Source organism: Callospermophilus lateralis, unplaced genomic scaffold, assembly GCF_048772815.1.
Source record: "Callospermophilus lateralis isolate mCalLat2 unplaced genomic scaffold, mCalLat2.hap1 Scaffold_196, whole genome shotgun sequence".
Classification (NCBI taxonomy): Eukaryota; Metazoa; Chordata; class Mammalia; order Rodentia; family Sciuridae; genus Callospermophilus; species Callospermophilus lateralis.
In genome coordinates, this window is record NW_027512968.1 from 341274 (window position 1) to 485452 (window position 144179).

Below are 144179 nucleotides of genomic sequence, written 5' to 3' on the forward strand. Positions count from 1 at the left end.
TCCTGAATTCTGCTATAAGTCTAATCAAAACCAGCCAGAAATAATATGCCACAGCCTGAATGTTTTGTTGTGTTAAAATGTCTGCAATTATATCAACCCAACATTCTTAAATTTTACCTTCTACAAAGACTTAGGGCAAGTTTACAATGCAGCTAGTTTGCTTTGCTTTTTTTTCTTTTTAATCAAAGTGTAACAAGGATTGCATTTAGGCTATTTTCCAAAAGAATCCCCTTTTCTATTCAAGACCTCATCAGCATGGTTTTTATTGTTCACACTCTATCAGCATTCTGCCTCCAGATTTTTATGTATAGTTATAATAATGGTCTCACTCATTCCTCAGAACCAAGTTTCAGTATTTGCTTTTCATTACTGTCGGGATTTTTAGCCCCGTCTCCTCCTGACCAGCGGGAGAAGTGGGAAAAGCAAGGCCCAACCAAGATGAGCCAAGAAAGGTAAAGGTAGACTGGCAGCCCAACCCAGCCCTCCCTCCCCAGAGGACAATCAGACGTGCCAGGGAGAACAGTCAAAGCAGGATCTCCTTTAATAAGGAAGTACACACGGCTTATATACTGAACAGGAGCCAATCAGAATAAAGGTCAGAGGGGTGAAGCAAGTTCACGTGTACACCCACCCCATAGTCTGTAAGGGAAGGCATGAGCTGTCCCTGAGGGTGGAAGAGTCCTGGACCTATCCTGGAGGTGGTCTGCCTCCTCCGTCACCGCCCACAGCACCGCCTCCTGGCTGATCACCAGGAGCCATCCCAGCCACATGTATGGCCCCAAGACCAGGAAGCAGGAAGCCATGCCCTACAATTACCATGACAAATACCTGAGGCAGGCTAACTTTTTTTTTATTAGTTGTTCAAAACATTACAAAGCTCTTGACATATCATATTTCTTACATTTGATTCAAACGGATTATGAACTCCCATTTTTACCCCATATACATATTGCAGATTCACATCGGTTACACATCCACTTTTTTACATACTGCCATACTAGTGTCTGTTGTATTCTGCTGCCTTTCCTATCTTCTACTATCCCCCCTCCGCTCCCCTTTCCTCCACTCCCATCTTCTCTCTCTAACCCATCTACTGTAATTCATTTCTCTCTCTTGCTTTTTTCCCCTTTCCCCTCACTTCCTCTTATATGTAATTTTTGTATAACAATGAGGGTCTCCTTCCCTTACCATGCAATTTCCCTTCTCTCTCTCTTCCCCTCCCCGTCCCTGTTTAATGGTGATCTTCTTCTCATGCTTTTCCTCCCTATTCTGACACAGGCTAACTTTTAAATGAAGAAATTTATTAATTCACAGTTTTGGATGTTGAATGTCTCAATGGCATGGAACTAAAGATTAGCTACTTGACCAGAAGGTGGGGAAGGAAAAGAGAGTCCAGAAAAGAAAAGGAGGGGCAGAAGAGAAAGATGACGGACAGAAGATGGACATGAATGACAGGGAAAAGAGATCTGCAGCTATCTTTAAGTAGCCTCCCAGATGGAAATTCCCCACAGCCTGCTCCTGTACACTTGTGTTTAAACTTTAGAATTATTTCAGACACATTTACAGATGATCTCTCTTCTCCTCACTTTTACTGATTCTAATACTCCTCCAGTCACATTTACATACTTTATTTCCTTATTGAAAGTTTTTTTTTCTTTAAAAGGAAAAAGTCTAAACATTTAATGCAATTTTCAGAACTCATTCAACTCTGTTGCATTGTGTAAATGAATATTTGATAAAAATCTCTTATCAGAAAGCAGCAGGCTTCTCCAAATAAAAACAGTGAAGACAACACTATGTTCTTTGCAAGGCTCAGCTAGAGCAGCTGGAGCACACCTTCCTGCCTGAACATGTTCCAGGTAGCCTGCTTCTCTTCCTCTAGGTTCACTGTGGATCCTTCAATGTCACTCATTCCCTCTGAAGTCTAGACTGACAAGCCCTTGCAGAGAAGGAAAGAATGGTAGAGCACTTGTGCGAGACCAAGTCCCCAGGATAGGGTGACTAACACTTCTCTGTCTTCTGCACAATAATCGTTGCCTTTTCTCAAGGCAGTGGTGCTGCTCTGCCATTTCTTGTTAATTACATTTCTCAACTATTCTGAGAGCATAACAGAACTTTGACAGACCCAGATAAATCTTGACATTGATTATAACTTGTATGCTTGGGACTTTCTTTTATAAGTCTCTCCAAAAGTCAAATGCTAATCTTTCCAGCTAACTTGCTTTATGTTACATTGTTACCAATCAATCACACTTGTAATTGACTTTCGCTTTTATAACCATTCTAACACTCCTATAACTCTAAGGATGATCTAGCCCACTTTTTTTCCTAGCTTCTTCATGGGATACCATATAACTCAGAAAAACTATCAGTCATAATTTTAAGAGTCTTACAGCAAAATCTTTCTAATCTGAAACATTGAAAATAAACCCAGTGGATAAAACTTTGAGTTATAATAAGCATTTAACACCTTTTTAATGCATGTAGTATCTATTAAAGCCATTTAAAAATATCTTATGTTTTCAATGAGTGTATACATATGCAAAAACTAACACAGATTCTTTAATACATCAACACCTCTCTCTCAAAACACTGCCCTATAAAACTAGTATTAATCAAAAAAATGTTTTGAAGACCATTTGAAGACTGAACAGTTCTATGCATTATTCTTGTTAAACTCAAAAACTCATTTTATAGTAATTGCTACTTTTATCATTTGTAAAATCTTAATATTTTTCCAGTGATCTTTTATAAGAAAGGTAAGCAAATCATTTTCACATTATTTTAAACAAATCTAGTATCTAATTATAACAAAGGATTTGTATTATTGAATGCCTGCAAAACCTCATTCTTTTGGTAGAACAGATGTTTAACACAAAACCTTAAGAAATTTTTTTTGTACCATAACTATTGGTGAGTAGTAAATCTGTGGGGATGCTGAGTCCAAATAAGTTAATGGAAGGAAAGGCAATCATCTCAATTTTAATTTCCCAACAAAAAGTCAATGACATCTCTTTGGGAAAAAAAGTTACCTGTAGATTTTCTTTCATAAATCTACACAGTAAATGTATATATAAAAACTGGTACTGTATAAATTCCTGAATCACCTTAGTGTTTCACAGTTCATATTCAACTTATGTATACCCTTACTCATACCTATATATAATCATGAACTCCTATACCAGAACAGTAGGAATTCTAGGCTTCATAAAACAAGGAAATAAGATCAACTACAGTCATCTCTGGTTTCCATGTAATTGTTTTCAGGAACCCTTGCATATACTGAAATTCACAAATGCTCCAGTACATTATAGAAAATTACATAGAATTTGCATACAACCTATGAACATCCTCTCACATACTTCAATTTAGCTGTACAATACTTACAATACCCCTACAATTCAAATACTATGTAAATAGTTATACTGTAACATTTAGAGAATAATGAGAAGACAAAAATCTGAATAGGTTCAGTATAGATACAATTTTTTGCCAACATTTTACCCATAGTGGCCCTTGAAAGTCTCCTAAAGGTTCATGTGTTAAATTATCGGTCTCCAGGATAAAGCTATTGAGAGGTAGCAGCACTTTTAAGAAGTGGGATCTAATGGAATGCCTTTAGGTCATTGGAAGAATGCCCTTTAAGGGGATTGTCAGACACTTGGCCCCTTCCTTTGCTTCCTGGCTGAGGTAAGTAGTTTTGCTCTCTCTTGTACTCCTGCTATGATGTATGGCCTTATCATAGTCCTCAAACCACCAGGACAATGGATCATGAACTGAAACTTCCAAAATTGTGAATCAGAATGAACCTTTTCTCTTTGTGTTATCATTACAGTGATGGAACGCTGACTGACAGTTTATTAAATCTACAGATATAGAACCCATGGATACAGATCTACCTCAAAATTCTTCTATGGGTATAGACATGCTTTAGCTTGGCAACCATGGCAGGTTCAAATTTCAGAGGCTTGAAGAATTATTCCCTCTGCTTTTGCCAAAATTGACTTGAAGGAAATGTGAATGAAGAGTTTAAGGATAGTAGATGGGATAAGAAAGTAAATGGAAAGTAGAATTGCTAAATGGAAATATTTGCACCACTTTCTACAGAAAAAAAAGGTCTTGGTAACTAATATAAATTGTTGCCTGCTAATCTGTAGCCCTTAGATTTGTAAGATTTTTCTTAATTGTCCTGAGGTGGATTAGATAGTACTCCTGGGTACATTCAGTAGAAACACAGGTCTAAAAAATACTTCATAACTTCTCAAGATACTCCAAGCCACAATTAGATACTTCAGGTAATGGATTTTTATTATTAATATTTTAAGGATTGTAATTATTTTCCATTTGTTTATTTTATATTTCAATGTTCTTTCCAGTGCATAGTCAGAAACATATACCTTTCCTGCTACTGCTGAATTATTTTATCATTTTGTGTTTAAGCTGGAACAGACATATTTGATTATTAGTTCCAAGGACAGTTAATGGTTATAGCATTTTAATCTTTCTGCCTTACTTGATTCTACCTGATTTGATAAAAACTAATAAAGACTTAAATAAAAATTCCCTTCTTTAAAATAGTGTGATAACTAGTTTTTCACTAATTTGAATGCAATCTAAATAATTAATTACTAAGTGAATGACATATACTTGAGTTCCTATGTATCAAGCACTCTCCTGACTATTGTAAATAAAATCAGAAAATGAAGACAAAATTCACCAACAATCACTAAAATAATTAAATTAACAAATGTAAAAAGTGTTTAAATAAAAGTAGTAAAATTTAAAAGCAATTAAGCATGGCAATCTTTAACCCTAATTGTTACAGCTCTGCTTGCTGGGAGTGGAGGTATTTATTAGTGAATGATGGAACTGATCTCAGAGTGCAGAATTTATAGTAGTAATTGGAAAAAGATAATCAAAGCAGACATGTTTATTTCCTAAAGGCTGAGTACATCCTAAAATCTCTGAGGCTGGCTAGAGCAATAGAAAGTATTTTCAGGCTGAAGTTATAAAATTTTCATGAAATTAATAGGACAGAAGAGTGGAAATGTAATTGAAATATGTAAAGAATGAATGTAACAAAAGTACAAATGTAGAAACTAAGTTCTTTGTAAAAGTGCCAAATTAAGAAACTAGCTCATCTTGAATGAATTGGTGTCATAGTCAATTTTAGCTGCCATAACAAAACACTAGGTTAGCGTATAAACAACAGAAATTTATTTATCCCATATAATGAGGAAGAGAAGTTAGAGATCAAGTTGCTGGTAGAATTTTTGTGTGGTACAAATCTGCTTGCTCATAGGTAGCTGTTTTCTCATAGTAATCTCACAATGGAGAAGGAATGAGGAATCTCTCTCCTGTCTCTATTTATAGGACCTCATTCATGAAGTTTCTTCTCCCATGACCTAATCACCTCAAAAGGACATGCCTATTAATATCATCAAATTTGGGCTTATGATTACCACATATGAGTTCAGAAGGAACATTAACAAGTCCATCACAACTGGATTGGACATGGAGATAGATAAGTGTACAAAGTAAGGAGGCTATGCATGAAAAAGGAGGAATAGAATATCTGTGGAAATAAATCTTCAGATATCCTTAACAAGAAGTTTATAGAAAGTGAAATTATTTTATATTACTATATATTATATACTTTGCATACAGCCTTGTGCACTCAGGATAGGAGACTGTCCCTGAGAATCCTAAATATTCACAATCCTCATGAAAGTTCTTCAGACTCAGGGAAAACATGTCTTCCTATCTCCTGCTCTATGTTCTCAAAACAAAAATGACTGCTCTCAAATTTCATGAATTATTGTAGGGTGGGCTATTTCAGGATACCAGGAGGACTTAAGCAAGAGACTGTTGAGGGAAAAGGAACGAAAATACTTAATTCAGATTGCATGAATCTTCTTCTTATATAATATGTTTTATTTCTTGCTTGTGCTAAGAATCATTTTCTTGTTTCTTTTTCTGTTCTAATATGTAGTTCTATGGATACTTATGAATTGGCATGGCATTTGAAGTATTGTTTGTTGTATTTAGCATATAGTCTACTCTCCTGAAAATGTCAGATTCTTATATTTGTATGAACATTGATTTAGACATAACAAGAGTCTTGGCACCATTCTTATCATTGACAATTAGGTAGACATTGAAATCTATAATACCATCTGTGTTTAATGTTTAGAAGAGTGTCTTTTACCTTTATATTTAATACAGGTTTACAAACTCAAAGATTATTCATAATGAATTTTTATTTTAATGTTTTCTTCAGAATTGTGCATCTGTGATACCTCATAAGTTTATGCACAATAATAATACTTAGCATTTATATGAAGCTTTTCATCTTCAAAATACATTATACACATTAGGAAATTCATCATCTCGGCACCCTTATAAGGAAGGTAAATATTGTTATCTCCATTTCACAGATAGGGAAACTGAAAAAGACAAGTCATCCACAGGCATAATTAAAGGGGAATTCAGCTTTGTGTGTGTGGTAGGGTCATAAAACATTTATATCCTATTTTAAAATTAATAAAACTTAGAAAGCATAAAGCTATTATCTTGAAAATGTCATATATCTAAATTGCTATGCTAGCCTGAAAGCACAAATATATTCTCCAAATATGGTGAGAAGTTTTAAAAATAAATTTAAAATAATTTTTTATATCCCATCTCAATTTTCTCATTGTTCTAAACCAGTTCTAATGTAAAAAGATTACTCACTATATTTAATAGTAAGAGGCTTGACTTATGTCTTGTTTGTTGAATTTCTCTACCAAATTGTTAAACATTTCTTCTTGACAGGTTTTGTTGAGAAACCAAGGATGTTTTTACATTTTAGGAGGCTGCTTACTGAGAGTTCTCTACATTTAAATCATTTATTTGAATAATGGCAACATTCAATGCACTGTACAACTATTTATCTATTCTGTTGAGGTCTTAATATTACTTAAAGCATGTAAACACAGCTGTTTCATGTTTGCTTATCAAAATATGTTGCTCATGTTTTCAGTGATGCTTCATCCATTGTTTGACATCGGCATATGAATTTACCTAAGATGCCATGACTTTATCAAAATGGCTGTTTTCATCATTGTGGCTTTGGAGTGCAAATTAACATTAAATTACAAAAGAAGGTCATTGCTTTCTCAGGAGCTGACTTCAATACAGAGATTATTGTGAACACATTATCAGAGAATTCTCTCTGTTGTAGGGAATAATACCAGAAATGAGTGAAGGAAACAGTTTGGCGCATAGGGAGAAGCTGAGATGTAATTAAGAAGCAATAGAGACAGATGAATATTTGAAGCTCAGATGTCCATTTAGAGTTGTTCCAAACTGAGGCAAGGGAATCGGGCTATACCTCAAAACCAAGCAGTCATAGGATGCTAGGAAATCTTGGGGGCAGTGACATAAGCAAAAGCATAAGCAGATCTCTTAATTCAGAAAGAAATTTCCAAAGAAGGAATGAACACTGAGTCACCAGCAGACAAAGCTTCTGATCCTGAAGGGGAATCTAGGTAACATGTGACAGCAATCATTATAATAAAGCAATGGATATGAAGGCAAGAAGCAATCTGATCCAACTCTCTAGCTTAGGTCTAAGCCTTGACTCCAGTAGGATTCTCATCACATCTTCAGCCACTGAAATCCTGAAAATTAGCTTATAGAACAAGCACTCCTGAAGTGAAGATGAACCGTGAAACAAACATGTAGGATGGGCATTCAGGAGATATACAATACAGCAAGGAACATTCTTTAAAGCAAAATCATGTATTAATCCCTCCCCTGAGCTCACTAAAAAGAGATAGTCAATGTGCTGGCCAAAGAAACTAGGATCAAGACCAAAAGGCTTAAGCCAGAGCAAGTTGGCCACAAAAGGTGACCTTGAGAAAATATTACCAGAAATGTAAAGCTGATCCAAATAAAAGGACTGTTAAGTTTGGATCTAAAATGTTCCTCAAAGGCTTATGTGTTAAAGGTTTGGACCCTGACTGATGGTGCTGTTGGGAAGTGGTGAACCTTTAAGAGGAAGTAGGTTATTGAGGGTGTGCCCTTGAAGAGGATATTGGGACCCCCATCCCTTCCCCTCACTTTCTCGCTTTGCTTTCTAGCCACTACAAGGTGAGCAGCTTTGTTCTCATGTGCTCCTTGTCATGACTTTCTGCTTTGCCACAGGCCCAACATTATGGGACCAAGTGACCCTGGATTGAAACCCATGAAATCTTGATCCAAAATGAATCTTTCCTCTTTTTAAGTTGTTTATATCAAGTATTTTATCACACCCATGAAAGCTGACTAACTCAAGAACTAACTCAAGAATCTACAAAATCGTTGTGAACTCTATTTTAACCTAGCCTTCTCAAACACAGTGTTTCAAGTTATGCTATGGAGATAGAGTAGAAAGTTAGGGGAAATATTTAGGGAAAAGTATTTCTATGTCTTAAAATAGGCCTTTACTCGCTGAGTGTTCCTCAAACTTTATGTTTCACCCAACAAATGCATGACATTAAGGACATAAAGAAAGGCAAGTTCAAATATATTGATTAAAAAGTCATACAGAAGCAGATGTGAAATTAAGATTAAGAGTCATCCTGCTCCTACTATGGGACATATTTTTTTTCCACTGGAAAATCTATGGATGGAATCTAGATAATAAGGTAAAATAAGGTTCCTTAATTTCCTAAAGGAAGCACAACATTTACATCTCATTTTAAAGCCATTTCTAGCAGAATATTGACCATAAGGTTACCAGAAAGATTTCTGCATTTGATTCTTTTAAAAAATGTGAGACCCTTTAAATCACTTTGGTAGCATGTATGATCTGAGGTTTAGTACAAAGAAAGCAATTGCTCAAAGTCTCTAGCTGAAGGATCTGTTACTAGGGATGTGCAAATGATATTTGGTGGCTTAAAGAGGTTATTTCATTGAACCTATTACAGGCTTTTACAGGGCTCAGAAGTAGGAAAGTAGTTTAATGATCAGCTCCCATTAAATTGATACCTGTTTTATTCAGCACGTATGAACTTGAGCTTCACAATGCCTCTTTGTAAGTAGAAGCTTAAAATGCCATCTGTAACATGAAATATAAGGTATGTGGGTGTTACAAAAGCATTCTGTCTCTGTGATGAGTTAGCTCTGGAGAGAGTTCACTACTTGCAGAATGTTTTATCTGTGAGTCAGAGTTCCTCATAAGGGCAATTTCAGAGTGACCCTCATTACACAGGGGCTGCGAAGTGAATGTGTGCTCTTTGTTGAGACTAGTGGACCAATGCCATTGTGGTCAAAGTTTCTAGCAGAATTTGCCAGTGCAGCAATAAATAAAAGGTATCAATTTGATTGTACTATAGTTTATTCTTATTTGCTGGTATGAAAAGTTTAATTGATAAGTAAATAATGGCCATGTCTGCCTGATCATTTGAGAAAAAGAATTTGGAGAATGAGATTAAAGTTGCTGCTCTGCATGTTCTGCCATTTAAGTCAAGAGTTATTATGAGACCAGAGATAATACCAGTGTTAACAGAAGTCAGGATAGGTCCCATTTCCCTAGTGTTGAAGACTGAACACCTAAGAAATGCAGAGGAAAGAGCAAAAAGTTTTATTTAAGGGATAGAACAGACAGAAGAGACTAGTTAAACCGTTGACTAGTTAAACCATTGTTATGTTTGGAAGGAATCCAAAGAGAAGGGGATCCAAAGATGGTGCCCAAGGGAGTGGGGGTGTTTTCCCACTTTCATAGATTTCAGATTTCCTTTCTTCTCATACCCCCTCCTTCCCACTTGGCCAAAAGGTGGGAAAGTTGCCCTCTAAGGATGCTTCTTCCTATTTTTCATTATCTGCCCAGAAAGGCAGGAAGGGAACTACCCAAGAGATATTCATTAACTACTCCTTGCTGGGAGGAACAATTCCATGCAGGCAGGTAACCTTGGTAATGTGGCCAAGGAGAGGAAGTGTCCTGGAGACATTAGCATTTTATTTTCTTTGAATCAGTCCCCATCTTCCTGACTCAGTCATTTATTATCTACACTGACTGTTCATCTCAGTTGTACACAATTATTTAAATCATTGATGCTTAATTCTTCAACTATAAAATGAGAAAAAATCATGTAGTCTTTGAGGTCCCTGTCACCATCTTGATTCTGATATATTACTTGTCTTTATTTCAAGAAGCAGAAAAATTGTGAAGATACTATTTTGAGAAAAAGGTTGTTTTTGTGGGCCATGATACACAACAAAAATATCTATGACATTTATTCTACTGGGAACTCTTGAGTTGTCCAGAGAGTCTGAGATTTAAAGTGAAGTGTAGTTAAGGTTTTATATTTAAGAAAAAAAATGCCACACAAATAATTTGGCATACTACAACGTCATTACTTCCAGTGTGCATTTTGAGGTTTACAGTACTTCTTAGTTGTGTGACAATGAAAACTGTAACTGTATTTTGGAAAATCACTGAGAACTCTCTAAATAAGCACTCAAGTTTTATTTTAGAACATAACAACTGTTTAACTAGTCAAGCATTTGGGCTGTTTTGATTTCAAAGACAAAACTGAATTCATGCTGGCTTAAACATGAAGAATCTTTGTTTGCATGACTAAAGAGCTCAATGGTTGCATCCATTTCAACCTGATTTGAGGTTAATTAAGGGGTTCAGATGGTGTCATCATGACCCTCCTTATCCTTTTTTAGCCTCTCTTCTTCATGGGACTTACCAGCAAGATGAGTATTACTCCAGGTTTCTAACAGTGAGAAAGGTAAACTATTTGTCCTCCAACACTTCCAACAAAAACCTCATTTCATCTTATTTCTTTTGACCCCATCACTTACCTATTTCTATGCTCATGGGTGTGGCTAAAGAATGGGATACTCAGATAGTCAGACATGAGTCCCAAGGAACAAATGTGGAGTCTGACTTTGAGCAATGCACAAATTATTCCCCAGAGAATTTTAAACCAACATTGAATAATTCAATAAAAAATATAATAAAACATTTTCATGAATAAATTGCAACTTATATTTTTATACTTTAAGTGAATACATAAAAGTGTAACAATGATGGACTTGCTTGGAGGAGGATATCGTTCCCTTGAAAATCAATAATATTTTAAAATCTTTAACAAGACAAATGCTACTAATAAGTACTATTAACCAAAGATGATTTAAAATATTGTAAAACTCCCAAATAAACACGATTGGGAGCAGTACTAAGTTGTCATAATAAGGTCAGGAAAAAGATGATTCTGTAGAGAGAAATCAGAGTACTTCTAGCAGAAGGTGGGACTGGATTATGGGCTGCAAAATAATATACACCTACCCAATCATGAACTTATAATATCATTAAACTGTCACCTTTTCACTGGTTTCTTTCAAGTGCAGAATTATTTTCTTTCTTCCTCTTACAAACCTAATAAAGTAGGAAAATTGGCTGCCAAATAATATGTTCTAACCTTCATTGACATCACAATAGGGTAATTGACTGATGTCAGTGGGATGAATTAACACAATGGATTTTAGTACTAAGCAATTTTAAGTAAAAAATTATGTGAAGTTCAAACTGATAAAAATTGAGCTTTATGAATAAAGTAGGAGTAAGTGGGGATCCTCTTTCCCAGTTTCCTTCTGCAAATATCCTGTAATATACCCTAGGGTTTACCACCTCAGGGTTCCACACAGCAGCACAGTAAGAGTGAAGCTGATGTTTCCCACTCTAGGTGCTGTTCTTCCTCCTCTGCAAGGACCAGAGAAGACTTGGCAACAAAAGTATGTGCTAAATCTGAAAGAAAATAGGGATGACAATAATTTTGAAGGCCCCTCCCCCTTAATCACAAAGAACTTTCTGGAACTTGGTTTGTGCTTTATAGATTTATTTAGCTGGGAGTTAGGCTGTTGGCTTATTCTTTAAGTATCAGAAGCCAACTCTATCTATAGATAGCTGTTGATTTTTTGTTGTTATTGTCGTTCTGAGCACAGGAGTAATGACGTCAAGATATGACAGTATAGAAACTAGAACTTGTTATACTATATGTATAATACATATTATATCCCTGAACAGCCCTGTTTTTGTCCACTGTTGCCTCCAGGTTTCCTTAGTGATTTTTTCTTAAAATAGCGTTTGAGTCATGCAGTTCTTTTAGCTGTTATGCAGAAGCTTAACCCATGGGGTGATAAGGTATGCAGGAGAGAAAAGTAATGTGATTTGTTCTGACTTTTTAAGTGAGCTCATGCCTCTGGGCTATGACAACCCCATGTGTTTATCAGACCATTTTCCCCCTCTTAGATGAGATAGCAAAGCTGGAGGGAGCAAGAGTCAGGTATTTCCCTTTTCCCAGGTCAATACTGTTCTGGTAAAATCTATGTATGCTAGCCTCTGATAAACTAATTTCCCTTGAGCACTGGCCACTGTTCAGGAGGACACAGATCTTTGGACATATTTCAGAATGGTTACTTTCCCTTCTCCTTACTAGGAATTTTTCACCAAACTTCACTATGACAACCTGGTAGGGGTTTTTGAAGGTAAAATAAAATAAAATTTTACTTAAACAAAATTGCTAAGTGCTAAAATCCATTGTTTTAATTCATACCATTGACATTAGTCAACCACCCTATTGTGATAGCAGTGCAGGTTAGAACATATTATTTGGCAGCCAATTTTGCTGCTTCATTAGGTTTGTAAGAGCAGGAGAGAAAATAATCCTACACTTGAAACCAGCAAAAAAAAAACAAACAGATTTTATACACACACACATATGCATACATCCATACACACACTCTAAATAGCAAAATACACCATATACTAAATAGTGAAAAACAAAATATTCCAATTAGAAGATATGGAGTCTGATTTTACATTTTATATATGATCAAACATATTAATAGCAAGAAAATTCAATTTTAAATTGTGAAAAGAACATGAAAACCTGAATAGACAACTCAATAGCAAAAAGGAAAAAAATTTTTGGTCAAGGACCTAAAACTGGATTCACAGAGTCCATAACTGTTAAGTGTTTCTATAATGAATATCCAGAAATTTGTCAACTACAGTTTAAGTATTCTTATGAATTTAGGCCCTAAGACAGATTTTATATCCTGGACTTCTGTTTCCTTTGAGTTAAACTTGTTAGTATCTTACTCTCTCCCCAGCTTTTGGCAATAGCAGTTTCCCCAAAAGCTCACATGTGGGACAATCAGGAAGATTCAGAGGAGAAATTATTGAGTTGTAAGAGTCTTGACCCAATCAGTGATTTAATCCCCTAATAGAGATTAACTGAGCAGTAATTGAAAGTGGTGGGTGTGGCTGAAGCAGGTGGGAATTGGGGCATGCCTTGGGGTATAAATTTTGTATCTCCAGAGTGGAGACTTTCCCTGTATTTCCTAAACACCATATGAGCTGCTTGCCTCTGCCAAACTCTTCTAACATGATGTTCGATCTCACCTGTAGCCCATAGGAAGTCAGCTGTCTATGGTCTAAGACCTTTGAAATCATGAGCTCTCAAATAAACTTTTCCCCTTTGAAATTATTCCGGTCAGATCTTTTAGTCGCAGCAGCAAAAAAGCCAACTGTGATAAATAGATTGAGTTGTTGATTTTTGTTGTTGTTGTTGTCATTCTGAACACAAGAGTAATGATGTCCATACATGACAGTGTAGAAACTGGAACTTTTTATACTTTGTGTATAATAGATATTATATATTATATACATAGTGTGTGTGTGTGTGTGTGTGTATATATATATATATATATATAAAATAACATCAGATTGAAAATACTCTCTCAATCTAATTTTTCTAAATATGTTTTATGTTGCCAATTATATTTACAATATATGTTAATATTTACATAATACCCCCTTATATAGATAAAGCATAATTGGGTTAGTCAATAACTAATGTTAGAGTCTTAGTCAGTTGCCTAGATTTTTTAAATGTAGTAATTATACCTAAAATCTTCTCTCAACAAAATTTTAAGTTCATTGTATGTTTTTATTGCCTATAAGCACAATGTTGTATACAGCAGATGTCTAGAAATTATTCATCTTGCAAAACTGAAACTTTATCCTCATTGAACAGCAACTTCCATTTGCCCACCACCCTTGACAACCATTATTCCACTCTCTCTCTCTATGCAATTTGACTATTCAAGATACTTCCTATAAGGGGAATCATATAGTATTTGTCATTCTATGACTTGTTTATTATACTTAGCATAACGGCCTTCAGATTTGTCCATACTGTTAATGAGAGGATTTCATTTTTTAGGACTGAAAATATTTCATTATATATATATATATATATATATATATATATATATATATATATATATATATATATATATATATATATATCACATTTTAATCTATTCACTTGTTAAGGTACATTTCAATTGTTTCCAAATCTTCACTTTTATGGTTAATACTGAGATGAACATGGAAGTGCAGACTTCTTCAAGATTTTGATTTTGATTCCTTTGGCTATGTATCCAGCAGTGGAATTGCTGAATCATTTTGTAGTTCTGACTTATTATTATTATAGTATTATTTTTATTATTAGTAGTAGTAGTTGTGTGAGCATATGTATGCAGGTTCATTTCTTAGCTCTCTGTTCTATTCCACTGATTTTTGCATTCATTTTTTATACATGCATTATGTAGTGTTCTATGATATAACTTTGCAATGTATTTTGAAATCAGTAGGAATCAAGCTTTAGACATTTTCTTTCTCCAAATTGTTTTTGCTATTCAATAACTTTCATAGTTCTTATGAGTTTTGTGATTAATTCTCAATTTCTGTATAATGTGCCATTGAATTTTCATAAATTTTTCTCTTTATTGAATTTCTAGACCACTTTGGGTAGTCCATCACTTCCAATTCCATAAATGCAAGCTACCCATTTTTGGCCCTCATATAAACCTGAAAGTGGAAGAAGCTTAATTTGAATCCCTGTGCACATCTATGATGATTTCCTTGAATTTTACAGCATTGAAAAGAAAAACCATCTTTCATATGGTAAATATTGACTGGCAAAATGGAGAGAGGAGATGGTCTCCCACATTCCCTCTGTGGTATTGTCCATCTCTTTCTAACTTTCCTTTGGTTGATTCTGTTATCCTTACCCTCACTTTAACGTGTGCCCAGTGCCCTTTGGTTTCCCTAGCCTTTACATAGGTCTCAGAGAACTGTCTGTTCAATGAGTCCTGTGTGGGGTGAGGATCTCTGGCAATAATGTAAAGGATGTTTTCCCTCCCTGCTCTCCCTTCCTTCTCCTCCACCTCATTCTCAGTAACAGAAGAAATGTGTCCAAGATGCATCTTGCAGGGAACATCCTGCAGAAGATTCACAGGCCCAAAGCTCACAAAAACACAAAATCACAAAATCAGAGGTCTGGGTGGAGGAAGAAAGCTGGCATTGTTTTTTTTTTCACAGCTCAGTATGTGATGTTTATGGAATAAAACACTTGGACTTTCATCTTCTGACAAATATTAAGGATAAGCTAAGCTATAGACAACTTAAAAAAACAGAGAAGTACCACAAAAATACTATTTGGAAATTAACTTCTTTTTTTTATCTTTTCATATGCATGATTTATTTAAGTGTGCTTAATTTTTATTTCTTTAAATATTAAATAATCATTTAAATAACCAAAGCTGAAGGTCACAATCATGTTTAATTAAATATAGGGTAGTGAAAATATAGCACAGACTCTACACACAGGGAAAGTAGTTGAGGTTTTGCTATGGAACAAAAATATAAAATATTTAACATGTATAATTAAATATATAAAAATAGCAAAGATACCCTTAGAGTTAAGATAAAAAAATGATCCTGAATACTTTAAAACATTATATATTGATCAGTCTGGTTATAAATAACCATAATTTCACTGCATTATAAAAAATGTAATAATTTTAAATTAGAACAAAAAGAAAAACCTGTGAAACACTGAATAAATGCACAAGAGTGAGTTACAGGTGGCCTTTGGGAAGAAAAGGGTCCTTTGCAGGCATTGTTAGAATATGAGTTTGGAAAACCTAGAGGTTTATGTGAAAAGATACAATTAAGGGTTTCCCTTTTATTTTTCTACATGAAACTAAAGCCTTTCTAGAACCAAGCAGGCAGATTACTGAAAACTTAGAGCTTAACTGTGTGGGAGAATGTACCTTTTCTTTGCTCATCAGCATATATTTTGCTTTAGAGTACCAGAGTTTGGAAAGTGAATTGAGAAAGCGCCCCTTCTCCTTCCTGTAGGACACATTTTGTTCTCATAAACATGAAGGGGATGTCATGCACAGAGATCCACTTTTAAAAGTCAACATTACTCTGGATATAATTTTTACATTTTATTTTAGAACACTTTAACATTAAAATTTTGACTGGCTTACATTGTTTATTTTATTATTGAATCATTTTAATTTGTTACTTTCCAATGCCTAGGTTTTTAAACAGAATCATTTTTTATAACCACTAGTCACTGGTTCCAAACCTCACCCTGGAAATGTTCAACACCCGCTCTACCTGTGTGTAGTTCTACTTGAAGAGGTTCAACAGAGACACGCACCTAATTACAGAGACTAATTACAAATAATATATAAAATCTAAAGTTTTTATATATTATTTGTAATTTTCACAACTATCTTGGGCAGAACATTTTATCATCCTTCTAACGTTGCAGGCTTAATAAAGCTAAAAGTTTTAGTTGAATAAGTAAATGCTACAGGATCTGTAACCCTCAGCAATGTTCAAATTCTTGCTTCAAAAGAAAAATGCTATCCCAATACATCAAATGTTTCTAAATGTCACAACACAAGTTCTTCAGAGCTTATGTAATATGGTGTTCTGTTCCACTTCCCTTCACAAATGTATGGGATTCAACACTGCTTGTCTAAGGTTCAGAAGTATTTGACTTTCATTTTGCCCTACAGCAGAAAGTAGTTCCCCTTACAGTTCTCACGCCTTCTTGTCCTATCCTGTATACTTGTGTATTGACTTTGTCTCCTGGTCTCTGTCCAGGATTTGAGACGACTCCTTACCTTTTTTAGAATGCTATTTTACTTTTCATGGATAATGATAACAAGTAGCACTTCTGAAGTATTTATTACAGATTAGTGCTGTTTTAAGTGCAGTGCATATGCTAATGCAATAAGTTTCACAATAACTCTAAGGAGAATAATGAATAGCCCTATTTTATGAGATGAGGAAGCTGCAGAGATAGAAGTGTCACACACATGTCCAATGTCAGTCAATAATGGAAGAAGCAGGATTCAGAGTCAATCACATTAATTTCAGAATTCCCATTCTTAGCCCAACACCCTATAATTCTGCATATCTACCTCACCATTTTTTTCCCTTAAGACATTGTTTCTCTTCTACCTTCAATGTTTCTTTCACATTATCTTATGGGGTCATATGTCCTATCTTCTTCCTTGTTGAAGAAAGCTGGTGACATTAACCAGATTGAAATATCTCATCATCTTTAGCAGAATTTGTCATTTTTAAGAATGAGGATAAAGTTGTGATTACAAGAACATGGGCATATACTTCATTGTTTAAATTTTTTATTTTGATTGATACTTGATAATTGTACATATTTATGGGACAGGATGTCCTTTTTCAATTCATTTATTCATTGTATAATGATCAAATTAAGGTAATTAGCATATGCATCACCTTAATCATATATCATTTCTTTGCAGTGAGAACACTCAAAATCCTATCTTCTAGCTGTTTTGAAATATAATAATGCATGATTGTCAACTATGCTCACCCTACTGTGCAAACAGAACCAGAACTTATTCTTCCTATCTAACTGCGACATTGCACTTATTGCCCATTCTCTCCCCACCCACATGTTCCCTACTGCCCCAGCCTCCAGTGTCCATTATCCTTCTCTCAACATCTGTGAGATTGTGAATATGAAGGTCTGGGTGAGCAGAGTCTTAATAATGGTTAAATGGTGCAACCTAGTCTCCTTATTCCTGAACTTATGATCATTCCCATTGTAGAACTCCCAAGGTGAGAAGTGCTTGTGTTTGTGCCAATTCAACTATTTACTTTTTTCAAGCTTATTTGTAGATGTGTATGATTAATTACTATACATTCCCCCTAAAATTCTGCAAAGGTTAGATTCCTCAGTATATTAACATGTGCACACAAGTACTTGTGCATTGAAATTGGAGGCTTAACAATTACAACTATTGGGAAAATTAACACAATGGTTTTGTTTTCTTTTTTTAAAAAAAAATATTTTATTTCTTAGTTTTTGGCAGACACAACATCTTTGTTTGTATGTGGTGCTGAGGATCCAACCCGGGCAGCACGCATGCCAGACGGGCGCGCTACCACTTGAGCCACATCCCCAGCCCCTTGTTTTCTAATTGTTGCTTGCAATCATATTCTATTCAACACTTCTTTTAATATTTTGAACATATTCTATATTTCTAATAATTTTCAGTTATAAAAAGTCATGTCTGTTCAAGTCTAGATGAAAATACCCATTTCATATATGACTTGAACATCTTGAGTCTGTGAGGGTATGGAGTGGAGAAAAGACATGGTCCATTCTTTTTCTTCCCTCTTACATGCCAGCATCTTACTGGACACTCTGCCTCCTGTGTAGCCCTTATAACTGCTGCCTTCCTTTCCTCTCCCATGTTGGAACTTGAGAGGAGAAACATGGAGACTTGAGAGCACCTGACAGTAGGGGCAGTGTTCTCTGGATATTCTTCGCTTGGTCTGATTCTCTCTGTTGCTGCTGCTGCTGCTGTGCTTTTGCATAGATTTTATGTGTGGCTCAGCTTTATCCTTGCATTTTTTTTGTCATTAAGGACCCCCTCAGAAAAGGCAGTGTGGTATTCTTTTAACTCTATATAAACAATCTTCCCACTTTCATCTTGCTTGGCCTCTTGGAAAACCTTATGCAAAGTTAAAAAAACCTTTACTTATTTACTGTGAATATGAATATTTGATATTGGGTTTTCACATAACAGAACAAATCTATACTTTACTTGAAACTGTACTGTGTTTTGCCGTTAAATTCAATTTTGTTAATTCTTTGAGCTATAAAAGCTCTTTGTATTCAATGATGTTAAACATAGCAGTAAATCTGTTACTATTTTGAAGGAAACCGTGTTTCATTTATTCTTGCTACAAATCTCTCCATTCTAGCATATGCAATGGAATGTACTCAATAGTTTATGCTGCACTGGTATTGTCTGACTAAAGTTGAGATCTTATTATTTACAGAGCTGTATTTAATTAACCTTTCATTCAAGGGTAAAAGAAATAAGATATAAAGATGATCTACCTGCAAATACATGGTAACACTATTGCATATGGATAAACATGCTTGAATAAGTATATAGAAAGTCACTAAAATACCTTCTGTATCAAGAAAAGATTCATGAGCTTGCCTTTTAAGGACAATTCTGCTTTCCTAACTTACTGTGGAAAGGGAGAACATGATCCATAATTCTTTCCTGATGTTTTTCCAAATGTCTGGAGTTTACTGATGGCAGTTGGAAGCCTGCCCAGTATAGAAAACATACACTATGTTTTATGTATTTTCTAGACTTGGTTTGAAATCAGTTAGCATTTAAAAGAGGTTTCCTTGGTTATGCATTCCTTTTTATCAATTCCCAGGTCTTTGACTTCCCAGATGTTTTGTTGTAGTGTCTACTTTAGAGAACACTATACTATTTATGATATTTTCATCTAACCTTCTGAGCTCCTTGCTTCATCAAATATATCCTGCCCTAGGTGTGACCTTGAAGTATAACTGTCTTGTTCAATCAATAAGGTTTTGATGACTTACTGTGTAGTCATTTCTGTGCCAAGCACTGTCAGAGGATCCAAAGAATAGCAAGAAAAGCATTCACAGAGGTTTTCATTTATTTTAGGTAGATAAAATGAGAACTTATGAGCAAATTAGAAAGCCATTAAAAATTGAGCTACGAGAATAAAAAGGCAGTAGAATGAGACTGGGGAATTAAAAAAAAAGAGCATTAGTGTATTTGGTCTCCTTTGAGAAAATTCACAGTGGAGGCTAAGATGTAAACTGGAACCTGAAATAATGAATAGAATTTGGTGAGCGGGAAAAAAACAGGAGCATTTCAGAGAGGAAGGCCAGTATGGAAAGAAGTTTAGCACTGGAAACAATCATTGAATTTGGGGGGTGCCTGATGTGAGCATGGAAATAAGTGTAGATGACAGGGAGAGTACCCTTTATCCTGTAAGGTTTATGCAGTAGGCAGTGGCATATGGATTTGGTACAAGAATGACATGATAAAGAACTATGGGAAAAGTGTTGCTTGATGTGCAGTCTGTAGACTCCCTGTCTTTGAATTTGTGTTGCTCTCCTTAGAGCAACATATTTCTGTCACTGCCACTACAAAAAGCATACAGAACAGCTACAGCAATCAAAATTCTCCCTAGTGCTACCCTTTTATGCTCTCACCCTCTTGTCATTTCTGTATGTCAAAATTTATATAACTATATGTGAAAAACTCAGTTTGACTACATATTAATTTATAACACACAGAAAATAAACACAAGATCACCCTTACATACAAAAACAAATACCAAATTTCTGGGCACTATATTCAGTGTACTAAAATTGGTACCTATAGCATTGAGCCCAAACATCTACATTTCTTAAAAACAATTTTCTTTCTTTCTTTTTTTTTTTTGTCAGTATCCTCAGTCCTTTTTACTATTTACTTGGAGACAGGGTCTTGCTACATTGCTGAGGCTGGACTTGAACTTGTGATCTTCCTGCCTCAGTCTCCTAAGCCTCTGGGATTACAGTTGTGGACTACTGTGCCCAGCTTAAAAACAACTGTTACAGTGATAGAGGTAGATTTAATTCTTAAACACTTTCTACATATCCTTCTCTGCCCCTTATAGTATAATTATATCACAATATTCAATTATGAGTCTCTTTCTTTCTTTCTTTGGCTTTCCTTTGTTTTGGTCAATTCTTCAACTTCACACAGCAGTCTTATTTTACTATTTTTTTTCTGCATCATCAATAAATGGTAATTTTTGACTGCACATTTCTGTGATGAGAAAATTGTTCTCTCATGCCTTCTTCCAGCACTGTCTAACCCATTCTCCCTTAAAAGCTGAATGTACTTTCACATTGCCAATGTTGAAGACATGTATATTTCTTTCCCCAATGATACTTAATTTGTATATAATTTAATTCTAAAAGTTAAAAATTAACCAACCACATTTTTGTCACCATGTGTAATTACTGTTTATTGGGGAAGCAGAGAGGTTGCCAGAATGGCATATCCCTGGGAACTACTGTGGAGAACATTTCTTATATTTTTACCTATTTTTGTCATTCTCACATTTCACAAAACCTTTTGGGGCTTTAAAGTGTGTCATATATTCATCCTGGAGATGAAATTTAAGGGTAAACAAAAGATAGTTTCTACCTTAATGATGCTTACATTTTGAAAAGGATATCAAAAGTACACAAAAATCAAATGGATATAGATTTTTAATGACAGGTAATGAAAAAAAATGTAATGAAACAGATTGTTGTATGGAGACTGGAGAGGATGCTATTCTAGCATGGATGATCAGGGAAGGGTCCAGAAGAGGAGACTCTTACATAGGGTCCTGAAGGAAGTGAGGATTAACCATGTATGTATCTGAACGTACTTGCCATACTTAATGACTCCTGAAGAGGACATTGGGTTTGGAAGAAAGTTAAAGAGAGAAATTTGAACAAATTTGCACTTGTGTCAGCAAGTAACCAGACCATTTAAGGATCTGGGAGCTAAGAAATGGGTTTTTGCTCCCTGTTTGACGTGAAGCCCTGTATTTTTAGACAACAAGTACCACATTCAGTTTTACATATTAAAAACAAAGCTCTGGATGCCATATTTAAAACAGATGGTAGGGATTTGAAGCAGGGATAATTTAGGAAGCCTCTGTTCAGGCATGAGATGTTGATGGCTTGTAGGCAGTGGAGCAATGGAGATGGTAAAACATGGTTGAATTTGGAATCTAATTATCTCTTATTTCCTGAGTGCCTGTCTTTTGGGAGTCTCCTCCAGGTAAGTCTGGCTTGTAGTTCTATTGCTCTGCCAGCCTATAGCTAAGCTGTCATCCAGGGTTGGCACTATTATCTGGATTTTCTGTTTCCTTGTTTACTGATCTGTTTTCCTGAACTTTCTAAGAAAATGTACATGGGCAATGTTGCCTGAATTCTTATCATTCTGAGGTTTATTGTGTTACCACATATATTTGACATTTTGATCTTGGTCAGAATTCAAGAATTAAACTAGTTTAGTCAAGCATGGTGGTGCATACTTATAATCCCAGCTACTCAAGAGACTAATGCAGGATGATTGCAAGTTCAAGGCTAACTTCAGCAAGTCAAAATATAATGAAATAAAAAGGATTGGGGAATGTAGCTCAGTGTCAGAGCACTGCTCGATTCAACCCCCAGTACTAGGGAAATAAAAAGAAGGAGAATTAAACTAATTTTCCTCAGAATTTTCAGCATATTTATTGATCATCTTTCAATATTTGGCACTGCTTATTGTAATAGTTTATTTTATATTACAAAAATAAAATAGAGGTGTAACCCTCATAAAAAAATTATTTTTTTTCTGGTTCTGGAGGTTCAAGGTCATAATGATGGCATCAGCTTGTCTTTGGTGAGGACTGCATGATGGATGGCATCACAGTGATGGAGACTTGTCTAAGAGGGAGGATCACATAACAAGGCAGAAATCAAAGAGTGATCAGGGGCCAGGCTCAGGGTTTTATCACAACTCATTTCTAGTGATAACTAACTCTGGGGTCCCATGAGAACGACTTACTTCTTTAAGGCTAAAGGACATGCTCCTGTTGATTTGCTGCTAGATTTTACCTCTTTTTGTTTTCTTTTTCTTTTTTTAATTAGTTACACATGACAGTACAATGATCTTGGCAAATCATCCATTTGAATCAAATGGGGTATAATTTCTCATTTTTCTGAGTGTAAAATTCTACTTTCTCAATACCAGCACACTAAGGATCACACTTCCAATATATGCACCCTTGGGGGATAAATCACATCCAAACCATAACACTTATGCTAGACAAACTTGCTTTCTATGCCTTCTACAGGTCATTTATTCTCTAAGATGGTTAACATTTCATAATGATATATCTGATAATAGACTTTGTTCATCCATTGGGCTGGGCTGGGCAATATAATGACTGTATTCTTATTCAACTCTGGAAATTTATTTTATATTATTCTTTTGGTAATTTCTGTTTCATATGATCTATATCTGCCATTTTGAAACTCCATGTTGTTTAATATGGGAACTTTTTTTGATCCTCTTACACTTAACTTTTCCTCCTTTTTGATCACTGTTTCATGCTTGCAAATGATAGGTTGCAGTTTTCTTTGCTTTATTTCCTCAATCAGCATATCATAAATTTTGTATTAGTTTTCTCTTGCTTCTGTAATAAATTACTCTGAACATAGTAGCATAAACAACACAAATGTATTGCCTTATAGGTATGGAGGTCAGAAGTACAACGCAGATCTCACCAGATTCAAATCAGACAGATATATACTGCGCTTTATTCCTTTCTGAAGTTTCTAGGTGAAAATAAGTTTCCTAACCACAAGAAACCTTTTCTTAGACTTCTTGTATTTGGGGCTCATGTAGTCCCCTTTCTACTTCTTGAAAGCCAACAATGTTGCATCTGTCCTTCTGTCTGCCCAAAGCCAGGAATGTTTCTCAGATTTATAGGGTTTACATGATTAGATTGTGCATATTTGAATAATCCCAGATACCCTCTCCATCTCAGTATCTGTAACCTTAAACACACCTATAAAGTTATGTTTTGCCATGTAAGGTGATTTAACTATATGTTTTATGAATTGAGGTGTGGACATCATTATAGGTTATTATTTAGCTATCAAAATAGACTTCTACTGGGAGTTTATTGAAATATCTGCATCTGTTGATTTCCCCTCCCATTCTCTTGATGATTATTGACATGTAGGCCATTCTATGTTATTTTATAATCATCTTTCTGTCATTACAAGTGGAAGAGAAAGTAAAAGGATGAATGTACTTGGTATTCTGATTTAGAAGACTTTATCTAGGAGTTTGTTTCTCTTGAAATCCACTGTCATTTAAATAAGTTCTTGAGTAGATAAATGATACAATGACTTATTTTTGTTTCTAAAAATTACTAAATTTTTACTAAAAATTTACTAAATTTTACTAAATTTTATTTAGTACTAAATTTTACTAAAAATTATTTAGTACTTGCTTTTTCTTTTTTTATGTTCTCTGAATTTAAACAGGAATTTCTTTATTAAGCTTCTTAACTAATCTTTGTTAAGACTGAATCTTATTATTGTTTTCCTTTAAATATTGGGCATTTTAGAGTATTCTGTATATGTTCAAATGCTGACACACTTTTTAGTGTATTTCTATGTGTTTTTACTTGAATGTGTTTATATATTACCAAATGTCCAAGTGGTATCAATTATTTTGTTAGAGATAACAAAAATTCAAAATAACTTGAATTTAGTAGGATTAATCACAAAATTTTTACTTTAAATTTACAGTTTAACCATTTTAAATGTTAAAAAGTTCTTATTGCATTTTAAATTTCTTGTTAAACATAATACACTTCCTCTAGTTTACTAAAACTTTGAAATACTCTGTTATTTTTATGAGAAACTATAATTTTCCAAGTAGTATTCTATAGAACACTGGATTATTTTGTGATATTAGTAGCTCTTAGCAAAAAGTGCACTCTGTAGGCAAATGACTTGGGAAAATTATGCATTCTACTACACTTCTCTCCTGATTACCTAAAAGCACATTAAGAGAAATTATCCAGCAAAAGAAAACACACATTTTTAAACCTTTGGTCAGTCCCAGCTATTCTAAATATATTCAATCATGAAACATTTTTGTTTTAATTTGAGGATCTTCCCTTAACAATTCCCATGAAGTTATATCCCAGAAACCATTTGAAAATGCTGCCGTAGTCTATGCATCTAATTGTTTTGTTCTAAATATTTTCACTTTACCATGTGTAAAGGCAATTCAAAGAGTATTATTGAAACTGGATTCTCCACTTCTGCTGGTAAGTGGAGTCTGCATAAACTGTAGGCTTCTTAGCCCGAAAAGCCTGGTTTAGTGTTAGCAGCTAATCAAGGCAGGGAATGCCTGCCAACTTCAGCTCTGAGGGTGGCAGCTAGTAAAGCTAGAGTCTTCTCCACTACTAAGGAGTGTGCAGACCACAGCAGACCCCACCAGTTCAATGCCAAGTTCTTTCTGGGTTCTTGTTGTAAATCTGAAGAATGTAGATCCCAGACAGAAGACAAGACTGAAGAAGTAGGATTTATTCAAGTGTGATGAGTAGGAACAGAACTCAGGGCAAGAGGGGACCCAATAGCAGGTTGCAAAGTGCATATGCTAGTCTAGGGGTTTATGTAGCACTTGGGTCAGTGCTATTGGTCCAAATTTATGCTAATCGGGTTTTGGAAAAGTACCAATGCTATTGATTAGCCCTGAAATCTTCATTTGGGTCTGTTCCCACTTCTTTTTTCTTGATATTCATCATCCAGGGCCACCAGGGTGACAGGTGGGCATGCCCTGGCTTCCTGCACTTCAGGAGCCTGATGGCATGGTGGGCTCTGTGCAGCCAGGACCTGCGCTTGCCACCTGGGCTCCAATCACTTGTCCTGCCATTCTACCCCTGGTTCTCATCAGGGATTAGTGGGCTGGCTATGTGGCTCAGCAGCCAGGGAGCCATGTCATCATAATTTAGAGTGCTTTAGAATACATGCTCAGAGGCATGTGATCAGGCCCTCTTCAGTCCTCTCCCTGCTTCTTTTGCCCATGTACACTATTGGATGCAACAGTTTACAGACTTGTGCATTTGGGAGCTTGCTCAGCATGAATGTTCACAAGTTTATCAGGATTATTCTTTGACAACAGCACATTTTTCCTGTTTTGATATTTTCTTCTATGAATGTTGATTTCACAATAAGGTAGAGGAAGTGAAGAAGTCAGAATGTGGTAGGGCACAAGGTTCTTCCTTCAGTTCAACTCATGTCTGTAGACCACAGCTCATTTAGCTTGTGATGGTAGCAGCCATCTTCTTTCCCAGGTGACCTTGGAAAAGCATCAGAATCTATTTATTGGGTATTCATTTGCACTTCTTCTTGTTTCAGAAAATGCTTCAGGAGAGTTTAAAATGTATAAATTACAACAAGATATTAAATTAAATATTATGTTGGACTACATATTTATCACTATTAGGCCACAAGTTTAGTGCTTTATTTTCTAGAAACCTCATGCAGAAAAGAAGTCCTTGTTAGCTAAAAGAGTCACAATATCACTGGATAAAAATAAATTTGTTGCTTGCGAGAATTATGATTATTCTTTATACTAGAATACAGCAGAATTTTATCCTAGGAGCTTTGTAAAGAGAGCAATCTGAGATTTAGTCCGCAATATTCTCTCAATAAATTTTGTAGAGATCCTTTTAATGACCCTATTAATAAAAGTTGATGTTATCACACCTAAACATAAATTAATAATAAAGATTTGGGGGATTGTCTGGGCATGGTTTTAATTTAATACTAATTAGGTGTCCAGCTCCTGGTTGACCTTGAAGAGAATTGGAGTCCGAGTAATCAAACCATTGCCCTGAAAGTAGCAGTCGCCGACAGATCTTTGAGAAGGTGATAATTATTCTCTAGAGGGAGCATCTATTAAAGAATGCATCTGAATGGTTTCTCTTCAGAGCTCACACTAGTATTTTTTTGCACAGATCTGCACCCCTGAGAATGGAACGAAAGGACGCTGCTCACTGTGCCATGGACTGCAAGATTGCTCCTCAGTTTGGATCTTACTATATTTAGCAAATCTCAGTTCCCAAAGCCCAGAATTGATTTTTTCCAGATATATCTTTAAGATGTTCATAGTTTTAGCCCCCAAGGTTTGGTTCTGTTTACTTCTCATAGATGGAATATTGTCATACATTAGGAACTTGCACATAAAGAAATTGAAATTCTGAATGGGTGAGCACATTGATCTAGTTCATTGAACTTGCAAGTGGCAGAGCCAGGACTTGAACCCATGTCTACTTAACTTCACATTTCATGATCTTAACTACCACTGTGCTGAAAGAGTTCCTGCTGGGCTTGAACTACATGCTCTCCTTCACAAAGAAAGACAGGGAAAGTACACTTCAGGCAGAAAGAGCCATAGCAACTTCACAGCCAATAATTCTGAAAATTCAGATACTTTAACTCTTCTCTGATGCTCCAGGGTCCCAAATCTTATTTCTGCTGTCATGCAAGCTGAACTTTCTCAATGCCAGCCTTTGTTTCATGCTTCAAGGACAGCATGTCTGATGTACCTTTTGAATTTCAGGGACACTAGCTTTCAGAGGAGGCCTACATCCTTTCATTTATTTCATGTGCTCTCAGGTGGTATTTGAGTTGACAGCCAGGTCCTCAGTCTTCTTCTCAAGGGATTACAGCTGTTGAACTGCTTTCATCTTTCTTTGTCCGTGTTTTGTGTGTGTGTGTGTGTGTGTGTGTGTGTGTGTGTGTGAGAGAGAGAGAGAGAGAGAGAGAGAGAGAGAGAGAGAAAGGATCAAGAAGGCTGTGTATCCTTCTCTCTCCCCAGTCATTACCTGGCATTCTCGGTGCAATGTTAGTTGTAAAATCATCCCCCTTATTCAGTTCTGGAGGCTTACTACTCTGCAGATTATTCGTTAGGGTTTTGACCCTGGATTTTCATTAGTCAAGATGGGGAGAATTATAGGAGGGACAAAGGGTTCGACGGAATGTTCTGAATTGTAATGATCACATCCCAACTCGGTATGTCAAGGTAGGCCTGCTTACCTTGCACACATTTCTTTGGTGTGCTTCTTTTCATGTTCTTTTTGATGTCAAGCCCTCCTGCAAAGCATCTTTAGCAAACACTATTTGAGTACTAGATGTACGGTGTTCTATTAATGTGAGGGTTTTTATCAAAAAACCTTTATTTTTTAACTCTAAGAAGGCTGACAACCTCACCACCCTCTTTTTTCCTGTTTCCTGTATGATTTCCTCTGGCATTCATGTTAATAGGATGCCTCATTTGTCAATGAGGATGATCTATTCCTTTTTTCCTGAGCAATATGGCTTAAAAAATATGTTCTCTTCTGACAGGCATAAGACTGACATTAGCCAGAAAGAGAAAGTCTAATTTTAAAGTCTAATTTTCTGATTCATTGAATACAATAGACATAGAGTGGAGTCCAAATTCACAATGCTATAAGATTTTGAGAAATATAAAAAAGAGATTGTTAGTATTCTTTGTATCTAAATATGATGGCCTTGGGATAGTAAAAGAGTAAAAGATATGTTAGGACAAACTGCTAAATTCATAAAACCTTATGAGGTGTGAGTTAAATATTAGATTCTGTTTTGCAAATTTAATCTTTTTTGGCTACAATTAGAACTCACAAAGAGAATGACAAATTACGTGTAATAGAGGGTGGTTTTTTTAACATTTTTATTAAATGCTCCAGAATATTTTATCTTATTTGATCTAGCAATTTTGCACATCCCCACTTTAGGAGATTTGACCTATAAGAATAATCAGAAAGGAATCAAAATAGTAATCTTCAGATGTGTTAAAAACCATATTATAATAATATAAATATAAGGTTGGTCAAATTAAATAAAATATTAAATTGGAAATGAAAATATGGTATATTAGTCACATATAGATAACATTATGATAATTAGGTCTTATAGATATCATATCTGTATTTATATTCTGAATCTGAGTCATGGTCTGCTCTCCAAAAGCTCTGCTTGTTGTAATATAAAAACACTTCAGGACAATCCTGATATGTTGAGACAATAAGACTGTCTTGCTTCTTTGACAAGAAAACTACTAAACTTTGTTATTTCTGAGAATCATGTCCATGCATTACATACTTTAGTTAGAAATCTTTACCTGGATATTAAATGAAATAAGGCAATTATTCCACATGTTAAAATAATAGTGTAAATTGACTTGTTTTTTATGGGAAAATCACACATATATTGAACTTTTAAGAACTATACTCTTTATAAATTGTTTTTCTAAAATAAGAAAAAAACAATATCAAATATATTTTTCTACTGAAAAAAACAGAGGAATCTAAGGAAAATATTTTTAGTAATTTTAATTGGTTTTTCTGTGCTGCCTGCAAGGTAACGAGTGATAATTTTTTACTGAAGTAGAAGCTGCATTTTCCACACTGCCACTCACACTGTTGATTAAAAACAGAGTGACCATCACTGATGTCTATATCTCCAAGACATTTGTTATGATTTTCACTTTCAATGGACAGGTAATTTTAAATTGGTTAAAATATTGGACACATACTATTTAAGCAATGTAATACTTGCATAAAAAAGAAACAGCACTTTATATTGATGATGACTTCTGATTATAGGTTCAAGTGAAATGATCAAAAGACTTCCCAGCAAAACAACTAGTAGTATGTCCCTAAAGAATAAAAACACACTCAATTAAAAAATGAGCTTCTAATTAAATATTGCAGAAATTATAGCCTACAGAAATATCTAAGTTTGAATGCACTTTATATCCCACGTAATTTAATATACCCTGTAAGCAATATAGGAAGTTTTCAAGGCTCATGTCTGGCATCAAATTCACCTGGATTTGAGTACTAGCTCCTTAAACTCTAGATGATTTTGAGTGACATAAATACTCAAGCTACAATTTTCTAATCTAAAATATTCATATAATAAGGCAATTTACTTCAAACAGAGATTCTTAGGAATAAATTAAATAATTCATATAAAGAGTACAGCAAAGTTCCCAGGAAAGCTAACAGTGGCACATATTGGATTTATGTTGTTAAAAGTTACGATATTAGAAGGACAAAAAGACAAAATTTAGGAACATATATAGGCATTCAAATTCTAACCTACATTTAAAATATTCCTTGTCCTAGACAAATCATCAATTTGTCTTTGCTAGAGGTATTTTTTTTCTGCAGATTTTAAAATGCTTAGCTTTTGTTATATGCAAAATAAAATTTTTTGTACCAAGTTGTAAAGTAGAGAAGCAATACATTCACTTCACAAAACTTTCAAATATTTTCCATAAAATTAATTAAAAAAAATAATAGTTCTTGGGCTGGGGATGTGGCTCAAGCGGTAATATGCTTGCCTGGCTTGCGCGGGGCGCTGGGTATGGTCCTCAGCACCACATAAAAATAAAATAAAGATGTGTCCACCGAAAACTAAAAAATAAACATTAAAAAATTCTCTCTCTCTCTCTCTCTCTCTCTCTCTCTCTCTCTCTCTCTTTCTCTCTCTCTCTTTCTCAAAAAAGGTCTCAGAGAGATTTACATCTATTATCAATGTCTAATTTCAGAACATTTTTCTGATCCTCAATAGAAACATCATATCCATTATAAGTCATTACCAATATCTACATTGGTAATGACTTATAATGGATAAGTACTTTCCTTTATTGTTGAATAATATCCCATTTATTTCTGTACCATATTTATTTGTCCATTTGTTAACTAACCATGTGTTTCCATTGTGGCAATTTCACACACCTACACTCCTGTAATGTAAATACCACAGTAATAAGAATCAGTATTACTACAGTGAATCAGGGAAGATATGTGTCTTTGAGGAACACAAAGTCCTAGGTGTTGTAGAAAGAGTAGAAGAGCAGAATATGAGAAGGACAAACCATTTCAAGAAGAGCTCCTTCTATCATTCAACATAAATATTTCCTCTTCCTTTTAATCTACAAGAAGTTTAATTGGAAATATCTCCCTTCAGACTACAGTGGAAATAAGGGACATGCATTTTAATATTCACATCATATTAAGTAAATCATCCTCATCTGCCTCAATAGCATCAGTATTGCCACTTTGCAGTTTGACAAAGACTAGTCACAAAAACCAAATAATGTGAAAGAAGTGCATTTCATAATATATACTAAAAACACCAAAACAAAGATGTTTGGGGATATCAATCTCAATTCCATAATATTTTATATATAGCCTCTCTATATTATAAGAAATAGAAAAAATATCATTCTTACAAATTAAAAATTCCTCTGTTCTTGTATGTATAATGTGCAAAAGACTCTGCATATTAAGCTTGATCTTATTCACTAGAAGAATTAAAAATGAGACCTTTATGTGAAAGATCAATACCTGCCCTGGATTTCCAAATGAAATTTTTACTATTACAATCAGAAATTAATTAATTAATTCTTACACAATAGATTAACCATAATCTATTAATTTATCAGAATTAAATGCATCCTTTTGAGTTAGAATGAGCTTGTGGAGTTTCATTAGGAAGTTGAATTGATTGAATCCATTTTCTCTAATATTTCTATATCAAAATCTTGCTGAAAATAGCTATTCCAAGTTGATGCTAGAGATTGAAGTATATTAAAATATTAGATGCCAGAAAACAGAAAAAAATATATCATCAGCTCTGTAGTACATATTTTTCCCCATATATATCAATGCATTAATTTAATTTTAAAGTTCTCTATAGTAGAATGTTACATGCTATATTTCATTCTACTTAAAATATAGATTAATATTACAAAGGATGAAGAGTTTTCCTCATCTAGTCCATTATTCTGTTCTTAATTACCAAAAAAACGAATTTGTTTTATAATTAATTCTTAAAAGTATATTGATACTGAAGCTGATCACCATAAGTGTTCAAGTATATGAGTTATAAAATGAAGAAAACTTCTGGAAACAGAAGTCTGAAACATGTCAAAGGACTTTAATTCTTCAGAATGCTGACAGATTATCTTTGGTTTCCTCTTCCAGCTTGGTGGCTCCATGAATTCTTATGTGTAACTGCATCATCCCAACTTCTATTTCCCTCTTTTCATGTCCCTTTCCTCTGAATGTTTCTTGTCTGCCTCTTTGATAGCCACATGTTTCATTGGAATTTTCGACTGTTGGATAATGAGAACAATTTTATTTTTAGATTTTTTTTCACTTCTCTTTAGTTACACATGACAGCATAATCCAATTTAATATAATTATACAAGCATGTAATATATCTGTTCTAATTAGGATCCCATACTTGTGGATGTACAAAGTTGGTGGGATTCACTGTGGAGTATTCATATATGTACATAGGAAAGTTATGTCAGATTCATGCCACTGTGTTTCCTTTTCCGATCCCCGCTACCTTAGCTTCATCCCCCTTTTTCTAATTTACTGAACTTCTATTCTCCCCCAATCCCATTGTGGATTAACTTCCACATATCAGTGAAAACATTTATTCTTTGGTTTGTGGGGACTGGCTTGTTTCACTTAGCATGATAGTCTCCAGATCCATCCATTTACTGTCAAATGCCATAAAGACATTCTTAATGGCTGAGCAATATTCTATGGTGTATATGTACCATATTTTCTTATCCATTCATCTCTTGAAGGGTGCCTAGGCTGACTTCATAGCTCAGCTATTATGAATTGTGTTTCTGTAACAGTGATGTGGCAGTGACACTCTATAGATTCTTAAATTAATTACACCTAAAAAGATATATTTTACTTTATGAATTGATATTCCATTCCAGGATAAAGTTATTAGTACGTATATTTTGGGGGGCCTACCATTTATCATACTATTATCACTAGGTTAAATTCCAAGACCAATATTTGTTTTGCCTATTTTATTGTTGAATCTGCATGCAATGTTTGATTCTTTCATTGCATAACACTTTCCAAGGTGGCCTGGTAAAGTCTAGAAAAAAGTTGTTTCTTATGATCTTGCAGAGACAGCTCTATAAATTTAATCAAAATATATTCAATTAGAAGAATATCATTCATTCTGAACAATCATGCATCACTTATTGATGGAGTTAGGTCTGAGAATTATATCTCTAAGTGAGTTAACCATTGTGTGAACATCATAAAGTGCATTTACATGAAATAGAATGGCTATGAAGTCACTAGATTATAGCATATTTAGAACTCCAATTTGACATTACTACAACCATCTTCATCATAATTGCCATTTTACCTACCTGATGAGTCTATAATATATCTCAAATAATACAATAGAAACAAATTTGCTAAGATAATGAGCCAAAAGTGCTATGGCATCCTCTGAAACCACACTATTTCTTAAATCATGTTGAATATTTTAACTTTTAAGAAAGGCCATGTATACTATGGTTATCTGTAGTCAACCTTCATTCAGCTTATCTTATAAACTTCTTCCTCCTGCCATGGGGTTCAGGTATCCTCCTGTCTTTCTGCTTTACAACATATCTTTCAATCTGTAAGCCTCCAGTAAATTGTACTTTATGCAATCCTGGCTCCGACAGCCAAATGTCATAGTATCTTCTGCCTTTGGTGGCTGGAACTTATACATAGGAATGAGCATCTTTCAAAACAGTACTAATAGATACTGTACCATAGGTGATTCATCATTGACCAAAGCATCCTTGCATGTCACATAATAGTATACCATATGTATTATAAAACATATAATAACTCTGTATTTTGAAACATAAATTAATAACCATTTTAATCTCCTAATTAAAATGAGAAAAAAGTTACATTTTATTTAAAAAACCACCAACAACTAAAGCCAACAAAATAATATTATTAATTTTTTGGTAGAGAAACTGGCACTTTTATTGGTGCGTCATAATTACATGTAATCTTTTCCTCAAAGCCTTTACTATTACATTTTGTCCTTGAAGAATTCACTTTTATCTATAATTCATGATAGATTATTTTGTAGAACAAGAACCTCAGGTGTGCATATGCATGAATCCATGAGAATAATTGTGATTATAACCATGTTTTTAACCTTCATGATAGTGAGTTATATTTAATTATGCACATAAGAGGTTCTAAAGGATTCAGGAATATTCAGCCAACAAGAGACTAATATTCACCTTTCAGGAGTATATGGTAACAATTTAAAATAGGAAAACACAAAGTTTAAGGTTTTGATTGAAGTTTTATCCTGAAAAATAAAACTGACTATAAAAGTAATTTCACCTTACATTTTAAAAATCGGTAACATACTTTATATACAGAGTTATGAAAAATTGTGCTGTGACTGGATAATTATGATTGTAATGCATTCCACTATTATCATGTATGTAAGCAATTAAAAAATAATTAAAAAAATAATTACACATAATAGTGGGATTCATTATGCTGTATTTGCACGTGCACATAACATTAAATTATGATTTGTGGAACATAATTCTAGGTATGAATATAAAATATAACATTTTAAATCATTGCATTATATTAACAATAGAACCTGACGCATAGATTTTTTCTATCTAACAAAAAGCTGTGCTCACTCATTCATAATAAAGACACATGTTTCAAATGGTGCTGACAAGTTGCATACTTTTTCTCCTTGTATTACTCACATAGTATCACTGTGCAGTTAGTTCTAAGCCATAGAACACAAGGTACATTAATGAGCATTGCTGTTAGAAGAAAGATTTTTTGAATCAGTATTCCTTCTCTACATATTCTATCTGGTTCAATCAGAGGGTTATTAAAGGAAACTAGGTCTTGACAAACCCACAGCAAGCAACCTGCATTCCAAAAGCTTAATGTGACCTGAATGTGCTTGCCTGAGTACAGAGGCCTTGAAATGCTTTGTCCATAAGCAAGACATGTTCTGTTTTTCAAATTCTGAATTAAGAATCATGCATTATATTAAGTAAAACAATATATAAAATTTACTTACTATGAAATTGTGATGTATTTATAGACTATCTTATGTAACCCTTATAGACAAATATACAGTCTGAGAATTTTTGGACTTTGGAAAATTGTATATGCTCTATCATAAATAGCATTTGCAGGAAATCTGTGGAAGTAAACACAAATTAATAATGCAGTTTTTTTCTAGTAAAATATGTGAAATAAATGTTATATTTAAAAAATATATATATATATCAAATTATCCCACAGAATGTTTTGCCTTCAAACTGATATAGATGTTGCACTTTGTGACTACAGATCAGGGATTTTTGATATTAATTTCAATATTTAAATGAGTGGTTGTATTAGTACAATCATTATTTTTAAACTTAAAAATAATAACCTTCATCATTATGTTAAAGAAGACTGGTAATGTTGATGTTCATCATTATGTTAAAGAAGACTGGTAATGTTAAAGGGTAAATTTATACAATGCATATACAGTAGTTAAATGTCAAGAGTTATAAAAACCTAAACCTTCAAAATGAAAAAAAAAATCTCTAGATATAAGATTTGTAAGAGTTAAAACATGCTAATAACTTGTTAGAAGTCAACTGGGAATCATTTTATCAAGCACAACTATGTAAAGTTTATTTGCTTATAATAAAACAATGCTTTTCATTTTTTGCAATTATGTCTGGAATTTTAATGGGTGTAAAAATCCATGTATTGACTTTTACATATTTCTGTCACCACCATTATTTTTAATCACATTATATTATGGATTCTACAATATATGGTAAAAGGTCCAGAGCCTGAAAAATAGCAATTGATTTCCACTTAATTGGAATTTGAGTGTGATAGAAAACAGTAAAATTATTCTTGAAAGGTAAAGTTTTAAATATTTTCCTAATGGAGATATCAAGCTAAGTATTTGGCCTTGTGTCACAAGTTTAAGAACACTCATGATCATAAAATACCAATTTCTTATGTTATTAAATATAATGTTAAAAGATTGTTACAGTATAAAAATATATACTTCTAAAAATAATAGACAATTGATAGAAGTAGTATGAAAAACTTCTCTTAACTTCCTATAGTTAAAATATTGAGCTTTGAAAAAATGGTAAGTAAAGATCTACTGGATGTAAAGAAAAAAGATATTCATACACTTAATCCTCAATTTATTCTCTGAAATGCTACAAGAAAGTGTTAGCTTTAAGCAACTATCAGCAGTTTCATATTGAAAACTATGAAATAGATAATAATTTATTCTGTTATGCATTAGCATGGATATAATATATCATGGGACAGAAATAAGACAAGCACTATTTTATGGTTAATATAAGAAAATATTTTAGAAATTAGCATTGTCAATATTTGCCCTAGGGCTTCAATGGTTTTTCATAAAGAATAATTTAAATTAATAGCTAAGACATGCAGTTATATTTAGGGTATACTAAGTTAATTACTTGTTCTTAAGCTTCTAAATTTAAATTTAATAAAATTTTCATTTGTATCAGAACTAATATTTAGCATTAACAATTTTGTCTGAAAACATCTTGAATAAATTATATAATATATCCATTGTTTTTATCATGCACATATGCATACATAGTTACAAATATAAACATATTTATATATATGCAGGTAGATATGGTTCCTGATCCAACTTATGACATTTAAATTTGTGCTAAGTTTGTGAAAGTGTTAAATACATTCTAACTTATAATATTTTTGGCATATGTTGAATTTTTTTGTGATGTATCACATTTATACTTCAAGGAACAACTGTATATAATATATAATACATACATTTATGTTTCTGTGTGTGTATATGTAAAAATGATATGTGTGTGTATGTGCACCTACAAGCCAGAAGACTTTTACAGATGTTTGTAGTCAAAATATTAATAACCATATTTATTAGTTGTTACCTTCATCTGTTCTGTAAGTTGTAATAACACTGATGGGGGTTGTATCCCCTGCTTTCCATTTACAGGTAACTCAGCCCCTTGTTGCCTGATTCACTCTATTTTAATCAAGAAATTCAATTTGTGACCACTTTCTTGCTGAGCTTTTCCAGAATTTCTGCAATGCATTTTGGAGTGTTTATCAGTGTTGTGAAGGTAATGATTGATGGTACTAGGGGTTGGAGGTGTCAAAGTCAGGTGTCAACTTTTTAAGAAACTTTTATATTATCCTCAGTCTCTGCAAATAGAAGTTCTATTTCTGTCACTCCCTGTGGGTTTTTTTTTTTTTTTTGCAGATTGTTATAACTCATTTTTTTTTATTTCCTAAGTACAATTTTTTTAATATTCATGAGTTCAAAGAATATAGATGCATAAAAAAGTGTTCCCAAAGATCTGTATCTGTAACTTGGATCAGATTTTTAAAATCACATTTGTAGTAGTTACATTGTAGGCTAGTATATTATTCAAGAATTTCCAGAGAAATAACTGAGAGTATGGTGGATAAGTAGATAAATGAATGAATGAATTTAGATAAATAGATAAATGAATAGTAATATCAATACATTATTTCATATTTGAATAAATATCTATAATGACAGAATTAGGTAATATAATCATGGCATTTGAGAAATTCTATGATCTGCCTCTTCAATCCGGTTGCCTGGAAAACCAGAGTGTATTTCTAGATCTAATCTGAAAATCCAAGAATCATGGGGGCCAATGGTACAGTGATCTCCCCTCTACCATTCCCCCTTATTTTTTAAGGCAACTTTTCCTACAGGAAATATTACATCTTTTTTTCACAAGCTACAGTCATCTACAGAGTTTTTGGCAATGTTGCTTGAGCCAATAGAACTTGCCTTTCAAACAAAAGATGAAGTTGAACTTCATGGGCAGTAACTAGGAACATATGTGAAGAAGGAATCCAGGTAAATTGGCTATAGGTAATTCCTCAATGTGCCCTGAAAGTGTCTCCTGAAAACTTTCCCTGGAGGTTTTAGTCATTTACATAGAAACTGTATTTAAGAAACTGCATTGATTAAACTTCTACATATCAGTTTGACATTGATCTGATTGACTTTCCTACCTCACCACAACCTTAACACTTAATGAAGTGACAGTATTTCCTTATTGCCCCTGTGGATCAGTTCTCCAGAGATCTCCATCTAATTCTCAGGAGCATGTCCTCTAAAGATTATTTGATCAGTCCCCTTCCTCTTGAGTTTCAGGTCTTGTTTAGTGCTAAGCCAGAGATCTGAGAGACAGGAGAGTGGCCATGCTGAGATATTTATTTTCAAGTGTTGTAATTATCAAAAAGAAAGCATTCCTTCACTGAAAAAAGGGCATTTGTTGTTCTCCTCTATCAGCTCTTTTTTTTTGCCTCTCTCTCTCTCTCTGATAATCTTGCAGATCTTGCTTGATTTTATTTAAGAAATTTGAATGTTATGTTATTTATAGGTATTGTTATTATTGTCATTTTAAAAATTATGAAATCATTTTGCGGGGATTAAATGAGTTGCACAAATCATTTGTCATTTTAACAGCCTTCAAACCATAGCAATTAAAATAAAAGCTTTGTATAAGCAATTTATGAATACTTGTGCATCTGCATTTGGAGTGCATGCTTCTAAAGAGCAGGATTATTTTATTTCCTCCCTCCATTCCCGGCTTCCTTCCATCCTTCCTTCCTCCCTTTCTTCTTTCCTTTCTTCTTCCCTTCCTTTATTCCTTCCTTCCTTTTCTGAATCTTCAATTTTTTAGAGCATTGACAAAAATTCAATGGAAATTTATTGAAAACTCAAATGATGATAATATTGCCTAGCTTGCAGCATTGTCTATAAGTAAAGTTCAAAAATGAAAATGTTAGCAAACAATGAGACACCATACATTTTAAAAGTATTTTATCCAACTTTAATGCTTTTATTTAGATACAATGATATTTCCGTAAAGTATATGCCTACATTATAATATGATTTAATATATTTTGACTTAGACTTACCTCTTTGATAGAGTGTTCTTTGTCCTTCTTTGGTCAGCACAAATTTTCAATATTATATCCAAAGAAAAGCTTTACTTTCAAATATCTGTACGTTTGCTGTACCTTTTTCTGTACACACAAATTTATAATTTTAGATTTAGTAAGCATCATCCTATATGGATAAGTTTTTCATTAATGTTTTGATAGTAGATATGTATGTTTTCAAAACCAGAAAGTACTTGTAGACTTAAAACAAGAACACAATAAATCATGAAACAATTCAACAATTTTACATGACTCTGACAATATTCTTTTTATTTAGTTTCCTTATCAGCTTCTATTTTTCTTCAATAATATCTCCATTAGCATTTCTATTAAATTTTAATAGTACTAACTAGTAATACCAATGTCTATTTAAATTTTGGCTTTTATATGATTATTTTTTCCATTCAGTTTTTACAAAATTATTATACAGCCCACCATCAGATTTATCAAATTCTATGTTCATGAATATACAGCCTATCTGATGTTCTTTGACATAAAAAATTATGAAAGAGGGAGAAAATGGGAGAGAGAGGGAGAGGGAGAGGGAGAGAGAGATCTCCCACACACAGAAAAAAACTGAAAAGAATAAAACTTTTCTGCTCAGGAAATTATCATAGTTATCTATATTTTCAAACAACTTATGTAGGAAGATCATTTTATAATATCATATGTAGTATTGCTTTCATACTACACACTGTTTTCTTCATAATTATTCTATTACATTGTACATAGGTTTGAGACAGTAAGATATCCATCATGATGTATGTTTTTTAAATTGTTGACACTAATCAAATGAAGTTAATATGAGCTATTTGATTATTAGTATCAGCAAACTTGTTATAAAATAATTTGAGAATATAAATGTCTACCACATTGGGGTTGGGTTTGTGGTTCAGTGATAGAGTACTCACCCAGCACGTCCAAGGCACTGGGTTTGGTGCTCAGCACTACATATAAATAAATAAAATAAAGTTATTTTTTAAAAATGTCAACCAAATGTACAGTTTCTAGCCTTGTGCATGAGACACAATACAATGTGTTATATCATTATTTTATACTTGTATTGAGTAATTAATAAAAAAGTTCCAAAAGAAATTTATTGTTATTATTTTCACTTCATAGAAAATGAACATGCTGAGATATTCCTATAATGATGATTTATTTTAATCATATTTTCAACTTTCATATCTCCTGTCCCGTGGAGTACTGATTTCTGAAAAATAATTTATTTCTTTAATTTTATTTTATAATTGACTAAAATGTTTCTCTTATGTAAGGTGTTTGAATATACTTTTTGAAATTTTAAATGCCTAAAATACAGGGAATATATGACTTAGCTTTATAAAGAATGAGGAAATCCTTTAATATAGCATTGAAAGAAAGATTTGGGCAATGCAGTCTGATAATAGTCAATTTCCCAGAACTTCAATTTTAATTTCTATAATAAGGACACAATGTCCTAATATACGCTGTCTGTGTTGATGATTATAATCAATAATAAAGGCATTGTGTATGTATGTGTGTGTGTGTGTGTGTGTGTGTGTGTGGTTTGTTACATGTATGACAACAAATAATTAGAAATGTTAATTATCTGTGATTTTCATTCACTTCTCTACTTCTACATGTGCCTTTCAGTTTACTTTCTAAATTGATTTAAGACCATTTTAAAACAGGATCTACTAATCTGTTCCTCCATTACATCTACATTTTGGATGTCTCTCTGTTTTAATAAGATTGAGCTTATTCAATATGTATTTTTTTAAATGCCCTTATTTCCAAGAAACTAATTTTGGATTCTACCAGTGTATGGTATTCTATTCCAATCCTGTCACTAAATCAAATTCCTTTCAACTTTCAGATAATAACTAAGTTGGATCATCCTTTTATCTCATTCATGCATGCTTGGCATTTCAGCATTTGAAATATAATCCAGATAATGATGAACTTACTCTAGAAATGAATAAAATGGTCATATGTAGGTCTTTTATTTCTAAACTTTTAGATATATATCAAAATGATACTTGATATTTCCTCCTTGATACTATGCTATAAAATCATGTTGTTCCTGCAAAACTTTTCTAATATTCATAATTTTAATGAAGTTAAAATTTACATAATTTTAATATCTAAGCATATCACATTTATGTAGGTACTGCTGTAATCACTTCTATAATATGAGGAATATTTTTCTTTGTAATCGTCTTATTTTGAAACTTTTTAACTATGTCACATAGCATAAACAAATTCTGTCAATATACAAATAAGAGCATGTTAAAATACACATAAGAGCATGTTAAAATACTGACTATATAATAAAGATTTTACCAAGAGTACTGATTTTTAAGAAGTTATTTTTATATAACATATATAACATATTTGCAAGAAATTATTAAAATATTTTATTGGTATTCACATTTAACAGATACTATGTAACCAAAAGCTAATCAAATCAGAAACACACAGTTCGTTTATAGTTAGTGTTACTTACATGTAGTGTATATATTAATGTATTGTTAAATATATTATGTATATGAATTCCCATTTCCATGTTTTGAATTTTATTTCTTATTTCTAATTATGGGTATTTTAAAATACAATAAAAGGGTAATATTTTCCAACTATATATGCAAAACATTAAGATCCAACATAAATTTGATTAACAGCTAATAGGAGAAACGAAACAGCAGTCCCATTGCTGAAGTGCAACATAACAAAACTTTTTATCATGTCAGTTTTCATTTCAATATTGCTTTACTTTTATATCCAATTCTATATGTATATTTTTAATACAATTTATTTCTCCTTTTCTTTAAATATATGTACATATATACACACATACATATATATATGTATATATGTATGTGTTTATAGCTAATCTTACTAAGGTTTTAATCCAGGTATCACTAGCTCTTTCATCATATTTCTCTGAAGCAGTTTGAACTAGAAAGAAAATTTATTTTGCTTGTTTCTGTTACCTGTTTCTCATAGGTTGGCATGTTGTCTGAATTAGTGAATAAACAGACCAACACTTGGAATTTTATCTTAACAGCTCAAACTTCTTAATGTGCTTCTTTCATATTTGCTATTCAGTGACATTAAACTTTTTATTCTTTTTTTTTTACAAAGACTTTATATTCTCCTTATAAACAAAGGAAAATTACCTACTTGGGAGCAAAAATGACATAAATCTTTATGCAAAATATTATATTGAAAAACACAAATATAATATTCAAGAACTATTCCTAACTCCATTGGCTGTGAACTATTAGAGCCTATTTAACTAAAGTTTTAGTTAAAATGTGTAATGATTAAGAATATTTCTTTTAATTTAATCCCCTTCCAAGGTTAATATGACAAACATTTTTAAATGAAAATGTTGAAAGCAATTGCTCACAGAAACATTATTCATAATCATAATGCAAGCTAATTATTCCATATTATACATCACAGCCAGTTCTTATATTGTTACCCTTCTTCCAGGTCTAAGATTATAGAGTTAGTATTTTGCTAATCCTTCTGTAGTTTCATCAAAATAAAACAATGCACAGACTTAAGAAGCATTAAATCCATGTCTCTGGTCTTGATGAATACAAAATCTATAACATTTCTCAAGTTTTTTTTTCAAATAACTTTTTATTTGACAATCTTTTTATTAGATTTGTTTTATTTTTTACTTGATTTTCAAAAAACAGAGGTAAGAAGAGATGAACAGAGATGAAAGCCAAAATACCCTTTCCAAGCACTTTTATCCCTTCTGACCTCATCTTTTCATTTATTTATTTACTTATGTATTTTATGAGTATCTGAGATTGAACTCAGAGGCACTCAACCACTGAGCCACATCACCAGCCCTATTTTGTATTTTATTTAGAGACAGAGTCTCACTGAGCTGCTTAGCACTTCACATTTGCTGAGACTGGGTTTGAACTTGTGATACTCCTGTCTCAGCTTTCCCAGCTACTGGGATTACAGGCATGGGCCACAGCAGCGGGCTCCATATCTTTAGTTAAATCAGGTTGCATGTGCAGGATGGTCCTACATTTTAGAGAGGGGGGGTTAAGGACTTGAAATCTGGCCTAAAGCATTAAAAAATGAATCTGGATTGTAAAAATGGGTATCTCTGAAAGCCATTTGTTGTCTTCTTATTTCTTTCAAACTGTCAAAAATATTTCTCAGAGAAATTATAAGACCGAGATACTTTGTTGTTTTTCTGGAACACATAGGATAATATCAACTGTATAGTTAAAGAGTCAATAAATAAATAAAAATAATAATTAATTATTTTTTTTAAAAGTCAAAAAACTGAAACAGGCATGTGCTGACAGAAAAAGCTTCAATGATGATGGGGCACAACTGTAATCCCAGCTACATGGGAGGATGAGACCGGAGTTGCACAAATTTGAGACTAGCCTCAGGAACCTGTCTGAAAGTAATTTTTTTAAGGAAGCTTTTATTGTTGTTGTTGTTTATTTTTATGTGGTGCTGGAGATCAAAACATGCCTCACACATGCCAGGAAGTGCTCTATCACTGAGCCACAAACCTGGTCTCTCAAAGTAATTTTTGTAAAAGGGGATAGGGGTAACTCAGTGGTAGTGTCCCTAGGAGAAGAACCACTGATACGTAAGTTTTATTCATCAAAATGAAGAGTGGTAAGTTGAGAAAGTGGTAAGAAATCCAGATGGAACTTCAGAAAATGACACATAGAAACAACTAAAGTAGGGGGGAATGGATTATGAGACAAAATGAAGGAGAAAACAGTAAGAAAGAAAAAACTTCCCATTATTCATATTAGTATTTCTTGTGGTGTTATTCTTCTGAATTCTTCTTCTTCTTCTAAATTATTTAATTTTTACTATCCATGGATTAACTAAATCTGATGCTCTTCGTTATAGGCACCAATTAAAGCAGACATCTATTTTTCACTAGTCTGGCATAATTTCTAATAACCATTGATGTTACACCAAAAATACTGCCACTTTTTTTCAAGTATTATCTGTATATGCATATATCACTGAATGTGGACATTTCAGAAACTGTCAATCTTAGAAATTATTGCTTTACTTTTTGGATAAAGAATAAGCACAGAATTTTATTATTTTTACCCATTTGTTCATATATTGAACTAAAATGTTCAGTTTATCATCACACAATGAGTATGCAAAATCATTTAAATTGTAAGTAATAGTAATTTTTTCTTTCTTTCTTTTTTTTTTGAGAAAGAGTGAGTGGAAGATGGTGGCCATATTACAAGGCTGGGGGAAGTCTCTCTGAAGTGATGGCACTTGAACTGAGGAGACCCATGGTATTTAAAGAAGGAAATGATGTAAGCAACATTGCAAAATAATACAAATGTAAAACAAAGGTGGGGAAAGAATTTGGCATGTTCCAGAAGTCAAACCAAAAGAGAGGAAGGGGCTGAATGAATACAAATTGTCTGGTCACAATCAGATGTTAAAATGCATCCTATGTGAAATAGGAAGCCATTGGAGGTTCACAGTGAAATAGTAACTGTATCTGATTATCATGTTTCAAAGGTTTTAAGGTAGACTCTGTTTTACAAGTTAAAGTATTAAAGCCAAACATTATGGTGCATACCTGTCATCTCAGTGACTCAGGAGTCTGAGGCAGGAGTACAGCACATTCAAGATCAGTCTCAGATACTGAGTCAGCTTCTGTCTCAGAACAAAATCTAAAAAGAACTTAGGGTGTTGTGCACTGTAAGAGTGTCCCTGGGTTTGATTACAATACTATCTTAAAAAAATATTTTAAGAGACCAACTAATGGTGATAGCAATGGAAATGGGGAGAAAACTTAGAGATATAATAGCAATAAAAATCATGGATAAATATTGGCAATGGTAAGAAATCTGTACAAAAGCATCCATGTTAGGTGAATTGTCTATGAATAATCCAAACTGCATATCCCATTTATTTTTTATTGCATAATACATTGATAAATAAATGTCATAAAGATTGCATCTAGTATAGAGGTTCTGGAACACATGATTATTTTTTCTACCTCTTAAAAATCTTTAAATACAAATACCAGTACAAATTTCACGATTCAGGAGCCTACAGAAAAGAAATACTAATGACCTATTTTCTGTATGCTTAACCAAGCAAATATTTTGCTATAGTAAATAAACTTTTCTCAAGATCTGATCAATATCCTAAGATTAAATATATTATCTTTCTGTTTACAGAAATTCAAAATAATTGTGTTTTATTCACATAGTATTATATAACTGACTAATAATGGGGAACTTAACTACAATCCTTCAAAAATAGTACATGCTTCTTGTCCCTCACCAAGAGTCTGATTCAGACACAGCTTTTACAAAGCACTTTACCTCAAAAGCACAGATTAGGCCTCTTCATTTCCATTTGAAACTGTTTTCTTGAGGATTCCCAAAGGAATGCCCCAAGGCAAACACCTCCCTGACATTCAGGGGAACAGAACAATAGGGAAGAAAGAAGCCTGGAGAAAAACTTGGCTTTAATTGAACACTGTGGCACTGACAGCTCCTAATCATGCAACTTGGGTTGCCATCTATCCAAGCAGGGATTCTCCAGAGAGATCCTTACCAGTCATGCTAATTTTTGAGTTTTCTGAGATGCTTGGCATTCCCTTCAGCAATCCAGTCCATGGGCATGTCACACAGCTTGAATGTGGTACACATCTTGAACACAAAACCACAAACCCCTTCAGAGAGTGGCCAAAATTCAGGAAGAATACAGGAACTTAGGATCTTGATAGGTGTTGCCCATCTGCAAGGCAAGCAGCAGTCCATTCATAAATTGGCCATGAGAAGTCCTGCAAAGATTTCCACTAGAAAGGACACATTCACAGCTGCATTCTTCTCTCTACTCTCTGTAAACACAAACCCAGTGGGATCCACTGACATAGAAAGACTCACTAGTCTACAGCCCATTTCAAACCAACAACAACAGCAAGAAAAGAAAAACATTTTTCCTTCATGTTCTCAGAACATGAGACAAAATGACAAATTGCAACACACACCCACTAAGACACACAAACCGCCCCTGTATTTGGTCTGCATCTATCCACTCTGTCCTCTGAGTGGTGGGTGAAAATATGTTCCCCAGCTATGGCCTGCCCTGTCTCATCTCTGGTCTCCTTGGCCATCTCTGTGTAGTTGTCAGGAGCCAGCAATGAGCCAACACTTCTTTCTCAGGAAAGGTCCCTGTTCAGACCATTTAAGGCATTTGGCTCTCCACACATCACTAGGTGCCAAGAAAGGATGACTCTGGCCTTGGTACAGACAAACAAGTGAGCCCACTGAGACTGGAACTGCCTCTGGGTGCCTTGCCTCCTGGATCCCAAGTTCAGAGAGTTCCATCACCAAGGAAGTGACGTGAGGTCACTTCCTTCAGGGAAGTGAATGAGGTCACTGCCTTGGCAACCACTTTGTCCTAACAATTGTTTCCAAGGGTCCCATGAGATGGAGGCTGCCCCACCTTCCTGTGACATTTTCACAAGACATAAAGCTCTATATACCCTAGGAGCCTGGGATCAGCAATCCACACAGGCCTGATTGTGTCCATCTTCCCTGCATTGAGAAGAGAGAGGCTGATTCAACCACATCCCTTCATCCTGACTGGGTTGTTGGCCATGGAAGATTACTTTAGACCTCACAGGTCCTACCTAGCTGCCTACATTTGCTCCAGGAATCATTTTGTCATCTACCTTTGAGCTTCTCAGCAGCTGTAGGATTCCCTACATACCTGTATGGCAAGATCAACTCAGGACCTGCTTTTATGTGAAAATAGATTGAGGGAACAGAGTATGGTTAAGGGTCATATCATGTTCGATTTGGGTTAGGAGTCATTCTGCTGGATGAATACGGGTATTGGGCAATGGGGATATTTGTAAGAATGTAAGGTGAAATGTAAGTATGAAAATAGAAAAGTAGGTAAGATCTGAAGCACAAAAGGGTGTTGGGCCCTTGATTTGGATACATACTTTTTAATTATGTTCTGCAGAGATGAATCCTGTAAATCCATATACAATGGCATAAGATCTTGTACCTGGGACTACTGAATGTAAAAGAGAACTTCCAGTGAAATAGAGAGTGTAGGCAGGATTCCAGATTAGGGTAAGGAAGAAGAGTGAGTTTAGGATTTGGACTAAAGGCCCTTTTTGCAGTCCAATGAATTTCCATTGGAGTGTAAATGGGAATGTCAACACACAAGAAGAGTCAGTCACAACAAGGCACTTGGGGAAATAGATATCCATAGGGATGTTAGGAGATCGGGCAAAGTATAAAATGAGTGATAAGATCAGGGACATTTGCAACAGGGGGATGGGTGAATACACTATTCTAGGAAGAAACAAGTGTATACTCACTGTAGGATTGAAATTTGAAAACAATAGGCAATGCAGATGTAGATGACTTTAGTAATTCATGCTGTCATTAAAATTAGGCTTTGGTAGAAATATAAGATAAGTGTGACTTTTGCATTTTGTGTCCAGAAGATGATGTGATGAAAAGAATAGATGGAGCAGGTGACATGCATATGTCTTCCACCATTTCTGGGAGCATGTTTTGAAACCCTATCATTCAGAGTTTGGGGATAAAAATAGGTGTACCCTGGGTCTACGTATATACAGATGATGCATAAATAGACCATACGGTGAATAAAAAGTATAATAGTTTTAAATAATGGATTGAAATGATATTTTCAAAAATACATGAAATCTGGTATTCACATACAAACATTCAATCCAAGTAGTCATACATCTACTGGTAATATTAGGGTTACTAATTACAACAAACTGTGTTTGAGTTTTGCTTCGAAAATGATATTAGGACAGTACGTGGCACATCAAAAATGCTCACAAGTGTTAGCTATTTCTTATTTACATAGCAATTTCATGTGGAAGAACATTTCTTCTGATCTTTGCTCTAGATCTGAGAGCAGATGATCTAGCTGGAATAGCACAGTTTACACTGGATTGTGTGTAGTGATTTCTTTCTTATCCTTGTGAGTCTTCAGATTTTATGAATTTACTTGACTTGTTCTCATATTACACTATGAAATTGGATATGTTAATTCTTCACTTAGAAATCTTCCTTTTAATGCATTGGCTCAATTTACAACTATCATGGTTTTATCTTTGATGCAAAAACATGCAACCTTTTTCATCTAACCCGGGAGCTATAGATGGTATGGTATTATTTTAGTATTTGATCTTCTTTTATGTTTATTATTTCTTCACTCATTGATATAGATTCTCTAGCCATTTGTTTACTAGAGCATGATAACCTCTAGAACTGGAAATTCAGTCATTCATTCAATAAAATATTTCTTCAACAAAGATCTGTTTATTCCTTGTGCATACTACAAAAGGAACAGTTCCCACACCTTTCAGGATGCTTATTGTGTAGTCAGCAAGACAGAGCCAAAAGCACATGATTATGATTAGAGATGTGCACCAATGTCATAGGTTGGCAAAAAGAAGGGCTGAGGGAGTTCAATAAATCTAGCCAGATTTAGGACTCACTGAGTATGTAGGAGTTGACCATGCAGAGAGAGAGCACATCATAGACCATTCTGAAACACCTTAAATAGGCACCTTTCTATGTAATCTAAGATCTTAATTACAGTCAGCTTCCTTCATCATGGAGCACAATGTTTGACATTCTACCTTGAATTAAACAAGAAATTCAGACTTGCAATCACTGCCTCCATATTAAATTATTCGAAGCATAATGATTACATTAAACCTTACTGTGTAGTCTCAGGCAAAAAGATTGTTGGTAAGGAATGTAGCATCAGCCCTACCATTTCAACTGAAAGATCTAGATGACGACAGGTTATAAAATTGACTCACCCCAAAGTAACAACAAGTTTAATATCAACTTGGAAAAAAATAATCTTAACATCAAAAAGACTTCGAAAGCTGTAAAGCAATCGTCTTTTGACTGTCAAAAAAAGGGTAGTAAAGAGGTAAGACATAAAAGAGGTGACATTCTTGGGGGTTTTGGGCGGTGGGGTAGGGTGGGTTCTTTTTTGTCTTTTTTGGAACTAGGGGTCAAATCCAGGATTTTGCAAATGCAAGGCAGACACTTTGCCACTGAGCTACATCCCAACCCAACATTCTTAATATATAAAGAAAAATTTTAATTGTAATAACCAAAGCAGAATACATGAGAGGAACAGACAACATGTGCGCACACACACACACACATTTAAAAATACCCGTTAAACATATAAAAAGATACTCAACTTTATTTTTAATAAAAAACATAAATTAAAGCTACTGTTGGTTAGTCTTAGGGGAAATAGGTACTTATTAATCACTGGTGGGAATAGAAAAATGGTACAGTTCCTTTGGAGGGAAATTGAGCATTCTCTAACAACATATAAGTACATATTTTTTCCTTAGCAATCCCATTCCTGAGAATTTACTCTGAAGATGCACCCGCAAAATACAGGAAAAAGAGGGGGAAACACTTGCATATATACCAGATTCTCTGTTGAGGTGTTTTTTTATAATGATAAAAAGTTAGAAATAATGTAACTGCCATATGAAGATTGACTCAATAAACTATGATACATAGGATGCTGTAGAAAATAATTCAGAAAATCTCCATGAAATAATGAGTGACTTTTCAAAATATATTATTAGCAGAATTTATCAAGGTAGTTCACATTAGCAGATTAAGGGGAAACATTTCGTAATGTTGTCAACAATGTAGGAAAAGTTCTCAGTTAAGTTTGAAATACAGCCTTGATTTTAAACAATTCTTGGCAAAGAACAGAAAAACATCCTTAACTTGATAAAACATGGCTACATGACATTTACAGCCCAAAATCATTTAATGATGAATTTGAACAAAACAAGAGTGTCTATTACTTCTTTTCATCAGAATTGTTTTGGAAGCCCTAGCTACTGCACTAGGATAAGAAAAATGAAATAAAAGGGGGGATGTTCTTTATTTGCATATTTATGAATATATAGAGAATATGCAAAAAAAAACCTATTCATAACTCATTAATAAGATAATGCAGTTTCTGGATATAAAATCTGTACAGACAAATCAATTCTATCTCAAACAAGTAATAGTTGCTTAGAAAATGAACTATTATAATATTTATAGTAGTATTAAATAATATCAAGGACCTTATTATAAATTCAACAAAATAAATATAAGAATTTTATATAGAAAATAAACCTTTGTTGAAAGAAAGAAAAGAATATCAAAAGGAAAAGGAAACTGGAGTAATCTTGAAATTAGGGAAAGAGATGGAAGAGTGACTTAATAATTGTTATGGTTGGTGAGATGTTTAATTGTACGTTCTCTTTTACTTTTTTCATTTCTCTTGATTGAATTGTTTATGAGAATGCATTTTATAAAAACAGTGAAGTCATTATTCTTTTTTTCATTTGTTCATAATAGTTATTCTTGACATTAGATTCATTTGGACTAATTATAAATGAATGGAATATAATTTGCTCCAATTCAGTCCCTTCACCCTCCCCATCCTCCCTCCCACTGTTCCCTTTGATCCACTTTACTGATCTATTTATTTACATTTTTAAGAATTAGTATCTTATAGATATTCAAAATGATGAGTTTCATTATAGTATATTCACATATGTGCATTGGAAAGTTAGTTTGGGTTCATTCCACAGTTTTTTCCTAACCATTCCCCATTCCTTTCTTTTTATTTTATTGATTTTATTTTTTTTAAATACATGACAATGGAGTGTATTACAATTCTTATTACACATATAGAGCACAATTTTTTATATCTTTGTATAAAACATATTCATGCCAATTCACGTTATACATGTAATTGGTTTTTTTTTTGCATTACAATTCTTATTACACATATATACCACAATTTTTCATATCTCTGTTTGTATATATAGTAGGTTGACAGCCAATTTGTGTCTTCAGACATGTACTTTGGATAATGATGTCCATCACATTCATTCCACATTCATTAGGAGGCTAATCCCCTGCCTCCTCCCTTTCCCTCACTCCCCTATTCCCTATCTAGAATCCATCTATTAATCCCATGTTCCTCCTCCCTACCCTATTATGAGTCAGCCTCCTTATATCAGAGAAAACATTTGGCATTTGTTTTTTGGGGAATGGCTAACTTCACTTAGCATTATCTTCTCCAATGCCATCCATTTACCTGCAAATGCCATGATTTTATTCTCTTTTTAAAAAGTTCATTGTGTATATATGCCACATTTTAAAAAATCCATTCATCCACTGAAGAGCATGTAGGTTGGCTCCACAGTTTAGCTATTGTGAATTGTGCTGCTATAAACATTGATGTGGCTGTGTCCCTGTAGTATGTTGTTTTTAAGTCCTTTGAGTATAGTCCAAGGAGAGCAATAGCTCAGTCAAATGGTGGTTCCATTCCCAGATTTCCAAAGAATCTCCATACTGCTTTTCAGATTGGCTACACCAATTTGCAGTCCCACCAGCAATGTATGAGTATGCCTTTTTCCCCACATCCTTGCCAACACTTATTGTTGTTTGTCTTCATAATAGCTGCCATTCTGATTAGAGTTGTATCTTAGTTTTGATTTGCATTTCTCTGATTGCTAGAGATGTTGAAAATTTTTTCATATATTTGTTGATTGATTGTATATCCTCTTCTGAGAAGTGTTTGTTCAAGTCCTTGGCCCATTTTTTGATTGGGTTACTTGTTTTTTCTGTGCTTAGCTTTTTGAGTTCTTTATATACCTTAGAGATTAGTGCTCTATCTGATGTGTGAGGGGTAAAGATTTTCTCCCAGGATGTAGGCTCTCTGTTCACCTCACAGATTGTTTCTTTTGCTGAGAAAAAACTTTTTAGTTTGAATCCATCCCATTTATTGATTCCTGGTTTTAATTCTTGTGCCATAGGAGTATTATTAAGGAAGTTGGGGCCTAACCCATATGATGAAGATTAGGGCCTACCTTTTTCTTCTGTTAGACACAGAGTTTCTGTCTTAATTCCTAGGTCCTTGATCCATTTTAAGTTAAGTTTTGTGCATGGTGAGAGTTATGAGTTTAATTTCATTTTGTTGCATATGGATTTCCAGTTTTCCCAGCACCATTTGTTGAAAATGCTATCTTTTCTCCAGTGCATGTTTTTGGCACCTTTGTCTAAAATAAGATGATTGTAATTTTGTGGGTTAGTCCCTGTGTCCTCTATTCTGTACCATTAGTCTACCAGTCTGTTTTAGTGCCAATACCATGCTGTTTTTGTTACTATTGCTCTGTAGTATAGTTTAAGGTCTCATATAGTGATACTCCCTGCTTCACTCTTCTTGCTAAGGATTTCTTTAGCTATTCTTGGTCTCTTATTTTTCCAGATGAATTTCATGATTGTTTTTTCTATTTTTATGAGGAATGCCATTGAGATTTTGATTGGAATTGCATTAAATCTATATAGTGCTTTTGGTAGTATGGTCATTTTGATAATATTAATTCTGCCTATCCCAAGAGCAAGGTAGATCTTTCCAGAAATAGTAAATGAATTCGGCAAAGGAGCAGGATATAAATCAACACCCATAAATCAAAGGCATTTCTGTATATCAGTGACAAAGCCTCTAAGAAGGAAATGAGGAAAACTGCCCCATTTACAGTAACCTCAAAAAAAATAAGATACTTGAGAATCAACGAAAGAAGTCAAAGATCTATACAATGAAAACTACAGAACCCTAAACAGAGAAATCAAAGAAGATCTTAGAAGATGGAAAGATCTACACATTCCCTTCTTAAAAGGAGAAAAGGAGGAGGAGGGAGGGAGAGGGGGAAGGTGGGCAGGGTCAGATCAGAATATGATAGCCCAAAGGGTGGGGTTTGGCCTGCTGAGAACTTCTAACGGAAGGAGATTGGAATCCCGAAAGCAACCTCAGCAGCAAAGCCTCTGCCCTCCTCCAGCCCTCCTGTCCTTCACCCTTCTCTCCCAAAGCCTTCTCTCCTAAAACCTAGAAAGCTCTCTCTCTCTCTCTCTCTCTCTCTCTCTCTCTCTCTCTCTCTCTCTCTCCTCTACCCTCCCTGCTATTCCCTTCCTGTCCCCTTACCCTCCCTTCCCCCCTCTCTTAAAAACCCTCATTCCAGACAGGACCTGCCTTAGGTCCAGAAGGAAGGAAGGCTATACAGAGAGGCCAAGAAGAATCTGACCAGACAGGGCTTGCTAGGACCCTGGCAGCCTTTTACCATTAGCTCACACCCCCTTTCTAGTCATTTCTACATGGCCATCCATTCTTCATGGAACATAAACATAAAAACAGGAGTTTTCCCTGGATCTGTAGGTCTTTATTTCTGAAGGCTTTTAGGTCAAATAAACTTCTATTAAATAAATGTTATGATTTTTAAAATGTAAAGATATATACTAGTTCATAAATTAGAAGAAGTAATTTATAAAGATAGACTCTTTCTGAAACTCATCTGAATTTTTATTGCAGTTCCTGGACCTTTTATACAGCTATAGAATTAAGATACTGTATTAGTGATAAGAGGATAAACAGTTCCGTAAGACAGAAAACTCGGAAAGTGATTGCCGCATGATTTATGATTGAGGTGGGACTGCAGATCAGTGGTGGAAAATGTCAGTCTTTTTAATAAGTAGTGCTGAGACAATTGAGTATTTATGTGAAATTGAATGAAATTAAAGCTCCTACTATACACCATAGACAATAATTCTGTGTGACATATAGAATTAAGTGTGAATGGCAAAACAATAAAATGCTTTCAAGATAATACCTTTATGATTTTGGAGTGGGGTAAGTTTTCTTAAATATAACATAAAAAGCACTGATTGTAAAGGAAGATATTAAGAAATTTGATATTACTAGCAGTAAGTATTTATCATAATCAGAAGACACCATGGCAGACAAAAGTCATTCTTAACATTCAAAACTAATATTTGGTGTTAGAAGTTAGCAACGGTTGCTGTCTTTTGGAAGAGTGAATTGGATAGGGTGTGGGGAAGGACACTCCCAGGAGGCTGATCATATCTTTCCTAGATCTGATGCTAGTTATACAGGTGTATTCACTTTGTGAAAGTTCAGCAAACTGTGCTAACAATTTGTACATTTTAAAATGTATATGCTCTACTTCAACAAAAAGTCTATATAAAAGAAAACTACTAAGAAGCTATTTGTAAAACATTTGTCCAGCAAAATAATAGAGACCTCCTACAGCTCAATAAGATAGACATCTCAATAAAAAATCGAGCAAAATATTTGAACACACTTCATAAAAGAGGAAATCATTTATTTGATTTATTCAAAAAGGTGCTCAACCTTATTAATCTTCAGAGGAATGCAAATTAAAATGATTGATCTCTTTTTACCAAAATTGGCTAACATGAAGAATCTGAGAAAACAGTACCTAATGAGGAAGTGGAGCAATGGGAACACTACTGCACTTGGGCTAGGAATAAAAATTGGCACAACCACCTTGGGAAATGGATTGTCGTTACATAGTAGGTATGGAGGTAACATGCCAGGTGACTTAGTGATTCCTCTGTTTCAGAAATGGGTGCTTATGGGCACCAGAAGATGTTCAGAAGAGTATTTATAATAGCCTTGTTAACTATATCCAAACAGTTGAAGTAATTCAAATATCTATCAACACAAGAATTTGTACATAAACTGTAGCATATTTATACAGCCATGTACTACATAATAGAATGAACTTTTCTGCAGAAAAATTCATATATGATATACAAACATGTGAATATGTATGTATATAAATATAAATGTATACATATTCACATTTTTCATAAAATTTCAGAGGTGTTTCTTAGCTCTCTGAAGTTCATCCCAGATGTCCAGGTACAAGCCCCTCTTCAAAAAGTACCCTCATTTGTCAAAGAAGATGCATAAATGGTATTATGTATATATTTAATGATATCAGCCTGAGCCCATTTAGGTTTGTTAATGCAACAGTGGAATGCAGCCTCCAGGCCTTCCCATTCTTGCATTTGTCTGTATTGTCTTCATATTTGTTTAAATTAGAAAATAATACATTTTTAACAGCATTGTTGAGGTATAATTTGTATATCATAACATTTCCCTTCTGTAAGAATAAAATTCATTGATTTTTGACACCTCTATAGAGTTTTGCATATGTCATCACTATACAAGTTCAGAACATGCCCATCACCTCCCAAAATTTTCTCAAGCCACATTTGCCATCAATCAAATGTATATTTTCAAATATAGTGTGTTGATTGCTTCATGTATTTCAAATAACTCATCATTAAAAATAGCATAACACATTGATGAATAGAAACTTGAAAAACATCTACCAAAATCTTTTGTTAAATGTATTTTGAGTTTCTGTATACATACTTGATTAAAATCAGCTTATTTGCATCTGTTCTCTATTGGTAGTTTCAAAAAAGGGAACATACTGAACAGTTGATTTCTTCCTTCATATGTTCTTGGTGGGTGAATGTTGTCATGTTGTTCTGGGTGGGTTTTTAGTTTTAAAAATTTTAGTTGGTTTTGGGGAAAATGTTCAGTTATACAAATGGCCCTTTTATATGGCAGTCTGTATAGTACTAATTTCTGAGAATAAATCATACAAAATAGAATGAAGAATAGAAGTTAGACTATATAGTTAAATTAAAACATAAATATCAAATTGTAAATTATTCTTTATTAGGAGTAACTAAAGGAAAGAATGTATTGATCAACTCTGATATTAAATGTCTCAGACTTTAGAACAGAATAACAAGTATTTTAAAAGCTTTTCTTGTCTTTGTTCTACCACTTCATATTAAGATGCTGAGAATAATATAGAAGTACATATGGAATATAAATATTATGTGAGCATATTATACTATTATGTATAGTTGGGCTTCCTCAAGTGATGTTTTTAACAAAGTTTTATTATACATACTATACACTATTATTATAGAAATTATTATTTCTGCTTAAAGGTGATTGTATGGTTAGGAAATGCAGATATATTATGTGTAAAATTAAATATTTTTCTAAAAAAGTATAAATCAGATGTTCATGAATTTTGGAAATAAAAATACATAATGCCTAGCTAGTTCTTAAGAGGTAGGCTATATCTTCTGTTTGTCAAAGTATTTACTCTGAATTATTGGTGGAGCTAACTTTTATTGAGGTTTCTCTGTTGCCAGGTACTTTATTACCAAGGTTGCCATCAGAACCGGGAATGACATTACTCACTATCAGGATTGAGAAAATTGGTCTGAAAGACACTGGACAGTGCATTGATCCCTATATTACAGTTAGTGTAAAGGGTAAATAACTGGCAAATTGCATTATGTTTTTTCTCATATGGGACCAAGTTTTTGACAGGGGATGGTCTTGTATATGTGACAACTTACTTTAATGCATTCTATAATGAGGCAAAATCCTAGAAGAGATCGTAACAGAACATAGTTCTGAATGACTTACAAAATATATTTCCTGCTTGCTTTTGAGTTTGTATAGATTTTTGCTCTTCAGATTCCAGCTAATGTGCGGACTAAACATACACATTGTCCTTAACAGCAGCTACAGCCTTCAGGATGTAGATTAACAATAGCACTTCTCACCTTCCATGCGTGTGTAGTTTTCTATACAAAGCCCCATGTCCTGTTTTCCCATCTCTCCTGCTTCAGCCCCTCTTCTTCCTGTGCTACTGAGGTATCTACATAGGTGAGTCCTACAGAGGCAGATGAAAATCAGGGGACAGGGAAGTAGGGTGCATCCATAACATCCATGCCCTGAAAGCAATCCCGTGGGATGATGATGTGATTAAGGAATAAATTATACCATTTTACAGAAATAACTATAGTTAGTACAAATGGCTTATTTTAATCTGTAGTTTTGCACCAAAGGAACAGATCGGTGCTGAAATTTAATGGAGGAACTTTTATCAATTGCAGAAATAAAGTCAGATCCATGGGTTCATTACTGCTAATTAAAAGAAAAATATGACCACAAAGAAAGAGATTTATTTAAAGAACATAATCCACAGCACTAATACTGGTACACTTTTAAATTCTGATGTTACCAGTTATCAAATATATAGTATACTGGAAAATATTTACATTGTTTGATAGACCATTTGTAAAACTGCATACTCATTCAGAAAGTATACTTAAAACACAAAAATATTTAATGATGTTGTAAATGTTAAGTTACCTTTGCATATGTTAAACTGAAATATTTTTATGTAAATATTTTTTAATTATTAAATGTACTAAATTGTTTTTGAGCTTTTTGAGACACATAAATGAATAACACATAAACACTGAGGAGTTATTAAATGAGTCCATGTTGAATTTGATTAAACTGAGATTTTAAAACCCAGAAAATTAAAACTATAACATACCATCTGGTTGTTGTAAATTCAGGGTATGTTGTAAACAGTATAACCAGAATTTAGATAATATATATGAAAAATTATTCATTAACCAAAGGGTTTTTGTTGGCTGTTCTCATCCATTTTTGGTTCTTAACAGGGAAATTATGATAAGGTTAGGTTTAAAGGCTTTTCTAAATAAGCCATATACTTGATCAAAGTTAGAAATTGATGGCAGAGCTCCATTGTGGCAAATTATATACTCCAGATTTTTTTTTTTTTTTTGCATAGAAAAATATAGTGGGCTATTCCCTAAGGAAAACATGTTTGTTCTTTTTCCACTTCACTATGAAGATCAAGTTTTGTCCACTTGGCCATGTAAAGGCTTCCTTGTCCCCTTCATGAGGTCTCCTATCCAGTCTATATTCATTTCTCTCCACATACCCCATGAACTTCAACAACTCTCACATACTTGATCACACCAAATAGGAATCTCTTAGCCTGAGAATCTCCTCTCAGCTCTTTCCATGCCTCTTTAGGAACTGTAACCTTTGCAGTTTCTAGATTTTCCGTCTGTATATGTGAATGTTCATAAGCAGAAACTTATTTGTTTCTCCAGATCTGAATGGCATAGATTTAACTCCTGTGCAAGATACTCCTGTGGCTTCAAGAAGATACATATGTTCATTTTAATGTGGACATTGAGCTCCAGAAGCAAATTGAAAAATTAACCAAAGGTTTGTAATTATCAGTTACTGACTTCTTAAGGACTTCTTAAGGACAGTTCTTACCTGGGTTTGTGTTGATAGTGTACTTAAAACAAGATCTTATGTCACATAGTTATGAATATTGACTTAAAGAAAGTCAAATCAACATTTTTTTTAAAATATGAGAATTAGCAGTTGCATTATCTAGTTGTGTAATAATGTGGTTAAATATTATTTGACAGGGAAGTATTTCTCATAATACAGAGTTAAGGAAGCAGGTTCTCTAATAATTACCTTAAGTCTTTTTAGGAACCTAATGATTACTTTCTAACAGTTAAGGAATTATTTTTTTTTCTTTCAATAAGATGCATTGGGTAAAAAGATACTATAACTGGCAGTTAGTTTGTAAGAATATGGAAAGGACAATCTGGGCATGGAGGTTTCAGGAGGGAGAGAAATAAAATATCAAAGGAACTCTTTTAAATTTCTATTGTAATATAGGTGCTTATTGAAACCATTTCTATAGGTACTGCTGATACTTAAGTAACTTCTGTTTTTCTTGTGGTATTTAATATTTTATATTCTTTGGTAGTTTATGATTCTACCTGTGTACATAACTTACATTCTTGCCATACAATTTTGTTGTACTTTGTAGAATTAAATGATATGGAGAAATGTCACTCAGACATGGTAGAAGAGCTTGGAGTGACAGCCACAGTGAGTTGTCAACAGTTGTGTCATCAGACTATTTGACACATGTTACTTTGTAAAATCATAGGCTTCTGGTGACACATAAGAAATGTGTGGTCTCTGGCTTATGTGGTTTGTTTTAATTCCTTAGGTGCAGCTATCTTCTTTGAATTCAAACACTACAAGCCTAAAAAAAGGTTTACCAGCACCAAGTGTTTTGCTTTCATGGAGATGAATGAGATTAAACCTGGGCCAATTGTAATAGAACTGTGATATACATATAGGATTCATACTGTATTAATGGTTACTAGTTCATGTTTCTTCTTAGTCCCTCTTATCTAGAATGTAACAATGCAGTAAATCAATCATCAAAGTATTTTAAACAATCATCTTTCTATTGTGGTTACAGATACAAGAAACCCACTGACTTTAAAAGAAAGAAATTGCAGTTATTGACCAAGAAACCACTTTATCTTCATCTACATCAAACTTTGCACAAGGAATGATTCTGACATGAGTAATGTGGAATTTCTGTGAATTTTACCACTCAGTAGAAACCATCATAGCTCTGGGTAGCATATTCATCTTTCAGGAGGCAGGAAGTGAGCCATACCTATAGGCCAGTGAGTCCATTGCAAAGCTGTACCACAGAACTAAAGTCCAGAACCTCATTGCTATGACTCCTTTGGATACAAGGTTTATTGTAGATTTTGAAACATGTTTTTACTTTTCTATTAATTGTGCAATTAATAGTCTTTTTCCTAATTTACCACTGTTCCTACAGAACTAAAGTCCAGAACCTCATTGTTATGACTCCTTTGGATACAAGGTTTATTGTAGATTTTGAAACATGTTTTTACTTTTCTATTAATTGTGCAATTAATAGTCTTTTTCCTAATTTACCACTGTTCCTACCCTGCTTCCTGGAACAATACTGCTGTAGTAGGTATGCTCATCTTCAAACTTTAAAATACAGCAATAAGAATGTGCTAGAGTTTACACATTTGCTCACTTTTGCTCCAATATGGTCTTTTGATTTGAATTAACTTCAAACTTTTGAATTGAATTGGGTAGGATAGTACCAGATTGCTTTGAAAGGAAATTGGATCAGTTATGGTCTGTCTTATAGGCTGTTCCTTAGAGCTGGCCTAAATTCACCCTCATCTGATAGTTCTACTTAGAAATAGTGTGCCTTGACCAGATCAATATCTTATATGGGAGTGCCCCCCAGATTGTAGCTGTGATTTTTTTCCAGATGACCAGATTGTTTTTCTGAAAGTAAGCATATTTTTAGTCATGTTGATTAGTTGTTCTACATCACATTGCTATTGTTTCTACGGTTAACATTAACGATTCTAGGGTTAACATTAAAATCATCTCTCTCAGAATAATTACAAATTTTTGGGTGGGTTTAAATCATGTCATCTAAAAATAATTGAGTCAGATGCTAATGAGATACTGCAGGAACACCTGCTGTTTTTCTGACAACTGATTGTGAAACCTTAAAACCTGCATACCTTGTCTTTATAAAGTGATGAGTATGCAAAATCTGGAAAGATATTCTATTTTTTTAATATAGGTAGATACAACTGCCATTTATTTCCTATTTAGATATATTGACATTCATATGAAAATATGCAGGTCATTAGCCTATTATAATTTCACCATTTACATTACTTTTAACCTAATGATGAGACATAAATAAAACTTTCATAGTACACAAGGTGGATATTTGATACACAGAACATAAAGTTTTGTGAGGAGCTTTTTTGTGGGTTACATGTAGAACCCATGTATTTTAATATTCACTATTTTAAATGAACAATGCATGAAGGGAATGCAATATTTGGCCTATTTTTAAACTAGTGTAAACCCTAATCATACCATCTGTTTGCTTTTTAAAACGAATAACAGTTATTTTAGCCCTTGCACTTCAAGAGATCTAGTCTTTAATTTTTCAGTTGTCTGTTAGGTCAATTTTGTTTACTAGATGAATGTTAATAAAACTATATGAGCCTGAAAGAATTCTCAACCAAATTTAGTCTTTTCTTTCATCTGGATTGGGTTAATTTCACAAGTGCAAAAATAGTTCAGTCTACAGTAGTTCTAGGAAATGAAGAATTTGCCTTAATAAAATGTTCACTCAACTGAAACTCTGAGTAGTCAAAATTTCCAGACTGTAAACTTCTCAAGAGAAGGGCCTCATCTTCTCCATGTCATGTAAACTTTCCAAGGTGTTTGGCAGCACTCTGTACCCTGTGGAGTACTCAGTACCTTTTTGTTTGATGTTACTGATGTTGAAGTTGCTCCCTTAAAATCTACTATTAAAATGTAGCAAAACTGATACATTGTTCTTTCTGTTTTTTCATAGACTATAAAACATGTATATCAAAGTGATAATTTAAAAAAAACCTCTTTTTTTTTGGTTGTAGATGGACACAGTACCTTTATATTTATATGTGGTGCTGAGGATCAAACCCAGTGCCTCACACGCAACCCCAGCCCCTCAAAGTAATAATTTATATGAAGAAACATTTAGCATCCTTCACATAAGAATGCTTTTTTTAACCTCTATTTATTTATGTGATGCTGAGGATTAAACCCAGGGCCTTGCCTGTGCTAGGCAAGTACTCTAGCACTGAGCCACATCCCCAGCTGCCACCAAAGAATGGGGTTATATGAAAAAAAAAGAGGATGCTTTGTATGAATGTCTTTCATCAGCATTAAACAAACTTAAATTGAACATTGTCATTAGCTTAGCTTTAATTCAGACCTGAATGACCAAACCTCCCCCGCCAAAAAAGGTTGTTTTATCTTGAAGCAATTAACACAAAACAATCTGTATCTCACAAATTAGTTGTTTAAATTTACTTTCTAGTGTGGGAGGGGATGAGTCACTGGACAATAATTACAACTATAGCAGTAATACTTTCAGGTTGAAACACTACTGCTTCACAAATGAAATGATTTTAGTAACTAAACTCAAACACAATTTGATGGAGAGGACATCTAAAACTTTTGAGATACAAAAGTATAATTGAATCAAGGGACAGTATTCTCTCACAACCGGTATATGGGCAGCTACCTTGGGCTTTGCTACAGAAGTGGTACAATCAGATGGATGTAAGGAGAGGCAACTATGGGTGGGTTCAGAACTGCTCAGATAAACTACATAGAACGCGTTATAGCTTACTAATAGAATAAATACAAAAAAAGGCTTTAGAGGGAAAACTACTGTTGCTTTGAATAAAAAAATAAATCTGCCTTTCCTTGAAAATCTATCTTCCTAGCTGACATCACCTTTACTTAAATGCTATTTTAAAATTAGAAGTTATAGTAATTTCAGCATTGCCTTGTGTCCTGTAGAGGTTGAAAGATACATTCAAAATTGGTGTTTGTGACATAAATTTTATTTTACATGGCTAAAAATGGCATAAGGTATTATATGGTTTTCCTCTTACACACAGCTGCTGCTTCTGATATTAAATGGAGGCTATGTAGATTGAATTCTTCCTAATGGACTCAAATTCTTTTTGATTCTGAGTCATCTTCAGTAGTTTAGAGATTTTGTTTCACAGAGATTTTGTTTCACACTGAAGCTTTTGCCCCTATTTTGAGAATACTTAGGGGACATAAAAAGAACAATGATATGTTCTAGGTTCCAACAATCCAATTACTTTCTAGAACTTTAAAGAATGGAAGAATATGGTCTAGCAGTAAACAAAAGTACCAGGCTTTTATAATTTTATTTAAATCTTAAACCTCTTAAAATGTACTGTTAAAATTGCTGTAATTAAAATTACAGCTCTGGAGAGCTAGTTCTTAGGAACATTGTTTTAAAGACAGTAGTTACAGATTCAGGACTTGCTTTAATTGATTTTTAAATAAAATATATTTGAGTATCTGTAAAAAAAAAAGAATTTAATTCAGCCCATAGCTGCTGATTAAAGACATTATAAGCCTTAGAGTTTCATTCATTCTTTCTCAGAGGATTATACTTTTCTAATTTTTTTATCATATTCCTTGAAAATCAGTGGCAAGGTATGGGAAAGAGAAGAGTGTGTGTGTACATTTTTTTAAAAAGAAATTTCCTTATTATTTTTTTAAATTAATTTTTATTGTTGGTTAATTTTCTTATTTTTTGTAGACACAACATACCACCCTATATTTTACTGTTATAATGCAATAATGGTAAAAGCAGTAGAACTTCAGGTCAAACAACTCTTGCTACTAATGTAAACTCATTCTCAGAAAACCATTCTCACATGGACAGTGGTTAGAAAAAAGTACATGAATGTGCTACAAAAATAGAGCCACAAGACTTCTCATAAGTAAAAGAAATTCCTCTGTATAAATCCACAGTTAACCAAGGTCCAGCCTCCTTAACAGTGAGCAACAGAAAATATGCTGCCAAGTCACCATCTTTAGTTCTGAGAGTGAGTTTACATGCTTCCCCAATGGCACAAAGTCTCATGATGATCCAATGAATCAACAGACACTTGGGAAATATTAATAAACAATTTTTTATGAACTATTACAACAAAGAACTTCAGCAAGAAGGAAAATGAAGTTTATGATCTTTGAGTAAACATTTTTAGCGTAACAGTCTCTGCGACCAGATATTTAAAGAGAAAAGTCAAGCTTATAAAACACTATTTCTCTGTTATCAGCTGGAATACACTAAAAATAGGATAATGGAAATACATGTTCTTAAAGCATTTCCACAGAAAATGTCCATAACTATGACATTCTAAATCATTTAGCAATTGTATATGCTACATTAACTAAAACAAAGGTATTCCTTATTGCACATTTTAAAGTTGGAAGGATACTCTAGTTTAAGTGGGGGATATTTAGGGGGAAAATATTTTGGCTCCAAATGTATACTGTGCCAAGGCAGCTTCATTCTAAAAACATAAACCATTTAAAATAAACTTTTATATTTTGAAGCCAATAATCCTTCAACACAATGAATAGTTCATAGTCCACTTTCTGACTAAGTGTCAGAGGTTAATTTTATGGGCCCTGTTTTAAGGCCTGTGAACAGCCCTCACTACTCTGAGAATCGGGTGTAGGTGGAGGTTCATCTTTAAAACCTGAAGACATTAAGTCTTTTGCAGCAGGTGGTGGCCCATAGTCTTGGGGACCATGAGTTGGAGGTGGTAATGGGGCACCAGGAATGAAGTACTCTCTTGGGCCAAATGAGCCTAAAGGTCTAAATGGTGCAGGTCCTGGAAAAAAATCACGAGGGTCAAAAGGCAAATCCCATTGTCCAGGTGGAACACCTGGTGCATATTCTCTGAAGCCTATTGGTGGACGCATACAAGGACCTGGAAAATAAAAAGGAAGTTATGTAAATACCCAGAAATTTCTGAACTTGGGTGATTTCAAGTATGTTAATATAGTCTTTAATTTCTCCCAAGCCTAGAACATCAACTGGTGAACATCCTGACTTGCCATATGAGGCAAACTAAAATGGAACAAGTTTAGGTTATAGCCTGGCCAACCAGCCATGAAGCAACATATTAAGGATTTAAACATGGCTCTACCTAGCTCCAGGCTTATCTTTTTTCTTTCCCTACTATATAATTGCAGAATTATTTCTATCTCACAAGAGCTCCATTTATATTTGGAAGTACTATATTACCATGACAAGATGATAGATTATGAAATAAGAACTTTACTACATCAAAGAAATTTTGATAAAAGGAAATCCCACTATTTATTACTGTATCCATTAAAAATTCATGAAGTATTTCAGCATGGACTTTACACATACCATCAGAATCAAGGTGCATGCCCTCCTGGAAAAGGCCTTCCACAGCTACCTAATTAAATCAGCAACATTTATTAGGTCACTGTTAAATCCTCCTCTTTAACACTTCCTTCTGACTTTTCTCAAGGTAAGGAGGGTTTGACTTTTCCTTTTCTATATTCTATAACCTACTGCTTATGCTTCCATTATGGGTGATTACAAACTTTATGTTATAGGATTTTCATATCTGTGACAAAATTTTAAGTTATGGCATGTGTCTCATCTACCTTTCCATCTATTGCAGTGCATATCAACATATTTTCAACAAACATCTGCAGAAGTAATATTTCTGGCTTTTCTCTATATAGCCCCTTATCCTTGTCTATGAGATAGCTATTGCCTATCTCAGTATAAGATTATGTAGTGTCCCATATATCCAAGAGAACTGGAGGAAACGTTAAAATGTACTCAGCTGTATCCTTTCATTGTTAAGACCTGAGATAGCAACCAACTGTTTTAGCAAGCAATAGAAATGAAAGATGAATGTGATTTATAAGTCAATCACTACTGTTCATATCATCATACCAAATGGTGGAGGAATTGGCCGAGGCCCAAAAGGCCCACCGAGCTGAAATGGCGGTCCATACCAAAAGGGAGGTGGTGGAGGTCGTCCCATCGGGGGTTCCTTAGGGGGGCCCATGAAGGGTACCCCTGAGAAAGGAGGGGGCCCTTTCATAGCCATATTAACCTGCAATTTAAGATTTGAAAGCAGTTAAAAGTTTTAAAATTCCTATGTATTAAGACAAAGTACCAACACCGATAAAAGCTAAAACCTAAAACAGGCACCTGTCCAGAGAACACCATCAGTGCAACAAAACTCTACCCACCCCTCCTGTGTATTCCCACTGACAGCTTACAGAAGTTAGAAGAATTCCACAAAAGGAAGCAGTTTGTTACTGATTATATCTGCACAGGAAAGGGAAAGGCAAGAGGACTGGCAGAGGTTATTAACAGAGGTGATTTCTGACCAGTATGTCATGCTGTATTCACTACAACCTATTTCAAAGGGAGTCCCCCCCACCTCCCCATCACTTCCCTTTCATCACAATAGCTCATTACTTCCATATTAAGAATGAACAGAATAAAATGAAAAATCCATTCTCTACCCATGTAATAATAGCTACTATTCAGAGTATCTTCAGTAAGTCTTTCATATATTATTCAACCTCTGAGATCTTTAAGTAGACTGTCTTGTTTTAAATAAGAAGGAACAAAAGCAAATGGATTATCATAATTTGTTGAAGGCCACACTGCATATTAAAGGATCTCAATCCCAGGTTTGCCTACAAGCCATGCTTTTCCCACCTCTATTCCTCTCTAACAACGGGTCTTTGCTCTCTTTTAAATCTTCTACTACAAAGGGGTTTGGGGGGTCTTATCTAAGCTGCCCTTAGATTGCTCCAGAGATGTATATTCCTGGAATATGTATACACTGGAACTTGAGAAGTATTTTCCAACACAATGCTATATACACAAATTAGGAAGACAAGGCTTTAATATTTACTTTCATTTACTGTACACCATTTGAGATATTGATTTATCATTTCCTATGAGTAGTGGGTTTGAAACTAAACAATTAAAAATTTATTTTATTATAGAGCTGCAGAAGACCTACCAGATATAATAGCAACACAGTTACCAGAGAATGCACTTATGTGAACAAATGAGACCATTGCTTGGGACTGGCTCAAGAGGTCATTTCAGATTATCATTGTTGCACTGAAACAGTATTTCATTTTCAGAAAATCTGATACCAATCTAATTCAAATCACTCAAAATAGGGTTTGCACAAATGGAGGAATTCTTAAATAGCATTCTTCCAAACAAAAATAAAAATGATGAATTATATAATTTTTAATGAATTTACTTTGCCTTAGAACATTCAGCACAAAACACCATATAAAGTTAGAGTGATAACTTTTCACATTCTATAGTTCATTATAGTTGTACACACTTAAGCCACATTTCCAAGTTAAGGAGAAAAGTAAGCTCAATATTGCATGCAGTTTAAAGCAAACAAGATCAGTGTCATGCTCTGAATATCCTTCCCAGAAATGCACAGAATAAAACCCAATTCAGTTCTCAACCTCTAAGTACTTACTCCAACTGGATGCTCAGTCAAAGAAGTAATGATAGAAACTGAGGGGGTCTCAGGTTCTTGGGGAACAGTTTGCTTTTTAAAAAACAAATGGGATAGTACAACTAGAACACAAAGAAGGATAAAGCAAAGAGCAAGTACTGTAGGAAAGCAACATGTTCCTGCACGACTACGTGATTCACAGTAACTACAGAACTTACCTTGCCCTCATCCGTCACCTTAGCTGGAGAAGAACTTCTGGAGCTGCTGTTCATGTGAGCTGGACCACATCCTGGGTCTGTTAGAGATCTAAGAATGGATTCAGACTTATTCTAACATGAAGAGAATAAAAATCCTGCATCCACAATTACAGATTCTTTGAAATTACTTGGTCTCTTTACCAGAGGCAATGGATTTCCCAGATGCCTCAGAAGACCATTGAGTACAAGGTAAAGGTCCATCCATTGACCTTTGGGAAAGAAAGATCAGAGCCCTTGTATGTATTTTTCAGAAGAAATAAACCACTGGTGGATAGGTCAGGGTTCAACAATAACTAGAAAGCAACATTAAAAATGGGTTGCCCAGGGGTTAGGGTCATAGCTCAGTTGTAGAGTGTTTGCCTAGCATGTGTGAGGCACTGGGTTTGATTCTCAGCACCACACCATCTACAATTAAAAATATTAAAAAAAAAATGGGTTGCCCAATACGTAAATCACAATTTATGAAGAGACTTAAGTAAAATAAAGAACTGCCTTGGGTTGTTAGAACAGCAAATTAAAATGTACTGGTCCTAAACTTTAAGCTATAGACTTGAAGTATGTGTAGGTTGGCTTTTCTTTAGTCTGTATAACCTGACTTCCAATCTTACCAAGACTACAGTCCTATTTAGATTTGGAAATAAGACTCAGTATTTCATATTGGAAATATGTATGCTACATAAAGTTTAAGGCTACTTTTATAATATTTGGAAAAGGAACACCATAGAGATTTAATTTAAAGATAAAGGTTTACACTTCCTAGTGTAAAATTTAAAAGAAAAAAAAACAATACAGGGACCTCCAGGAAAAAAAAAAATGTTTTCTATTCTAGAACAGATTTTACAGAAAACATTCACTAAGATAAAGCAAGAAATTATCTTCTATATATTGTACAGGCCCAAATTCTATGTTTTTATTAGAATATTCAAAAGGGAAAAAAACCAAAACCTTGAAGCAGTTTACTATAAAGCAACATGTGAATGCTCACCAAATCCATTTCTAGGTATATCTCTTTGATTAAGAGTAGCAGAAGGAGGTCTCCCAGCTGGCTCTGCTGTCAGTTGAGGGGAACATTCTCCACCACTCTCGGGGGATGGATCAAAAGAGCCATTATGGCTCAGTGGACCTAAAGACAACAATGCCGTGTTACTACTTTAAGGCAGCCTTCTCCCTGACACCAACCCCCACACCTCCCGCTTTAGCAAATCATTCAGATTATTTCATAACCATTATACACAGAAATATAAAGTAATTTACATACATTCTGCACCAAGAAATAAAATAGCTCCTTTTACAAAGTGCCCCCTACCTCTCCGAGGAGGATTTTGTAAATTTGGTCTCCCAGGCATTGGTTTTACAATCACAGGTTCATCTTGCCGCATTGCCATCTTTTGGGTCATTTCTAGTAGTCTTGAATATTGAGAAAGAATGGGCTGAATTATGAAACAGCAATCATAGATAATATCTAGCATAACCTTAAAACACTATAAAACATACTGTAAGATACCAAAAATCACATACTTCTGTCTCAAATTAGCAGCTTCCCTTTTCTCTTCAGCTATAGCTCTTTCTGCAGAACGAGCTTTGAGCTATTAAAGAGAAAATATTCAAACTCAGTTGTGGTAGGCTATGCAAAAAATAAAGAAAAGGGGAAAAAATCTTACCCAATTATCATGAGCTTTCTCCTCATGCACAGCAATCTGAAAAAGACAACACATTAAAAAAAATGTTTTTAGGGATTCATTATAATAGCCTATAATTGTCTGTATTAGATATCAAAGAATTCTGCAACTACAGGACAGTATTAATTACTACCTGGTTTTTAAATGAGCGCTCGGTTTTCTGTAATTTTTCTTCCATCTCTTCAATTCTCCGCCTAAGAATTACAACAATTGAATAAAATTTGAAACATTCTGACCATTTTCCCTTTATTCCATCAGCTATACTTTTAAAGACTTTTATCATACATAAGAAAAACATTTCTATAGTTATATGAATCCAGTGTGATCAAAACTAATACTACAGGCCTGGTGCAATGCCACATGCCAGTAGTCCCAATGATTGGGAAGCTGAGGCAGGAGGATCACAAGTTCGAGGTCAGTCTCAGCAATTAAGTGGGAACATATGCAACTGAGACCCTGTCTCAAAGTAAAAAAAAAAAGGTCTAAGGATGTAGCTTAGTAGTAAAGCACCAAAAATAAATAAATAAAATAAAAACCTAATACTAATAACTTCTTTATCATTTAATTGCTAGAGATTCTGAATTGATAAATTATAATTTCCTTAACTGTTCATCAGTATGTTCTCAAGTAATTCTGCTATAAATATCTTCCTCCTTAAAACTTTTTTTCTTTTTTTCAAATTATATCCATAGAAGATTTCCAAGGTCTATCAAATGCCACACTTTTGTGGGTCTTGATATAACACACAGCAAACTGATTTCTTAAAGAATTACTACAACATACAAAACCCCCAGAACTGTTTGCATTGACCAGGTTCCCTATGGTCTTGCCCATTGGGTACAAGTAAATTTTTGTTAACATTTTTCATTTGTTAAGTTGAAATTTATTTTTTCTCCTGTGTGAATTGAATGTGTTCATATCCTCTCATTATTTATACTTTCATGCTATTTTCTTCTATCTACATAATGTAAAAAAAAGATTAAAAAGAAAGCTAACACTAATTCATTAGACATTGACACCCTCCTTTAGAAACTGAACTCACTTGTAATTTTTAACTTCCTGTACAGCAGAAACCACCTTTTCACCTGCAGCTGACAGCTGCTGCTCTTTTTCTAGTCTCTCACATTCTTCTTGACTCCGTTTCCTAAAATAAAGCCAGTTATCAAATCAAAAGTTTCTCTTTGTGAATATCACTTCCCACAATTATATAAAATGCTTATGCACATAAAATAGGAATTCAAACCTGCAATTTCATAAATCAAACTCTGGCAAATCACTTACATTTTCTAACTTCTCCTCCTCTTAATTCTCTACTTACCAGTAAATAAAATAAATGTGAAAACAACATGTGCCCCAAGGCCAAGTCTCCTGTGTGTAAGATAATAAAAACTCACTTTACTTCAATGTGGAAGATCAAGACTGATCAACCTAACATAATTAAACATATTAGGATAAAGCAGGGGATAATTCTTTTCTCATTTCTGCCATGGGGAGGACACTAAGTATATCTTTGTCATGGAGGAACTCTTTTCTCAATTCAAGACTGGTACCATATAGTCAGTCAAAGAAGAAATCTTCTAGAATATGTCTTTTAGCTATGCAATTAACCACAGAACTTTTTTCACACTTTAGATATCTATTTCAAAAGAATTGTAAATTAAGCAAAAAGAAAAATCTGAGTTTTGGTAATGTCTATCAACCAGAAAAAGAAGCCAAACTGACCCACTATCAGAGTATTATCTACTGACAAGTTTTAACTCTGATCATGAAACTCAAGATGTTCATCTACTGACACAAAGGTAGCCACATTTAATGATTTAAAAAATACTACTTTCTGCTATCTTTGTACTACTTTAGAAATAGTTCCAATTCAAAAGATAATTAACTTGAAACTTAATTTTCCATAAATCAGAAGAACTACAGTAAAAAAGGATTACTGATACCAAATAGAAAAAGGCATAATATATTCTTATATAGCTTCTCATTTAATTCTTCAGCAAGTATTTTATGAGTGGCTATAATATACTAGTTACCTTGTAAGATGCTAAAGAATAAAAGAGCTCACTGTTTCAGGTATAAATGATGCCTAAAGGAATATAATAATTTTCCCCACTGGCTTAAGAAGGAATATGGAGAAAACTGAATCTTAAAGGACAGAGAGAATTTTGTTTCCAATTATCAAAGAGTTAGTCTGAGAGCACTAAGAACAATCAAAACATCTTTTCTCCTATTGAAGATAACACAAAGATATGAGTCTGAACCAAGCCTTCATTAAATTCCTGGGCTTAGAGGAAAAATGAGGCTACCAATAAAGGGACCCTTAATAAAAGCCCTAGCCTTTGAGTTTAGATTAGAAAGTACTGCACACTTAAGTGATGAACAGGCAAAAAAATCCAAAAGGAAAACTACTAAAACATTGAAAAGACAAGTCATTTTTGAATTATCTTAATTTCTGACTAAGTTTAAAGTGACAATCTTATTCAAGTAATCTCAACCCTTTTCTATAAGAAGATAACTTCGTCTTAGTCCTCAAATTTCATCTATAATTATCACAACAATGTTGGCCAATCAAAACTGACCAGGCACTCCATCAGACAAAATTCTGTGAGAAAAAATCCCACAGAAAAGGAAACCAGCTAATGGGGTTATCCCCACATGTTTTAAAATCACTGTTCTTTATATAGTCAAAAAAGTAAAGTCAAGATTATGAATTTCAGGGCTGGGAATATAGTTTAGTTGGTAGAGTGCTGCCTTACATGCACAAGGCTCTGGGTTCAAACCCCAGCACCACAAAAGAGGAAAAAAAAGATTATGAATTTTGTCAAAGGATTAGAAACTATAAAACCAAGAAATAGTTGGGTGTGGTGACCTACCTACAGTCGAAGATACTCAGGAGGCAGAGGCAGAATTATGAGATTAAAGATAGCTTGGAAAGCAGTAAGACCCTAGTCCCTTATGAGAAAAATCAAGGAGTCTGGGGAGGTAGCTCAATAGTAGAGCACATGGCTCAAGGTCCTGGGTTTGAGCTGTAGTACTGAAATAGGACTGGGGTTGTGGCTCAGTGGTGAAGCACAGGCCCCACATGTGTGGGGCACTGGGATCAGTCCTCAACACCACATAAAATAAATAAAATATTGTGTTGGGCTGGGGATGTGGCTCAAGCAGTAGTGTGCTTGCCTGTCATGCGTGCAGCCCAGGTTCAATCCTCAGCACCCCATGCAAACAAAGATGTTGTGTCTGCCAAAAACTAAAAAATAAATATTAAAATTCTCTTTCTCTCTCTCTTAAAAAATCCTATAAAAAATAAAATATTGTTTCCATCTACAACTAAAATAATATTTTAAACCCTGAATTTTTTAAAATCCTAAACTCAATGAATGATTTTAGCAGCAGATTTGGGAAGTGAAATAAATCCTAGAGCTTTTAACACAGGTCAGAAGAAAATATCCAGAAGAAGTAAATCCAGAATGTAGGAGGCAGGGGAAATCAAATTCTAATATGCATTATTATAATCAGAAGAGAGAATGAGGTAAAATCAACATTTAGAAAAAGACTCGAAAATTCAAGAAGTGTTTAATGGTCCCAAGCAACATAACTGCAAGAGAAAAAGTGGGTGGGGTGGGGGAAACTACACCTAGGCATTTCCCAATACAACTGTTAAAAAAACAGAGAAAGGACTACAGAAACTAGAAGAGGGATAAGACCAAACAACAATGATAATGGACTCCTTAAAGAAAAAATTTAAAACAGATGGTAATTAATTGGATATTTTTAAATTGCTAAAACTAACTAACAGTCAAAATTCAGTAGCCAAAAGAAAGATCCTTTAAAAATGGAAACTGGTTTTAACTCTAATCATGAAGTTCATGTCAACCTAATACAGATTATAAAGGTAGCAATATTTAGTGAATAAAATACTATTCTCTGTTTATCCTTGTACTACCTTTGATACACTAATCAAATCTATCATTAAAGGACAATGTTCAAATAAAATGAAAATAATTTCAAATAAGAAACCAACAGTGTAGAATGCAGAACTACAGAAACTTTAAATATGTGTATAAATTGAATGAATGTCTTGTGGAGTTCACACTATATGAAGTACTAACATACAATGCCACAACAGTTATCTGATTCAGGAGCTACTTAAAGCCCATAAAAAAAAAATAAACCTATTAATCTATGTCAGGTTTTTATTAAATCCAGAATATATACCATGGCCTTTAAATTATGAGAAGATGAATAAAATTATAATTATATAATTATAATTCCATTATAATTTATGATTACATCAAGCTTATACAGGGGATGAGGAAAATAATTAAAAATATTTAAACTATTAAAAAGATACAAGGAAGAAAAAAAGAACAGGTCATCAAATAGAAAGCAAATTCTTCATAAACCACAGGCACATATTGACATGGATAGACTTATATTTTAGAAAGTCCACTCAAGCGGCTATAGAGAAAACTACTAAGAATTTGAAATAAGTTATATACAAATATAAAAAATGGAGAATGAAGACAGATGATCTAGGTTAGAAACAGAAAAGATGACAGAGGCATGAACTAACATAGTACCTGGGGATGAGTAAAAAGAGTAAAAACCACAGATGATGACTGAATGAATTTTGGAGGAGTTGAGAAAAATAGTGCTACAATTTAACTGCATTACAAAAAAATTAATTGCCATTTAGGTCATTCAGATTACTAGTAGTGACAGAGAAAACAAGTGTTCTTTTAAAAAAAAGTGATAAAATGAGAAATGTTTATTTGAAACAGGCCAGGAATTTAGAACTGGCCTGAACAAAAATTTGAGATTCTAAAAAGGTCGCTTGGAGATCACAGAATTTTAGAAAAGTTAATGGAAAGGTTTCAATATTTAATGCATTAATTAGGCAACAGAAGTCAAAATACCTAAAAATAGTTAGGTCTGTAAGAAGGTCTGTTTTTGCTTTACAAGATTATATATATATATATATATATATATATATATATATATATATATATATACCGAAGAGTAAAATCAGGTGCAAACAAATAAAATCTGACACAACCTATTTTTAGAGAATCCAAGTATTTTTGTGGATTAAAAACTTCAAATGAACTTTCAAAAAATAACTAGCTCCACACTAAGAAGATTAATATATAAATATATTCTACAAACAAGTTCTTCTGTAATCATAACTCCTAAGGTCCTTGCCACAGTTCAATTTTGTGTGAACATCTGAGATATTCAAGTCCAAAACTTGTACCATCAATAAGTAAATATTATTCCTTTTTGAAGTTTTTATTCTACTAAAACATGTCATTCCAAATCACTCAGTATTTTTAAAGGTCCAGAGTTAGAGATACAAGTTCAAAAAATTAGAACATAACTGATCACAATGAAAGGTAATTAAAATAAATAGGGGGATCATAGAAAGGGTCTAGAACTTTGAGAGGTATTTCCACATCAGTGACTGTTAATAGCATTTTACCACTTCTTGCCTTCATATGAATTTGACAATTGATTACGATGTCCTCACAGCCTTAGTTTATGGTTCCAACTACCTCAGGACTCTTAAGACTGACGATGGAAAGAAAAATGCAACTTATAGGAAACAAAACACAAAGGAAAAAAGACAAATCTCTACTTATTGCAACTAGAAGAAGTTGTAAATAATCTTAAGAAAAGATAAAATTATCTATTAGTTCACACAGTGATAACAATAACAAACAATGAAAAATCTTACTTTTGTAGTGCCATCTCATTTTTCTGGTAGAGTACATTTAAAATCTCCACTTTCTGCCTTAGAGTTTTGCATTCCTCTTCCAGTCCAACTTTAGAAGACTGTAGTGAATTGCAGTCACCTTCTAATTTCTTTATTTGGTCTGTAAAGGATAAAACAGCTTATCTCTATATGTGTACAAGAACTTAAGAACTTGTTTGAGGGAGTAGTGCCAAGAAAAGTAAGAAGCATGAAAGCAAGAAGCCATTCTTTATCTTTCCAATAAAATTTTAAGTCTTTCCAACATGGCAATTTCTTCTCAAGAAGAACCCACCTTCTAGATTAGATTTTGTGGACATCGAGGCTCTTAGCATAAGTAGTAAAAGTTTTAGATCCTCTTCAACTACTGATATTGTAGTTTGTGTCTAAAAATTGCAGAAAAGAGAGGTATTCTTAAAAGTGAGGCACAGGAAGAATTCACAGGCACTATGGGACTCTTACAAAGAACTATACCCGAGAGACATCCATCATCTGCTTAATTTGATCTTTGATCTTCTCGTTCCGATCACCTAAAAAACAAAAGACTTTAGCTTTTTCTTTCCTTACTTTTAACTCTATATTCTCCTAACTTCCCCAAACTAAATAATGATTGTGTTCATCATCAGAAGAAAAAAAAATCAATTAAATAACTAAACTGATTAGACTAATGACTTTTAAGAGAATTGCAAGCTTAGATTTAAAAAAAAAAAGAGAGAGAGAGAGGTGAATTTCAGGCTGGGATTGTGGCTCAGTGGTAGAGTGCTCACCTAGCATGTGTGAGGCACTGAGTTTGATCCTCAGCATAAAAATAAATAAAAGTACTGTGTCTGTCTTAAAAACAAAACAAAAAAAGGTGAATTTCTAGTTTGCACAACTAAAAATGTTATCTATGCTATTCTTGTAAGATAAAAGCTTTTCTTCTCTCTCAGATCTATTTTCACCTGGGCAAGTAAGTGTCTTATTTAGAAAGATTCAATCCTCTATTTTTTCCCTGAATCTACTACCAGGTGTGGTTTGAAATACTTGCTATGTAAGCAATATCCAACTTGGGAGAAAACATCTGGAAATATTTTCCTCATCAGTAAACACTGTTACACTCCCTCTCTCTAGCTTTCTGATAGTCTCTAGCCTCTGTTCTCACAGCCTTAGTTTATGGTTCCAACTACCTCCAGACTCTTAAGACTGACTGTGGACCTTAAAACCACAGACCCATAGAGATGATGAGTATCAAAATCAACTATCATCTGCATAAGTTAAGAAATAAATTTCTCTTACTGTACAATGTTCAATACTCTAAGTATTGTACAGGATGTGACTATTGTAGCTGCAGTGTACTTACTAATTTTCAATGGGATAGAAAAAGTCAGTGTTCTTCACATGCCTATTGCTACATTATACCCCAGCAACCCACCTCTGCCAATGCAACAGACATATCTATAGATCCAGTGATATGTGTCTACAACCCTGAAGCTTAAGAAGAAAATCAGCCAGCTGAAAAGTGGCATCTGTATAAATACTTAATTAAAGACAGGAAAGCAAAAAAAGGATTCAACCTCCCTGAGACTGATCTTACCTGCTACCTCTCCGTTGGTTAATTCATCTGACTCATCTTCTCTATTTTGATCCTCAGATTCAGATTCACATTGTAACCGATCAACTGTGTGATATAATGAGTCAAAGCCTAAAAAGAAGCAAAAGGTTGGAAGACTCTCGATTTTAATTCAGAAGATTTCAGGAGAAATCATGAGATGAAACATGTATTTGGAGTATAAACTTACATTAATAGTATCATCTTTGTGATTAAGAAATACAAGTAAATCTTTCTGGGACTTCTCAAATGATTTGATGTGTTCATTGAGCTCAGCGTGTGATGTACACCAGTCTTTGACTTCCTGCTGCAACTGAAAAGTCAAAATACATGAATTCCTATGGGTTAGGGAGGGATTTATGCACTGGATACAACAGGACTACAAGACTTAGACAAAGAAATAGAGAACCATACTCCTCGGTGGCCTGCCTCAATCGAGGAGGTTGAGACCTTGGTTAAGGAAGAGGGCAGAGTGGCCCCAACTCTCACAGCTGCAGTAAGAACATCAGAGCTCTCAGGAAGTTGACCCTGTTTATTGCATTCCCCAGAAAATTGCTGCCAATTCAAATAATTTACCTCCAGCAGGATTGACATTTGATAGGAAAAGCAATAATCCAAAAATCCAAAACAGATGGAGAACATATATATGCACTCAATTTAGGGAGTATGTTTAAACTTTGCATATCTAGAAAAGGTCCTACATGAATATTCCTTACCTCAGAAACAGATCCAAGAAAGATACAAAATAATGACATTCACTTCTCTAGTTTACATTATGTATGACATCAAATTTTCTTTACCTGCTCTTTCGTCTTCTTAAGTATGGTATTTTCTTTCTGAAGCTGACAGCATTCCAACTTCACCTTCTCTTCACGAAGCTTAGCTTCATTAAAGACAATTTGAAGCTAATGCAAAACACTAGAGTTAGTGAATTAATTCAAAAGAAAAAACAAAGTTATACTTTCCCAAACCAGACATCATATAGTTCTCATTTTTTGCACATTTTAGCACACTTCAAATTTTTGGTCTGCAACAAAACTAAGATGTAATATTAATATCCTATTATTCCAACTATCCCATTAGCAAGAGTTGGCAGCTTTACCTCTGAAAATTCAGAAGTATTCACTGAAATGACATCTTCAAGCTTCTCTATAGATTTCTTATTTTCCATTATCTGCCAGGTGAAAACAGAACACAAAATATGCATTAGGATTTCAGTAGAAATAGTGATATGTGTGTGTGTGTGTGTGTGTGTGTGTGTGTGTGTGTGTGTGTGTGTGTATGTGTGTGTGTGTACACACATATATATATATACTAAAAAAGATAAACACAACAAAATATTTGTCAAGCCATCCCATTACATTTCAGGTAAATGCAGGGGATTCAGCTTTGGACTAAGCAAAAAATCAAGAACTGAAAGAGATGAGGGAAAATGAAGTCATAAATATTTCATGGCATCCACAACCTTACTGTTTATGAGATAACCAGAAAAAAAGGTCAAAGTATAGAAAATCATAATGCAATAATAAAATGTTTTAAAGCATAGAAAATTAATTAATTACTGTTTTCAAATAAACCAGTTCAAATTAGTAATTTTTTTTTTCTAGTGATAGAGAAAAAAATTTCCCAAGATCATTTTTAAAATTTTCTTATCTGAAGTAAAAAATGATAAAATTTAAGGGAGTATAGACTAATCTCACATACAGAAGAATTCCCAAAAATTTATAAAGATATTCGCTCCTTAAGGAAGTGGACATAACTCCCCAATCTTTGTTTGCAATGCCTGGGATTGAATCCTGGGCCTCATGCATGCTAGGCAAGTGCTCTACCATGAGCTGCATCCTGAGCTCATAACTCTTCATACTTTAACTGTGGGCTGTGCATGGTAACTTCCAAAGGATATAATATAAAAAGGATTGGAAAGAATTTTTACAGTGAAGAAATCTGATAAATACTACCTCAGCTAGGTGATCAAGCTTACTTGGGGGTAGGATATTTCAGAACACACTCTCTACTATCTTTTGCAACTTTTATGTAATTACAGAAACTTATAGAAATTGAAAATGAAATATGTAAGTAAATTTTTTTAAGTACAGAAAGTTGATTAATTCATTACTCTTTCAAGTAAAAAGTAAACAAATACTGTTCAATTGGACAATAGTTTTTTAGTTGATCTGCATGTTTCCAAGGGCAGAGCAAAGCAATATAAAAATTATCCAAGGTTGAGAATAAAAATATTTCCTAGGCCCATAAAAATCATTTGTTGTATCAGTACTTAAAAGTTCCACAAAATGGGCACAGACGTGGGTTCAACTTCCTTGACTCCTAATCTTACTTTAGTTAACAGCTGGACTAAGTTCAACTTAACCAATTTTACAAAATATTTCAAAAGCCAAATTAAAGCAACACTTAGCAGCAAAACTCTTACCAAGTCGTGATTCTTAGCATTCTGTTCTCTTTCAGATTCTAACATAACATGAAGACTTTTAGCTCTCTCATCCAGAAATTCTTTAGCTTTTTCAAGAAGCTTTATTTTATCCTGGGAAAAAAGGTGTCAAGATTACTCACTCATTACATTTACTTTTGAGTTTAGAATGTAATTCCCCCCAAAGAAGGGATTTTTACCTTATATTTAGTTGCTTCATCAGAAAGAATCATATTTTGTTTTATGGTTTCTTGGATCTGTTTCTCTGATTCCTTCATCTATGTAAATAAAGCATTCAGAATTAAGATACAGAAATTATAGTGCTACTATACAAGTTACTTCCAGACAAGTGACCCTTTCCAGAAGAAAGCAGTACTTAATACATATGACTGCTTAGAATTTGGATGATTTGTAGGAAATAATGAAATAAAAATTTTAAAATATGATTTTTAAATTAAAACAGGTAGAAATGATTCAAGCTAGAACCAAGGGAGAAAGAAACAAAAAAATAATTATACCTTCTGTTCATACTTTGAAAATTTCTGTATCAGTTCTTCATCTTCTTTCATGAAATTGATTATCTTTTGGGCAATTTGCTGTTCAGTGACTAAAAGGGGGAAATACACAAGATTATTACAATCACTAAATGAAATTCAATTACCCAATCTACTAAAAGCAAAGACATGTTATATGGTACTATGAGGAAATACTTCTTACCATAACTATTATGCTTTTAAAAAGCAATCTATGCTTATTAGCAATAAGAGTATAAAATTATTAAAATTTAAGAAAAATATAAGAACAATGATATTTTGCTGGGTGCGGTGGTGCACACCTGTAATCCCAGTGGCTCAGGAGGCTGAGCTAGAAGGATCCCAAGTTCAAAGCCAGCCTCAGCAAGAGTGAGACACTAAGCAACTAAGTGAGACTTGGTCTCTAAATATAGGGGGTTGGGGATGTGGCTCAGTAGAGTGCCCCAGAGTTCAATCCCAGGTACCCCTTCCATCCAAAATGATATTTCAATTTAAGCTTATTTCACAGATGGGAAATACAGTAAAGTGTTGTAGCTTGATATTCCTCCCTTCTCAAAACACTTTCTTTTCAGAAAATGGAATCATTTAATTCTTTGCAAAGAAAAACAGAAATGAAAGCATACTGATTCACATTACAATTCTTTAAATTATCTACTCAATTACTTAATGCATGATTAAATCATTAGCATAGAAATACTCTTCAAATGTAATACATCTGCATTACATCAATATTCAAAGTTAATCTGCCCCAAATTAAAACTTATCATCTCCCTATCCACAATTTGTTCCTCCTCTTTATCGCCTATCTCAGAGTTGTAACCATCATCATCTACTCAGTTATCCATGCTAGCAATCTAGGAATAGTAAAATTTTCAGGAGGTAAAAAAGTAATAGACATTAAAAGTCACTGTATCTACTTCTAACATACATAAAACACACATCAAACACCAATACAATAGAAGTTTAAGAAACCTAAAAATTTACCTTGATATACTCTATCTTTTACCTAGAAGAGAGAAAAAAGATTAAATTTGATGTCAAACATCTGCTCAATAGAAACAGCATTCCTAAAACAACAGTCAGAATCATAACCAAGTGAGAATTTAATAACATTCTGGTTCAGAATAATAAATTCATAGGATTAAAAATAAGTAAAGGTTAACAAGCATTTTAAATATAATTGGTAGTTATATTTCATAAATAGGCTCTGACATAAAAACACTAAGATATGTACCTTATTTCACAGTAAAGATGTGTGTGTGTGTGTGTACTCAAAATCATTTACTTGAGAATTCTAAATAACCAGGATAAAGTCTAGAAACAATGACTATTCAAAAGGAATCTGAGGAAAAGATATTAAGGCATAATCTTTGTACTAAGATATGCCACTTTCACTCACCAGAAAACATCTTAGAACTCCAATTTAAATTTGGCTATTGGCTGAATTTAGAAACTAATAGGCTACATCATCTTATTTCTACAAACCACTAAATATATAGCAAGAAATCTGAAAGGGAAGACTGCTAGAAGAAAATGCACAAGCAATAAGAGAAATGACAATTAACATATTCTGGAAAGGACAAAAACAATCATTTCCTAAAGACAGCAATAAACTGCCTGATAATAAAACCTAGCAGAAATTTTTTAAAAAACATCATTAAATTTCTTTGTAACTTAGCATATACTTGTCCTTTCAAATGTTATAAATGGTGATGGGATACTCAGATGTGTCCATGGATCATCCATGGGATCTTTGTAATAGGAAATTGCATTCAGAAAACTCCAACACAGAAAGAAATGGCATTTCTTTAATGTCATAGCCTTGCTAACCTTTTACTCAAAATGACAACAGAAGAAAATGGAAAGTAGCATAAAAGCAGTCATCTAAGGAAGAGACTAAAGCTCCAAAGTCAAATGCTGAAACTGAGGAGCAATAGCTAGGAACCAGATCCCACATAACCTAGTGAAAAGATAAACAGGTACTGGGGTTCTTGAAATGAAAGAAACAAAAGAGAAATATAAAGTGTTTTCATGTTTTTCCCTTCTCTTTATTTCCTTTTTCCTTTTAGCTGAGAAAAAGTTCAATGAGATTGAACTGTGAAAATTCCTCACAGGAATCCAGGCAAACGATTCTTCTATTTAAGAAGGGAATGCTTTTTAAGAGATTTTACACTCAATTGTACAAGGAGAGGAAACTTATCTTAACAATGATATGTCTGATATAGTTAAGAAATCAGAAAAAGAACACTCAGATTTGAAAAGATTTGTATCCAATGCTTTTGGCCTCTTTAACTGTTAGGCTTTTCATATGCAAAGTCCATTTACCTAAAATAATTTTCTTCGAATTATGTTAAATAACTATGAAACAGAATGACCTACGGTACAAACATATGTATGTATAAGCTTATATATATACGCTTATACATATATGTACACACATACACAGAGATAGACTAATTCTGCTCAGAAAAAAAAGACTTAATGAACAAAACATTTAATGGATTTTTGGACAACACATAATCTATACTTCCAAATAAAAAGGTATTTTCTGAACATATGATCAAATCATAAAATCTGGAAAAAATATATATAAAAGACTGGAAAAATTATCTTATCTCCTTTTTCTCATTTTACTGTATTTCTTTGTAGCATTTCCCCCTGTTTATATGTGTTTATATTAACATACAGTTCATCAACATTTAAATCTTAGTTTCTGCTTTTTTTTCCACTTCATATTTAATTGTGAGCATTTTCTGTACCTCAAAGCTTTGAAATAGATAAATCTGCCTACTATTCCATTAAGCGAACATACAATATCCCCTAAATGAATTATGTTGTGCTAAGTCTTCAATCTAATACACTGTTCCACTGAAAAACATTACCAAAACCTTCAAAGCATAGTTATTTCTTTAATATAGATTACTAGACATATATGCTACATAAAAGGATATTTATCTAACCTATACCATCTTTTATACCACTTTTAAAGACTTCTGATACGTATGAAACTACTGGTCAGGATGGCTGTAAGAATTACCAGTTCTACCAACTGCACCCACACTAAATTATTTTATAAGGTTAGTTTGACTTAAACCACTAATTTGTGTTTTAGCAACTGAAAAGGAAAAAAGAGGAGGGGGAGTGACTATATAAAATAATCCTTGTGCTTATGTGCTAAGGTATAAGTAAGTTAATTTACTCACAACAAGAACAGTTCTCCAAAAGAAAATGACAAAGGATACCAATCCAAAGAAAACAGTGAAAACTACAGGCTCCCATGGTAGTCCATAAAAATCAGGCCCAGGTTGATACTCATCAGGCAATGTAGTAAACAGCTGAAACAGACAAATTAGAAGAAATGGGAAACCTTAAATTTATAACAAAACAGTCACAAAGAATCATGGCAATTCTAAACCAACCTCCTCATCAAAAATCCACCTCCTCAATATTTTCCAATAGTTTCTTCAAGAGAAAGGATACTGACAGTCTCATATTTTTTGTTCACTTGCAGTGTTTTCAAGTATAATGAATCTAAATACTTTTTTAAAAAATTTATTTATGTATCTTTAGTTTCAGGTGGACACATTATTTTGTTTTTATATGGTGCTAAGGATCGAACCCCTAACCCTAACCCTAACCCTGACCATAACCCTAAATTTAACCCTAACCCTAACCCTAACCCTAACCCTGTGCCTCATGCATGCTAGGCAAGCGCTCTACCACTGAACCACAACCCCAGCCTGAATCTAAATACTTTAAATTGAGCATACTTTAAATTTTCTAGTTTGTAACAGGCCCTATATCATCACGTTGTCTAACACCTGGCTAGAATCCCTCTGGATCATTCTTTTCTCTTAGATAACCTGGTTTTTATAATTTAAAAAATTCATCTAAGACAAAAACTTAAATATATGAAAGAACTAATTAATTTTATGGCAACAAATAAAAACAATGAAACAATAAAAAGATTTCAAGCCCCTTTGGGTATCATTTGATAAGCTAGAAAAATACCTTACTATTCTGAAAAGTGTTTAAATAAAGAAAAGGAATCAAATATTTATCTCCTGCCTTAACTCTACAAACCAAATATCTGTGTAAAGAATAATCAATCATAGCCAGGCGCCGTGGGACACACTTGTAATCCCAGTAGCTAGCGAGGCTGAGGAGGGAGGATAGCAAGTTCAAAGTCAGCCTCAGCAAAAGGGAATTGCTAAGCAACTCAGTGAAACACTGTATATAAATAAAATACAAAATAGGGCTGGGGATATGGCTCACTAGCCAAATGCCCCTGAGTTTAATTCCCAATACCCCCGCCGCCAAAAAAAAAGAATAATCAAATTTTTATTTGTGTAGGCATCCCATCCTTTAAATGAAGAAAGAAAAATCCAGCAACTCAGACCATTGATATTTTGCAACCTATAATATATTAGCAAATCTCACCAACATCACTGTTGACTAGTAGTCAACATCAAAGGAGAGGATATGCATATGTCAATGCAATATTTCCTATTAAGTTTTCATAAGAAAAAGAATTGAACCTAAACCTGACTACGAATTTCCAAGAAATATAAAGCAACAGAGAGAAGCTGAGGTTGTTAGCTCAGCACTTGCCTAGAATGCATGCAGCCCGAGGTTCAATCCCAGCACCACCAAAAAAAAAAAAAAGGCAATAGAGAAAACAGGTTAAATTGTTGTACCAGGGGAATGTCATTTATTCACCAAAACTACAATATATCCTAGAAGTCCCACAAACATATTTTTTTCAATTATTGCAAAAAGTTACAACAAAAGGAGAAATCAATAGATACCAGATAGTTGGAATATATATATATATATATATATATATATATATATATAGTTTTTTTTTGGTACCAGGGATTGAACTCAAGAGCACTTGATCACTGAGCCACATCCCCAGTCTCAGCCCCATTTTGTATTTTATTTAGAGACAGGGTCTCACTGAGTTACTTAGAACCTCACTTTTGCTAAGGCTGGCTTTGAACTCATGATTCTCTCTCAGCCTCCCGAGCCACTAGGATATTAAGGCATGTGCCACCATGCCCAGTCAAAATATATATTTTAAAGAGCTATTTTTCAGATAGAAAGCCACAAGGAACATGCAACTGTCACCCCTAAGAGCAGGAGAACAAATAGGTGAGCATTCTACCTTCAGGCACCCTCTAGACCTCAGTTTGGGAAGGGGAACCCAAATGGGGCCTAACAGTCTCACTGAGGAGAAAGAGACCAGAGTTCCAGGAGATTAAGCAGCCAAAACATGTAGAGAAAACTACCAGAAAGATGGGAGCCACAAAGAAAAAGAGTTCCAGAAATCTGCATGGAGGTGGTCTTCAGTTTGGGGCTACATTCTAAGCAGTACCTGCAAGGGCCAAGAACAACTATAAGCTAACCAATCCCACAGTTGGCACTGAGCTGGGAGAAGTCTGGATTCCAGCTAACCAGATAGAGTTGACATACAAAAACAGTATGGTCAACCAGCTCATGAAGAAGTATTTGATCCAGGCATGATGGCACATGTCTGTAATCCCAGCAGCTCAGAAGGTGTAGGTAGGAGGATCCCAAGTTTGAGGCTGGCAACTTATCAAGAGCCTAAGCAAGTTAGTGAGACCCTATCTCAAAAAAAAAAGTTCACTCAATATCATTAATTATCAGGAAATAAACTCACAAAGACATACCCACTAGAATGGCCCAAGTGCTAGTGAAGATGAAGTCAAGTGGAAGTCTCCTAAATTGCTGGTGGAAGTATAAAATGATTGTGGTCATTTATTAGCATGGCTTGACAGTATCACATAAGATAAAAACATACATTAAACATAGGAGGCAATTGCACTCCTAGATATGAGTCCACTTATAGGGGCATATATATGAAATAGTACTGTAGGAAAAATGAATCTATAGTTTAAAAAAAAGTTATCAGTGGTTGCCTGGAACAGGTGGTGAAGGAACTCACTGAGAAGGATCCCAGGGAAACCCCTTTTCTAGTGAAAAAACTGTTCTATATCTTGATTATGGTAGTTTTTACATGGGTATCTACATTTGTTAAAACTCAGAGTGTGATTGCTTTGGCAGCACATATACTAAAATTGGGACAATACAGAAAAAATTAGCATGGTCCCTGAGAAAGGATGACACCCACATTTGTGAAACATTCCATAGTTTTGTGGAAACAACCCTTCAACAGATGAATGGATAAAGAAACTGTGGTACATATACAAAATGAAATGTTACTTATAGCATTAAAAGAGAAAAAAATTATGGCATCTGCGGGTGAATGGGAATATCAGGCTAAGGGAAGTAAGCCAATCCCAAAAACCAAAAACTGTATGTTCTCTCTGAAAGTGGATGCTGACCCATAATGGGGGTGAGGTGGGTGGCAAGGGGCATGGAAAGAATGGAGGAACTTTGGGCAAAGGGGAGGTAGGAAAGGCGAGAGGGCATAGGGATAGGAAAGATGGTGGAATGAGATGAACTTCATTACCCGAGGTACATGTAGGACTACTACACGTGTTGTGTACAACTAGAAAAAGTTTTGTTCCATTTATGTACAATGAATCGAAATGCATTCTGCTATCATGTATAACCAATTAGAACAAATTTAAAAAAAAACTCACTGATATTGGCTATCAAGGAATTACTGTTAAGTTGGGTGATGGCCCATGGGTTCATTATACTATTCTCTATGCTTTTCTTTAAAGCTTTTCTAATTAAATTTATTTTTTAATTAGTACATAGAAATAAACATTTTAATTATTGAAGTAGGTAACATGACATTTTGATGCATGTATACACTATGTAACGTTTAAATCAGGTTAAATATATCTACCTCCTCAAACATCATTTATGGTAAAACTTTCACAATCTTTTCTTCTAGTATTCTGAAATGTACAATATGTTATGGTTACCTATAGTCCCCTACTATTCTCTCTGCTCTTATTTGAAAGTTTCCATGATAAAAATACTAAAAATAATTTTTAAATTAAGATATAACTTCAAATATTTAAAGGAGTTCTATGTAGAAAAGAATTCAATTTTATAGAGGAAATCATGTGGAGGAAAATTTGGAGTCAATACAAGGATGAACTAGACAACAGAAGAACATATAGCCTTGTAAGAGAGTGACTCATGCTAGGAAATACTGGTGTACAGGCCTCATAATTACTCGTCAGGGCCACAGTAAAGAAAATTACACCAATGAGTGAGAAACTAGACTAACAGCCTTCCAAGGTTTCTTTTAACACTAAGATTCTACTAAGATTCCATTGATCAATGAATCTGATTGGTGCACAACTCCCAAACACATCAGAGCCTATTACTCTCCAGTCCTATCAGATATCATACTACTTGTTTAAGATTTTACATTGACTTGTTCATAATTTTTGCATATATTTGTTAAGTCCTTTTCTTAAGGCTTTCAAAAGTCACAATCATGCCTTATACCTGTTAGACTCTTTTAGTCCTCGCACAATGTCCTGTACATACTGGGCCATCAAAATGCCTTTTTGAAGGCTCCTTTCAAATCAGTCTCGTAACATTGTGCCTCTTCTTTGCCACTCACGTAAATGTCTTACCTATCACCACAAAATCACTGACCATACCTGCACCACATTCGTGTACCCCGACCTAGACCTAGAGGAGTGCTCTGTGCATACCTAAAAATATGAATAAAGGAATCCTTCCCATATCGTGAGGCTGTAAACTTTCCAAGTGATGTTGATTCATTCTGATAATCAAATTATGACTGTGGAAGACTGGGCTTTAATCACTGGAAATATCATTATTCTAACTGCCTGGCTTGTACATACTCCTTACCCAGGTGGCTGCCACCACCATGAACAAACATGGAGCCAACTGAAAAATGATTCATTTCTCCCCATCACATCTTTTCCACCCTGGTGGTCTTTCCTCCCCAGGTATTCATTGTCTTTATACCACGTCTGACTGCCTACATGAGAATTAGGGGTTCGTGGGGGTAAAACCCTACAAAATGCCAGACATCTCACCAGACACTTTACCTTGTCAAATCATTTAATTCTTATGATTGGAGTAAGCATTATCTACATTTTTCAGATGGGGAATCTGATATTCAAAAGTTTAGTTATCTGCCCAAACTTCTAAATGATAACCTTGGGATTTGAAACCAGATCTACCTGGCTTCAAAATCTATACATTTTACAAGGAAAACAACAACATCATTTTTCTTACACAAGTCTTGAAATAACACAACCTACAGGAAACAACTTCAGTTGAGACGGATTACTGTCACAATGGCCCTAGGACCATCTTATCCTCCAAGCTCTAAAAGCTTTCTCATTCCTATAATTAAACTCTAAAAGTCCAACATCAACAAATACCATGAGGGGGAGGTAAGTCCTAAAATGCTTAGATAAGCTTCTAGACAGATTAAATGTCTTGTTTGGATCATGATTTTCTTTAGAAAGGTCAGCCTTAAGTGACTCTTTCTAAGAAACAGATCTAACCTAATTCCTTTCATTCTTAAAACTTTCTAAGGATCCCCACTATTAATGGTCTAATGCTACTTTGGCTCATGACTTCCTTTAAGATTTGCTGGCCTCTCCAACAGACCATCCCCCTCCAACTTCACACGTTATACAACACCAACTATTCACATTTTCCTGGCCTCCCCAAATATCTTTTTCTTCATGTTTCCATTTCTCTGAACACATTTCTTCTGACTGCCAGCTTCCCCCACCATCCTCCACCCCAGCCTGTCTAATCAACAACAAACCACATGACACACTCCTGTTTGCCCTTTGCCTGTGCTTCAAACACATCTCAACTACTTTCTGACCTTATTGATCACCCTTCCAACCATAATAAATGCATTTATGGACAATAATGTTCAACCATCAAATAAATATCTCTCTTTCTGCCATTATCTTACTGTGTTTCAAGAACGAAAGGTTCTGAGGGGAAGAACCAAGTTTTTTCAGGTGTACAAATGTCCAGCCTTGGTAGACAGCAAATCTTCCTCATATGCTAAACTAAGTAGCCATTAAGCCACACCCCTATGGCTTTTGTTTTAGGAGCTATCTACTCAAAGGGTCAGGAATCATTTTCATAAAGACATTTTAAGTTCTTCACTTCATGACCAGAAGCCACTTAAAAACTAATAAATAATCAACATTCTAATTGAAGAAACTATGTCAAACTTACCATCTTAGTGAAATAAAGCAAGTATGAATATAACAAGGAAAGCATGTTGTCCAAAAGGGTGGCATCTGGTGGCTCTTCCACCTTTATCTCCTTTAGTTGGTCTTCTGTATCAGCATCATCAACAGGAGTACCTTCTGTTATAAGTAGCTCTAAAATTGAAAGGGGAAATGGCTATTTTATTTTATGCTATAGAATAAGAATTGTCTCTCTTCAGTTTCAATATTCATCGAGTGTTTCACTAAATATATGAGTCACAGTGCCTGGAATATGTGGCTCTCCTAAAGACAATTAACACAGAGAAAAAAACTTCAAAATCCTAATTAAAGCTGTTAGACCCTTCAATTATAAAATGAACAATCTCCAGTCTACTCTCCACTACTTCCATGGCCATACAACTGCTATCAGAACAATATTTACTAAAGGAAAATTTTTAAAACCAGAGAGATATAGACAGGGTCACATTCAACAAACATGGATTTAGTGCTGGTGAAACTTTGTGTTAAAAATTTTAGGAAAGCTGAAAGAGAGGGAGTCTTGGTTTGCAGATTTACAGGTGGAATGAGCCAAGGCTTAACACAGCATCTGGCACCTGGCAGAGATACTCAACAACTATTTATTGAGTGGACAGATGACAGCTATTTAAAAAGAACACAGTAATACCAAGAGAGACTAAAGGGAATTGGGTACAGACCTGCATTGAGGCTCTGTGAATGAGGTAGAATTCCAGTTAGACGTGAGAGCTTGTAGGTGTGGAATTTCAGTATGAGTTACATGAGCCTGGAGTATGTTTGATTAAACAGCTAGGAGTCCAACATGCAGTTATTAAGAAGTTGGACCAGTTGGGCTGGGGATGTGGCTCAAGCGGTAATGCACTCGTCTGGCCATGCGGCCAGGGTTCGATCCTCAGCACCACATACAAAAAAAAAAAAAAAAAAAGATGTTGTGTCCGCCGATTCCATTCACCACTATTTTTTTAAGCTTTTGCCTACTTTTTAAATTTTTTTTTAGTTTTTGATTGACCTTTATTTTATTTATTTGTATGCAGTGCTGAGAATCAAACCCAGTGCCTCACATGTTAGACAAGCACTCTACCACTGAGCTACAACCCCAGGCCCTCCATTCACTATTGGTATATGAATTTGACTGCTGGTGAAGTCTGCCCATTGGCTCAGCATCTCAGCACCTGAGACACATTAAATGACATTTGGGAAGATTTTACCTATAAAGATGATTGACATCATTTTGTGGTGGAACCTAAAAGGCTAGGGAAATAATTCATGCTTAATTTTGTAAGCCAAGTGTTCCCTAATCTTGAAAGTTTTGGAGCATGAAAATAACAAATCTTAATGGTGCGTTATTCATTTTCAGAACCTTATGGAGTTAAACACAGTTGATAAGTCAGTAGTGTTCATATATGGATGCAACGTCTTCTGGAAAATTGGAGAACTGATATGTTATTCGTTCTCAAATTAACTGAATCCCCCCTGCTATGAGTTCTCCTACACTCTGTGGGCAGATGGGGGGGGTCAGGATCAGTGCTGCTAAGCCCTGCACTGGTGCAGGATAATGCTATAGCTATGCTTACAGACCAGAACGTTTAAAAACACAAAATACAGTAATTATGGCTTCATAGCACCATACTGGATGGATAAAATAAAACAATTAGTAATCATCTAATTTACAGATAAAATGAGAATGAGCAACACAAAAGTAGAATGCTGTTGATGCCATTATTGGGGATTTTTAAAAAAAATTGTTTCTCATCTCCCACTGGATGCTGTGCACTATGATGAAGTATTCATAAGGGTCAGTCTAAAATGGATTGCATTTCTGTACTGTTTCCTGTAAGTATATAGTATAAAGATCTGGACCATTGACTGCATTTGAAAAAGTTTAATTACCATGTCCAGGAAGCAAGTCAAAACAGGACTTGAGCTATATTACATTCCATTTAGAAGAAAAGGGAAAAAACACAGAATTTATGAGACTATGAACAGTGATTCTCAAGCTAACTTGTACCAGGCCAGACTTTCATGGAAGGCCTGCTAAACACAGATTGTGGGTCCCACCCCCAGAGTTTCTATTGCTGTTGGTCTGGTTGAAAATTAGTTTTAGAGCATAAGGCCTTTGAAGAATAATATTTTAGTTGTAAATGGTTTACACAAGCTAGTCATAGCTAAACATTTGCTTTTAGGTGAGTTACAGTCTCTGGCCTATTTTTGATTTCTAGTCATCTTTATTCTTGATTTTCTCTCACTTAAGAGATTTTTTTTAACTCACATGTACCTATATCACTCTCTGCTCTATTTTGTACCTTTGGCAACAAATATCCTTGAAAGCCTTCATTATGATAATGCCTCTACTTTGTAGAGAAAAATTGGCAAGCTTTCCCTGGGTCTACTTTCTCAGTATTTGGGATCTGAGACACTTCTAAGACACCCATGTCCTCAGTCACAGGTTGACTCAAGAGGCTGGGCTCTTCAGGATGGTTCATATTTAAATGGTGACTCAGGAGGCGAGGCTCTTCATGAAGATTTCTATTAAGATGATTTGTGTTCTCTTTAGGAAAATCATCTTCATGGGGTGGCTGCATCTCTACAGGGGAGAAGAATGCATTGAGCCAGCTGGATGACACTATCTACCCCCACTTAAGCCAAATGATCAGCACTCCCCCTCAGCACACAGCTCCAGAAACCTCAACACTGCCCTCCATGTCCTGGCATGCGCCCATGAGAACAACTGGGCAAGGATACGGGAGGGTTACTTGTTTTCATCCCATTTAAAGGATGACTGAACTATACAGTCAAATTTATAAAGAAGCCTTTAATCCAAAGTATTTCATAAACAAATACATTTATGATAGAGGCTTCAATAACTTACCTTCCCTTGGCAAACCAACATACACCCACATGAATAAATGTGCAGAAGAGAATTCTGGTCCAGAACAAAAATGTGAAATGTCTATTCTGAACAGAAATAACAGGAACTCTTTCATCTACAAGTGTGCTGGTCTCACCGAGCCAGTATAGAGAAGGGAATTCCGTAAGTCTAGCTTGCTAATGTGCCTTTCAAATATGTTCAAAGTAACCTAGGAGCCAAATGGTGAACCTATCTCCTTCCTGAGCTCAGGACATAGACCAATAGGATCCAGAGCAAAGATTATCTCTTTACAGCTTCATATTCTACCCTGAACATTCACTTGTACTTTGCATTCTTATCCAAAATATATCTGCTTTGATTAAATGTACAACTGTTTTCTTCCCCAAATTATCAGGTAAAATTAGCATTCTTGGGAAGTAAATTTTTCCAATGGCTTTATGTCCTTCTGGAATTCTTATCATATACTCTCAGTTGAAATATTTCATTTTGAAAAACAATGGATAGAGATGATCAAATATGAAACCAGGAAACTGAAAGCTTTTATCAGGATATTGGCTCATTGTCAGTTTGACGAATATTTAATTGAAAGGCTTCTATGTGTCAAGCACTACATTATAAGGCTTGTCATCCTGGTTCCATCCTTGATTAATATGAATGCAAGGACCTTAGAAACCAGTGGAGTAAAACCAGAATAAGTGACCTCTCCCCCAAGAGACTGGAAATAGCATGGTATCCACAAAAAATAAATGCTGGGGAGGGGAATTCAGGCAAGCTATCCATTAAAAGTTATTCTAGGGCTAGGGTTGAGTGACAGATCACTTGTCTAGTGCAGGTGAGGCACTGGGTTCGATCCTCAGCACCACATAAAAAGAGATTAAATTCTAAAAAAAAAAGTTATGCTAGTCACTCCACACCCACATGATCTAGTACAGATATTTTATGATTAAGAAATTATGTTTAATAAAGCCCTTTTATAATTTTAACATAAAATCTGTACTGTTAACAGGTCTACTTTTGTCCATTAGTTTCTTTTTGTGCATATCTTTCTCTTTAGCTTTTTATAAAATTTCTCTTTGAACATGCTAACCAATCCCAACTGTCCTAAAGGAAAAAAAGAATAAGCAATGTCCTTTCATGCTCTAGCCCAAAAGAATGAATAAAGAACATATGGGGCTCCTGAGTCAGCCTTCTTTCTCCTTTAGGCACATGGAAACTGAACAGAACTTTACAATAATACACAAAAACACCTGGATGGAACAACTCCTTTTCTCCAGCTCAAGCCGCAGGCAGTTATTTACCTTCAGCTTTAGCCCAGATTTCCTCTAGAGGAGGCACTGTTATCAATGGAGCAGTCTCCTCCACTGTGGAGTGCTTGTGCCTTACAAAATAGATCAAGTATTGGATATCATCAAGCACGGCAGCCTCTTCAAATATGTTACTTTCCTTTATTCCTATGTCTCTAATATCATTCACACGATTATCAAGCATTTGCTCTGCTACGCTCAAAATGTGTGACTCAGAGGCACGGAAGACCTTATCTAGAACATTTTCCACGTTATAGGGCAGGCTCTCCTGCTGTGCCGACTTCAGCTTTAATGACATTTCCTGCAACATGGCTTCCAGTTCTTGGCCATCAAAGTACTTCAGGATGCGTTGCAAGGACTTTTGTTCTGTAAAGAAGCTGCGGATTATGGGCAAGTCTTCCTCCTGATCGCTAAGCTCTGGCTTTAGGGCTGTATGTAGACTCTGTGGAAGTATATCGTCTTCAAGGTCTACAGAAGCAGGACCCTGGCTTTCTGTGTCTGTGATATGCCCTATGTCCTCAAGGTCCTCTTTTGAGATTTCTTTTCCAGTAGCCTTTTCTGAAGACCCTGAAGTGTTCAGATGTTCCTTAGGGTTGTCTTTTTCAAGATCGTCAGAATCTTTATCCTGAAATACTTCACTTATCCCTGAAGTCTGAGTGTTTTCCTCATCACTTCCGTCAAAGAGTCCCTGGGCTTCCTCATCTGCCAGAGGACTTTCCTCCTTTCCCATTTCCATATCACCTCGTTCCTTGTCCATCATGTCTACCCTTTTGGCTGTGGTTTCACTTTTCTTAAAAATCTCCCAAATTATACTCGTTTCTTGTTTGTTTTCTTTGGTTTCTAGATCAGGATTGATAGTCTCTAAAATTGCTTTCTCAAGAACGTGCTGGTTAACATTCTGAATCCCAGAATGTTTTTCTTTTGACTGTTTTGCACTTACAGCATTTTCATCCTCCAGAAGCTCTTCAGGGGGATAATAACCCTCCTCTACTGCTGCTGGCCTTTCGGAATGGAGACCCGGTACTTCTACCTCATCAGTTTGCTCTGTTTTTTTAATTTTCTGTGTCCCCTGTGTTGCCTTATGCTGAATCAATTCTTCAGCCGAGGACTGCTCTTTACCCTCGTCCTTGGAAAGCCCTATCTTCTCATTTACATGACTAACTGTAACAATCACATCTCTTTCTTGTTGCCAAGAAAGATTTATTCCGGGACTGGGGACCTCTTCTTCCGGTTCTCTTAACAAACCAATTCCATCTGGAGAGGAGAATCCAGATTGATTTTCAGTTTTCAGAACTAGTCCCTCTTTAATTTCCTGAGGTTGATGCTCCACTGAGTCTATGTGCAGGGTTGGTGTATTTACTGAACCTGGCTCCTCCATTCCATCTTTGGATGCATCATTTTGATTATCTCCCAGGAATGTTGCAATACCCAAGGATTCTGGTGGTTTACTCTGTTCTTGGGTCATCAGACTCCCTACAGCTTTATGTAGAGATTTATTCTCTAAGCTATCTTCCAAAATCTTCTCTCCAGGTGAAGAGAGTTCTTCATTCACTTCTTTTGAGATACGGATAACTGCTTCTTTTAGGTCATTCTCGTTATTTTCAAAGGCTGATTTTAATGTGTCCTTGCCCTTTTCAACAGCTGGCAATGAGCTGAGCTTATTGCTTTGGGGAGAAGTATATGCAATCATCCCTTCTATCTTCTCATCCTCTAATTCTGAAACATCTTGCATCAGGTGCTTCTTAGGCTCCTGAACATTTGTCTCTTTTCCTTTAATATGAAGTTCGAAGTCCACTTTTGGCTCTTCATCATTATCTGTCTTAGAGGTTTCCACAAAAAGACCATATTTTGCACTTTCAGGATAAATATAATCTGTTGCTGCTTGTGGTTTCTTCTGTTTTCTGTCTGGAACTAAAGCTTCCTCATCTTCTTTTTCTTCTTCTGAATAAGAATTCCGCAAATCCATCATATCTGTTTTCTCATCACCACCTGTGCCAATATATAAAGTATCCTCCAAGGTTGTCAGTATATTTTTATCATCCATGATGCCTGGGGGCAGAGTTACCTCAACCTTATCTTCTTCATTTGAATTTTGCTCTTCACCTATTGAATATTTCTCCACTCCAAACTCCACTGGGAATTTCATGCCTTCTTCACTTATAAAGGTTAGTAATGGGAGCTCCCCCAAGCTTTCCTCTTTCTCCTCTTCTTCCTTATCGAATGCATAATAATCAGCATCCAATTCCTCATCATCAAAATCATCTTCTAATGAAGTCACCAGTCTGGTCGTCTCATCATCAGACACAAGTGCATCAGCAGTAGAGCCAAATTTGGTTTTCAAGTCTAATGTCATTTCTTTTTTCAAAAGTGTATAAGCATCAGTCTTCTGTTTGTTTGAGACCTGAGAACTGTTGCTGGTTTTGTTGTTTTCACTTTCTGGCACTTTCAATTCATCTTGTAGTATTTCTTCAAAGGGTTCAAATGAAGTTTGTTCACCCTGAGCATTATCTGTTTGACTATCTGCATGAGGATGGTTCTTCTGAGCCAAAAATTGTTCCTCAAGATCCATAGTGTTTTCTGAGAATGCACTTTCAATTTGCTCTGAGTTTGCTACTACTGGTTTAGGTTCAGGTTCAACGTCCTGGGAGACTTCAGGAAATTGTTCCAATTTTTCTATAGCTTTCTCAGAATCTTCATTTGCAGAATCATTCAATTCCAAAAATTCTAGAAGTTTTTCTACATTATAATTATCAAAATCATCTCTTCCACCATCAAAACAGACAAAATCTGTCTCCTGTAAGGAAAAGGAAAACATTAGTGTGTCAATAACAAAGTGTCACAAAAGCAAACTCATCCACGCTCCCAAATTCAGGATTGGTTCTAAAGAATCTTTGTGGTCAACCAGATTACTCTCCTCCAACCCCCATTGGCTAACTCCATCTATGGCTGAGTAAATCTGTCTTTTTCTAGACTACAGTGTTAGAAAGTCTATTCTTTCTTTCTTTCTTTCTTTTTTAACATGAGTCATATTCTTTAAAAAGCATAATGAGTAAAAATAGTGACAATTTGGTCTCCAACAGCCTGACTCTTGGGTCTCTCTCAATTTGCTCTGAGCATAAGTAGGGAAAGGCAAGGTATCACTTATAGGATCCTCCAGCTCTTAATATCTACACCTATGTTTCAGGAATTTAATTCTTAATCATTTGCTCAGGAGAAGCTGGAAGATCCTGCAGCATTGAGAAAGATGAATCAGTTTTAAAGTATCTTACTGAGATACAAGTACATTTGATGGAATAAAGAATGATATTAAAGAGGCTCCTCACATTATTATTACCACAAGAACAAACTGAAAACAAGATTCAACAAGTTATACACCTTCCTCTTCATGAGGGTTTCACAGTCACTAAGATCTCTCTCAGGACTATCTATATATTTATCTAGTCTTCCTTCTTGCCACTAGTAAGCAAATTGACATATAAAAGGAGTCATAGTATGAATGAAATTTTTTAAAAAATTTCCATCTCCTAATTAAATCTTCATAATATTCTGTGGGGGTTCTGGGAGTGGGGGAGGCAGTTCAATGTAGTAGGGATGAGTGATTTCCTCTCCCCATCACATGCATTTCTAAGCCATGAGGGATGCATGTAATGGGAAACATAATGAGAAGTCAGAGTTCAAAACAAATGAGTTCTCTGTAATCAGTGAACTGCTGTCACAGCTTAAATCCGAAGAACTAACTCTCTTTACCTACAATGAAGTCCAACAAGCAACAGAAGTGATTTTATGGCCCCTGAGATTATGAAGAAATTTTAGGAACAGCAACAACAAACAGGATGACTTTATCCATTCACCCCATCTAATCTAAGAACTATCCTAGCCTAGCAGCTTGCATATTCTACAGCCACTACAAAGATATTTTAGTGTTGGTTGGCATCAATTACTACACAATTTAAAACTCTAGAAAATAATCAGCTGAAGTGAGAATTCTAGAACACGAAATCCTTTCAGTCACAAAATCAATTTAAGTCAGAGCACAATACAGGAATGCTGTATAAAGGAAGCAGTTGGGGCCTTAAAAGATCTGAGACTGAACATCACCTGAAACGCTCAGGTCCCCATTTCCAAATCTATAACATGACTATGATCCCATATATGACTAAGAATAAGAAAACCTTTGTAAGTACATATTTCTAGCCTAGTATAAAAGTTAGAGTTTATTAATTTAACCTAAATATACTTAAAATGTTTAATAACTATCCAATGAGTAGTTTTCAAGTTGGAATACCTCCTTTTGCCAGTAAAATGAAACTATTTACCTCTTAAATTTAATAGCCAAGTACAAATATATTAAATTATTTATTTTTCACATATAAAACAGAAGAGAAAAGCCCTATAGTTGAGTAAACAGCCTTCTATAAGAATATCTGTTTCAATATATTAGAAAACTCTCAGATTATAATATAATCACCCTTGAATGCCTTTCAAACTTTTTTTATAGGTAGTCTGGTTTCAAATGAAAATCTGATACACAAATGTTATAAACACATTATAAAACTTTCAGAAGCAGTTAACTGAATATAACGGATGGATTTATAAGCCAGTTTACAATTGAGAACAAAAAAGAAATCCATAACTTACATCTGTTGAAATTTGTAGCTCTTCTTTAGTATATTCACGAACTACCTTGATGAAATCTTTTGGAAAATATCCAAAAATATGGCCAAATATGGCCAAAATATGGCCAACCTATAGTGCAAAAGAGACAAATATCAAATAAATTCTGTACAAGGAATATAAATAAGAGATTCTCAGAAGTGGCAGGAAATATACACATAATAGATAGGTATATGGTATAACCAAGAAAGAAAGTTGCTATAACAATTACACTGAGATTATTATTCCAAATAAAAATTAAGTACAGAACTGTTAAAACAACATTTCCAACCACTGAAGTTTTCTATTTTACATTTAGTTTAATTCTCAACACAGAGCATATAAAGTTAAAACTTCTGAAGTAAATAAAAGATCTGCATAGGAGATTATTGTATATTATATGGTTAAAACTATATAAATCAAAGCTGGTTATAAATGCAATTCCAAATAACCTCTAGCAAGAATTTACCTGTACATTTTGTAGCATTGCTCATAAACAAATATTTATGTCTTTCTTAACCAATACAAAACAGTCATGAAAATTAATAAGTAAAAACAATACAAAATCTCTAAAATGTATTACCACTATAGCAAATGTATTGATAGTATATGCTTTCCTAGCTTTTTCCAAATCTACTTTTACAAGTACTTGGGGAGAAAATAAAATTACAATATAATGCATACTAAACCACATATCAAGCTTCAGTTTCACCCAAAATAAATCCTCTGCAGAAAAGAACCCCATTTATTTTCAGCACCAACAGCTAAATTTTATGAAGTTACATAGAGTGTACAAAAGGTATATAAAGTTCCCCTTGAGAAAGACACTCTTATTACTAACTACTGACTAAAAGGAACAGAAGATTCTTGCCAATAATTAAAGGAAACTGATAGGCAAATCAAACTATTTGAACTAATTATCACTAACTCCAAAATATCCCCGTTCATGAATGTTCTTGTTATATCTAGAAACCATCTGAGAGCCAGTATTAGTGGTAGAATACTGCCATGAAGATTAGATAAGACGGAGCAATTAAAAGCTTCATCACTGGCAGATAAAGTCTGAGACTCTAGAAAACCAACAACACTGCAGAATGAAAACTAAAAACTCAAAAGGAGAATCATTTTGAAAACTAAAGAGTTTTTAATTTCCTAAGTATAACATTCATGACATGAGAGGCGAGTCTGACGGGAAATACACTTTTCCCTTCTGCTGAAAATTCTATTAAGGTTAAATTTGGAAAAGGAAAAAAAACAGAGATGTATGGAGAAAGGAAACACATTTATCTCTTCTTAATCTGTGTCAATTGAGACCATAGATTATATAAAGCTCCATAATTACACACTGGGTGGTATCCCATTTCTTGTGATATGAAAAAAAAATGATGCAGAATCATGGAGGCTCCAGACTGGAAATAATTTTTATACCTAATTTTGCTTCCATACATCATCCCTGCCAAGGTGCTGCTGATTTGATTTGTGGGTGGGGAGCAAAGAACTGCCACAAGAGAACAAATTCTGCATAAGCTACTATCAGAACAAATGTACTTAAGTGCCACTGCCCTGAAAGGAAATATTCAAAAGGAAGATGGATTAGACAGGGGTCCTTTCCTAACTGGGTTTTTCACTTTATAGGGATCTAAGATAAAACACAACCTGACTGAAGGCAAAAAAGACAAATGAATGCCACAGGAGCAATGCAAACAAAGTGCCACCCAAACACTCATCAGTCAGCAAAGATCCTTTCTGGTCAGGTACTGAAAGCAGGGCTCCTCAGGAAGACAGGATGAATGCTGCCACCCAGAATGGCAAGAGTCCTAGGGATGAACATAGTTAACAGGCTACAATGTGACAGGAGAAATTGTAAATCAAGCCCATTTATCCAAAAGCTCAAAGAAGGGGAGAAAGATGACTACTGTATGAAAAATGCCACTTAGGTACATGGAAAAACAGTTCCAAGTTTAAAGATTACAAATCCTATTTGGTATACTTGAAAGAAACAATAGATGGTTCTTTATATGGAGTACTGCAACTGGGATTCTGTCTAAATATAAAGTTTGTACCCAAAGGCACCAAGTTTCAAGATCATTCCCTAAGAATCAGAAATGGCAACAAAATAAAACTAGTTTTCCCATAGGGATTACTCTTATTTTCTGTCTTATTTTCTGCTGTGTGGTATTTTATTTAGGGTGAGAACTTTCAGGGATGCAACCCGGAATTTCTCTAAACTGGAACACTCCTAGAGTCATCAAAGACCCTTGCTACTATTTTAAGTAAACAATCCACATATCACATTTTTTTAAATGAAAAGGACAATACTCATCAGTCTCTCAATGAGGTCACTCCTAGTGAATCTCCCCATTTAAAATATCAAAGCATGATATAAACAATGTCATGTCTTTCATCAGAAGATCCATACAACTGGCTAAGTAGAATCCCTGGGGGAACCTTCAGGCATAGATTATAGGAAAAGCAGAAAATGGATGACCCAGAAGTTGCAAAAAAGAAAAAAAAGCACATAATGAACATAATATTCTGCTTTTTTAGAGTAAAAACAGCACAAATGATTAGGTAAAATACACAAAAAATCAACTTTAAATATGCATGCCTGACTTAATTTACAGGATTAACTCTAATGTCCATGAATCCTTCCCTTTTGAAGCAGCAAAGCTAAGAATTGTCAGGTTTTCACCATGACAACCTTTATGATGTGTAGAGCCTTCTGGAACATGATGTGAGGGGTAGCAACCACAACCAGTTCAGTTCTGTTTCAGAAAGTCTACTGACTTTCTATGCTGTGCCAGGCCTAAGGCGTGTTAGGAGCACAGGGCCTGGCAGAGAGGTCAGGTTAACTCTACAAAGACCCCAAGAAATCAGTCATTTAAATCTACACTGCTGAAAAACCCATCAAAAGTAAGAATATAACACCTGTCAAACTTTTACTTACACTTCCGGCCCAAAGTTCTCATGATACCTCTGCCAATTTATAGTAGACATATACAGGGTCACCTTTTTTAAAATTCACAAAACGACAATCTGGCCTCTGAAATCTTCAAGAGCTTCACCTCGGTACATTAACACTGTATATGAACATTGAAAAAAGAAAAACAAACATTAGGACTTGATTTTTCACAATCCACATTGACCCATCAGGAAATATGAATCCCACTATGAACAAAAATCAAGTTTTTCCAGTACTCCCTGGAATCACTTTTAATTCACCTGCTCAAAGTATCTAAAATTCTTAGAGATTTTATTGCTATAAAATACAATATTCCCTCCAATTAGACAAGGGAAAAGGAAGCTTCTCTATTTTTTCTCTGTGCTGAGAAATAAAAAGCAATGTGGCTACTACCAACCATGGCTGGTTTCAGTGAAACTCTTGGTTCTTGCAGGCCTCAATTTTTTTCTGTTTCATAATCATAAAAAGCTTCATTTTGCAAATATGTAAATCCAAGTGTAGACACGGACAGGCTTAAGTATGGCTTCATGCAGAGGTAATAGGGAGGGAAGAGGGAAGAATATTCAGGAACCCCCAAGGGGTTAATTAACTTGAACTAACCGCTAGAAGACATTACCTTTAAGTGGCTGCAAGTGCTACCATGCAGCCATAAACACTGTCAATTTCATTTGCAGCAGAGTTGCTGTCTCTGTGTTCAGGATCTGGGTAAATTACCAGGAAATGTATTTTCTCTGAGCAAATATTTTTGACTATATCCAACATTAAGATTGTTTCAAAACATCCTCATTCGTATTTTTTTTTTTTTAATAAACAAGATCAAAAGTGGGTATCCTATCTGACAAGGAACAAGTTTAGCCATGAGAAAAGGTCAGGAAATACCTTCATGCTTAAAATGCAGGACTAGAATCACAATTGATCTAGAAACTGGTAGAAGCAACATTTTTCTTTTGGTTGACCAAATACACAGTCTCTGATTTAAGATGAAATGGACAATAGATGTATGTAAAAAGCAGAAAGAGGAAATGGAAATAACACTTTTTCTAAAAGCCAATTAGCAGTAAAATACACAAGAATGTGTGTTTTATAAAAATATATGTCTGAGGAACAAACACAGATTTGGAGAGGGTAACTTGTTTCTTTCAAGCTAAAATAGGACTATTTTCAAAACTGTCAGCATCCTAATTCATATATAATTAAGAGGCCAACTTTAAGGTGGGGAATTCTCATCACAAGTGGAAATGGCAATGTTTCTCTTGTTCCCCCTTAGGTCATAGAGGATTTACAAATCAGTAATATATTAGGTGACAACATAATGCATACTATGGAGCACCTATTAAGTACTTTTTTTTTTTGGAGCACTTATTTGTAAGGCACACAAGGACACCTGACATACACACCTCACTACTTCCTACAACACAACACAGACCCACCTGTTGTGTTTGGTCACATCTGTTTGGACACAGGCCATTTCTCAAGTTATGTTACCCCACTGAACCTTACCAACACCATGTCTTAGTACTGAGGAAGCATCAGTGATGAGATTGTCCAGGTAGCCCACGTAGGATAGCGCTTGATAGCAAAGAATAGCAAACATTCTACCATGCTGGAAGCCTGATTTTGTTCACCCAAAACTGAAAGGAAATATGGCAGCTGCTTTGCTTTTCTGAGTGTTTATTTACTCTAGCCTTAGGGTTACCTCTAGGAACTGCTTAACATATATTGGAGACATCGTTTTTCTTTCTTGGAGTGGAACAAACAATTCAAATTATAAAATTTGTTTTTGGTAACACCAATTTAGGCATAAAGAGCTCAAAGGTAAACTTCTTGGCCTTTTCAGCATGAATATTTAAAAATATGTACTGCTTACAATTTATGGACAACATGGTCATCAAGTTACAAGGTTACTAGAAACCAAGCGGGAGGCCAAAAGAAGTGTTCTGGCCAGTAAATATATAGAGGAAAGAGGTTCCAACAACAGTAGCAACTGAGTCTAAAACTGAATTGGCTTATAAAAATCTTGGAGTATTTATTATTGTTATTGCAACAAACCTCTTCATCTGAATCTGAATGGCTACATACTCCCCACCGCCCACCTCCAATCCAGGACTGGGAAGCAATTCTGTCCGCTTCCTGTGCACAGAAGAGGCTGCAGTTCCCAGGTGGCCGGTGCAGATCCTTGGCCTCTTTCAAAAGCAAAAGATTACTGGCCCACCTGCTACCCTACCTCAAATATGAAGGGAGGCTTCTATGCACAGAAATGACAGGTTGAAGCAGAGTCGGGGCCGAGACCTCGGAACACATTGCATGCCTGGACTCGGTGCTCTTCCCAAGCCTAAACTCTAGTCCCTGTTAAAAGGCAAAACCAGCCCAATCCCCAGTGCAGCAAAAAAACGAAGGGGCCAGTGAGCCTTTCCCAAGGAGCCCCACCATCAACCTGCCACTGGGATTAGGGCCACCTAGCCCTGGAGAGCATCTGCCCTGATACCGCACCAGCTCAGGTCCCTGTGGCAGGGGCAGAAAAGCGCTCTGCTGCAGTGTGGGGAGCCCCGGGCGCGTGGCGCACAACCCCATCACCCACTGAGATCCTAGGCAAATCCTGGAAGGGAATAAACTGAGAGCAGTCCCTGGGGAATCGTGTTTCCCAACCCCCGCCTCAGTCAGTAGAGAAAAATAAAATGCTGGGAACAAGTGGGAGTCCAAGCCCCTGCAACCGGAGCGGGCTGGTGGGGGCGCCAGCAGAGCCGGAGGGGGCACACGCAGGGTCCCGAGGCTCTTCTCACTCCTGCACCCCACCCATCGTCCTGCAACCCCCTAGCCCAGCCCGCGGGGCTAGGGACCGGGGGATCAGAGCCCCATGCAGCCCCGAAGAGCCACCGCGGAGACCCCGGGCCGCCCGCCTGCCTGTGCACTCACTGCTGCATTCGTCGTCTGCACAGAGTTTGTGCTTCCAAAAGCGCTGGCCAGTGCTCGGGTCCGGTTGGCCCAGTACTCGCCAGGTCGGACAGAGCACGAACAGCCAGAAGAGCAGCCCCGGCGCAGCAGCCATGTTGTGGTCAACTCGGGGAGCCGGTGACGCGGTGGAGTAGGCTGTGGCGGGCATCCGGGCTCAGGGAGCGGGTGGGTAGCGAGGCACGGAGGGGCGGCACCCGGGAAGGCTTCAGCCTTTCCCGGTTGACACGTCAGCAGGGATATATGGGGGTCGATGCACTGGCTCTACTGGGGAATGCAGGGAGCCGGAGCTCCCCGTCCTTCTCTAGTGGAGACCTGCTCCTCAACTGAAGACCTTCTCCTCTAGTCGCTGCCATGGCAACTAGGACTCTCTTTCTCGTCCAATCACCTGCCTTTGCTTTGGTGCCCTCACAAGCGACCCTCAGCGTGATTCCATTCATCACCCACCATCCCCCGCCACTCCGCCAACCGGTCTTCTCTGGCTTTCTTCAACGTCTCATTTGTGGTCCATCCTGAACTAGCCTACTCCACTTCACCATCACTCCCATCCCCCATTCCTGGTCTGGTACCACCTTTTCTGAACTACCAAATCCCACCCATGACTTGTCACAGCTAGTCTATGGTTCCAAGCTCCCTCCCCTTCAAACTCCTAGAGGTTCCTTGAAGCCCCACCCCAAGATCCCTCTGATTAGGAAAGGGGAAAGTGGGAAAGTGAATGGAACTGTGAGTGAGGGTGTAAACTGGAGACTATGGCCTGCTTTTTTTTAAGGCGGGGACAAGTGAGGGCAGAGAGATAGACAGTAGTCTTCGGGCTAAGATCTTGAGATTCTTATCTTTATCCATAAGGGAAGAAATCATTTAATTCAACAGCATATTTTTAACTTTCATTTTGTGCTACCATTCATGCCAGATGCTGGACAAAGCCCTAGCATGGTGTGGGAGTGGATGAAAATCGAAAGACAAGATATCTGGTCCTGGTCTGAAAAAGTCCACAACTTCGTGGGAACCAACTGTCAAAACCGGTTGTCAGAGAAGAAAGCTATTAGCTAACATTTCTTGAACACTTTCTTTATGTCCAGTTGTTATTCTGAAGGTTTTATACATATCAATTCATTTAATCTTCATAACAATAGTACCTTACAGTAGTAGTAGGTCCTATTCCAATCCTTATTTTAGAGTAAATTGAGGCAGTCACACATCCAGTTTAAAGGTTAATAAAACAGGTACTTGTTACTCTGTTTTTCTGTATGCTCAACAAAACACCGTTGAAATCTTAAAAAACTGTCTGCTAATCTTGTTCCCAGAATGTTCTGTCCCCAACTGCCGAACTGCTTGCTAATCTTGTTCCCAGAATGTGCTGTCCCCAACTGCCAAACTGCAGAATGTAACTTCCCTCCCTGCCCTCTCCAAGGAAAGTATATAAGCTCTGCTTAAGCTGTTGCCAGGGCTCTTTGCTCTCTCTTTGCTCTGTTCAAGTGAGCTCTGAGCCCCAGCATGCTGGTCAATAAACCCTTTGCCATTGCATGAGATAGTCTCTTGGTGGTCTCTTCCTCCAACGCTCGCCTGACCTTTACACAGTGAGTAATGGAGCTAAGTTTCAAACCCAAGGAGTAGACTCCTTTTCATCACAACCCATCAACTAACAAGCAAATGCTGTACTTTCTGACAAGAGGAGCAAAATATGATTTAAATCATAATATAGCTGAATTACTGATATGTACAGTTAAGGGGGGGGGAAAGGCACAAGCTAGCCAGCCCAAGGAAGAGTGTCTGCAATGCTCCCATCCTTGGTGTAGCCATTCTCATTTGTCTGTGACCAAGGGCTTGTTACTATAGTCTCTGCTAAAGTTATTCATCAACCTCCAACAATGAACCCATCAGTTGTTTCCCCAAATTAACTGAATCTTTAAAACTTAGAGAAAACAATGTAGTCCACCATGTTCATAATGTTAAATAAAGAAAACAATGGAAAAAAGGTGTGCACAAACATTTGTCTACAGGGGCCATGAGAGGTCCCCGTTGGTCCAGTGTACTTCTGCGCTTTCTGGAGAACCAATGGATCATAGAGAGAAACTGTCTGAGTCATTCTTCATTTCTTTTCTACCATGTATTTATTATGTTATAAAATGTATCTAGTAGGCATCTCTAACAACATGTTGAAAACTGAACTCATTTTTCTCTCAAAATCTGCTCCTTTCAGTCTTCCCTATCTCAGAAATAAGAATGACAATTTAATTCCCATTATCCAGGTGCTCAAAGCCCAAAACTTACAAACCATCTTTGATCTCTTTTCTCTCACATTCCAACTCCAGTCCATTAGACAATATTATGTCTTTATTTTTATAATTTTATTGAGATATAGTTGACCTACAATAAATTGCAAATGTTTAAGGTGTACAATTTCATAAGTTTTGACATGAATATACCCATGAGACTATCACCAAAATCAAAAGAGTCTTTCATCCTTCTTTGTAATCCCTCCCCTCTCCTTTTCTGGCTGTCTCCAAACATCTCCTGTCATTATAGATTGTTTTGCATTTTCTAGAATTTGATATAAATTATACAGCATTTTATTTATTTATTTTTCTGACTTCCTTCTTTCCAAGTAAGCATTTGAAACAGGCCCAGAATCTGACCACTCCTCTGCATCTGCTAAGCCAATATACAGGCCAAACCCACATCATAAGTCACCTGAATGATTTCCATAGCCTTCTTCTGTCCTTGCTTCTGCCCTCATTTTCCCAATATCTATTGTCCTGATGGCAACTAGACTGATATTTTTAAATATAAATTTGATTGTGTCTCTCTGTTCAAAATCTTCCTATAGCTTCCCATTTCCAAATAAAAGGCAATGACTTTAGCCAGGCCTGGTCATACTCATCTGTAATACCAGAAGCTCAGGAGGCTGCCAGGAGGATCCTGAGTTCAAAGCCAGCCTCAGAAATGTAGTGAGTCCCTAAGCAACTCAGTGAGACCCTATCTCTAAATAAAATATTTTAAAAAGGACTGTGGGTGTTGCTCAGTGTTTAAGTGCCCCTGGAGGTTCAATCTCTGGTATCAGGAAAAAAAGGAAAAAAAGCCATGACTTTATTATGGACTGCCCTGCCTTATTATGGACTGCTCTTAATCAATGTGACTCCCCTCATCCTTTTCTCCCCATTTCCTAACATTCTTCTCTTGCTCTGTTAGTTCCATTTAAATACACCAAGCCCACCCCTACTTCAGAGCATTTACACTTGCAACTTTGCCTCAACCTTAACTCCCCAAATCATCTGACTAGCTAACTACCCCCCTCACTTTATCATGTCTTTGTAACAGTGGCATTTCATGTGATAAAGGCCTTCCCTGGCCACCCTACACAAAATAGAGCCTCTTGCCATGACTATCAAGCCCATCACCCTGCCTTTCTTTCTCTTCAGACTTGCCTTACCACTTTAGACTTCTCTTACTGCTTGCCTTACATTTGTTTATCTACTTGAGTGCTCCAACCCAACCTCAAACACAATTTCCAACACGAGCAGGAAATTAGTTGTTTTGTTCACTACTGTTACATCAGTGACTAGGGAAACGCCTAGAATGTATGAGAGAGTTAACTAATGATTTGTTGAATAAACTCATGGTTCCAATGATCTCAACTTCAGGGATGTACCCCTGAATGTTTGTGTTGAATAAAAACATAGTTGTTGTGGAGAGTAGTTGTTTGGTTACATGATACTGGAATATTTAAGTAGTTCTTTAAAAACTAGTTTTAATTTTTTCTTATTTTTCTTATTATATAATATGGTATGTTGTAGAATTTTTCTTATCATAGAATAGAGATTAATGATAATTCATTGGTGGAAAAATCAGAATAGCAAAATGATCTAATTGCATATTATCTTCTTGATATTTACTTTGACTCATAATCAGATATAATTTTATATGCATAGTTAGTGCTTCCAGTTACTGAAGAACTAGCTGCTTAGTTTGTAGAGTTTTCAATATTTTGATTTATCAGTATTATTTTTTAAACTTATTGCCTTAAAGACATATTAACTAGTCTGGTGGATAAGGAGAAGAAAATTTCTCAACTGGCCACAATAAGGTAGTGGTAGTTCTTTCTACCAGGATACATACAATTAGTGGATGAATCAGCATTCACTTTTACTCATAGCATTTAAATATGTGGCATTGATGTTTAATATAAGATTATGTTAAAAACCTTCAGAAAAGTAACAGGATAGAATGTGGTGGTGATTGTTGGCATGGAGATAAATAATCTCAAGTGCATTATTCTTTAATACCTCAAAGGGAATTCTTACGGGGTAAGGGTTGAGTAATTGTTAAAGGTAAATGTATCCAGTTTGGGTGGAGGGGACATAAAATTCTAAGTATGAAGTGTTCCTAATGTCCGAGTACAATCTAAATGAGACAAGAAAAACATATCTGAAACAAATAATTGGCAGCATAATAACATATACCATTGGAAACTTGTGAAAGCACTTGCCTAGGAGCATTCAGAAGGCCTAACGTTGCCGTTACCAGGAAGAACCTCATCTATTGTAAATGATGTGCCAGAGAATAGTGTTAAACATTATGGAGGACTAAATCTCTCCAAGAGGGGCAACAGATTTACCCTCGCATATGAAACATTGGAAAAAAGTGGACAAAATACAAACAACAACAGTTTTCAGATATTAGATAGTAAGCAGCATAAGAGTGACCTCTAAAATAAAGTTAAGCATGAGAGATGAGTGCTAGGATTATCCCAATTTCCTCCCTGGAAAGAATTTTTCAGGCCACATTCAGAGAAGGGAAACTCAAATAGAAAATCTCCTGAGTTGAAGAGATGGATTTTAAAGTCTGAAGAGACAGATGCAGCTAGAAGTCACAGATCAGAGTAAAGGAGAGAGTAGAGAACTGCAGAGGGAGAGAGAGTGTGTACATGTACTAGCTCTCTAGACATCTATGGAGGGTTCCCCTGAAGTCTGTGGTTAAGTAACAATGGGCACACATGTAAGGCCAGAGAAAGAATCTTCAGAAAGGAACAGGATGGAAGGTGGTGGTAATTGTTGGCATGGAGATCAATTTTTGTAATCACCAGCTGGAATGGAAAATCTTTAATAAAAAGGCATCAAGTAACATAGTCAGTAAAAGGCAAAAATCAGCCAATAATTGAAGGTAACTCCTGTCTAGCAGAATCTTAAAAAGATAAAAATGTTTCCAAGATAGTTCAGAAAAAAGCTATACACAGCTCAAGAATACATAAAAGAATACAAAATATCCAATACTCAACAAGGTAAATTCACAATGTTTGGAATCCAATAAAAATGTATGAGGCATGCAAAGAGGTAGGAAAATATAACCGATGTTGAAAAGAAAATTAATAGAAATGATCATTAATTACACTGTGACAGAGTTATTATACAAGGACATTAATACAGTTGTATACCATATGTTCAAGATGCTATGGAAAAGCATAAGCATGTAAAGGAGCAAAAAGAAGATATAAAAGTGATCTAATTCAAACTCAGATAAAACAATGGCTAAGGTGAAAATTACACTGAATGAGATTAACAGCAAATTCTACATTGAAGAAGTCAATATCAGCAAACTGAATATGCAGTGATAAAGACTCTCCAAAATGAAACACGGAGAAAGAGACTGAACTGAACAGAGCATCAGTATGCACAGCTTCAACCAGTCCAATATATGTGTTATGGTAGTTCCTAAAAGAGGTGAGAAAAACACATTTGAAGAAATAATAAATAAAAATGTTCCATATCTGATGAACACTCAGATTCAAAAAGCTCAATGAACAAGAAAAATGATAAAGATGACACAAATATACACTAAATGCTTAAAACCAGTGCTAAGAAAAAAATTGAAAAGCATCTACAGAAAACAGATACCATTATGTACAAAGGAGTGAGAGTAAAATGTCAAAATTCATTCAAGGACCATGCAAACCAGAAAAAAGTACATCAATATTTTCACGTTGTAAAAGAAAAAAAACACTGACATCCTAGAAAAGCATTCCAAATAAAAATATATTTCAAAATGATGTAGTCTTTAATGCAAAAGAATTTTTTTTGAATTTTTTGAATTTTTATTTTTTAGTTCTCAGCGGACACAACATGTTTGTTTGTATGTGGTGCTGAGGATCGAACCCGGGCCGCACACATGCCAGGCGAGCGTGCTACCGCTTGAGCCACATCCCCAGCCCCAATGCAAAAGAATTAAGTTAAACCCTACCCCACATACAAATTACCTCAAAATGGACCACAGACATAAATGTAAGAACTCAAAATGGACAAGACATATATATGTAAGAACCAAAACCAAATGTAAGAAAGCATAAGTAAATCTTGGAGAAGACAATGACTTCGTAGTTAAGACACCAAAGGCCCAAGCACCAAAAGAAAAAATAATAAAGTAAAAAACTTCATCAAATTTAAAACTTTTAAAGGCTACCACTGAAGAAAGTGAAAATGCAATCATAGAAGAAAATATTTACAATTCATGTAGTTAGAATATAACTACCGAGAATACAAAAGCAATTCTTATTGTTCAATATGAAAAGACAAATGCAAGAAATTAGAATAGACATTTCTCCGAAGAAAATAAGCAAAAGCCAATAAGCAAATGAAAGGATACCCAGCACCATTAGGGAAATGTACAACCTCAGTGAGATACTACTTCACATCTATTAAGATGGTTATAATCAAAAAGGTAATAATAAGTTGGAAAGGATGTGGATCAATGGGAACCCTCACACACTACTGGTAGGAATAGACTACAGACCTAAATGTAGCAGCTAAACCTATACAACTTCTGGAAGAAAATATAAAAAGCTGCTTGGCAGAGACTCTCTCTGCCTCATGCTCTCTTTTTTCTCTCTCTCCTCTCAGAAATAGATCAGACTTAAAAACTTTGTCTCATGCTGGGCGTGGTGGTACATACCTGTAATACCAGTGGCTCAAGAGGCTGAGGCAGGGGGATTGCAAATTCAAAGCCAGCCTCAGCAAAAGTGAGGCACTAAGCAACTCAGTGAGACCCTGTCTCTAAATAAAATACAAAATAGGACTGGGGATGTGGCTCAGTGGTGGTATGCCCCTGAGTTCAATCCCCAGTACTAAAAATAACAACAACAACAAACTTTGTCTATTCTATATTCATTGTTATGGAAATGGAAAGGTAAGCTGACAGACTAGGACAAAGTACTGGCAAAACACATATCTCTCAAGAGAATGATATCTAGGATATACAAATGATTCTTGCAACTTATTAATAAGAAAAATGACCCAATTTGAAAGGATGGGCAGAAGATTTTTTTCTTCACCAAAGTAGATACAAATATGGTGAATGTGCACATGAAATGATATCCAACATAATATGAAATGTAAATCAAAACTGCAGTGTTATTACACATACAGTAGGATGGACAAAATTTAAGACTGATCATAACAAATGTTGACAAAGATGAAGACTATGGTATCTCTCTTAGAACTGCAGACTATAACATGTAGTACAAACAATGGCAAACTGTTAGAAAACTGTTTGGCAGTTGCTTTAAAAATTAAATCACATCTGTCGAGATATTTACTCCAGAGAAATAAAAGCATACATCCACACTGAGACTTGTGCACAACTATTCATGGTGGTTTTATTTGTAATAGTCAAAAAATCCCCAATGTTGGACTGTGGGAACATGTCATGCCTCAGAATCCTTATACTCATATTAACCATATAGTAGGCATTTGATTACTAACTATTCCATGAATGTAGAGATTGATTTTTTTTACTGTTAATAGAACTTCTCTTTTATTAAATATAACAGCCAAAAGAAAATCACGTATAGCACAATGAATTATCACAAAGTAAACATATCCACTAAACCCTAACCCAGGTCAAGAAACTGGACATCAAATGCACCTCTCTCATTGCTCCCCTAATTATTCCCTCCGCTCCCCCAGAGTTAGGCACTATTTTTTTAAAATATTTTTATTTTTTAATGATTGGCGGACACAACATCTTTGTCTATATGTGGTGCTGAGGATCGAACCTGGACTGCACGCATGCCAGGCGAGCGCGCTACCGCTTGAGCCACATCCCCAGCCCCAGAGTTAGGCACTATTTTAACTTCTAATAACAAGGATTAGTTTTGCCTGTTTTGTTACTTTATTCAGTGTAATCATACACATGTGTTCTTTGGTGTGTGGCTTTTTTAGCTCCATATGTATTTTTATAAGATTTATCCAAGTTGTTGAATGTGAATGTACTTCTTATTTTCATTGCTGAATAATTTTCCACTGTATAAATATAACCTGGTTTCCTTAAAAAAAAATCCCCAATGTATATCAATAGAAAAATAGATAATAAATTTTGTAAACATACTTAGCAAGAATAAAGAACTGTTGATAATAGCAAAAACAGGGAGATTCTGAATGAAATAAACTAGACAAAAAGTAATATGCATTGAAAAATTCTTTTTTTTGTACTCCCTAGTACAAATATCCAAGGGTGCTCTACTGCTGAGCTACATCCCCAGCCCTTTTTATTTTATTTATTCTTATTATTATTATTATTATTTTATTTATTTATTTATTTATTTATTTATTTATTTATTTATTTATTTATTTTTTGCTATCAGAGATGGAACTCTTGGGAACTCAAGCACTGAGCCACATCCCCAGCCCTCTTTTGTATTTTATTTAGAGATAGGTCCCACTGAGTTATTCAGGGCCTCATTAAGTTGCTAAGGTTGGCTTTGAACTCCCAATTCTCCTGTTTCACCATTCTGAGCCGCTGGGATTACAGGTGTGTGCCACCATGCCCAGTTTAGTTTTTATTTTGAAACAGAGTCTGGCTCAGTTCCCCAAGTTTACCTCAAACTTTCGATCCTCCAGGCTCAGCCTCCTAAATACCTCGGATTACAGACTCTGCCACCACCTCCCAGCAGATTCAGTTATATTTAAAGGTAGAAAGTTGTAAACCAGGTGAATCCTAGTAAAGGTCTTAGTAAAAACTTAATAAAAATAAGAGCACGATGCTTGGTCACAATATGGTAAGTCAGAAAATGACAACAAATATCCATTTTCTCTCAGGTTGACCAGAACAATATCATTTCTCAATGGATTTCAAAGGGTCTCCTTCCTTCTTTCCTTGCCCGCCTGCCCTCCCTTCCTCCCTCCCTCCCTTCCTTCCTTCCTTCCTTCCTTTCTGAGTTTTGGTGTGTGTGTGTGTGTGTGTGTGTGTGTACTTCATCTTCTGTGCCAGTGTAAGAGGTTTAGGCAATGGATCAACCTTTACACCTGTGCCTAAGGAACCCAATCTTGGATCTATCTCCAAGGGTGGAGGTGACTCTAGATCCTCATTATAATCTCGAAAGTGGGAACTCCTAAAAAATAAACAGGTCTTTCTTGGTAACACCAGTTTCCTCTTTGGTAAAAGTTAGTGCAGTGGGTGGGTGGCAAGGGCCCTACCCTGCCACAAAATAAATGCTAAAATGCATTTTGGTACAAATCATAAACACTAAAGAGTTAAAAGTAAGAGATGAGTCTTGGGATTTGAGTTAGACCTGGATAAGTACATAGGATTCAGATTCTAAAAAGAGAATAAAAAGCAAGTGAATTAAACAGCATAAGAAAGACTCAGCAGAAAGAAATATGTTTAAAGGACAGTAAAGACACCTCATTTTGCTAAGAGGAAAGGATTCTATAAAGGATGACATATTTGTGTGCTTAGGTCAGATTATGAAATTCCTTGAAAATCAAGCATAAGGATTTAGACTTAATAGAATAAAAATGCAGAAAATATTAGACTTTAAGTAAAGAGATCATATAACTTAAGTGGAATTTAAACAAGTATCTTGTCCTTAAATCCAGGGAAGATGGAGGTTTAGGCTGGGCATGACCAGTAGGGCTGAGGCATTCCCCACAATTAAAAAGTCATGTCGAAGTGTACTGTACTAATGGGAGTGAGTCATATACAAGGCAAGGTCTTCTGCCAGCATCTACTGTTTGTCTAGCCCTGACAAATATTATTCCACTTTCAATTGTACAAAGAAAGAAACTCAAACATCTGAAATTGCCACTAATATATGGCATGTATATGAGTTCCTGTTTCTGGTTCTGCCTAATTTACCTTGGCATTCTTTTCATGGAGGTCAAATATTTGGTGTGTTGAAATAAATGCAGAACAGATATTGGGGACATGTGGCCTATACATCTCAATTTCCACAGTGCACTGTTTGGTTTTTTTTAATATTTATTTTTTAGTTTTCAGCAGACACAACATCTTTGTTTATATGTGGTGCTGAGGATTGAACCCGGGCTGCACGCATGCCAGGAGAGCACGCTACCACTTGAGCCACATCCCCAGCCCCGCACTGTTTGGCTTCATCCATTTAGTTTTCAGAAATATAAGTTACTTCCTTACCAAAATAACAGCAGATGTAAGGAATATAGCCAAAAGGATTGTAGTAAGAGTCAGAAGTCTAATTGTGTGACTATAGGCAAATCATTAACTTTTCTGAGTCTCAGATATTTCATCTATACAAATATGGGTCAAAGTTAAAATTGTGTAGTTCATTTTTTAAGAAGAAAATGAGATAATATATGAAAGATTGGCCATTTATGTGGTTTAAATAATTAAACAGCAAAATCCTGGCTGTTACAGCCAATATAGACAATTGACAAAGCAACAAAAGTCTTGGCAATAAATGCTTTCATCACTAAGAAGCCATTTTTAGATAGTGCCTACTCTGGAAACTGTTCTCTTCTCACTGAAACAAAGTAAGGCTGATAACATCCTCCCAAAGTGTGCTTGGAAGATCACAAGCACCTCTTGGAGGAGACAGGGAGAGTGGAGGAGAAAATATGTTCTTTGGGATAACATATAGTCTACCAGAGCATACACTGAAGCAAAGCAAGCCCTCCTGAATCTTCAGCATTTTAACTGATGCATGCAGTATAAAATTAGAAACAGGATCATAAACACTATTATGAAGACTATACTCAGCGGGGGACACTGATCAAACATATATGGGAAAGTAAGTTCTCTGCGATAGTATGAAAGCTCAGTCTTACCCAAATCCACATGAAATTTGAAATGGTTTGGAATACATAAGAGGATCAGTGAATGACATCAAACCCAAATGATGAAATAGAGAATCTGAACATGATCATTCTCTTATTTCTCACTGATCCCTTAGAACCACCAATAGAAATATAATATTAACTCTACATGTAAATTAAATTTTCTAGAAGTCATATTTTAAAAAGTAAGACAGATGAGCTTCATTTAATAATACATTTTACATAATTCAATATATTCAAAATGTCATCCTTTTAACTTGTAATAAAAATAAAAATATAACTGTTATTTTACACTCTTCATAATAAGTCTTTGATATATGACTTATGGCACATCTCAGTTCAAACTGGGCACATTTAAAGACAGTCGCAGCATAAGAAAATAGGGATTGTAAATTAACACTAGGCCGTATCATATATTTGCACTTATTTTAAAGAAAAGCCAAGTTTAAAAGTATGTTTAAGGTTTTAAAATATTTTTGGCCAACCTCTCTTGGTACTTACGCAGAAGTGAGAAAAGATGATTGAAGGTATCTCAACATCCCTCTTTTTTTTTTCACTCAGAGGTTAAGATTTCTGTTGCAATAGCTAGGGATTTCATTGTCATTTAAGATGAATCTCAAGTCTGTAATCAAAAAGTGTAAGTCATCATTAGGTTCCTACACTTGTCATTCTTTTATTATGTTTCATTTTTATCTTAAATATATTTACTTCTTGGCAAACATAAAGAAATAAAGAATTATATTTAAATGGATAATAAAACAATTTGACTGCATAAAATCCCTTTTCGTTTTAGGTAGACCTACTGGTACAAACAAGTCCCCTGGGTGGTCTATTTTTCTTTGGTAACAGGGATTGAACTCAAGGGCTCTAGACCACTGAGCCACATCTCCAGCCCTATTTTGTATTTTATTTAGAGATAGGGTCTCACTGAATTGTTTAGGGCCTTACTTTTGCTGAGGCTGGCTTTGAACTCAGGATCCTCCTGCCTCAGCCTCCAGAGCCACTGGGATTACAGGCATGGAGTACTGCACCCGGCACCTGCTCTGTTCTCTTACTTAACTGCAACTGTGTTTTCCTTGCAGTTAAGGAAGAGACCTTGGTAGATTACTTTTTTGCACCAGGGTTTCTTGACAGAACTCTATTGGTACTTTGGTTTGGACTCTTCCTTCTAGCTTAAGGTTATATACTATCTATGAGCCTGGCCAAAAAATGTTAGTAGTTTCCTCAGTCATTGTGAAACAACAACAAAATGCCCCCAGGCATTTCTAAACTTCTCTTGATAAGATAGTATCACTCACCCAGTTTGAGAGTCACTGCCTGAAACTTAAGTTAAACTCTGATCATTTAACAAAGCACCTTTAGTTGTAAGTATCCTATATTTTGTAGTTTGCAAGTATTCTGTATTTTGTAATTTCTCTTATCAGCTAAAAATAAAGGATTATAAAATGAACATTTAAGGCCGGGCTTCATGATGCACACTGTAATCCCAGTGGCTCTGGAGGCTGAGGCAGGAGGATCTTGAGTTCAAAGTCACCCTCAGCAATTTAGCAAGGCCTTTAGTAATTATGGATTCCCTATCTCAAAATAAAAAAAAATGTAAAAAAGGGCTGGTGATGTGGATCAGTGGTTAAGCACCTAGATTCAATCCCCTGTGCCCATCCTCCACAAATACATTTTAAAAACCAGAAGCACTAAAACAAAAAAGAAACCCAAAGGCCCTTGTAAACACAACTGACTTTGCTTCAAAGGTTTTTTGCTTTTTGTTTTCCACTTCAAGTTAACACTACCTTTAAAAAAAATCACATTTTTGAATTTAGTTTTTCTGACATCTAAGAGAGATCTTACATTTTTCTACTTCCCTTTCCAAGACTATTCCCTCTTTTGCACTGTGTAATCTTAAATCAAAATCTGAATTAGTTGCATTGATTTTTCTTTGTGTTAATAGTCAAATTATGATACAATTTGAATTATTGAAATGCATATGGAGGGGTTTATTTTCTTATTTTTAATGAAAACTCATGTTTTTAAAATTAGCACCTAGGGGACTACAGGTGGAGACTTAATATGTAGAGTCATCAGCATGATAATTGTAATTAAATAAACACAAATCAGTTCATGATAGCTGATTTCTTTTACCATTATAATCAACTTTCTCCTCTATAAATCAGCACAATTAGTCCTAAATTGACATTCACTAATTGTATATTAGAGTTTCAAGGAAAACACTGAAGAGTTAGTGACTATCATAATGATTGAGATGTGTTTTGACATCAGTAATTATTATTATTTTTAAGATGGGGGTCTTGCTATGTTGCCTAACCTGATCTCCAACTCCTGGACTCAAGCAATCCTCCTGGCTTGGCCTTCTGAGTAGTTAGGACTACAAGTCACCAAAACAGCCCAGTAATTATTGTTCAGTAGATCTCTTTTTGGACACTAAAATCACTACTAATATGATTGTATATGTTTGAAATTGGTTTTATGAGCAACATACAGATTTGATGCAATTCCCATCAAAATACCCACGAATTGGTGTGAACATACTTTGTATACAACCAGAGATATGAAAAACTGTGCTCTATATATGTAATATGAATTGTAATGCATTCTGTTGTCATACATATATTTAAAATAATAATAATAATAATAATAATAATAATAATAATAATAATTATAAGTGTCATTTTTCTAGAACTAGAAAAAACAGTCCTGAAATCCATTTGGAAGAATAAAATATTCAGAATAGCCAAAACGATTCTAAGTCAATAAAGCAAGCTGGAGGCATCATCACAATACCTGACTTCAAATTATACTACAAAGCTATTGAAATAACCATTGCATGGCTCCGACATAAAACCAGATACATAGACCAATGGGAGACAAGAGAAGACACAGAAAAAGATCCAACACAGTTCATAGTCATCTGATCCTTGACAAAGGTGCCAAAACATATTGGGAGAAAAGACAGGCTTTTAAACAAATGGTGCCAGAAAAATTGGTTATCCATATGTAGACAAATAAGACTAGACCCTTTACAAAATTGAAAGAGATTAAAAGCCCAGGAATTAGACCAGAAACTATGCAAATCCTTGGAAGAAAATATAGGTTTGAGACTTTAGCATATAGGTACAGGCAATGACTTTCTTATTAGAACTCCTAAAGCTCAGAAAATAATGATAAAAGTTAATAAACAGAATGGCATCAAATTAAAAAGCTTCTGCACAGCAAAGGAAACAATTAGTAACATGAAGAAAGAACCTACAGAATGGGAGAAAATATTTGCTAACTACTCTTTTTTTTTTTTTTAAAGAGAGAGAGAGAGAATTTTTTAATATTTATTTTTTAGTTTTTGGCAGACACAACATCTTTGTTTGTATGTGGTGCTGAGGATCGAACCTGGACTGCATGCATGCCAGGCGAGCGCGCTACCACTTGAGCCACATCCCCAGCCCTGGTAACTACTCTTTTGACACAGGATTAATATCCAGACTATATAAGAAACTTAAAAAAACTTAACATCAAAACCTCAAATAACCTAGCTTAATTGGGCAAATGAATTAAACAGATACTTCTCAAAAGAAGAAATAAAAATGGGCAACAAATCTATGAAAATGTTCAACATCATTAGCAATTAGGAAAATGCAAATCAAAACTACAGTGAGCCTTCATCTCACTCTAGTCAGAATAGCAGCCATCAAGAATGCGAAAGATATGGGGCTGGGGTTGTGGCTCAGCAGCAGATCGCTTGTCTAGCACGTGCGAGGCTCTGGGTTCCATCCTCAGCACCACATTAAAAATAAATAAATAAAAATAAAGGTATTGTGTCCAACTACTTAAAAAAAAAGAATATGAACAATAATAAATGCTAGAGAGAATGTGGAGAAGAAGGGACACTTTTTTCTCTGTTGATAGGATTGTAAATGAATATAACCACTATTGAAATCAGTATGGAGGTTCCTCAAAAGACTAGGCAGGAAACCACCATATAACCCAGCTACACAACTACTCAATGTTTATCCTAAAGTATTAAAGTCATAATACTAGAGTAGTACATGCATACCCATGTTTATAGTAGCACAGTTCACAGTTGCCAAACTATGGAACCAAACTAGGTGCTTATCAAGGATGAATAAATAAAGAAAATTTGGCATATACACACAATGGAGCTTTATTCAGCCATAAAGGTGAATTATATCATTTGCTGGAAAACGGATGAAACTTGAGAACATTCTATTACACAAAATAAGCTAAACTCATAAGGTCAAGGGAGCATATGTTTTCTCTCATATGTGAAAGCAAGAGAGGAAAAAGGAAAAGAAAAGTGAAAATCAAAAGGAGATCAGTAGAGTGTAGGAAAGGGACCAGGAGAGGGAGGAGTGAAGGGAAAATACTGGGGAATGATATTGACCAAACTGTAGTGTTATATTGTGCATGTGAAAATATGTAACGACAAATACTGCCATGATTTACGACTATGATGTATCACCAAAAAAATGGAAAAAATAAAAGAAAGCAAACAAAAAGAACAAAATTGCTTTCATGTATGTATGTATGTATATACACAGCTTAGCCAAACATTTGTTGTGAGCATAAACATTAATTAATACTCTGGAACAGTGATGAGCAAATCATAGCTGTCAGCCTGACCCCAGTTTTTTAAATTGTTCTCTTTTTTCTTTTTTCTCTTTCTTTTTTTTCATTCTTCTCTCTCACCCTCCCTCCCTCCCTCCCTCTCTCTCTCTCTCTTTCTTTCATATTTCCAAGGCTGGTCTGAACTCCTAGGCTCAAGTAATCTTCCTGCCTCAGCTTTCTGAGTAGTTGCGACTGTTGGAGTACACCACGGTGTCCAACAATAACACTTGCTTTTGTAAACAAAGTTTTATTAGAACACAGAAGCTTATATTATTTACCCACAGTCTAGGCTGTTTTTGTGCTACACTGGCACTTGAGTAGCAATGAAGACTTGCCTACAAAGTCTAATATATTTATTATCAGTCTCTTTTCAGGAAAAGTTTGTTGATCCCTGATTAGATTATAGATTAAAGTCAGCAGAACAAATACATAAACATTTCTTTTCTTACGAAAAAAAACTGGCTGTATGAAATGAGATAAATGTTCTGTTAATTGCCAAGATAAATGTCTCTTTCCTATAGAAAGTGTGTATTCAGGACTAGAAATCTTGACACTGTGTCATGTCAAATGTAGGAAAAAACCTGGCAGTTCATTTTGATGAGAGTTAAGAAATTTCTTTTCCAGGACATTTTGAGGTGTATCTAAACTTTGTAGATAATACAGGGAAGAACATTTTAATCTGCAAATAGATTATGTTCATTATTAGTTTGTAATCATTTCACAACTATCATATAATATTAAAGCATCATAGGAGACTGCCTATTGGATTGTAATAGAAACTTTTATGACTCTAGACATTAACTTGTATTTTTCTAGTTAATGTAGACCCATACTTTTAAGCTAGTGCTATTGGTAAAATATATGATTACTTAAGTCTGACTGCCTTACTAATTTTGACCAGTTTATTTTTCAGATATCCATTTTGGGGTTTACTCTTTCAATTAATTTAGGGTTCCATGGGCAATGAAATTGTTGTTGAGTATGTAGGATGTTGCAGTTTCTATGTAAGATCACCTAAGTGCCTCTACCACTATTGATGGGCAAGGATATAAGTAATTTAGTACTTTTACTTGAAACTGTTATAGATCTACTGTACTGGATTTGTTTTCCTGACACAAAAGAGTATAAAACTAGAAAAACTAAACATTTTCAGGTATTAATTTCAGACATGACTGTAGGCCTGGTGCACAAAACACACTTATACAGGGAGATGAAGCTCAAGTAAGATGGTGGTCATACTGAGTTAAGGAGAAAATTATCAAAGTGCAAGATTATCATAGTGGTTGGAATTTTGTGGACAAGAATGTCTTGAGTTATGTATGGTGGGTGCAATGTGATTATGTGTGTGTGTTAGAGAGAGAATACTAAAAGCCTGGAGGAAATTCATTTTTGAAATGAATGTACCAGATGAGACTCTTTAAGGCTTAGCAGAGTTTGACTGCTATAAAGACTGAAGATGATGCTAAATGGCAATGTTGGAAGAAATTAGGTTTCCAGCAGAGTCAGGTTGCAGCTGCTTCCTTAATATATCAGGTAATTAATTAAGAGTTCAGAAATAAGCCTTAGCAAAAAGAACCACACACAAAAGAGTAAAGGGAAAATGGTAGACCTACATTTGAAACCAAAATTGACTCATGCTAAAAATGTATGTGGCAGCCAGAAAGGAAAAAGGAAAAGAAAGGTGTGTGTGTGTGAAAGGAATCTCACAACAATCAAAGGGATATCAGTAGAATAGAGGAAAGGGATCAGGGGAGAGAGGAAAGCAGGTAAAAGAGAGATACTCAAGAATAACATTGGCTAAGTTTTATCACTATATACTACATATGTATGAAAACATAACAACAAATCCCACCATTATGTACAAGTATAATGCACCATGAAATATGGAAAAAAAGAAAAATACCAAACCTAGCCGGGCGTGGTGGAATATGCCTATAATCCCAGTGACTCAGGTGGTTGAAGCAAGAGGATCATGAGCTCAAAGCCAGCCTTAGTAAATCGAGGTGCTAAAGCAGCTCAGTAAGACCCTGTCTCTCAAAATACAAAATAGGTCTGGGGATGTGGCTCAGTACTTGAGTACCCTGAGTTCAATCTCTGGTACCAAATAATAATAATAATAATAATAATAATAATAATAATAATAATAATACCACCAAATATAATATGATCAAAACAATTCACCAGTAATTAGCCTGCATGACACATAAAACAGAATATCCTTTATAGGAAGACAACATAATCCAGACTTCCTATGATGTATCATCTATAAGTGACCAGAATATAATTAAAAATTTTTTTTTGCTACCAGGGATTGAACCCAGGGGTGCTTATCCATTGAGCCAGAACCTCAGCCGTTTTTTGCATTTTATTTAGATACAGGGTCTCATTGAGTTGCTAAGTGCATCCCTTAGTTGCAGAGGCTAGCTTTGAACTCTTGATCCTCCTGCCTCAGCAACTCCTGAGTTGCTGGGATTATAGGCATGGAGAATATCATTAAATTTTGCCAGAATGCAAAGCAGATAGAAAAATGAGAACCACAAGAGAAAATATCACATATAAAAAAAGTTCTGTGAGCTGACACAGATGTTAGGATTAGCAGAAAAAAAATTTAAATAGTTTTTATAACTAATTTCAAGGAGTGAGGCATGGTGAGTTAATGTATCATAGTGCACAAAATCTGGTGTTTTGGAATATACTGACCTTGGTTCAAATCTCTTTCGACTCATATCAAAAATAATACTGACTATGCAGAGTCGATATGCAAAATAAATGAGATGAGCCATGTGAAATCATAGTTACTGCACTGCCTAATAAATGGTACTTTATTTTCCTTTTCTCTGATTCTTTCCTTCTTGCACAGACATTAACTACCTGTCTCCATCAATCTAATTCACACTCTCAAGTTGTATTCTGTAAAACTTTCTAATATATTTGTTTTTTTATTGGTTGTTCAAAACATTACAATGCTGTTGACACATCATATTTCATACATTTGATTCAAGTGGGTTATGAACTCCCATTTTTACCATGTGTACAGATTGCAGAATCACATTGGTTACTTTCTATTATATTTGTATATATGTGTCTACACACACACACACACACACACACACACACACACACTGCATACTGTATTTCTTACTTGACTATAAATACCTCAAAGGATGTTCCAACTCCTTCATGGTGTGTATTATAGCTTCAGGATTGTTCCCCAACATCTGCAACATAGAATAACATATATTATACTATTTTTTTGTCAAAAAATAGTGTCATATATGCCCCCCAACACAAAGTACCCAGCATGGCAGTGATACATCTGACTGTTACATCTCTGGACCCCTGAAGGTTTTTTTTGTTGTTGTTTATTATTCTAGGGAATAGGAAATTTTTGCTTATATTAATGCAAATGAAGAGATGACCAAAAGCATGTTAGAGACACTCCCCTTCAATATGTCTACTAAAAATATAACTAAAAGTTCCTTTGGAGGAGATTTGCAAAGGATCACTGGAATTTTTTAATTTTCATGTATTATAATTCTCTGCAAATGATTTCTGGATATTCCCATCTAAATAATGAAGTTCGAACTCAAGTTGAAACTATGTCAACAACCAAATATAATAGTTTGAAGCAAAACCAAGGAAGGTTTTCTTTAAGAAAGAAAGAGGAGAAGAAGAAGAAAAATAAAACCAGAAAATGTGCAGGCCTTTTGACAGTCTAAAAAGGAAAATCCATATTATCTTCTATGTTTAGTTTTAGAGATTTATGTTCTGAGTCTACAGTAATTCTTCTAGCTTAAACAGTACATTGTGCATAAATATGCACTTAAATAAACTCTGACTAATCTAATGATCGTGAAAATATTTTTTCACATTATAGAGAATAAAAAACTTTCAAAAACTTAGTAAATGCATTTACTATTACTTATAACATCTTAAGAACTTGAACTGCATTTGGCACGTGGCTTAGAACATTGTTTGGGTTCCCATAACACTCGATAACAAAATGTTACCGAATAGATGCTGAAACACAAGAAAATATCTTCAGGACTTGATGGGTTCTTAACTTTTCCACTGGCTGCATTATTGTATTACATGGATCTCACCATGGTGGCTGGATGCTAACTTATTCCCAGGCACTGAGGTGGGATGGTGTGGGCAAAAGAAAACTACGAAGCTTCCAGGAAACTTCATGCTTGACCAGTCCTGGACCACAGGGGGAAAAAATTACAGAGAATTTTGAACTTTTAGGAGTCACATAAAATCTTTTTAAATGCTGCCATCTTAAATTTTCAATGAATGAATGATTCATGTCATGGATCTGGTTCATTCCTGCATTTTGCTTTAACTTGGATTGGTTCCTGCTTTTCAGTTCTTGATGGTTCAAGGTCAAATATGTTTTCTTTTAATGAGAAGTAGAGAGACTGGCTTGTATAGAACTTTGCCAACTTAGAAACAAGGATTTTTTTTTTTCTTGTGAATAGAAAATTGTGACCTCAAGTGGTTATAATTATAAATGATAATAGAGTATTGTGCTAGGTGACAGGCAGTTATTTAAGTTTGAATCCTTATGAACTTATTTATTCCTAAGAGCAACACCATGCAATAGATATTATTATTTGTATTTTATAGATGGGAAACCCAAGGCAAATATATGTAATTAACTTGGTCAATATCATATAGTAAGCAGTTGAGTTCAAAGTTGAAGTCAGTGACCAGAGGATGGATAACAATCATGTGTGTTTTGCAGAAGAAACTCTTGGAGATGCAGGATATGTATTAGTTTCCTGTCATTATAATGAGATACCTGAGAATTAATTTTTTAATATTTATTTTTTTAGTTATAGGTGGACACATTTTATATTTGTGTGGAGCTGAGGATCAAATCCAGTGCCTCACGCATGCTAGGCAAATGCTCTACCTCTGAGCCACAACCCCAGCCCTGGTAATTAATTTTTAAAGGGAAAAAAAAGATGTATTTTGCCTCATAGATGTAGAAGATTCAGTCCAGGTGCATTATACTTGCTGAATAAATGTGTTTGAATGGATTTTCTCAAATGTCATCATTGGATTATAGCCAGGCAAACACAGGGCCATGTTCAGCTCCTCAAAGGCCACACTTCAACCTGCACTCATTTGGAATTTGTGCAGGCAGAGATGGCACAAAAAACAGCTGAAGTTAGGATTCAGAAACATAAGTGAAAACTCTGTAGTGAGGAATATTTCACAGGACTGTTACTGTAAAACACAGGCTTACCAGGATAAAACAGTATTTAGCATGTGAAAGATGTTTTCATACATCATCATAAAGTCCTATTTTTTTCAACTATGCAGATTGATTTAGTGAAAAGTAAAAAAAAAATACATGTGTAGATTTTCAATAATCTGGTTAACTGTGGTCATCAACAGTCACAATAATTACTGGAATTTTTTAGAATATCATATATTTCAAGATGAGACCTATTCAGATTGTGGTAATTGGGAAGTTATTTTATAAGTATCTGAGATTTAGAGCACTAACTTCAGTGGTTCTTAAAAAAATTGTTATATCATAAAACAACACATGTTGGGGTATGTTATTCTCCACTATGTACTAATTCTATATTAAATCATTTTTGTATTGTATTGAATAACTTTACATATAGTATTTTAAGCAATCTTATGGACAATATTGAAGGATACACAGATTTAATTTTTTAAAATTTTCAGACTTTTGTCAAGAATCTTTTAATCCTCATTTTAAAGTGACAATTTTTTTTGTCATCCCGAGAGTTCTATTCATCAATACTCAAAAGAAAAAAAAATTGACAAAAGTGCATTTGTATGGTACTCTGTATTTCAGAGTGTTCTATATACCTTAAATTATAGACAGATAGATAGATAGATACGTAGATAGATAGATATACACATAGATAGATACATACATACATACATACATAGATAATTTTTCAGAAAATATTTAGGGTCCCCTTCCTTTTTGTATTTTGATATCATTGAGAAAAAGCATTCATTTTTCACTAGGTGAAACGTGTGTTCTTAATTTGCAAGGATGGGGAGCTTTTTGTTTTCAGGGGTCTTTGATTTAAAAAAACAACAGTGAATATCCTTTTTCTAGAAGGTTGATCAGGATGTAAAACAATTTGCCAAAAGAATGCCTTAAGGTACTGAGTCGCTCTAACAAATTAAGTTTTTATTTTACAAAATTTGGCATGATATTGAGGTTACAGAAATTCAATGATGACTTTCAGCAAAATAATCAGTATAATTATAAACTGTTCATGATTACTCATTTTAAAACAAGTGATATCTGTTTGTAATAACGTTATTTGGGTTGGCAATATAATTTTAGTTTTATATAATTATGAGCTAAGGATGGAAAGCATAAAGCATGACTAATGTTTTAATTTTCACGCATCTCTGGAATGTGACTATTAGATATATGCCTCAGCACCAATTATAAGAAAGCCTAATTTTTTTTACAAGTAATATTTCATAATAAAATCTGTAGAAAGCTAGTTATCTGTCAAATATAATTCTGAGGATTTAAAAAATGAATGAAAATCAGAATAAATCACATGGAAAAAAATCAAACACATAATAGCTATTTGAGTTTCAACTAGAATTAGATGATAAATTCATGCAATGTAATAAAAATGGGCTCATATTTACAAACTGAAAAATCTTTTAAACTAATAAAGCCCCTCAAAATTTTCTTTAAGAAGAATGGAATAAATATAATTTTTATAAATTACTTTTTTTTCTATCATTACATCTTTTCACCATATTTAAAAAAAACTGATTTCAATACATCTTTTTAAAAAAATTGGTACCAGGCATTGAACCCAGAGGCACTTAACCACTGAGCCACATCCCTAGCCCTTTCTATTTTTTTTATAGTTTGAGATAAGGTGTCACTAAGTTGCTTAGGGTCTTTCTAAGTTGCTGAGGATGTCTTTGAACTTGTGATTGTCCTCCCTAAGCCTCTTGAATCACTGGGATTATGGGCATGCACCACCATGCCTGTCTAGATTTTAATAATTTTTAAGAAAAATTCTTAGTAAAATATTTTACTCATTGTGGCCATTAATTGCCAACATAAATATTTAAGAATGTTTTGCATTTGTGGTTGAGAACTACATGGTTTGATGTTACATGTAAGATATATTATTCAATGTCTCATAATTACAGAATCAATTTCCAAGGTGTTTAAAACTGTTGTGTATTAAAATTCTACAAGTTTGGCTATTTTATTACCTGATAGGTAGCATTAATATTACATTAACCTATTTTTGTACTATGCATTTATAGACAGTATTTAAAACAATCTTACAGAGAACACTTATTCTATTTTAAAAATTATAGATGCCATATATAATATTTTCATATACCTAAAACAGTTAAAAAAGAAATCCACATATATACAATTAAACAACTGAGTAATTAACTATTAATCAATAATTTATTAACAATGCTAGATATTTTCATGGCTGAAATAAGAATCACCACTTTTACTAATATCTACTAGTACAAGTAAAAAATGTTTCCCTTTATATCAACCTATTTTATTGAGGAATAATCATTGTTTATATTAATATTAGGTAATAATTATACCTTTGACTTATGCATTACCTCATAAGGTTTACAGAGTGCTTCCCATGCATGATAAATTAAATTTTAGCCAGTTATAGCCTGATATACATAACAAGTTAAACCCTTAAAAATACAAAGGTTTTAGCATACTCATTCTACAACATATCATAGATTCAAGAAGATATTTGAAATACCAAATGTCTCTTTTGCATCTTACAATAGTCCTATGACCTAAAATTTGATATAACATAAAGTTTCAAGAACTTAACATTTGTATTTTGCATGTTACTCTACAAACAGTTTCAAAACTAAGAAAATGTACATCACAGGGAAACTTTATAACTTAGAAACCAACATTATTCTTCCACCACTAACCTCTGCTGAGATGTGTGGAATTACAAAGAGAAAGTCCAAACTGAAATATTAAACTTGCTCAGTACACAGACTAAAATGTCTAAATGAAAAAAAAAAAAGAATTAACAAAGGACAATTATGAATTGCTTATCATTACATATTCTCCAAAACCCAATCCTCTAGTTGGAAAACAAGAAATGTCATAACAGAGCAGTTGAGATGTAGGGGATACCAGCACTGAGAAGTAACCTGTGTCTCATTTAAGAATCCCTTGGTCTCATCCCCCCTCACTGTTACTGACCAAAACAGAGGACCCATCACAGAATATCCCATATCTCTGTGAACAAACCTACAGGAGTAATGACAACAGGACACCCAATAATCTTATTCCTACTTGTCCTTCAGGACTAACCAGGGGCATCAGCATGTCTAAGACACATTCTCTGATCACTGTCCCTCACTTCTGGATTAAATGTCACCTTTATATGCAAGTGGGTGCTTAGCCCAATTATTGCAGGTAGAAAACACCACTAGAGTGATGTATTTACATTTTTATTTTGAGTGCTTTGAGTGCAAAGTTCCTGCAAACAGACAAGTATTATTTTATTTTTATATCCCCGGGACCAAACCCAGCCTAGCACATAAATGCTCAGTAAATGTTTATTGAATGTTGAATGGAAGTTGAATGTAGATACTGTGACTACATCTGGCACATCTACCACACTAATGATTTAGAGGTGAGGGGAAAGAGTTAATTGCTTTAAAATGCAAAAAAAAAAGAAAGATTATTAATTGCATGTAGTAAAAATGCCACTATACAGTTTCCCTAATGGTGGAACTAAAGCAGTTATTATACCAGGAACCATTTTGAACCTACCATTATTGACTATGTAACACCTCTGAAGTATAAATATGGAGACATGCATCATTTATTATAATGAAAGTACTTTACTACCATTGACACTTTAAATCAAGATATGTGATTTAGAAAAAAACTATTTTTAGAACATTTCTTTTTCTCCCAGGGACTCCATATTTTATATGTAAAACTTATGTGAAGCTTTCAAAGTATTACATTATTTTTCTCTTTCCAGTTAAATATAGTAGTATCTTGTCACAAAAAAATCAGAAATTATTTTAAATATTTATATGGAAAAACTGATATCACTGAATTAAAAACACATTGTGTTACAGATGGCTAACTCTCTAAAATAAAATTTCATTTTCTTCTTTTGAAGACATGATTTTCCAAAGTGAGGCTCAATTTAAAAACTACCTATGTGTTGGGGAGTTAGGGGTGTATTTCAGTGGTACAGCATTTGCCTAGCATGCACAAGGCCCTGGGTTCAATCCCTTATGCCACAATAAATAAATAAATAAGAGAAATTTATACAGGAGTAAAACATACATATGCTTCACTAAGACATATGAAAAGATATTCTATATATACAAGATTTCTTTTCTTGCTTTCATTGTCTGTAATGTAGATTATAGTATTGCCTATTATATAGACAATTTGACAATTTAAAAGGGCTAATATTTGTAGCACTATGGAAAGTAGCTAGATTAATATGCTTGTTGAATAGAGCAACTGAAGTTCTCATTTATGATTTTGCATTTTATACTGTAAACTTAAATGACAACAAAGTATTTTATTGAATAATATCATATGCTTAACAAAATTACTTTGTTTTTATGCAAAAATTCAATTATAGTTCTATAGATATTTTCCCCTTTATTAATAAATAATTATTCTCCAAGTAATACTGTTTGAAGCAGGTGTTTTATGAACATTCTGACAAGTTTATTTATTATTATCTACCTAAATTATATACAATAACTAGAAATTACATGTTTTATGCAAAATTAAGATATATACTATCTTAAATATGTTATTTGAAACAAATAAACATAACGCCAATGTTTATTTTCATTCCCATAAAATAACATTGTTTTGTAAAGCTAATATATGATCAAAACATGCCTAGTTGCAAATAAATTTATCTTCCTGAATGTAATCTTAGATTTCTACTCCAGGTCCATAACTGTTTTTCTAGATTCCTTAGGGCTGGATGTGCTCAGCTGCATAAACTGTATATTATGTGACACCAACAAGGAAGGTCTGAGGCTTGACTTTGCTATCAATTACAGTAGTTCTCTATGTCGTTATGTATCGGCATCACCACTGAGTAGGTTAAATAAAGAATCTATGGTGTTCAGATCTGGTTTTGCTGTCATGAGTTATGAAAACCATTTCAGTTTTCTGAGCAGCTTGAATTTCATAATTACAGATAAGGACTGTGAGGAACACTTCAGAACACACAATTGATAGGTTCCCAAATGCTGCTGTTAGGTGGGGGCTGAGCCTTGATGAGCATTGATGAGTCTTGATGCTGGAATTTCAGAAGGCAGAAGTTAAGTCATTGAAATGACAATGGGAGACATTAAAAGCCTTCTGGTTGACATTGATAAAGGTGGTTTCAACAGGTGGTGGAAATAAAATTCTTTTGGGAAAAGATTACAAGTAGAGGGGGATAGTGAACAGAAAATAATGGCAGTGAGGAGCCTGGCTGTAGGAACAATGAAAAACAGAGCATTGACAGCTGTGGCCAGGGAGGAAGCTTCCTTTTGTAGAGAAGCATCCCATCAGAGTTTTATGCTGATGGGAATGATCTAGCAGAGAGAATAGAGGCAGACTGAGACTACGCATCTAGAACTAAGTGAGGGGCTTGTTTTGGGGGGGAGTGTGGTCTGCACCCATTTGGGCACAGGTGAGATAAGCCCACCCCTGGTGCTGGGAGGGTGCTTGTGGAGGAAGAGTCTTTGAACCTATTTCCTCCATGAAACAGAAAGCAGCATCATCATTAGAGAAGAAGAGGAGGAGAAGAGTTTGGGATTTGAGGAGAGAAGTGAAGACGTGAAATCATTTCTGAGGAAAGTGGATATGTGGATTGTTCAGGCACTGGCAACAACTTCGCCGAGCAGCTCCAGTGTGCACCTGCATTTGGGAGGTCATGAGTTCAGTGACGCCAGCCAGTGGAGCCACAGGTTCTCCAGCCTTTGCTGGTTTCACCACAGAAAGAAGAATTGGATTGTTAAAAGGAAACTAAGACAAAGGAAACGAGAGTCTAGTGAGTTGAAGGTATCTTTAAGAGACTGACTACAATAGTGGGCCATGGACAAAAGCTGAATAAGGAGAAAAACAAGGAACCAGGTGGTGGGTCAGGAGCAATGGAAATTTAACACAATCAAAAATTATCAGGATGGAAACTTGGCACACCAAAAAGTTGGGTGCCAGAAGGAATTAACAAGGACAAAGGCTGAGAGAGGGTGAGATACCTAAAATTGACAATAGGAATGGCAGATAATGATAATGAGAGGGTCCAGGATATGATAGAGGGAATGAGTGGGTCAGACAAGGTGGAATTCAAAACCAATAATGAAGAGCAGGTGAAGGAAAGGAGGGATCAGATTTGGGAAGAATCACTGGTGTTTATATTGATTTCACCAGGAAGATAAGGATTTAGGGAAAGTGCCTAAGTGGGAAGGGGAAAAGACCAGGGGATGGTCAAGCATGGCTTCAAGAACATGTGGATGATGATCAGGCTGAAAACATGATATTCTGGAAGCCACAATTCTAGGGAGAATTTTTTTGAGGGGTGGTGGTGTGGCAGGTAAATTGATAGTTCAAAATCTGTAAGCAGCAGAGAAGCAAAGACTGGTCCTGCCTCTTCTCTGGCCCCACAGGCTGAAGATCAAAGAAGCAAAAATAGCATAATTACAAGAAAATAGCCTCAAAATAAAAACCTTCTTCTCAGCAAAAGAAACAATCAACAAGGTGAAGAGGGAGCCTACCTTTTGGGAGCAAATTTTTGCCACATGCAAGTCTGATAGAGCATTAATCTCCAGGATCAGAACTCAAAAAAGTAAACAACCCAATCAATAAATGGGCTAAAGAGCTGAACAGACACTTCTCAGAAGATGATACATAATTGATCAATAAATATATAAAAAAAGTTTAACATCTCTAGCAACTAGAGAAATGGAAATCAAAACTACTCTAAGATTTTATCTCGCGCCAGTCAGAATGGCAGTTATCAAGAATACAAACAACAGTGTTGGTGAGGATGTGGAAAAAAAGACACACTCATACATTGCTGGTGGGACTGCACATTGGTGCTACCAAACTGGAAAGCAGTTTGGAGATTCCTTAGAAAACTTGGAATGGAACCACCATTTCACCAGGTATCCCACTCTTGGCTTATACCCAAAGGACTTACAAATGGCATACTATGGTAATGTGGCCACATTAATGTTTACAGCAGCTCAATTCACAATAGCTGAACTATGGAACTAACCTAGATGTCCTTCAATAGATGAATGGATAAAGTGTGGTATATATACACAACGGAATAGTACTCAGCATTAAAAAATAAAATAATGGCATTTGCAGGTAAATGGATGAAGTTGGAGAATATCATGCTAAGCAAAATAAGCCAATTCCAAAAAACTAAAGGCCAAATGTTCTCTCTGATGAGTGGATGCTGATGCATAATGGAGGGGAGAGCATGGGAAAAATGGAGAAACTTTAGGCACAGGGGAAGGTGGGGTAGGGTGGGGGTATGGGGGAAGGAAAGATGTTGGAATGAGATGGACATCACTACCCTAAGTGCATGTATGACTGCATATAAGGTGCAATGCTATATTGTGTACAACCAGAGAAATGAAAAGTTGTGATGCAATTATATATAATGAATCAAAATGTGTTCTGCTATCATATATACCTAATTAAGATTTAATTAATTAATAAGAGAGAGAGAGAGAGAGAGAGAGAGAGAGAGAGAGAGAGCGAGCAAGAGCGCGAGACAGCGCGAGAGTACAATGTTGTGGGCAGCCAGAATGCAGAGAGCAGTGTTGAGTGAAATAACAGGAAGAGAGGACTGAGGTCTTTCGAAGAGCATCTAAGGGTTCTCAGAGCCTTCATCTGGCCCTCCCTTTTCCAGCTCTCAATCCTGGAACTCTTGTGCAGAGAGAGGCTGTAAATCATTTAAGGGCACAGAATTTGGACCAAGAGAGTCCGGTAACCAACCTTGGAACAGAGAAACAAACACTCTGGGACTTGGTTTCCTCATTGCTACAATAAGGATAATAATAATGCTTTCATAAAGATAAAGCGAATCTTAGATTTCATCTCATTCCAGTCAGAATGTCAGCTATTGTGAAGACAAAAGAACAATAAGTGTTGGTGAGGATGTGGGAAAAAATGATACACTCATACACTGCTGGTGGGACTGCAAACTGGTATAGCCAATATGGAAAGTAATATGGAGATTTCTTGGAAAATTGGGAATGGAACCACAATTTGACCCAGCTATCCCTCTCCTCAGTCTATTCCCAAAGGACTTAAAAACAGTATACTAAAGGGACACAGCCACATCAATGTTACAGCAGCACAATTCACAATAGCTAAACTGTGGAACCAAATTAAATACCCTTCAGTAGATGAATGGATTAAAAAATGTGGCATACGTACAAAACGGAATATTACTCAGCAATAAAAGAGAATAAAATCATTGCATTTTCAGGTAAATGGATGGAGTTAGAGAAGATTATGCTAAGTGAAGTTAGCCAATCCCAAGAAACCAAATGTTGAATGTTTTCTCTGATATAAGGAAGCTGATCATAGTGGGATAGGGAGAGGAAGCATGGGAGGAATAGACAAATTCTAGATAGGGCAGAGGGGTGGGAGGGGAAAGAAGGCAATAGTAGGTTAGAAACAATGGTGAAATGTGATGGATGTTATTATGCAAAGTACATGTATGAAGACACGAATTGGTGTGAATATGCTTTGTATATAATCAGAGAAATGAAAAACTGTGCTGTATATGTGCAATAAGAATTGTAATGCATTCCACTGTCATATATAAATTAAAAAGTTGATTATAAAAAAAGATAAAGTGAATCAAGATAGAATGCACAGAGCAGTCTCTAAGTGGTAATTTAATAGATCATGTGTTCAAAGAACACCAGGTGGCATCCTGAAGATTTGCATGGCTTCCCACATAACAAGAAAGGGAACATTTTGGGAGACCTTATGAAAAAAAAGCAGCAGTCAATATTTCCATTTGGTGTTAATATATTCAAAGAATCATTTTGCTTTGGTTTAGAAGGGTAACTTCTAAACTGGAGTTAAATGGAAACATAAAAGTTTAAATTTAGTGGCCAACCTCCCCTACCTCAGCCCTCGTGGGCCTATCAGTCCTGGTGAAACCGCTTCCAGCTCCTCCACATATCCCACCTCCTGTCTCCAGTCTCTCCCGTGTTTCCAACCTTGCTCCACTCTGCATCATGCTCTGTCCCTGAGCACAGATTGGTAAAATTCGTTTAATCTGGCCCAGTGTCTCTGTGTGGTAGAAATCTGGATGATGTCTATCGAGAACTAAATCTTGAGCTTGTAGAGTGCACCTTCATGGCTTTTGAGAAAGAATCTATCTCTTTTCTTAACTACAATTAGAAATTAAGTGGCTGCCTTCATATTAAAGCCCAGAGAGTTGAAGAGATCATAAAGTTTCATGCTTAGCTGTTGTACTTAGGTTTTTATGTAGAAGAGCTTAAAAAAGCTAAATACTATGTTTTATAATCAATTTAGTGAATGTTCACTTATTAAATGCTTATTATGTGCCTAGCAGTGTGGGAGCTTAATTGCAGAAGTAAGACTCTTCTTTTTCTTTTCCTTACTTTCTTTCCCTCTTTCTTTCTCATTTCCTGAATGTTAAAGAAGCAAATGTTTTGAATACAATATTTTTTTTCTTTCACATTACTCTTACCCAGTATCTAGCACATTATCTGCTATTAATGTTCAATAAATATTTAGCAAGTTGACTTTTTTCTTTTTGAACTCCTTTTTTCCCTCTTACAAACACATTAAATAAATTCAAAATTAAAGGGATCCATATGTCTTCAACATGAGAGATAAGAAAATCCAGGTAAATAGGAAGATTGATACTAAAAAGAAGAAAAAAAAACACATAGATAGTAATGTTGAAGATGAAGAATAAAAGTTAGATTATAAATGCATAACTTCTATGCATCAACCTGCAATTATCAAGATGATTTCAGGAGGGTTGAAGCAAGTATTTTTTTAATCTCATGAAAACACATGGTGTTGACATTAATATAGCACAGGTCTGGAAGACCTAGATATGGAGTAAGCCTCAAATGTTGCTTAACACACATGAAGTCTATGAATAACTAGTACTGTGTTTTGGAAAATAATTATTAGAACTGAGACATGTTTTTCTACTCAAATAAATTAATGTATTTCTAAACACCTTAAAATAAATTTTAAGCCATATGAAAATAAATTCATTGATATTCTGGAATAAGTGTGTGCTTTATATTTCTAGTTTTAAAACAAATTTATTAGTCATGAGGTACAAATTTTGTATATTTTGGATATTAAGGCTTCTCTTTTGGATTTTTTGACAGATTTACCACTATTAATCAATATTTTATACCCTTAAAATTTTCATGTTAGAGTATATCTAAATTACTTAAGTTTGACTTTTCTTTTTTGTTTTTTACATTTTTTGTATGATGTCCACAATAATCAAAATATGACAGTAGTAGGGCAATTTCTTTGCTCTCGGTCTTTGCATGTAAAAGAGTACCCTCTCTTTGATCTGCTTTGTTCTTCTTATCCTGCTTCATTTCCCATCATATGACCTAATACCTCTTAAATTTATGTCACACATTTGTAAGTTGCCTGGTCTATTTCTCTGGAAAGGGAGCATTTCCTAGCTTTATTCACTGGCATATCAGAAGTCATTTTGAACTTTAAAGAAAGGGAAACTTCTTAACAGGAAGAAAATTTAGTTTTATAGGGACATTTAACCTATATTTTTAAATAATAAGATTTAGATTAATTATATGGCATGTTTAAAATCAAATAGCAGTGCTAAGTTACAAAGCCATTTCACCAGATCTATAATATTTATGGATATTATTCTTGTTTTAGTAAGGTGGTTCAGCTTCAAAGGAGCCTCATTAGGTTTTCAAGGCTTGATGAGCCTATTTATAAATTAACATTAAGATTTAACAAGTTATTTTAGAAAATTCATTACACAGCTATTGCAATGTCTAATTAAGATGGTTTAAAATAAGATTATATAAGATTATGAAAATTTTTGTTTACATTTATTTTTGTCAACATGTGATTATTTTTTATAACTCTTCATGTGCAGTAGGTAATATGCTTTCCGACTAACTGTCCAGACAAGCTACAGCTTGTCTGTAATAGGTGGTATCTGACAAACACAGGAAGTCTTGAAGCATTCCCCAACACATCCCCCTCACTTTTATAAACACCCTTTCTTCTCTTGTTTAGGGGTTTTTTAATTTCTTTTTTTAAAGCTCTCTCAATTATGAATTTGAAAGTCAAAGAAAGAATAGGTGGAAAAATGTCCATCAACACAAAATACAAAATTTTGCATGGAATTTAAGAGATTTACAGAGCTCTTAAGTCCCATCCAGAGACTGGCTAGGGGTCATGGATGTCATATTAGTGTCTCCTGTTCTTTTCTGTTAGTTTCTCCATAGTACCCTTGCAACTGCCTTCACTTTAACCAGCACTGAACCATTAGAGGTGTCAGTTACACATTTCAAAATTGTTGAACATTTTTGTACAATGCCATACTTGGGGGAGGGGGGCTAAGGAAAAAATTTAATTGACATACATTATTTTAAAAAATTCTCTAGGAAAATATTTCAGGTAAGTTTCTACCCATAAGACTCTCAAGGTTTAGTATAACATCTATTTAATTCTCTTTAAGAGTGACAATTCAGCCTGTCATGTTTCTATCATTCTGCATGAAAGGGAAAGTTGGCTACTTGCTAAATATGGAGTATTGTAATAACATCAATTCAGAGAAAAATATGAACAATAGATGTAGGAAAAAAATGTGCAAGGGATATGGGCAACAACTAAAGATAGACAATAAGTTAATAAGCTGGTGAATAAGTTTTACCTTGCAGATGTCTAGTAACAGTCCTTACCTCCATCACTCCTTTAACAGAAGCTTATCGACAACAACCATATGCAAGCCCCAGTGGGAGAAAGAAAAATGGATGAAGTCAGGCTTGAAAATCAAATTTTCTTTGAGGAGTCTAGAATATCATTCAGCCTGCTAATGTTTAATAAGGCTAAATTATTGTACATGTTCATTACTATTTAAGGGGAAAGACTAATATTATAGGTACAGACTCTACATCCATTAAAAATTTATCTACATCTTTCTTATTCATCCAAATCAAGCTGAATTCTGTGTGAGCTAGTAGCAAAAACATAGGAATTCTGTCTTGAATTAGAAAAAAGGGAGAAATGTAGTTTCTAACAGAATTTACCACTGTTCTCTACATGTATTTCAGATATTTTTTTCTGCTCTAATGGAACATCAAGGTAGAACTTCACCACTTTCTTATATTCATAAGTATATCTGAACCCATAACTTAAACACAAAGAAAAATAAAAGTGAAAGCAACTTTCCAAGACAAATATTTGAAAGCTCTTCATAGACTGCATGCCTGTAATCTCAATGACTCAGGAGGCTGAGACAGGAGGGTTGCAAGTTCAAAGCCAGCCTCAGTAACTTAATAAGGCCCTGAGCCACTTCAGGAGACCCTGTCTCAAAATTTAAAAAAAATAAATAAATAAAAGAAGAATGGGGATGAGCCTCAGTGGATAAGCACCCCTGGTTTCAATCCCTAATACTACTACTAATAATAATGAGTTTTCTGAGGAAGGTATTCAATTAGGATTACAGAAAATGATTCAATTAGGATTCCCCTTTATTCAGCATTCCAAAGAGAATAAGAGCTTCCTCACTGAAGCAAGGAAGAACATAGAAGCAGTGAGATAGCCATGATTATTATTATGATTAAATAAAAATAAAATGAAAGCTGACATTTCTCTATTTTACATTTAAGAACTAAATATCTACCAATGAATAAAGATAAAGGTCTAGTGGGTGTTATAAGTCTTATATTAAAAATAAAATTACCCTCATTGATAGGTGAAATTGATCTGGCGTTTCACAGAAGAAGATAAATGGATTTTTAAAAATGTTTTTCTCCTCCTTACATAAGACACTTCAACTATTTATATTATTTAAAAGTTATTTCTCATGGAAATAGAATCAATTTTATATATGTCTAAAGCACATTAATGAGTATTTTGAACTTCTTTCCCTCCACCCGAGTTATAAGTCAAAGCAAAGAAACTCTGAAAGCTATTACATGTAGAAAATGGTTTTCTCTTTGAGAAAAAAGTATTTATGGGCTGCTACTAAATTTAACAGAGGCAATACAAATTTAGTGTGGCTGATTTATGCATAGGAGCAAGGTTTTTGTGGTGGTCAGCTAATGACATAGAAAGTTCCTGGTACATTTTAATTATGAATATTTAAATGTTTTCTCAATTTGGTGTCAGCCACGCCTCCCATAATGCTTTCCACCTCAACTTCCTTGAAGTTTTCATTTTGCTTTGAGTTGCACTCTCAAAATGATATTACAAAAACAACAACAACAAAAACAAGATAATCTTGAATATGCTCTACCTAATAAATATGATCTGGACATTTCAACATTACTTCACTTGTACCAGAATAAGGATGCTTAAGGCAAATCTGCCACCATTTGGGCATCAGGGCTCTGAGTAAGAGTTATATGTACTTGCAAGTTTAGAATAGTTTTAAAAATTAAATATATTATGGATAATTATATTCAATCATAGTTTTCAACTATAAACCTAAATAGTTCTAAAGCAAGATTTCTATTTTCTTATATTTCACATTTACTCTACTTCTTACACTATATTATGCATTTAAGTTTTTTTTTCTTCCTGATGATGAATTACATCATTCTAATACCTCAGGAATCCCCTCTCCAAGTCTTAACAGCCAGCCACTTGCTGCCCAGTGTTATAGTTGGTCTTGACTAACAGCTTATAACCTTGAAACTATTTTCCCTTTTGGTTTTAGTAGCAAAAAGATGGTAGCCACCTAGATGTGAAGAAAAACACCCAAACCAAGAGCAAGCCTAATGACACTCTAAGTTGACATGTAAAACTATGTACTTATTATATGTGATGTGATGTTTTGAAGCATACACAAACACACACACACACACACACACACACACACACACACACACACACACACATATCATGGTAAAATTAAATGTAGCTAAATGTTTTATCCCACACAAAGCTTACCAGTTTTTCTATATAAAATTACTATGAGGTATCTCATCAAAATCCTGCACTTGGGTTTATTTTCCACTCATCTTTTAGTGACCAGTCATAGAATCCCGGAAGGCATCTCTGCTTACCTTCCTGCAGGGCTAGAGCCACTGTCTTCACTTTCCCATTGGCCATTTTTACTTCTTGAAACTGGGGGCTGCAGAATTCCAGCAGCTAGTGGATCAGCATCGTTTTCTTCTCTACCAATCCATTCTCCAATCACTTGGGGCCTCAGAAGAGAGGAATTGAATTCCACTGTTTCCTTAAGAGAAGAAAAGAATGTGCTGCTTTAGATGGCTTTTTCTTGTTCATGGACAACAGGAAAATAACCCTGTCTAGAGGGTTGGCTGCTCACTCAAACCAAAATGTTCTTTTCTTTCTCCTGAATTGACCTAAAACTTCAGTTCTCCTCATCTCTACTCAACTTCTTGTTCAGTGTGTTTTATGCTGATTCCTGAGGATCACTGTGATACAGAATTTAGTAGTAAAATCTTGGATTTGGATTTGGAAGGCTACACATGTGTTCTCAGATGAGGAGTAGGACTAGCATTCCTGGTGGAAGAAGGAGGGTGCTTTAGGGCCCACAAATTGAGAGCGTGGTGTCACTCCTGGGAAATGGTACATAATTTCTCTGGAAGAAATTGGGTTGGGGTCAACAGACAAAGTGAAGAGGCAATAGGGCCAGATGGACACATTATCTCCAATTGTGAAGACTCCTGGACTTTTAAAGATCCAGTAGAGGTATGTCATACTAATTCAAAAAATGTTAATCTCTTCTCATAGATTTAAAATGAGGTAACTCATTCAATTGGATGACTTGAACATGATTCAGATATAAAAATTGTGTTGCATGAAGATACTGAATATATGTAATTGCTAGGGATATTTTAAGTGAAAAAAGGACAAGTTAAAAAGAAATACATATACATTGATCTAATTTTCGTTTAGAATTTACATGGATTGACACCCATCATTCATTCATTTTCTAATGTCCATTGATTCTTAGTATGTGCAAAAAGCTGCTCTTTACTAGGCAAAACATTGAGTAAAACCAAAGTTTTATAAAGGTTTTATTTGAAGGGAAGAATTGGGGGTGATCTTAAACTTTTGATTTGGTATTTCCATGTCTTTTCAACATTTTATGATAAATATAATCTGGTGATTTTGAAAATAGTTTGATCTCAGAAACACATGCTTTATTTAAATTATGTCTAATGATAAGTTTTAGTATTAGAAGTGTCTTGAACAATTTTGAAAATGTAGATCTTGTGTTCTGAGTCTTTACAATTCACAAATATATAAATCCAATACATGATACAACAAAAATAATAATATCATATATGTAATACAATGTGTAGATAAATATAATTTCAAAAGCAGCATATAAAAAATAATGTAGATAATATTTGATAATTTATCAAATATAATTTCAAAAGAAGCCTATAAGGAATGATGTAGATAATATTTGATAATAATTTCTCCAAGTGTGAATAAGTAATAAAAGGTAGTTGGATACCTAAATACTGTTTTAGCCTATGAAACATAGTAGATGTACTTTAATAAGAGTGTGTGGGCTGGGGATGTGGCTCAGGCGGTAGCGTGCTCGCCTGGCATGCGTGCGGCCCGGGTTCAATCCTCAGCACCACATACCAACAAAGATGTTGTGTCCGCCGAGAACTAAAAAAAATAAATATTAAAAAAATTCTCTCTCTCTCTCTCTCTCTCTCTCTCTCTCTCTCTCTCTCCTCTCTCACTCTCTCTTAAAAAAATATTTAATAAGAGTATGTAACTTTTTTTTTTAAAGAGAGAGTGGGAGAGAGAGAGAGTGGGGGAGGGAGAAAGAGAGAGAATTTTTTAATATTTATTTTTTAGTTCTCGGCGGACACAACATCTTTGTATGTGGTGCTGAGGATCAAACCCGGGCCACTGGGCAGAGATCATTGTCTGGCTTATAGAGCTGAGTACTCCTGTCTGCATCAATAGGGAAACATTTTAACATTCAAGCTCTAGAAAGAGTTTGAAAATCAACTACCATCAAAACCTTTATCCCTGGCTTTAATCACCTTTTTCATTAGCCTGAGCCTGTGCAGTTCCTTTTCCATTTCTATTATTCTCAACCAAGGACTTGTGTTTCCAAATCTTTGTTCTTTTGAGCCCCTAGCTATTTCTTCCCATTTTATTCCACTGAACTCCACCTCATACTCAATCTGTCCACCCCAGGCTCACAAGTCCTTGCCTGAAGTATGGCCACCTCTTTTTGATTAAGCCAGAGCTGCATCCTGTCTGCATTCCATCACTTCTAAGCAATTCCTTGTTCCTCCTTCTATAGGGGATTGTAGGCTGATTATTAAATCAGATTCTTGCATATACCCTGTTACTGAGATTTACTTCCCATTTGATCCCCAACTGGGGTAATTTTCAGATTTTTGAAAATATTCACATATGACTTAAAGCTTTGACAGCACCACTAAACCTCACCATCTTCCACCCATGTCAAGATACAATCACAGTTACTTGCTTTTCTCCATTTCTTTCATCCATCTACTCCCATGGTCACACCCAAAAACCTGCCATCCCCCAAACTATCCCTTTTCTGATGCTTTATATTTCAGTACCTCATTCCTTACCCACTTTCTTTGGTGATGTTTGTCACTCATTGTCTTCTCTTCAGTTTTTGGGCATCTCCCTTTTTGCACACTCTATCAGCAATTCTCTGACCTTTCATCTTTTTTCTATTGAGCCTAGACCTCTTCATCAATTCTACTTTTCCTGTAAATCCATTAAGCTTATCTCATTATATATTTCATTATATACTCCAGTTGGCAAATCTTGCTACAGAAACCCACAACTTAAAATATATACCATCCTACCTCTGGACTCTCATCAGATACTGAACATATAATTGGATGCTATTTTACCATCCAAGTGACATATATTATGTTAAAAACTGAACTTATTCTATCAAAATTTGCTTAAGCTTGAGTGAAGAAACAAATTGCTGTTGTAAGATGTTTAAAATCATTATCTTTTTTTGCATTTATAAATGAAGAAATGTCATGCTATATTTGGCATGGTATCTTCTAGACCAAGAATGGAAAATATAATTCTTTTTCATGCCAATTTCAATTGCTTAGAGTACCAGTAACTCATTTGTATTGACAACTGAACACATAATGCACAATTTGGTTAACAGGATTTGGACATTAGAGGATTAGAGAAGGTAGACTGTTTTCCAAGCAGTGCTTAGTTGATATGTATTCAACCATAAGGTTTCAGCTTAAACAGTATTTCCTCAAAGACAATTTATCTTGAAACTTGATCTAGATCTTACCATGTGGTCCTTATCATAGCTCTTAACTAATATCCCTGCCCTAATAGACTAACAGGTTCCCTAAGAGAACTTTTCTATCATGCTTACCATGGTATCCTATGCTTAAGTGTCTAGCAAATGCTTAATAAATATTTACTGAATAAGTTGCATGACTCTAACCTGCAAACCTTCTTTGCACATACATTTTCTAGCCAAAAGAAACCATTTGTTGTCTCCCTAAGGACACCATATATCCCAATTTTCATTCCTGCCATTTGCTCAACACTTATAAATGAACCTTTATTAAAGACACTTCAGTGCTGTTTGTTATACACTTCAATATTTTACATGTTTTCAATGTACATTGTACAAAAATTTCTATAAATAAATAAATTTGTACATAAAAGTAATACTTCCTCTTTCACATTGCCTCTCAGAAGCAGCAAATTCACATATTTTGTGGAAGTAACATTTATCAGTTAACTGTTGAGGACAAAACAATGGATCAATGATGACCTCTGGAACAATGATGACCTCTGACAAGAACATCTGACATACGTAGCCATTTGGCTAATATCTCCCTTCAACTTTTTGGCTAAAGAAATGTACTTTGAGATTTTTTTAAGGACCTTATTTGTTTCAATGTAATTTTCAGTGAATTACACATTGGCACTCACAAGACAGCTACAGGTCTCAAAAGTGCAAACACACCCAGGTCTAGGGCTAAATCTTATGTAGTCCACACCCAGTCCCGTCTATGTGAAGGGAGGGCGTGGATGGGCCTGCTCAGGCTCCTCAGTAGACATGAGCTAGCCCTGGAAGGTGAGAACTTGATCTTTTTTACCCCCAATGTAATATTATATTGGCAGAATTAAAACGTCACTATTGAAAAATCCACAGGTACCAACACCAGCAGCCTTTGCCCAAAAAGCCTCAGCTAACAATCCGGCGACATGGACAAGATGACATTTGCTGTTAAGAAAAAGTGAGCTTCAGAGAAGGGAGAAAGGCCTACCGTCCTAACTCATGGCTTGTGGTGGATTAGCAACCTTCACTTCATCCCTCAAAGAAGCAAGCCTCCAGGGAAAAGCCCCTCACGGCAAAGACACATTGCAGGAGCCACCAACTCAGGCTAAATGTAACTGCGAAGAGCACACAACACCAAGGACTCCCCGTCCTTCCTAACCCACCAGGAACCCCAGGAAACAAATGTCTTTTTTGTCTCTAAATTCCCACCATGCACTAAGGCACCAGAACTATTCCTAACCCCCCTCCAAGGAAACAGCAACCTGAAGGGAAGGCCAAGGAGGCCTCTGGGAGCTCCGTGCTGCCTGAAGGGCACACAGGGCAGGGCTGAAGGTCTGCGGGGTCCACTTCGCACAGCCTCACTATAGAGTACAGGCAAAGCCCCCTGGGGAAAGAGAAGGCCGTCAGAGCCAAGTTCCAGCATGACCAGATGTGGCAGCTAGTGTAGCTGCCAGGGAGGCCAGGAGGACAGTAAGGGATCACCTTTTCCATCTAGGGACACCGACGGCTTCCTCAAGGATGTCGGCATTCTATTGTTTGCTGGGGTAGAGGTACCTGTCCCGGGCCCCACTGCGAGGATGATGTGGAGAGTCTCCTTGGTCACCCTGGCTGGGATCCTGGCCACACAGTGCACTTGGCTGTGTGCTGTCCCTGCATGTGGGCTGAGAGTGGGGGGCCTGCTCCTTGGAGTAACTGTCCACATCAGCATTGCAGTCACTGCACACGAGAGGGCCACTGGGTTCTGAAGGAGAGATGGGCCAGGTCAGAGCCACCCCCACAGAACAGGCCACCCACCTGCACCCAAGTGGGGTCCTGCCCCCGGCCTGCAAACGCCCCCTCCCCAAAGACCTTCACAGAAAAGGCAGGGCACATGCCACACCGTTAGTGGAGATGGGGTCCTTCTTGCTCACATGCCCCAGATTAAGCTAATCTTGTACTTAGAGACTGTAGTCATGCTACTGTGATCAGCGGCAAAAAAAAAAAAAAAAGAAAAAAGAAAAACCCCAACAATTAGGTACCATGCAGGGTTAAGAGTTTTCTGAACAATTAGAAATTTAACCTCAAAACAGCCCTGGTGAACAGATACTAAAACCCCCTATGTTGCTTATTATTCTGGAAAATTCTTGCTCAGGTTTACTGTACCATAAATAGTAACTATGAGACACACTCCTCTAGAATTAAAAGGGCACCAGGCCAGAGCTTCCTGTTTATATACTAAATACCCAATTTAGAGAGTGCTAGATGGAAATGTAGGCATCTCCCCTCTTCATTTAGTGAGTGGGTCAACCCAGATCTTGATTTCAAAAAGACACTACTTTTCCTGGTGGAAGCATCACCTGCCCATATTAGGTGGACCAGGTGTCCCAGTGGCTTTTTCTGACACTTTCCAGGGCGCTTTACTGTATCTAACACAGAACTTGGGCTGCCTGTGCATGATGCTGTGGACGTAACCTTTGGAAAGAGGTCCACATCTCTCAGACACACACCTGCAACAGACTCCCCAGGTTAGAAACTGCAGAGGAGGTCTCAGTGAGTTTGAGGAGCAGGACGGTTGGGGCTGCTGCTGTAGTCTCTCTATCAGTGTGAGTTACTACTGTGCCACCACGAAGCTGGCAATGGGCCTGTTTTCTAGTACCATTTTCCCAGCAAGCACTCTTTGAGCATCTGCAGCCATGTTAGAGGAGCAGCTCTCTCAGGCCCGGCCTTCAGCTCAGCAAGCGCTCACAATCTCCCACCAACTGAAACAGCGCCCCCTGCAGAGAGTTTTCCCTGTGAGTCTGGAATACAGAGGAGGTCTTGGCATTGCCGCTGCACTCGCATCCCTTGGTACCTTCATGGTGCCAGAGCCCCCACACAGATCCCAAAATCCAGGGATGCTCAAGTCCCTTGTATATAATAACACACCATTTGCACATAACCTGAATACACTGTCCCATGTAAGTCACCCTAGATTAAGCATTGTGACTAGTAAAATGTAACTTTGTGTGCACAGCTATTGGACTGTGTTTTGGGGGAATAATGACAAGGAAAAGAAGGCTGCATGTGCATTACCTTCTCCGCCCTGGATATTTCTAGTGTGTAGAGAATCGAACCCACAGATACCAAGGGCCAACTGTGGAAGCAGGGCTTGGTTTCAGGGCCTGGGGTTTCCCTGCAGCTGTTTCTGACAGTGGTCCTACCTTATCCCAACTGGGAGGCTTACTGCTAAGCCCAGATGGTGACCTTCTGGAGAGACAGGATGTTGAAACCTCTGCAGAGCTTGCACAGACCAGGACTGAGCTAAACAACAGAGGCCTGGGCCAGCAGCTGCCTCGTTCACCTGATGCTCTCTCCTACCTAACGCCAGACACCTGAATAGGGAGCTAGAGGCCATCTCCAC

General features: G+C 35.2%; 1 non-coding gene and 3 pseudogenes across 1 annotated transcript; 2 read left to right on the top strand and 2 right to left on the bottom strand.

Moving 5' to 3' along the window:
* The first annotated feature begins 48568 nt into the window (after positions 1-48568).
* Positions 48569-59028, top strand: LOC143640361 (axin interactor, dorsalization-associated protein-like; annotated as a pseudogene).
* A 4234-nt stretch (positions 59029-63262) lies between these two features.
* Positions 63263-102613, bottom strand: LOC143388669 (transport and Golgi organization protein 1 homolog; annotated as a pseudogene).
* LOC143640363 (U6 spliceosomal RNA) lies at positions 84648-84754 on the top strand. The gene has a single exon (XR_013154918.1). It is a non-coding gene; the product is annotated as a U6 spliceosomal RNA (small nuclear RNA).
* Positions 102614-142238: 39625 nt separating the features above from the next.
* The window catches only part of LOC143388668 (leucine-rich repeats and immunoglobulin-like domains protein 1), a 13840-nt pseudogene continuing 11899 nt past the window's right edge, over positions 142239-144179 (bottom strand).